Below are 144,179 nucleotides of genomic sequence, written 5' to 3' on the forward strand. Positions count from 1 at the left end.
GGAGGGGAGGCAACATGGATAGAGGAGAGGGTGGGGTGAGGTAGGGGAAAAGGGTGGGAGAGAGGAGATGTGGGGGAGGGGTGCGGAAATGGGGAGCGGGGGGGGGTAATTGTTGGGGAGAGGCAGAGAAATTGAGAGATAGAGAAAATGTTAGTGAGGGAGATAGAGAGAGAGATACAGACATGAGAGGGACAGACAGAAAGAGGATGTGACAAGTTGTAATAATAAGTAACAATCCCCATTATCTGCCCAGTCCTGTATTGGTGGTTTAGTATGAGTGTTTTAGGGGTGAGTGTTGGATCAGTGTTTGATATTTCCAAACTGCAGTGAAGTTCCCAACGAGGGATAGAGTTATAGATTCAACATTACCCAAGAAATGGCTCAAAGCATTACTGTCCAGGGAGAGTGATGGAAAGAGAGTGATAGAGACAGACGGAGACACAGAGGGAGAGACAGCGGGGGAGTCCGAGAGAGAGACAAAGGGAGATTCAGAGTGAGATTTGGGGGAGACAGAGATAGCCGGAGAGACAGAGAGAAAGAGAAAGGGAGAGAGAGGGAGAAACAAAGAGCGGGAGAGGTACTGATTCCACCACTATCTGAGGCAGAGAATTCAAAAGTCGCACAACCCATTGAGAGAAAAATTGTCTCCTCAATATCCTGGATTGGTCGTCTCCAGGATTGTCACTGGGGCAAGTTTCTAACCAAGAGAGAGTGCGTGTGTGAATCTGGCCCGTGTCTCACACAGTGCACACAGTTACTCTCGAAAGAGTCACTATTCTGTTCCAACTCTCTGGATGCGTGTTTGCTGTCAATTTGGTTATGATACTGGGCTGAAAGATCATAGAAACCATGGAAAAGTTACAGAAAAGAGGCCATTCAGCCCATCATGTCTGTGCAAGCTGCAAAAAACTAGCTGCTCATTCTAATCCTACTTTCCAGCACCTAGTCTGTTCCGAAGAAGGGTCACTGACCCGAAACGTTAACTCTGCTTCTCTTTCCACAGATGCTGCCAGACCAGCTGAGTGGTTCCAGCATTTCTTGTTTTTGTTTCAGATTTCCAGCATCCACAGTATTTTGCTTTTATATTACTGTAACCTTGCAGGTTACAGCACTTTATTTTCAGGTCCGGGTACCTTTTAAATGAGTTGATGGTTTCTGCCTCCACCACCAATACAGCCATGAATTCCAGACACCAACCATCCTCTGACTGAAAAAACGATTTTCCTCATGTCCCCTCTAATCCTTCCACCAGTCAATTTATATCTGTGACCCCTGGTAATTGACCTCTCCGCTAGGGAAAACAGTTCCTTCCTATATACTCTATATAGGCCCCTCATAATATGCCCACCTCTATTAAGTCACCCCTCAGCATCCTCCATTCGAAGGAAAACAGCCCTAGTCTATCCAATCTTTCCAAATAGCTGCAACTTTCAAGCCCTGGCAACTTTATTGTAAATCTCCTCCGTACTTCCTCCAGAGTAATTATGTCATTTCTGTAATGTGGTGACCTGAACTCTACACAATTCTCCAGCTGTGGCCTAACCAGCGTTTTATAAATTTCCAGCATTACATCCCTGATTTTGCATTCTATACCTCGGCCAATAAAGGAAAGCATTCCATATGCTTTCTTCACCACTTTATCTACCTGTCCTGCCACCTTGCGAGACATGTGGACATACACTCCAAGGTCTCTCACTTCTTCTACCTCTCTCAATGTGCTCCCACGTATTGTGTACTCTCTTGCTTTGTTTGCCCTCCCCAAATGCATTACCTAACGCTTTTCTGGACTGAATTCCATTTGCCACTTTTAAACCCACTCAGCCAAACCATTGACATCATTATGGCGTCTACCGCTATTCTCTTCACTATCAACTACATGGCTAATGTTTTTGTCATTTGAAAATTTTCCAATAATGCCTCCCACATTTCAGTCCAGATCATTAAGGGGCCCAACACTGAGCCCTGTGTAATGCCATTGGAAACCGCCTTCCTTTCACTAAAAACATCCATCGACACTATACATTGTTTCCGACCACAGAGCCAATTTTGGAAAGAGCTCTTTGCATTCCCCTTTATCCCATGGACTTTTAATTTTCGGACCAGTCTGACAAATGGGACGTTGTCAAATGCCTTCGCAAAATCCATGTAGACAACATCCACTGCTTTACCCGTATCTATCTTCCTTGTTACTTCCTCAAAAGATTCAATTAATTTAGTAAGACACGACCTTGCCTTAAAAAAATCCATGCTGACTATCCATGATTAATCCATGCCTTTTTAAATACAGTTTATCCTATCTCTCAGAATTGATTCGAATAATTTGACTACCACCGAGGTCAGGCCTATAATCATTTGGCCTATCCCTCACACCCTTTTTAAACAATGGTACAACTTTCACAGACGTTCAGTCGTCTGGTACCTCTCCTGTTTCTAGTGAAGACTTGAAGATGATCCTCAGAGCATCCGCTATTTGCTCCCTGACTTCTTTTAACAGCTTGGGATACAATCCATCTTTGCTGGTAATTTATCCACGTGCAAGGATGTCAGACCATCTCGTACATCCTCTCACATTATGCTTATCGTAGCTAATATTTTACACTCCTCCTCTCTTACTACAATGTCTGCATCATCCGTCTCTTTTGCGAAGTCTGATAAAGTACTCATTAAGAATCCTGCCCACATCTTCTGCATCCATGCATAAGTTACCTTATATATGTCCAATAGGCCCTACCCTTTCCTTAGTTATCCTCTTGCTCTGAATGTGCTGACAAAACACCTTTGGGTTTTCGTTGATTTTACCTGCCAACATTTTTTCATGTCCTCTCTTTACTTTTCTAATTTCATTTTTACTTCACCCTTACACTTTCTATACTGCTCTAGGCTTAAATATTAAGTTTTTGTGTGACTGTCATAAGATTTCATTTTCTGCTTTATCGTCGGAACATATCTTACCCAGCATGCTTCCATGGGGCTATAGATTTGACAGGACTACCCGTTTTCTTTGTGGGGACATGTCTACACTAAGCCCGGAGAATCTTTATTTGAATGCATTCCACTGGTTTGCCGCTAATTTTCCTTCAAGTCGATGTACCTAGTCCACTTTTGCCAGATCAACTCTCAACTTCATAAAATATACCTTCCACCAATTTATAACATTTACCCCTGTTTTATCCTTGTCCTTTTCCATGATTATGGTAAAAGTAACTGTATTGTGGTCACTATCTCCAAAACGGTCACCATTTCATCCACGTCCCCAGCTTCATTTCCGAAGGCTAAGTCGAGAATTGCGCCCCTCTCGTTGGGCACAGTTTTGGGATACAGCAACACGGACCTCGGAGAAGAACGGAAAATTGGAGATGGGAAGGGAGTTTGCAAGGACAGGGGGTCAAGGGCAGATTCGAAGGACAGAAGGACAGAAATGAAGAGATAATCTTTCACAATATCAGCTTATAAGAGAACCAGAAAGTTAAGTGGGCGATCAGCAGTTGAGGGATAGGGTCCAGGGAGCAGCCGGTGGGTCTCATGGACAAGATGAGCTCAGAGAGGGCATGAGGGAAGAGAGGGGAAAAACTGGAGTAGGATGCGAGTTCAGGATTAGGGGAGGTGGTAACCTTGGAGAAAATTTAGTTCAGTGGCCCAGGGGAATGTGGGGAAGTGGCAGCGGCAGCAGACTAGATGGTCCCGATCTGAATGATAAAGAAATCCATGAGCTCCTGACACTTGTTATTGGAGGTATGGGTGCAGGAGACGGGGAGATGAGTTTTAAAAATACTGTTCGCTGTGGAGAAAAGAAGCCGGTGGTTATCTTTACATTACAGGATGATGCTGAAATAGTGAGTCCCTTTGGACGGTCGTACCTGTGCTGGCTTTATGAAGCAGCTGTACAATTGGTCCCACTCCCCAGTTCTTACCTCACAGCCCTGGAAATGCATTTCCCTTCAAGTATTTCTCCAATTCCCCTTTTGGAAATTACTATTTAATCTGCTTCCAATGGCCTTTCAGATCGCAACATACTGTGTTAACAGAAAGAATTCATTATGTCACCTCTCGTTCTTTTCCCAATTGACATAAGAACATAAGGAATAGGAGTTGGAATCGGCCATTTGGCCCATTGAGACTGCCCTGCCAATCAATAAGATCACGGCTGACCTTCTCCCTCAACTCCACCTTTTCCCACTGTCCCCATATTCCTCCATGACCTTAGTGACCAAGAATCTATCCATCTCTGTTGGGAACATATTCAACCATGAAACATCCACAGCTCCCTCAGGGAGAGAATTCCAAAGATTCACAGTCTAATGAGTGAATAAATTTCTCCTCCTCTCAGTTCTAAATGGCCAAAGGCTTATTGCGAGACTGTGATTACTCGTTCTAGATTCCCTAGCCGGGGGAAACTACCTATCAGTATCTACTCTGTCGATCCCTTAACGACTTTTATACGTTTCAATGAGATCACCCTCATTCTACTAAACTCCAGGGAATACTGGATAATTCTACTCAATACGTCCTCATGGGACAACCCCCTCATCCCAGGAATCAGTCTAGTGAACCTTCGCTGCACCCCCTCTCAGGTAAGTAGATCCTTCCTAAGGTAAGCCGACCAAAACTATCCACAGTATTGTATGACCTCTTGTTGCTTCCTGAATGAATTGGATGTTGCAGTTCTTATTGCTGTCGGGGTGGATGGAGTGAAGTTTGAACAATTCATTTCGGATCAGACATAAAACTGTCCCCAGAGATTGTGCATTTTCATGTACTTACAATTGACCCGCAGATTAATTAGGAAGTGGCATCTTCATTATTCCTGTTAACAAGCATTGACAAAAAATCAAACGAGAAATATCATAAGGGCAAATCCGAGATCACAGAGGCTCCAATTTCTGGCTGAATCTGACTTCAATTAGAAAGAAATCTTTTGCATGGAGCTGGCTCGGTGGGCCGAATGACTCCTGCTCCTATTTACGATGATTATATGTATAAAATATTGATCCTGCGTCTTTAACAGAGCTTAAAAAAAAAGTCCCTAGGTTCTTCAAAGCAGAGCCTGTCAAAAAGAATCTGACCCCGAGCCGCATAAGGAGATAATGGGTAGGTGACCAATAGCTTGGTCCAAGAGTGAGGTTTTAAATAGCGTCTTAAAGGAGGAGAAATGTGGAGAGGTTTAGGGAGGGAATTGCAGCGTTTAGGGAACAAGGCAGCTCAAGGCACGGACGCCAATGTTGGAGTGATTGCAATCAGGGGATGTGCTCGAGGCCAGAAGTGGTGAAGTGCAGAGATCGCAGAGGGCTGTAGGGGCTCGAGGAAGTTACAGAGATAGGGCGTGTGTAGGGCCTAGAGAAGGTGATAGAGCTGCGGAGGTTTGTAGGGGCTGTCGGAGGTGATAGAGATAGGGAGGGCTATCGGGACGTGAGGTGTTTACAGAGACAGGGAGAGTTGTAAGGGGTGGAGGATGTTACAGAGATAGGGAGGGTTGTAGGGGCTGGAGGAGGTTACAGAGATAGGGAGAGTTGTAGGGGCTGGAGGAGGTTATGGAAAAGGGAGGGTTGTAGGTGCTGGAGCAGGTAACGGAGTTAGGGAGGGTTGTCGGGGCTGGTGGAGGTTGCAAATATAAGGAGCGTTGTAGGAGGTTACAGAGATAGGGAGGAATGTAGAGCTGGAGGAGGCTGCAGAGATCGGGAGGGCTGTTGGACAGGAGGAGATTACTGAGTCAGGGAGTGCATCAGGCTGGATTATGGGGCTGGAGTCTCTGGATTGAGCCCTCGGACCTACGACCTTCAGACTCAGAGATGAGAGAGAGAGAGCGCGTGACCCAATGAGCCACGGCTAACAGCCAAATGGAAGAAAGGACTCCCATTTCTGTCACACCTTTCACCACCTCAGGACGTCCCAAAGCTTTTCCCAGGCGATGAATCTCTTTCTGCGTGCAGGCACTGTTGTAATGTAGGGAAACGCGGCAGGGAATGCATGCACAGCAAGATCCCACAAACAGCAGCGTGATAAAAGAGCATCTGGATAGCCTCAGGAAGCATCGATGTGAGGGGGACTGTTCTGATTTAGTAAAGCCTTTTTCCCTCACCTGTTGCGGGTGCTTCATCTCAACTCTGGGTTCCGAACCAGTCTGGAAAGAAATCACCAGAGCAATTGTGCATTGGTTGTGTCGCTGTTGCTAGGCACAAAAAAATATTAAATCCCAGCAGATGCTGTGGAGGCAATGGTGCAGGACACAACGAGGCTGCGATGCTGCCTGTTGGTCACAGCCAGTAACTACAGCGTTACCTGCTTGCATGCGACATTCCTATTAATACTGCTCACATCGATATTTGCAGTGGTTACAGAATCATCAACACCATACAGCCTATCATTTCTGTCCGGCTCCTTGAAAGAGCTTTCCAGCTTAGTCTCACACAGCCAAACTTTTTCCCCATGACCCTGTAAATTCTTCCCCTTCAAGGACATGTCCGACTGCCTTTTGAAAGTTCCTATTGAATCTGCTTCCGGCGATTCATAAAATTGAATGAGTGAATGAAGGAACAGCGACTAAAGGAATAAGTGGACAGGGAGGGTAAGTGCGAGTGGAACGAGTTGCTCGTGTGGGAAGGTTAAATGCTGGCATGGGCTGGATGGGTCGAGTGGCCAGCTTCTGTGTCGTATCTAATCCGTCTGTGAGTATTCCTCTGGATTTCCAATGTCTTGGCATGGTCCATCACCCATAGGGACACACATCACTTCAGGTGTTTCCATTTGGCCCATCCAGTCAATGTTTAGTTTCATTTAGTTTACCGATACAGCACTGAAACAGGCCCTTCGGCCCACCGTGTCTGTGCCGGCCATCAACCCCCCATCCATACTAATCCGACACTATTCGCATATTCCTACCACATTCCCACCTGTCCCTATATTTCCCTACCACCTACCTATACTAGGGACAATTTATAATGGCCAATTTCCCTATCAACCTGCAAGTCTTTTGGCATGTGGGAGGAAACCGGAGCACCCGGAGGAAACCCACGCAGACACAGGGAGAACTTGCCAAATGCACACAGGCAGTACCCAGAATTGAACCCGGGTCGCTGGAGCTGTGAGGCTGCGGTGGTAACCACTGAGCCACTGTGCCGGCCCCTTTTTATTTGCAGAAGCCTCGTCCACATACTCACCCTGCAGGAACAAGGAACTGAGTCAAAAAGTGCATCATCCTTGGAGCACGAGGGAAATTTATCCTTCCCCTCCCATCCCCTCCCGCTCGGCCATTTCTCCACCAATTCCCCCATTCATTCCCCAATCCCCTCTTCCTCCTATTTCTCTCCCCTTCCCATCCCATACCCCTCCTCTTCCCATTCCCCCTCCACACACTCGCCCTTCCATCTCTCCTCCCCTCTCCTCCGCCTTCCATTCCCACTGCCCTCCCTTCCCCCTCCCATTCCCCATCCAACGCCCCAAGCTCCGCCCTCGCGTCTGACCTCTCCCAGTTTTGAGGGTTCAGCATGCGCACAGCAGGTGTCAAGTGGAAAGCGGGCCCATTTCTGTGACATTCTCGGTTACACCATAATCTCCATCTCAATTCGTCTGTGTCTTTAATGTTATCCTCATTGAAACTGTGCCTATCTTAGGAATAGAGTGTATGCCGATTAAGCAAAAGAAAGATGGAATCAGGATGATCGAATAATTGCTGAATCTCTGCACTATTTCATTTTGGAATTAATTCCGAAAAGAAAAGATTCTGCTTTGCACACTGTACTATAAATAAGTATTAATTTGATATTATTAAACATAGCAATTATGAATCATAGTTGTCTCGATGCCAAAGATCAAGGGCTGTGTTACTTTCCTCTTCAGCAGAAGATATATACAGTAATTCCTCAGTCATTAACAGTCGCAAAGAGGTGGTAATAAATGCCACATCGAGGTAAGTATTGTTGGGAAACTATCTCATAGAACATAGAACATAGAACATAGAACATTACAGCGCAGTACAGGCCCTTCATCCCTCGATGTAGCGCCGACATGTGAAACCATCTGACCTACACTATTCCATTTTCACCCATATGTCTATCCAATGACCACTTAAATGCCCTTAAAGTTGGCGAATCTACTACTGTTGCAGGCAGGGCGTTCCACGCCCCTACTACTCTCTGAGTAAAGAAACGACCTCTGACATCTGTCCTATATCTATCACCCCTCAACTTGAAGCTATGTCCCCTCGTGTTTGCCATCACCATCCGAGGAAAAAGACTCTCACTATCCACCCTGTCCAACCTTCTGATGATCTTATATGTCTCTATTAAGTCACCTCTTCTCCTCCTTCTCTCTAACGAAAACAACCTCAAGTCCCTCAGCCTTTCCTCGTAAGACCTTCCCTCCATACCAGGAAACATCCTAGAAAATCTCCTCTGCACCTTTTCCAAAGCTTCCACATCCTTCCTATAATGCGGTGACCAGAACTGCACGCAATACTCCAGGTGCGGCCGCACCAGAGTTCTGTACAGCTGCAGCATGACCTCGTGGCTCCTAAACTCGATCCCCCTACTAATAAAAGCTAACATACCATATGCCTTCTTAACAGCTCTATTAACCTGGGTGGCAACTTTCAGGGATTTATGTACCTGGACACCAAGATCCCTCCGCTCATCTGCACTACCAAGAATCTTCCCATTCGCCCAGTATTCTGCAATCCTGTTACTCCTTCAGAAGTGAATCACCTCACACGTTTCCGCATTAAACTCCATTTGCCATCTCTCAGCCCAGCTCTGCAGCCTATCTATGTCCCTCTGTAACCTACAACATCCTTCGGCACGATCCACAACTCCACCATCCTTCGTGTCATCCGCAAATTTACTAACCCACCCTTCTACACCCTCATCCAGGTCATTTATAAAAATGACAAACAGCAGTGGCCCCAAAACAGATCCTTGCGGTACACCACTAGAAACTATACTCCAGGATGAACATTCACCATCAACCACCACCCTCTGTCTTCTTTCAGCTAGCCAATTTCTGATCCAAAGCACTAATTCACCTTCAATCCCATACTTCTGTATTTTCTGCAATAGCCTACTGTGGGGAACCTTATCAAACGCCTTACTGAAATCCATATAGACCACATCCACGGCTTTACCCTCATCCACCTGTTTGGTCACCTTCTCGAAAAACTCAATAAGGTTTTTGAGGCACGACCTACCCTTCACAAAATCGTGCTGACTATCTCTCATGAACTTATTCTTTTCAAGATGATTATAAATCCTAACTCTTATAACCTTTTCCAACATTTTACCCACAACCGAAGTAAGGCTCACAGGTCTATAATTACCAGGGCTGTCTCGACTCCCCTTCTTGAACAAGGGGACAACATTTGCTATCCTCCAGTCTTCCGGCACTATTACTGTCGAAAATGACGACAGAAAGATCAAGGACAAAGGCTCTGCAATCTCCTCCCTGGCTTCCCAGAGAATCCTAGGATAAATCCCATCTGGCCCAGGGGACTTATCTATTTTCACACTTTCCAAAATTGACAACACCTCCTCCTTGTGAACCTCAATCCCATCTAGCCTAGTAGTCTGTATCTCAGTATTCTCCTCGACAACATTTTCTTTCTCGACTGTAAATACTGACGGAAAATATTCATTTAACACTTCCCCTATCTCCTCCGATTCCACACACAACTTCCCACTACTATCCTTGATTGGCCCTAACCTATCGCTAGTCATTCTTTTATTCCTGATATACCTATAGAAAGCCTTAGGGTTTTCTTTGATCCTATCCGCCAATGCCTTCTCGTTACCTCTCCTTGCTCTTCTTAGCACTCCCTTTAGATCCTTCCTGGCTAGCTTGTAACTCTCAAGCGCCCTAACTGAGCCTTCACGTCTCATCCTGACATAAGCCTTCTTCTTCCTTTTGACAAGCGCTGACACTTCTTTAGTAAACCACGGCTCCCTCGCTCGACAACGTCCTCCCTGCCTGACTGGTAATTACTTATCAAGGACACGCAGTAGCTGCTCCTTGAATAAGCTCCACATTTCGATTGTGCCCATCCCCTGCAGTTTCCTTCCCCATCCTACGCATCCTAAATCTTGCCTAATCGCATTATAATTTCCTTTCCCCCAGCTATCATTCTTGCCCTGCTGTATATGCCTGTCCCTGCCAATCACGAAGGTAAACCGAACCGAATTGTGATCACTATCACCAAAGTGCTCACCAACTTCTCAATCTAACACCTGGCCGGGTTCATTACCCAGTACCAAATCCAATGTGGCATCGCCCCTGGTTGGCCTGTCTACATACTGTGTCAAAAAACCCTCCTGCACACACTGGACAAAAACAGACCCATCTAAAGTACTCGAACTTATTTCCAGTCAATATTTGGAAAGTTAAAGTCCCCCATAACCACTACCCTGTTACTCTCGCTCCTGTCAAGAATCATCTTTGCTATCCTTTCCTCTACATCTCTGGAACTATTTGGAGGTCTGTAGAAAACTCCCAACAGGGTGACCTCTCCTCTCCTGTTTCTAACCTCGGCCTAGACTACCTCAGTAGACGAGTTCTCATACGTCCTTTCTGCCGCTGTAATACTTTCCTTGATTAACAATGCCACACCGCTCCCCCCCCCCCCCCTCTTTTACCATCTTCTCTGTTCTTACTGAAACATCTAAATCCCGGAACCCGCAACATCCATTCCTGTCCCTGCTCTACCCATGTCTCTGAAATGGCCACAACATCCAGATCCCAGGTACCAACCCATGCTGCAAGCTCACCCACCTTATTCCGGATGCTCCTGGCGTTGACGTAGACACATTTTAAACCAAGCTCTTGCTTGCCAGTGCCCTCTTGTGTCCTTATAACCTTATCCCTGACCTCACTACTCTCAACATCCTGCACACTGGAACTACAATTTTGGTTCCCATCCCCCTGCTGAATTAGTTTAAACCCCCCCGAAGAGCATTAGCAAATCTCCCCCCCAGGATATTGGTACCCCTCTGGTTCAGCTAAAGACCATCCTGTTTGTAGAGGTCCCACCTACCCCAGAAAGAGCCCCAATTATCCATGAAACCAAAACCCTCCCTCCTACACCATCCCTGCAGCCACGTGTTCAACTCCTCTCTCTTCTTATTCCTCACTTCACTAGCACGTGGCACGGGCAACAACCCAAAGATAACAACTCTGTTTGTTCTCGCTCTGAACTTCCACCCTAGCTCCCTGAATTTCTGCCTTAAATCCCCATCTGTCTTCCTACCTATGTCGTTGGTGCCTATGTGTACCACCACTTGGGGCTGCTCCCCCTCCCCCTTGAGGATCCCAAAAACACGATCCGAGACATCACGTACCCTGGCACCTGGGAGGCAACACACCAACCGTGAGTCTCTCTCGTTCCCACAAAACCTCCTATCTGTTCCCCTAACTATGGAGTCCCCAATGACTAATGCTCTGCTCCTCTTACCCCTTCCCTTCTGAGCAACAGGGACAGACTCTGCGCCAGAGACCTGTATCCCATTGCCTACCCCTGGTAAGTCGTCTCCCCCAACAGTATCCAAAACGGTGTACCTGTTGTTGAGGGAAACGGCCACAGGGGATCCCTGCACTGCCTGCTGGTTCCCTCTCCTTCCCCTGACCGTAACCCATCTACCTTCTTCTTTTACCTGAGGTGTGACTGCCTCCCGATAACTCCTCTCAATAATACCCTCCGCCTCCCGAATGATCCGAAGTTCCTCCAGCTCCAGCTCCAGTTCCCTAACGCGGTCCTCGAGGAGCTGGAGCTGGGTGCACTTCCCGCAGATGCAGTCAGCATGGACACCCATGGCGACCCTTACCTCCCAAATTCTGCAGGAGGAACATTCAACTGCCTTAACCTCCATTCCCACTATTTTAATTTCCCACGTTTTTAACCAATCACACGATGAAACAAGAAGAGAAATAGAAAAAGCCTTACACTACCTACACACAACCGAGTCCTTTTTTTTGGTCAGAGGAGGAGGGCGGGTCGGAGACACTACAAGAGTAGTGTCTCGGGTTCAGAAACAGCCCAAATATATAGGTTTATACTTACCCAGCAGTCCCTGCTCCACCGAAACTCCCGATGAAATTGACTTCCCAGCTGTTCACTCTTCGCTCGCAATGCCTGTGCTCCTGGAAAAGCTGCACAACGAAAAGGTAAGATAATTTACACAGCCCAAATATATAGGTTTCTACTTACCCAGCAGTCCCTGCTCCACCGAAACTCCCGATGAAATTGACTTTCCAGCTGTTCACTCCTCGCTCGCAATGCCTGTGCTCCTGGAAAAGCTGCACAATCTCAATGTGATAGATTTGTAAGTAGCTGCGACATTAAATTCTTCCAGATTGTACCCTCTCCAAATTTCTTTAAATGGTCAACACTGATCATATCTGTCTGAAAGTATCTTTCACTTTATTGATCTTGACAAAACCAGTTGCAATTGCCATTTGCGACAGAATCCTGAGAGTTTACGCTTCAGTGCCACTGCCCCGCCACCACCCCCCCCCCCCCCCCCACCGCCCCACTTTACACCAATAAACATCGCCTATATTCCCTCCCATATCTATCTGGAACATCATGCAAACCCATTTCAATTCTGTACAGAATCTGCAACTATATTTATCAGAAAAAAGTCAAATCATTACAATCACTCTTGCCCACAAAATAAAAATCAGCACGGTCACATTAATTGACGAGATGAACATCACCCCTTTCATCCAATGGAGGGATTTAAGCAAAATTCAAGAGGAACTTCTGTGTATGGAGGCCATCCAGTAGTATGTACCAAATCACTAACGGGTGCAGGGAAGGGAAAGAAAATCCGGGAAGAGTTGCAGAGAGTGGCGATAGACACAGGGCGGGATAAAGAAAAAAACGTATCAGTGGCATCACTAAGAAATTACTAGCGATTGGTACAAGATCAGGTGCTGAAAACTTTCTTTTTGCATATTCTGCAAGACAACAAGGTATAAACAGATATTGTTTGAATGCCCCCTAACAACAGGCCAGCGTTCCCTACTTGCATGATTGCAAGTAACTGTTTCTATAGTCAGTTTCTGTGTTAAATGCTGTCACAAGTGGGTGATCCAAAATCCTAACAACTGGAAGTTCCATCGAAAATACACGCACTGAGAAGAGCTTTAATAATGGGAGACGATAATTGGTGGGGTTTCCCTATAAACAGCAGTGGTTAGCAGCGCAGCCTCACAGCTCCAACGACCCTGGTTCATTTCTGCATACTGCCTGTGCGGAGTTTGCAAGTTCTCCCTGTGACTACGTGAGTTTCCGCCGGTGCTCCGGTTTCCTCACACACCCAAAGACCTGCAGGTCGATAGGTAAATTGGCCATTGTAAATTGCCCCTAGTGTAGGTAGGTGGTAGGAGAATGGTTGGGATGTAGTAGGGAATGTGGTATTAATATAGGATTAGTATAAATTGGTGGTTGGTGGTCGGCACAGAATCGGTGGGCCGAAGGGCCTGTTTCAGTGCTGTATCTCTAAATAAAAATAAATAAAAACATAGCGTGGAATTTGGGAAAGTGAAGACAAATAATAAAGCAAAATACTGCAGAAAGTGGAAATCGGAAGGGAAAAAAACAGGAAGTGTTGGAGATACTCAGCAGGTGTGGCAGCGTCTTTGGAGAGAGAGGCGGGATTAATGTTTCAGTTCCAGGACCTTTCCTCAGTGAAGGCAGAATGTTATTTCCGAGCGCCAACTCGTGGCCAGAACCTGCAACTGCATTATTAGATTGACATGGCAAAATTGAGTGGGAAATAATGATCTAACAAATCTCCACAGCAAAGCTTCACCCGGAAATCTAGCTGACAAGTATGCAAACTGGAAATCAGTTTTGGAAATGGGAATTGGGCACCCTCAGGAATTTTTTTTTTTAAATAACGTGTAGCTATATGGTCCATTAATGTCATGAGGCTGTCAGTGGCAGGACAGGATATGCTTGAGTAGTCTTTTTGATAACCCTCTTCTTTCTCTTTTGACAGACGATGTTGCTGAAAGAATATATTCTGTCGTAAGGGGCGATGAAGAGACTGCAGTGTGAACATACTATATTTAAGATGCTATGTAAACCTGACATTTTCTTAACACAGCAGAATTTCAGATTAAACAAAACAGCAAAGACCTAATTCTGATGTCAGATAATGTTACAGCAATATATGTAACTCATTCTATAAATATTTTTCAGTGTATGTGTCTGAGAGAGTGACAGACACAGTCATCATATTTAGTAATCCACATTCAAACTGAAATGTTAATTTCCAAGGTAGTCAGTTTTGGAATTGCTCAAATGTAGTTGAAATGTTGCAGTATGTTTGAGTTATGGAGTGAATTTGTTTCTCAAGGTTTGCACAGTTGACCTGTCCTGATTTCCTGGGGCCCAACCTTTAGTTTCGTTTTATTTTAAGCCATGTGATTGAAATTGTGATTTGTCTTCACTTGCACATATTTACATCAGATTTGAGTTGGCAAAAATCTATTTGGTGAATTACATGACGTGCTCTTGTGCAGATACGTAGTGAGATAGAGAGACAGATAGATAGCTAGATATATTCATAGATAGATAGATGGACAGACAGACAGACAGACATTAAAACACAAAGATAAACAGAAAGGTCGATAGGTGTATACATGTACTGCAGCTATCAGTACTGAAATGTTTAAAGTTTTCCATTTAAAGAATACTTTAGGCCTGTATGTCAGAGTAGAGTTTAGTTGATGGTGCTGTTTAACTCGATTTTGTTTCATAAAGTTTGCCAATACATTGTGAAGCTAGATGGTCCAAACTGGCGAAAATGTGCCAGGTTAGCGGCAGGTGGGAATGCGATGTTTTTTAGGAACTAGCTAAGTTCCTGGGGTTCTGATCACAATAACTGTTATCAGGATCTAATAAAACGTCTCGGACTGTCTGCATGACTAGAAGCAGGAAAATATTGAGCTTTCCTTCATAGGTGAAAGAGGAAAAGGTAAACTAATGGTTGGATGATGGACACATCTGTACTCAAAGGGGGAAACGGGGTCAATGCGTTTATTGCTCCGTATGTCGAAAGCCTGATGACATTGCATGTGTCAAACAATTGGTTTAACATAATGAAAGGATCCAGTCGCAAACTACATTTGATTTTGAGAATTAAATGATCCCACAATTGTCTGCATTCAGTACAGATCTGTCTCCCACGTTGAAGGATTGGCTCCTGAATATATGGGTCAGCGCTGTGACGTGCTTGTAATGATGCTGTTTATACAAATCTCTATTCTCAGTGCCCTCATTACATTGTTGTATTTCTCCTGCGTGTTGTTCATTCTGCACAAAGATTCCTTAGAGTTACCACTGAGTGAGGGCCACTATTTAACTGGATAAATAAATTAGGTTGGTGATTCAAAACTGTTTTATTTGCTTTTCTGAGCAAACCAGTTAATAATTATTCTGGTAAATAATAGCAAATTGTCCATAAAGAATTCATTTCACAGCTGAACAAACCCAATTTATAAAACATATTTCAAACAGCCCCCTGCATGTGCCAACTGTAAAGAAACTGCAAAGGCTTGAGAAGCAAAAATGTGCTAAATTCATGAAGATTTCAATGCGGATTATTTGCTAATGATGTGAACAAGAACTTTGTAAATGCCTCTGTGCAGCGAAAAATGAAGTGAAAGTTTCAGCGGATGAATGTTCATCAGAAGATTGGAGATTTAAGGGTTCCTAAGCCAGGGCAAATCCAGAATACTGAACTTGCTTATAAAGTGGCTAAAAACGTACTTATAATTATCTAAATCCCCAACTTCTGTCAGCCCAGAGTGGAGATCATTGACCTGGAAAGTTACCTCTGTCTCACTACTTACTCTGTCCGGACGGTTGAAAATTTGCAACATGGTATGTTTTCATTTCAGATTTCCAGCAGTCGCCATATTTTTCTTTTGAATATAAACTCTATTCTGCTGCAGTGAAAATGTTTTAACAGTTGTAGCAATGGTTCACTTACTTTGGCAATCTGATTACGACTGAAGGTATTGTCAAATCAAATTATCCACAAAGGCTAAACCTGACAATGACAGACTGATGTCACTCCCAATCACCGGTTGAAACCTGTGTTGTTTCCACAATCAAACACCTCTTTCTCATCCCAATGAGGGTGCACAGCCCAATGATGAACACTGTCGCCTACACATTGAAAATCGTCTCCTGAATTCAGTGATTAACTCAGTGTGATCGAATTGAAGATGTCTCTGATAATTGCAACAGGAAAGGGTGAATATTAGTTCACCAATCCAGTGATCTGCATCTTGGAATTCCTTTACATGGCCTCGCCTATCCCTATATCTATAAACTCCTCCAGTCCCGACAACCCTCTGAGTTCTCTGTGCTCCTGTAATTTTGCCCTCTTCCATATCCCCAATTTTAATCACTTCACTATTGGTGGCCATGCCTTCAGCTGCCTGGTACCCTAAACTCTGGAATTCCCTTCCTGAACCTCTCAACCTCTGTAACACTCTCTCCTCGTTCAAGAATCACTTTATTGTCTGACAGTTTGACTGTCATTTACTCACCTGTTCTAATATCCCTTAACACGTTTCGAGGTTACATTTTGTTTGATAATCGAATCTGTATAACGCTTTAGGACAATTTATTGCCTTAATGGTGCTTTATAAACACAACTTGTTGCTGTTGGATAGGTATTCTGAAACAATGTATCAGGTATTCACTAGTTCGGTTAATATGTTAACAGTTACTTTTACTCCCCAGTCAAGGCACTGACAGATCCTCTCCAGAAAATAAAATGGATTAAGTGTCAAACTCAGTCATTTTTGCACAAAATTCTTGGGATTTGTGATTATTAATTAACTTTCACACTCGGTATGTTCCTGATCCAACCGGTGAGATTTTGGTTCTTGATTGAATTGCTCCTGATTTTGAGTGAAGGTTATAACTGTATTTCTTTAATTCCACACTCCTCCCCACATCCCTTCACTTCGGCGAATGTGAGTTCACAGTCAATAGCTGACGTTTATACACATGGCACTTGAGTGTGAAAAGCACATTGTAAGGTACGTACCTGTATAGATTCTCATCCACATCGTCATTCAAATATTCCGAATGAACATGATGGTTTTCTGCAATATTTCTAACTGTGTCGATACAATTCATCAGAGGCTGGAAGGTTTCTCCCTGGAACACTGCACCTTAATATCATTAGATTAGTTCCTGCCTTACTTTCTCATGGATGTGATAGTGTTGGAGGAAGATTGTGGAGCTGAAATATTTCTTACCAACTGTAATTCACCTCAAAGCAGCATCTGTGGAAAGAGAAGCAGAGTTAACGTTTCGGGTCAGTGACCCTTCTTCGGTACAGTTCTGAAGAAGGGTCACTGATCCGAAACGTTAACTCTGCTTCTGTTTCCACAGATGCTGCCAGACCTGCTGAGTGGTTCCAGCATTTCTTGTTTTTATTTCAGATTTCCAGCATCCGCAGTATTTTGCTTTTATTTTAGTAATTCAGGTAAATACGAGAATGACATTAAACATTCCCGTGGACATTGTCTACAGCAAAGCAATGATTGGTACAGGATTGTGGGGGGGGGGGGGCTGCAGCGCGTGGGTGGATCTTATTTGTGGTTTTGCTGTATTGTTGTGTTTTGCTGTCCTGCTCATGATTTTAGAGTGTTTGATGTTGACACTAAGTGGGTAAAGGACTCTTCCCAACATTGGACTCTGAACCACGATGGGAGAAAAGGTCCCAAACAAAGACAAATCTGTTTCTGTGTTGCTCTGAGTGTGGAGTCTATTCCAGCTGCTTCATCCTGTCATCATTGCCTAATATCCAAAGGCTGTCATTTTGGACATTGTAATGTTCTCATCAGTATCTCACTCACTGTTGTACAGAACTCAGTGGTGTGGCTTTTTAGTTTAGTTTAGTGATACAGCACTGAAACAGGCCCTTCGGCCCACCGAGTCTGTGCCGACCATCAACCACCCATTTAAACTAATCCTACACTAATTCCATATTCCTACCACATCCTCACCTGTTCCTATATTTTCCTACCACTTACCTATAGTAGGGGCAATTTATAATGGCCAATTTACCGATCAACCTGCAAGTCTTTGGCATGTGGGAGGAAACCCACGCAAACACAGGGAGAAATTGCAAACTCCACATAGACAGTACCCAGAATTGAACCCGGGTTGCTGGAGCTGTGAGGCTGCGGTGCTAACCCCTGCGCCACTGTGCCGCTGTAGTTGCGGTGACCACCTCATTTCCACCAATTCCCTGTATTCATTCCCATTCAAAACTTCCTGGATTGAACTTCTGTGAGCTGGAGAAAGGCATTCAATCGTGTTTGTTTACTGGTCGCCTGCCTCGAAGCATCGACAGATCTGCCTTAACACTGCTGTTTGGTGAGTGGCGAAACAATTTTCCACCAAAGCGACTGCATTTAGGATCGGTAAGGTAGCTGAGTGGACAGATGGCAGTGGGAGAGGAGGACTAATGTGTCCAATCTCCAGTAGCTCAGTGGATCAACTCTAAAGCTAGTTTGGTGTGCAGCACATGAGATTGGAAAACTATTGGAGCAGAGGCTTGACTGTACTGAACTCTCAGTGATAACGGTGATGGGGTTAGACTGGGATCAGTTTACAGGAGAGTTAAGTGTTTCAGGGCATAGCAAGAAGCGGACAGAGTGCCGGTTGCTTATAGTGACCTGATGTCCCTGTTGCAAAGTGTTGATGAGTGGATGTCCGCTGAAGACTCTGTCAAGGGCCGTGTTTACATCTTCTGCAATCAGACTGCTCATGGACAAATGGCATCTGAGCTCCAAAACTGAAAGTGTCCTGTCTTTCCAAGACAAGGCAGAGAAACTCTATCATTTGAACTGTCTTCCAGGGGAATTCGCCTCTTTCATATATGGGAAAGGAATAGGAAGGAACAATGGAGGTTCAACAGTTTTATTTGTGTCTCGTTGTGTCGGATGATGCACAATGTAAGTTGATGAGGTTTGAGGTATTCCAGAGGTGTTAAATTGCGTTAACTATTGTTTCATCGGTGAGTGTAGAAGGTGGGATTGGTACCAGAGATGAAATATGTCAGTTACTTTGGCAGACTATAGAAACTGGGTTTGTTCTCTGCAGAACAGAGGAGTTGGAAATGGAAGCAGAGTTTTGGAGCAGCTGACAGTGAGAGAGGGTGGAATTTGGGTGTCTGGTCCGCAGCGAACTGGAGGAACGGAGTCAGGAATTGACACAGTTGTAATTTTACAGGAGCCATTAACCACTGTAGAATAAACAGGTAAATATCTGCAGTGAAATGGCGGAGTAAAGATTTTCTTTTATTCTTTCATATGATGTGAGCTCCGGTAACAAGGTCAGCATTTGTTGCCATTGATAGCCTACTGGACCGTTTCAGAGGGCAGTTAAGGGTCCACTATATTGCTCTGGGTCTGTAGCCACATGTGGGACAGACCAGATAAGGATGGCCAGTTTCCATCCCTGAAAAGAATTAGCGATACAAATGTTTTTTTTACAGCAATTAAAGAAAGTTCCATGGCACCATTACAGAGACCAGCTTTCAATTTCAGACTTTTGTTAATTAATTGAATTTAAATTCCAGCAGCTGCCCTGATGGGCTTTGAGCTCCAGTCACCAAGCCATTGGGTTGGGCCTCTGGATTACTAGCCCAGTGATACTATCACGATGCGACTGCATCCCTAATGGACTTGTACAGAGTCTGTCCTCTAATATCACCAACAGTAGTTTCTGGGCTGTAACCCTGAACATGGTCCCAAATCAGCAATTCAAATTCACATTTTCACTGGGAGAAGGCAGGGACAGAGTGAAACAGGAGCACTTTTGTTCCTGGATTCAGTGTCCACTGCAGACAGATCAGTTACATCTACAATAGAAACAATGAGAGTGAACAATGTCAACGCAATAATATGGAAAATGTATATGACGCCGCTCATAATTTCAGCATCCCTCCAGTATGAGTATAGATGTCACGTTTATTCCCCAGAGAGGTTTTAATAAGAAAATGTCATTGACATTGAAATGATTGTGTTTTATCCAGCACTTTGTTTACATCAGAGTCAAAGCTGCTGATGTAATGTGTTTGTTCAGGTGAGAGTAACTAATAGCAATGATCAGGGGTATAAGCATGTCAGTGGAGACATAACCCCTGTATAAATCAGGACCCATTGTGATTAATCAGCTCAGAGTGCCTGCTTCTCACGGGAATGGGATATCCAGTAATCTTTCAGATAGAAGAAATTTTCTTTCCTGTAGTTGCAGCAACTGGATTTTCTGGTAAGCCAGTATCTCAGCTGTTAATGGCGTAAATGGATGTTAACTGTGCTGCTGTACTCGGTATATTTCTCACTGTGTGTGTTACACAGCAACCTGTTGTTTTCCAGCAATTTACTGATGTAATCTCCTCATTGTCTACTCTTTCATTCTTGCAGGAGCTGTATTGTGTCTTTAATGGCATTGTTTTAAGTAACAATGCACTGTTACTGGATTATTTTGTGAAATGAAAATATTTTCATCAGGTGTCTCGATTAGGATCAAGAATCAGACCATCAGGAGCTTGTAACAGTTTGATGATGTGGATCTAATCGGTCCTAGAGTATTTTTATGATTTATTTTTCAAGGAATGACAATGTGACATCTCACGGTCTCAGTGATACAAGCACAATGTCCTCCCTCCACAATAATATGGTTCACTTCAACTGGGATTTTAAAGTGTTTGTTAGCTATCACCGTTATCAAATATTATTTCATTCAATGTGTCTGACGCTGCTCCAGAGATCTGGCTACTGAACTGAGTTCGCTGCTAACACACTCGTAACTCCTTCTCTGCTGAACTGTGGAGCCTTCACTGTCACTGGACTACACGGTCGAACAGAAAATATTGATGTGATGTTTTATTTGTTTACGGTTGAAATCGAGTCTTTCCATTGATCTGTAGGTTATCAGATGCAGCGCTGATGCATGTGCTTTATTAATTAGACAATCCCACATTCAAACGGTTTACTCTATAATTCCAGGAGAAGGAATTTCAATGATTGTGAGGTTTGTCTGGAAGAAGCTTTCGATCCTGTTTGTTCCATGCATTGTAGATGAATTGAAGAGTGTAGATGAACAGGTGGAGACTTGAGTGTTCTGTAGATAAATTAAATTCACGAAGGTTTCACCATTGTACAAACTGACTCAGAGAATAGAATCATTGAACCTGGAGCTGGTGAAAAGAACACAGGCGCAGAATGATGGGAATAAATCGCATGTGAAAAGTTGCATAAAGGAACAGTTTGCAGGGTGTGAGTACTCCAGAGAAATGGGGAAGGAGAAAAGGAGCAGGGAGAACGAAACCGAGGGAAAGAGATAAGCAGAAGTAAAGAGAAAGAGAAAAAAGCAGCAGTGTAAATAACTCACTCTCATAAAGTTCTGGAATGTCCAGAACAATTAGTGTGATAAACTGTGAGTTGAAGTTGTCTGTTGTTAGATTGTGTTCATTTTCCTGTTGGACTTGATCCTCTGTGTTGATTTCTGTCAGGTCCTCATTTTGTTTTGCAGAAAGTTCCGATTCCATGCTTAGTGACTGAATAAACAGAATCATTTCTTCACTGATAGTAATTCATTATTTAAATACCGCACTTTAAAATCGCTGTGATTGCTGAATTGAATAAAGAGCGAGGCTGATATCAGAAATAGATTTACATTTATATTTAATTGCCTGTACAAACTAAATGTATTGACTATATTGTACAACCAATGAACTGCTCTCCAACACGAATGACCACAAGGGCTATTGTTTGAATCTCTTAATTGAGTTGTATTACTGGGATCTATAGATTAGATTTCCTCTTACACTCTGCTGCAGTCTCTACCTGTGATTCTTTGCCTCTCCTCTCATTGTATTAAATCCTCAGTCTTCTCATCCATTGCTTCACTTTATCCACTTTTCCAAACCATCTACTCCAGTCTCCCCTCCAGTTCCAACATGCCCTTTTTCTTCTATCTCTCCTAATCTCACTCACCAGCTCCACTCCCCCAACAGTTGCCAGGTCCAATTTGATAGGAAAGCAGGAACTTTGGAGCAGGAGGAGGCCATGCAGCCCTTCAAACCTGCTCCTCCATTCTGTATTATGGTTGATACTCAAAGTCAACGCTGCAGGCTTCAGCCTTTTCCCATTTGGTAACAGTCCCTCTCGGTTCTCTAAACCCGGAGCAACAAATCAGCAACACCAAACCTTCCCAACCAACAGTCTGGAGACAAATTCCCAATTAACCCGTTGGATTCCATCTCTGTAAAACCCTGTCACAGTTCCCCACTGGCACTGCATCCTCACTCAGTACTTCCAGTAGATCTAGTGCTGACTTTATTCAGTTTATGTCTCAACTTCCCAATTCATTATTAATAATTGTGTTTTCAAACATTTCACTGTGGCAAAGCACTTCCCAGGTCAATGAATCAGGTTCCACTGCTCGGTGCAGCAACAAAGCTGGAAATTTTAGCCCAGATCCTGTCAAACTGCTGCTTTGTCTGCAGGTCTGATCAGTAATTTCTCTGCTTCCTTTTCACTCTCTTCCAGTTAACTTCGTGGCGATTGTGATCCTGTCCCGAGGAAAGTGCAGTCTCTCCAAATGTATCACTGTCGACTTGATGGGAATTGCAGTGGCTGAGCTCCTGGTCGTTATTATTGAACCTATATTGAATTGGATTCTTGCAATTTATTTCCAATATTCATTCCTGAGAATTACCCCTGTGTGCATTCTCATTAAGGTTCCGATACCTGCAGCCACAGTTGTTTCTGTCTGGCTCACACTCACTTTCACCTTTGACCGATTTGTGACCATTTGTTGTGAGAAGCTGAAAACAAAAAAATGCAGTGAAGAAACGACAGCTGTGGTTGTAGGAACAATGAGTGTGATGGGCTGTTTCGAGTCTCTCCCCTGGTACATTACACAGGAACAACATTACATTATTGATAATGTTCCCATGGGTTGTTATTATAAACTGAGAATCTTTACTTCCTCCAATTGGGGGGCATTTGAATTGTTGGATCTCATTTAAACCCCTTGTGTGCCGGTATTTCTGACTTTTCTGTTCAATCTTCTGACTGTCAGACGTATTTAATTCTCCAGTAAAATCCGCAGGGGATTCCGGCGCCACAGCAATGCAGAGAATCACTCGGACCTCGAGGGGGAGAATTGCAGAAAATCAATTGTTTTACTTTTCAGTATATCCGGCAGTTTATACTGTTGTGGATGACACTGGTTGTGCTTAACACTTATGCTCGAATTGCAGATATTCGTTATTATTACTCCGAAACTGACCCTATCTATATCACGGATCACACATCACAGATGCTGCAGATTCTCAGTTGCTGCACCAACACATGTACTTACACTGTGACCCAGACTAAATTCAGACAGGAGCTGAAGAAGGCGGTGAAATACCCTCTCAATCTCATTGTTAAATTAGCGAAATCATAGAAAAAGCTAAAGGAATTCAAAAATAAAAACAAGAAATGCTGGAACCACTCAGCACGTCTGGCAGCATATGTGAAAAGAGAAGCAGAATGCAGAGGAGACCACACCGTGAGCAGCGAATACAATATACTACATTGAAAGAAGTACAAGTAAATCACTGCTTCACCTGAAAGGAGTGTCTGGGACCTGGGATAGTGAGGAGAGAGGAGGTAAATGAGCAGGTATTACACCTCTTGCGATTGCAGTGGATGGTGCCATGGGACGGGAATGAGGTCGTGGGGGCAATGGAGGAGTGGACCAGGGTGTCACGGAGGGAAGGATCCCTTCAGAATGCTGACAGGGGAAGGGATGAGAAGATGTGACTGGTAGTGGCATCACGCTGGAGGTGGCGGAAATGGCGGAGGATGGTCCTTTGGATATGGAGGCTGATGGGGTGGAAAGTGAGGACAAGCGCAGACTGGGTGACCGCTTTGCGGAACATCTCCGCTCAGTCCGCAAGCAGGACCCTGAGCTTCCGGTTGCTTGCCATTTCAACACTCCCCCCTGCTCTCATGCTCACATCTCTGTCTTGGGATTGCTGCAGTGTTGCAGTGAACATCAACGCAAGCTCAAGGAACAGCACCTCATCTGCAGATAAGGCACACTACAGCCTGCCGGACTGAACATTGAGTTCAATAATTTCAGAGCATGACAGCCCCCCATTTTATTTTTATTTTCTTTTTTTACATTCTTTTTTTACATTTTTTACAATCTTTTTTTTGCATTTATTTCATTTCATTTTAATTTGTTCAGTTTGCTTACCCACTGTTTATTTTCAGGTTTGCACTTGCTGCTGTTCAATATTCAGTGCATTAACACCTAATCTGTACTAATGCTTTGTCTTTCAACACACCATTAAAATATTGTTTGCCTTTGCTCCGTGACCTTTTGGTCAGCTATGTGGCCTGGTCCAATCTGCACCTCCTTTGTTATCTCTTGCCCCACCCCCACCTCACTTGCTGATAACCTGTGACTTTTCTAATATTTGTCAGTTCCAAAGAAGGGTCACTGACCCGAAACGTTAACTCTGCTTCTCTTTTCACGGATGCTGCCAAACCTGCTGAGTGGTTCCAGCATTTCTTGTTTTTATTTCATGTTTCCAGCATCCGCAGTATCTTGCTTTTAAAGGAATTCAAATACTGGAACAAAGTCCCATTTCATATTGCATTCCCTACACTTCCCATAGGACAGAAAGTCAATTTTATATTCACAGCAATGAGCCCTGAAATGATTTTAATTCTGCTCCTGAGATTATATTATATTGGTAATCTGACCTATTGAGGTGGGACTTGCTCTTCAGGAGATTCTTGAATTTTTGCTCACAAGGGCGTCATTGCAAAGTTCAGCTGGATTCAACTAAACCCACCCTGGACACACAGCAAAGTGGACAAAGCTGCAAATCACAGTGATTGTGTGATCGTGAGAGGGGCAGTGAGACCGGGACACTAGTAGATGGAAATGGTGAGAGGGGTGACAGTAACTGCAGTGAGACAGGGTGACTCTGAGTTTGAAAGTACCCACAAGTTTGAGTCATCGACTTTATCTAAACTTCAGATGCTGAATAAAGTAATTTCAATACAATGTGTGTTAAATGGCTGTTTTCCAATTTTGCAAACACTTGTAACTTTAAACTCGTTTTGTTTGGAAAATTATTTTGAGAGATTAAAGGTAATGCATAAATAAAACAACAGCATTAAATAAAGTACAAACAGTATTGACAAATATAACTGTAAATAGGTGTCAAAACTGCTGCATGAAATGTCACCAGTTGGAAAAGTTCTCTTGGCTGCATCATTAACCTGGCTCTAGTTTCAGGCTTTGTCACACAGTGGAATTGAAAATCTGAATAAAAACTGCCTGTTTATATTGCAGTCAAACTGGCCTCTCAAGCAAAAACCCTTTGCTAGAATTTCAAGGTAACTGCAGTGAGACATTTTCAGTCAATTTTGGAACTCTCGGTAAACTGCAGGTGAAAAGTGAAAGACATTTAATATAATTTGTGTTCAATGGCCATTGTCCAAATCGGCCCCTTCATGTTTGAAGATAACAGCAGCTTTTCCGCACTGCTAATGAGGTTTTTGAGGAGACAGAGCGGGAGAGAGAGACAGGTTTCTGTCTGTAATGGTCCAATTGGGATATACAAAGAACAAAGAACAAAGACAACAACAGCACAGGAACAGGCCCTTCGGCCCTCCAAGCCTACGCCGCTTCAAATCCTCTATCTAAAACTGTCGCCTATTTTCGAAGGGTCTGTACCTCTTTACTTCCTGCCCATTCATGTATCTGTCTAGATACATCTTAAAAGACGCTATCGTGCCCGCGTCTACCACCTCCGCTGGCAATGCATTCCATGCACCCACCACCCTCTGCGTAAAGAACATTCCACGCATATCCCCCCTAAACTTTTCCCCTCTCACTTTGAACTCGTGTCCCCTAGCAATTGAATCCCCCACTCTGGGAAAAAGCTTCTTGCTATCCACCCTGTCTGCACCTCTCATGATTTTGTACACCTCAATCAGGTCCCCCCTCAACCTCCGTCTTCTAATGAAAAAAACCCTAATCTCCTCAACCTCTCTTCATAGCTAGCGCCCTCCATACCAGGCAACATCCTGGTGAACCTCCTCTGCACCCTCTCCAAAGCATCCACATCCTTTTGGTAATGTGGCGACCAGAACTGCACGCAGTATTCCAAATGTGGCCGAACCAAAGTCCTATACAACTGTAACATGACCTGCCAACTCTTGTACTCAATACATCGTCCGATGAAGGAAAGAATGCCGTCTGCCTTCTTGACCACTCTAGTGACCTGCGTTGCCACCTTCAGGGAACAATGGACCTGAACACCCAAATCTCTCTGTACATCAATTTTCCCCAGGACTTTTCCATTTACTGTATATAGGTGGAATATCCTTCTCTCCCCATTCCCTGTTTGCACAGAGCCTCACCTTACATTGTCCCATACCTGGGATGGAATCTCCAGATAGAGGAAGCTGAGAGCTGGTTGGATGAGTTATACTTTGTGTGGTCTGGGTGTTTGAGTGACAGGTTCTGGGATGTATTAGTTCAACATCAGCCACCATTCCTTCTTTCCATGAGGCTGGTGTGTGAAGCTGTGTTTCAGTCTTTGTGCATCTGTGCTCAGGTAAATTGTAAGCTGTTTACAATGTATCTGTGTGTCTGAGAGAGAGAGAGAGAGAGAGAGAGAGCGAACGCAATCTGCATCCCCCTCTCTCTGACCCAGTCCTGACCTTTTTCTCCAATTCCCACCCCAATCCCCCATCCAGGATCCCTACCCATTGGCGAGCTGATGGATGAATGGTGTTCGAGTCCATCCGTGGAGCGTAGACCATGTGGGATACACATTTTTATTGTCTCTCTCTCTCTCTGCCCTTCTCCCTCCTTTTGTCTCAATCTCTCGGTATCTCTCTCTCTCTCCCTCTCTCTCTCTCAACCTCTCTCACTCTCTCAGTATCTTCACTCTCTCAATCTCTCTAACTCTCTCTTTGTTTTCCTCTCTCTGCGTTTCTCTGTGTGTGATTTTATGTGTGTTGTTCGCTCTCACTGGCTTTCTCTCTTTCAGTCGCACTCACAAACTCTTTCTCAGTCTCTCTTCCAATCTGCCTCACGCTCTCAGTATCTATCACTCTCTCAGTCTCTCTCTCCCTCTCTCTCTTTATGTTTCTCTCTCTGTGTTTCGCTGCGTGTGATTCTCTTTCTGTCTTTCTCTGTCATCGGCTTTTTGTCTGTCTCCCTGGTGCCTGCAATTTCTTTGTGTCTTCTTTACTTTCCTTCTGTTTTTTCCCTCCATTGTTTTACATCGTTACTCTTTCTTTCTCTTGTTTTCTCTCTTCTCAATTTCTTTGCAGTCTGTTATGTCTCTTGCTGTCTTTTCTTTATTTCTCAGACTTTTTCTGTCTTTTCTCTATTATCTGACTTTTTTATTTTTCTGTCTCTATTTATGTGCCTTTTGTAGTCTTATCTCAATTTCTCTGATTTTTTTCTGTCTTTTCTCTATTATCTGACATGTTATTTTTTCTCTATTTCTCTGACTTTTTCTGTATCTTTCTTTGGTTCTTTCTGGCTTTCTCTCTCTGTGGCTTCTTCTTTCTGTATTTGTGGATTTTTCCATATTTCTAGATTTCTTCCTGCCCCGCTGCAAATTTTTGGCACCGCCCTCATATCCCCCCCCCCCACCCACTGCAATTTGCGCCCCCTCCCCCCGGCAATCTCCTTCCCCACCCCATGGCAAATCTCGCCCCACCACAAGTCGCAGGCTATCACAAAATGCCCCCCGCTCATCTCCCTGACAAATCTCCCCACCCCACTCACAAATCCCCTTCCAACCAAATTCCCCCCGGAAATTCCACCCCCAGCAAATTTCTGGCCCATGCAAATACCCCCATCTCGCAATTCCCCCTCACCAGTAAATCCCCATGCGGAGTTTCCACCCCTCTCAAATTTCGACTGCACAACATGCCACTGCAGCTATTCCTCCACCCCACCCTCCCCCAGCACGCAATTCCACCCTGTCAATTGCCCTCCGGACACCTTCATATTGTCCCTAAGGTGTGGCGCCCAGAACTGGACGCAGTACTACAGCTGAGGCCGAACTTGTGTCTTATACACGTTCAACATAACTTCCTCGCTCTTGTACTCTATGTCCCTATTAACAAAGCCCAAGATACTGTATACTTTAATATCCACACTCTCAACCTGTCCCACAAACCTCAATAACTTATGCCCATATGCACCCAGGGCCCTCTACTCCTGCACCCACTTGAGAATTGTACCTTTTATTTTGTATTATCTTTCCTTGTTCTTCCAACGAAAATGTATCACTTCATATTTCTCCACATTGAACGTCATCTGCCACCTCTCCCCATTCCACCAACTTGTCTGTGTCCTTTTGCAGTTCCACACTCTCCTCCTCACAGTTCACAATGCTTCCAAGTTCCATATTATCCGCAAACTTTGAAACTGTGCCCTGTAAACCAAGCTCTAGGTCATTAATATATATCAGGAATATGCAAAATGGAAGAATGTGCAGGGCTGCGGAAGAAAGGCGCAGGTGTGGATCGAAGTGAATTGTTCCTTCCGAGATGCAGCACAGACACAACGGGTGAAATGGCCCCTTCCATGCTCTAATAATTATCTGAGTCTGCACAAATTGAGCTTGTGGCTGCTCAATTGGGACATATGAAAAAGTTAGCTTCCTTGTCCAACATTGCAGGGATTCAAAAAGGACATGTGACGGTTCCAGTGCGCAAGCCGAGGTGTGGGAGTGATAACGGCAATGGACTGCTAATCTATCGTGCTCTGTATGCACGGGTTTGAATCTCCTTCTGTTTATTTATTTATGTGACATTAATATATGTTTTTGAATACATTTTGCAATATCTCACTGCAGTTTCTCAAAGTGCCTGCCACATTTTTAAATTAACACTTCCAAATGGAATTCTTCACCCAAGTTATGATGGAATGAATACCAAACCAAGGTCCCGAACGAAATCCAGATTTGTCCCTCCTTTCAATGCCTCTTTACTTTTCCTGGATTCACATCGAATGAAAGAGTAATGAGAAAACTTGGTGAAGGAGCAGAAGCAGAACGTTAACCTTTGGGAATGAATGTATTGTCAAACCTTCCTGTTAGAATAAATATGACAGACATACTTCAGCAGATGGAGTTTAAAGTGAGGGGTCATCTAAGTAACAATAACAAATTATATTTCATATAACTCGTTTAACGTCATAAAATGTCTCAAGCTGCTTCACTGGAGAATTATAAAACAATGTTTGACATCGAGCCACATAAAGAAATAGTCGGACAGATGACCCAAAGCTTGGTCAAAGAGGTAGGTTGTTAGGACGTTCTTTGAAGTAGAAATCAAGGAAGAGAAGCAGAGAGGTGTAGTGATGGTATTCCAGAGATTGAAGACAGGAGAATTGAAGGTGTGGCCACCAATGGTGGAGCGATTAAAATCAGGGATGCACAATCCAGCAGCATTAGAGAAGTGCAGATATCTTTGAGGACTGTGGGGCTGGAGGAGATTACAGAGACAGGGAGGGGCGAGGTGAAGGTGGAATTTGAAAACAAGGAGAATTTTAAAGACAAAACAATGCTTGACCAGGAGCCCCTGAAGGCCAATGGGCACAGGGGTGATAGGGGAAAAAGGGACTTGGTGCAAAGTTAAGATATGGGCAGCAGAGCTTTGGATCATTTCAAGTTTATGGAGAATAGAAAGTGGCAGACCAGCCAGGACTCTGTTTGAATAGTATCGCCATGTCCCTGCCATTACCTGTTAGTTTATAGTGAGCGTGCCTGAGTGTTCATATTCCTGCCCTCATTCCCTGAATTATTCAGGTGACTTTCGAGTCTTTATTATTTCTCTTTATGTTCTCTAGTTCAGATAGTTTCACTCGATCAATTCAATCAATCCATTAATCATCTTAAATTCCTCAACGATATCTACTTGAAGCTTCCAGGTGAAAGGGACTGAGCTCAGCACTTGAGGTGAATAAGTGTCCTTGACATTATTTGCAATAGCCTGAGCCTACCTTGCCCTTTAAGAAACATCCTGAGCGTTTCGTTACGCTCTTTGATAAAAGCTGAGCACACGTCCCTTTCCTCAATAGCTCCTGAACATCCCTTATAGTCTCTGAGACATCATGAGCGTCCATTCGCCCATGTCATGCCTTTGAGTGTTCCTTACCATCTCCGCTACTACGAAAGCGTCTCCACACTGTCTGAGATCTCCTGAGTGTCCCTTATCCCATCCAATACTCCCAGAGTATGCCTGAGATGCGTTCAATCTCCTGGAGATCATTATCTCCTCAACCACACATGGTCTGTTACTTCTCCGATATTAGAATTAGAATTAGAATTAGAACATTACAGCGCAGTACAGGCCCTTCGGCCCTCGATGTTGCGCCGACCTGTGAAACCATCTGACCTACACTATTCCATTTTCATCCCTATGTCTATCCAATGTCCACTTAAATGCCCTTAAAGTTGGCGAATCTACTACTGCTGCAGGCAGGGCGTTCCACGCCCTTTCTACTCTCTTGGTAAAGAAACTACCTCTCACATCTGTCCGATATCTATCACCCCTCAACTTGAAGCTATGTCCCCTCGTGTTTGCCATCACCATCCGAGGAAAAAGACGCTCACTATCCAGCCTATCTAACCCTCTGATTATCTTATATGTCTCTATTAAGTCACCTCTCCTCCTCCTTCTCTCCAACGAAAACAACCTCAAGTCCCTCAGCCTTTCCTCGTAAGACCTTCCCTCCATACCAGGCAACATCCTAGTAAATCTCCTCTGCACCCTTTCCATAGCTTCCACATCCTTCCTATAATGCGGTGACCAGAACTGCACACAATACTCCAGGTGCGGTCTCACCAGAGTTTTGTACAGCTGCAGCATGACCTCGTGGCTCCGAAACTCGACCCCCCTACTAATAAAAGCTAACACACCATATGCCTTCTTAACAGCCCTATTAACATGGTTAGCAAAATTCAGGGATTTATGCACTTGGACACCAAGATCTCTCTGTTCCTCTACACTACCAAGAATCTTCCCATTAGCCCAGTACTCTGCATTCCTGTTACTCCTTCCAAAGTGAATCACCTCACACTTTTCCGCATTAAACTCCATTTGCCATCTCTCAGCCCAGCTCTGCAGCCTATCTATGTCTCTCTGTACCCTACAACATCCTTCGGCACTATCCACAACTCCACCGACCTTAGTGTCATCTGCAAATTTACTAACCCACCCTTCTACACCCTCTTCCAGGTCATTTATAAAAATGACAAACAGCAGTGGCCCCAAAACAGATCCTTGCGGTACACCACTAGTAACTAAACTCCAGGATGAACATTTGCCATCAACCAACACCCTCTGTCTTCTTTCAGCTCGCCAATTTCTGATCCAAAGCTCTAAATCGCCTTCAACCCCATACTTCCGTATTTGCTGCAATAGCCTACCGTGGGGAACCTTATCAAACGCCTTACTGAAATCCATATACACCACATCCACTGCTTTACCCTCATCCACCTGTTTGGTCACCTTCTCGAAAAACACAATAAGGTTTGTGAGGCACGACCTACCCGTCACAAAACCGTGCTGACTATCTCTAATGTACTTATTATTTTCAAGATGATTATAAATCCTGTCTCTTAGAACCTTTTCCAACATTTTACCCACAACCGAAGTAAGGCTCACAGGTCTATAAATACCAGGGCTGTCTCTACTCCCCTTCTTGAACACTGGGACAACATTTGCAATCCTCCAGTCTTCCGGCACTATTCCTGTCGACAATGACGACATAAAGATCAAGGACAAAGGCTCTGCAATCTCCTCCCTAGCTTCCCAGAGAATCCTAGGATAAATCCCATCTGGCCCAGGGGACTTATCTATTTTCACACCTTCCAAAATTGCTAACACCTCCTCCGTGTGAACCTCAATCCCATCTAGCCTCGTAGCCTGAATCTCAGTATTCTCAACAACATTTTCTTTCTCGACTGTAAATACTGACGCAAAATATTCATTTAACACTTCCCCTATCTCCTCTGATTCCACTCACAACTTCCCACTACTATCCTTGATTGGCCCTACTCTAACTCTAATCATTCTTTTATTCCTGACATACCTATAGAAAGCCTTAGGGTTTTCCCTGATCCGATCCACCAATGACTTCTCGTGTCCTCTCCTTGCTCTTCTTTGCTCTCCCTTTAGATCCTTCCTGGCTAGCTTGTAGCACTCAAGCGCCCTAACTGAGCCTTCACGTCTCATCCTAACATAAGCCTTCTTCTTCCTCTTGACAAGCGCTTCAACTTCTTTCGTAAACCACGGCTCCCTCGCACGACAACTTCCTCCCTGCCTCACAGGTACATACTTATCAAGGACACGCAGTAGCTGCTCCTTGAATAAGCTCCACATTTCGATTGTTACCATCCCCTGCAGTTTCCTTCCCCATCCGACGCATCCTAAATCTTGCCTAATCGCATCATAATTTCCTTTCCCTCTGTTATAATTCTTGCCCTGCGGTATATACCTGTCCCTGCCCATCGCTAAGGTAAACCTAACCGAATTGTGATCACTATCACCAAAGTGCTCACCTACATCTAAATCTAACACCTGGCCGGGTTCATTTCCCAGTACCAAATCCAATGTGGCATCGCCCCTGGTTGGCCTGTCTACATACTGTGTCAGAAAACCCTCCTGCACACACTGGACAAAAACTGACGCATCTAAAGTACTCGAACTATAGTATTTCCAGTCGATATTTGGAAAGTTAAAGTCCCCCATAACAACTACCCTGTTACTCTCACCCCTGTCGAGAATCATCTTCGCTATCCTTTCCTCTACATCTCTGGAACTGTTCGGAGGTCTATAAAAGACTCCCAACAGGGTAACCTCACCTCTCCTGTTTCTAACCTCAGCCCATACTACCTCAGTAGACGAGTCCTCAAACGTCCTTTCTGTCGCTGTAATACTCTCCTTGATTAACAATGCCACACCGCTCCCCCCCCCCCTCTTTTACCATCTTCTCTGTTCTTACTGAAACATCTAAATCCCGGAATCTGCAACATCCATTCCTGCCCCTGCTCTACCCATGTCTCTGAAATGGCCACTACATCGAGATCCCAGGTACCAACCCATGCTGCAAGCTCACCCACCTTATTCCGGATGCTCCTGGCGTTGAAATAGACACACTTTAAACCAGGTTCTTGCTTGCCAGTGCCCTCTTGCGTCCTTGTAACCATATCCCTGACCTCACTACTCTCAACATCCTGTACACTAGCACTACAATTTAGGTTCTCATTCCCCTGCTGAATTAGTTTAAACCCCCCCGAAGAGCACTAGCAAACCTCCCCCCCAGGATATTGGTACCCCTCTGGTTCAGGTGAAGACCATCCTGTTTGTAGAGGTCCCACCTACCCCAGAAAGAGCCCCAATTATCCAGGAAACCAAAACCCTCCCTCCTGCACCATCCCTGCAGCCACGTGTTCAACTCCTCTCTCTCCCTATTCCTCGCTTCGCTATCACGTGGCACGGGCAACAACCCAGAGATAACAACTCTGTTTGTTCTCGCTCTAAGCTTCCACCCTATCTCCCTAAATTTCTGTCTTAAATCCCCATCTCTCTTCCTACCTATGTCGTTGGTGCCTATGTGGACCACGACTTGGGGCTGCTCCCCCTCCCCATTTAGGATCCCAAAAACACGATCCGAGACATCACGAAACCTGGCACCTGGGAGGCAACATAACAACCGTGAGTCTCTCTCGTTCCCCCAGAACCTCCTATCTGTTCCCCTAACTATGGAGTCCCCAATGACTAATGTTCTGCTCCACTTCCCCCTTCCCTTCTGAGCAACAGGGACAGACTCTGTGCCAGATATCTGTACCCCATTGCTTACCCCTGGTAAGTCATCCCCCGCAACAGTATCCAAAACGGTATACCTGTTGTTGAGGGAAACGGCCACAGGGGATCCCTGCACTGCCTGCTGGTTCCCTCTCCTTCCCCTGACGGTAACCCATCTACCTACTTCTTTTACCTGAGGTGTGACTTCCTCCCCATAACTCCTCTCAATAACCTCCTCCGCCTCCCGAATGATCCGAAGTTCATCCAGCTCCAGCTCCAGTTCCCTAACGCGGTTCTCGAGGAGCTGGAGTTGGGTGCACTTCCCACAGATGCAGTCAGCAGGGACACTCTTGGCGACCCTTACCTCCCACATTCTGCAGGAGGAACATACAACTGCCTTAACCTCCATTCCCACTATTCCAAATTCCCAACAAATCTACTGAAAAACCAAAAAAAAAAGTCAAAACTTGTTAGGTTAGCAATCCAACGGACAGAACTTCCTAAATAAAAAGCTTACCTTATCAACACACCAGAGTCCTTCTTTTTGGTTCGAGGAGGAGGGTGGGTGGGAGACACTACACGTGTAGTGTCTCGGGTACAGCCACCACACAAATATATACCTTTTTCCTTACCCAGCAGTCCCCTGGTCCTCCGTAAACAAAAGGGAATTCACTTTTAAACATACGCTGAAATTGACTTCACAGCTGTAAGCCCGTTCACGCACCTCCGTTGCTATCAACGCTGCAGTCACCGAAACTAAAAAGAAAGAGATTCTAAACCACACAAATATATACCTTTTTCCTTACCCAGCATTCCCCTGGTCCTCCGAAAACAAAAGGGAATTCACTTTTAAACTTACGCTGATATTGACTTCACAGCTGTAAGCCCGTTCACGCACCTCCGTTGCTATCAACGCTGCAGTCACCGAAACAAAAAGAAAGAGATTCTAAACCACACAAATATATACCTTTTTCCTTACCCAGCAGTCCCCTGGTCCTCCGAAAACAAAAGGGAATTCACTTTTAAACTTACGCTGAAATTGACTTCACAGCTGTAAGCCCGTTCACGCACCTCCGTTGCTATCAACGCTGCAGTCACCGAAACTAAAAAGAAAGAGATTCTAAACCACACAAATATATACCTTTTTCCTTACCCAGCAGTCCCCTGGTCCTCCGAAAACAAAAGGGAATTCACTTTTAAACTTACGCTGATATTGACTTCACAGCTGTAAGCCCGTTCACGCACCTCCGTTGCTATCAACGCTGCAGTCACCGAAACAAAAAGAAAGAGATTCTAAACCACACAAATATATACCTTTTTCCTTACCCAGCAGTCCCCTGGTCCTCCGAAAACAAAAGGGAATTCACTTTTAAACTTACGCTGAAATTGACTTCACAGCTGTAAGCCCGTTCACGCACCTCCGTTGCTATCAACACTGCAGTCACCGAAAGCTGAAATTGACTTCACACAATAAGCCCGTTCACGCACCTCGGTTGCTGTCAACGCTGCAGTCACCGAAACTAAAATATCTTTTGAAACTCTTTTTTTGAGAACATCACAGCGCAGTACAGGCCCTTCAGCCCTCGATGTTGCGCCGACCTGTGAAACCATCTGACCTACACTATTCCATTTTCATCCATATGTCTATCCAATGACCACTTAAATGCCCTTAAAGTTGGAGAGTCTACTACTGTTGCAGGCAGGGCGTTCCACGCCCCTACTACTCTCTGAGTAAAGAAACTACCTCTAACATCTATCCTATATCTATCACCCCTCAACTTAAAGCTATGTCCCCTCGTGTTTGCCATCACCATCCGAGGAAAAAGACTCTCACTATCCAGCCTATCTAGCCCTCTGATTATCTTATATGTCTCTATTCAGTCACCTCTCCTCCTCCTTCTCTCCAACGAAAACAACCTCAAGTCCCTCAGCCTTTCCTCGTAAGACCTTCCCTCCATACCAGGCAACATCCTAGTAAATCTCCTCTGCACCCTTTCCAAAGCTTCCACATCCTTCCTATAATGCGGTGACCAGAACTGCATGCAATACTCCAGGTACGGTCTCACCAGAGTTTTGGACAGCTGCAGCATAACCTCGTGGCTCCGAAACTCGATCCCCCTACTAATAAAAGCTAACACACCATATGCCTTCTTAACAGCCCTATTAACCTGGGTAGCAACTTTCAGGGATTTATGTACCTGGACACCAAGATCTCTCTGTTCATCTACACTACCAAGAATCTTCCCATTAGCCCAGTACTCTGCATTCCTTTGACTCACACTTTTCCCCATTAAACTCCATTTGCCATCTCTCAGCCCAGCTCTGCAGCCTATCTATGTCCCTCTGTACCCTAAACATCCTTCGGCATATCCACAACTCCACCGACCTTCGTGTCATCCGCAAATTTACTAACCCACCCTTACCCTTACTCTTTAGTTATCCCCATTCCCCCCACCGCCCACTAAAAGCCTCCAAATCCACTTGATAACTCATTAACCCAGTACATTCCCTCACAGCCACTGTGGAACCCCTCCCTTGCAAATTTACTGAGAAACCCTGATAACATGAGTAAAGTGTATTTGGAAAGCTAGACTTCAGGCTATTGTGTGTGAAAACGCTGGAATTAACAGCGCCTGTAAGAAAGTGAAGAGTGAACATGTGTGAGAAGAGCTGAGAAAAGGTATGTCTGGAGCTGCGAACCGAAGGCAAGTTTTGTATTTTCAGTAATACTGTTGTTGTGAAAGCAGAAATTTAAAAACAGAAAAATGCTGAAAACTTTGGTGAAATCAGGCAGCATCTCTGCAGTGATACTTCTTTCACCACGATGTCATTGGCGCAGTGGTTTGCACCGCAGCCTCACAGCTCCAGCGACCCAAGTTCAATTCTGGGTACTGCCTGTGTAGAGTTTACAAGTTCTCCCTGTGTCTGCGTGGGTTTCCTCCGGGTACTCCGGTTTCCTCCCACATGCCAAAGACTTGCTGGTTGATAGGTTAATTGGCCATTATAAATTGCCCCTAGTATCGGTAGGTGGTAGGGGAATGTAGGGACAGGTGGGGATATGGTAGGAATATGGAATTAGTGTAGGATTAGTATAAATGGGTGGTTTGATGGTCGGCACAGACTCGGCGGGCCGAAGGGCCTGTTTCAGTGCTGTATCTCGAAACTAAACTAAACTAGTTTGGTATGAGAATTCAGGAAGCTCAGAGCTTCCACTATCGACACTTCCGTGCAGAGACAGTTTGGGTGGACATTATGACTGTGCTGATTTGAGCAAAAAGAGTAAGACAGCACTGCAAAGCACCTGCACTGCGGTTTTTGGAAGGATGGGACTCAGATGTAGGACTCTTGGATTTGTTCAAGCAAGGAAAACTACACACCTAGTCTGAAATACGATAACAATGATGGTGGAATTCTGAGCCATGCATGCAGAGAGTAATGGATTAGTATTCCACTGCTTTAACTTCTTGGCGACTTCATCATGTGAACACAACTCATAATATAATCTTATTTCCTTCTTTCTCACTGCAAATCATGACACTCAGAGGATAAACAGCACGAATCACAGCTTTCAGCCACTAGTCAACAGCATCAACACTGAGTTAGGCCCGGCGTGGTGGCGGGACTGAATGGCCAAAGGTGCTTTATTTCGGCTCGAGTCTCTGCCAAGCTCATATCCCATCACTGCTGTTATTAGTGACGTATTGTCAGAAAAAAACGGCTGAGAAGGGAAACCTATAATGAAAGCAGTTGACTGCGGAACTTTCAGCAGAGTAGGCAGCTTTTTTGGAAAGATGCTCTTTATCAAATATATCTTCCTTTCACCAGCAGTGCAGTGGCCTATTTAAGACTATCACAGCGGATTTTCGAACGCTGTCTCTGTACAATGGTTAATACTCTGCAAAACAACGTCAATTCAAATCTGTAACAAGGCTTCGCTTGCTTTCTGTCTTAAACATCTGCCACACCTGCTAATAAAACTGCAACAAGAAACCAAACATCACTCCACGTAAATGTTTTAGTTCCGGATGTTCAAAACCCATTGTTCTCCTTTTCTATCCCCGCACTTACACATGTCTGCCGTTCACTCTCCATCATGCAAACCTACCTCTTCACCCAGCTTATTCTCCTGTCCAGTTTTAATACTGATCTGCTTCCATTTCATCAACATTTTACTACTGCTGAGCCGACTCCAATTTTCATTTTCATTATGTAACGCCGTTTACCTTGCTCTGCTGCTACAGCTGCACCTGGGGGGAGATGTTCCATTCACATCAATGTTCCTTTGTTCCTTGCACTCATTCATTATTCTGAGTGTCTTCACAATAGATAAGCTCTGCAAAATGAGGGCTGGATTGTGGAAGGACAGCGGCCGGTTTGTTCACAAAATGTTCTTGGAGAATCTTCTGATCCAGGTGATGCTAAAAAAGATGCAGGGTTTTGTTTACAGGGGGTTGGCGCTTTTCTCTGGGCAGTCGATGTGAGTGAGGGAGGCGAGTGCTACATTTCAACCTGGAGCAGTGCCTTGATGGTTTAACCTTGTGTTCTCAAATGAGAAAATCCATGAGGAAATTTGGCGGATGTGTTTCAAATCAGGAATTGTTTTCCCAGTGTAAACTCTTTCGTGGCAGAAGGGAAGGTAAACAGAGAAGAGATGATTAAAGTGATTGGCACAGGCTTTATATATTGGACACATATTGTAGTTAATAATTCTTTCAGTGCCTCCGATTGTTTTTGCCTTGTTTTGCGTGTTATTATCACAATCCGAGTTTACCGTGTTCAGCCTACATCTCATTTTATGTCAGCCTTATTTAAGGCGAATAGCAGAGCACTTCCGTTACCTTCCTCCTCAAACTGAAGGTCTGCCTCTGACATATCATGACCACTCATTGCTCACTGCTCATTTGTTGTCAGAATATTACTTAATTCTGGCTCGTTGCTCATTACAAATTTTAGTTTAGCCTGTCCTCCTGTCGTTTCTGAAACATGTCATTTCTGAAAACTGCCCTCACTTCACTCTAGAAATTAACTGTCTTTAGAGAAATGGCCAGCACCTGCAATTAATGTTCAAATAGCTGGCTTATGTCTTGAACTGAAAATGCAGCCTGTCTTATGCTGAAAAGAGGCACTTATTCTCAGGTGATTCTTATAGCCTGGGTCTCTGAGAAAATGTTGCTGTTTGTGCTTTTGCAAAAGTCTCTGCCAGTTCACTATGATTAAAACATATCCTTTATGAGAGTGTCGATCTCAAACTCGGAATCCAATTCAAATCAAATTTCCGTGGTGGCATTTAATATAATAACATCTTCCCTTTGGTGAATTAAATGCCGTTTTTAAAAGCAACAGTTGAGAGTATATTTGATAGAGGTGTCTAAAATCACCAATTGTTTTCACATAATGACTAAGAGGAAACTATTTCCAGTGACAAATAGTCACTAACTGGAGGACACAGATGCAAAGGTATCAGACACGACAAGACAAAACTGTTTTTAACAATCTGAGTTCGTGTACTCTTCAATGCAGTTCTTGAAATTCTGGGGTATTCTATCTCGGACACCCTATCTCATTCATTTTAATTTTCTTGCTGTCCAGGTAAGAAATTATTGGAAGGAACCTGCACAATAGTGAAAGAATTATATTTACATTGGCAGTCGTAATCCTACCAGTGATGCACCAATGGATTTCTCGACCTATTCTGGATTTCTGGAACCCCATTAGATTTTTGGAACACCAGCAGAATTTTCTGCCTCAACTGATTTCTCCAGCACAATGTATGTCTTCAACACAACGGATTTCTCCTGATCCAATGTAAACCTAATTGGTTTCACCCAGCCAAGCGGATTTCTAGAAACCCATTTTGTTTCTGTCCAATATTTGTGGATCCCAATCAATTTCTTACGTTCAATACAATAGGCATATGGAAGCTCAGTATTATTTTCCCAGTATAGATCTGGAACATCAATATATTTTTTCCCTGATCTATTTGTTTTCTGGAAAAGCAAATGAATTCTACCATTCCAACCAACGCTCAGAATCCCAATGGCTCCAGTCTTCCCCTCATCGGTTCTGGAATATCAATGCATTTCTCCCATTGCAGTAGATTCCTGCATCACCAATGCATTTTTCCTATCCCAGTTTATCTCCCTAGAATGCTTCCAAAGGATGGCAGAGAGGGACCTTTGACCATCAAATTCTCATATGGGTGTGTCACTGTTTGTTACAGTTTATTGTACGATTTAATGTGTGAGGTAGAATGGGCTGTTAAGTGTCCTTGAAACATTCATATGTGCCCGAGGGTACAGGTGATAGACATCGAAAAACTTAATGTGTTCCTCATTTTAAATCAATGTGTGCAATAAATGAACAGGTTTAATGCAATCAGACCTGCAAAAAGTGTTTAAAAATGACAAGGTGGGAATTAACACAGGAATGTAATGGATTGAGTGAATTCATCCTTGCAATGTAAGCTTCTGTACAGAGAATATTGTGTTGATTTTGTAATTCTAAGATTTTTAACTCAGGGAATGCAGTGCATTGAATGCAATAATGACTTATGTTTAAAGTATTCTGACTGACGTTTATTATTTTGATGTAAAGCACACGAAGAGGGCGTTTTGTGTCGAACATGCAATTTGAATTGTTATTTCAAAGATTGGACATAAAACTGGGCTGATACAGAGAGTGCTTCTAATCCAGTGTTTATGTGACATCCCGTCAATCGCCATCTTTAATATGCAATGTGATTCAAAAATAAAATACCGCTTGAAAACAGAGAAAAGTACAGTGCAGTGGGACCTAGTTCAGTAACACAGAAGGATGGTTAAGAATGCATTCTGATTGCGTACACAAGACTGAAGCTCACCAGTAAAGTTACACATTGTGTAGAGCAGCAGGTAAAACTCCTGCAGTAAATGCAAGCAGGGTCAGTTACCCAACACTCATCCAATAAACCTGACCTTTAGAATGGGCATAAAGGCCACAAGTGTATTACCCCAGAACAGACATTAACCTGACTGCTTGCATCAACTGTTGGTTCTCAGAAAGCCAGCACATGTATTCTCCAGGCTCATTATAAGGTGTTGTCTTAAAACGATATGTAGTCATTGCACTCTGTGGGTTCAACTCTCATCCAGACACTGACTTTATCTTTTCTTGTTGTCTCCATCTGCCTCTCATTATCTCTGCCACTCTGAGTATATTTCGTTTCTTCGGACTTCTTTTTCTGCACGTTTTTTCTGTCCATCACGAGGGGCAGTATGCAGATGACAAAGAGGACGCGGCCATGGACAAATCCTTGCTGGAAACCGGGGGTAACGTTGCGAGAACAGGAAGAGAAGCCTTTGCAAATGATATTCAGCTAATCATAGCCTGTGAAACAATGGAACCAGGCGACAGAAGTCACGGCCTGCTGGATGACAGTGGGGAGGCTTTGGAGGGGAATACTGTGAACCGTGCCAAACGCCAGAAGAGCCTCTCCAGTTCTGGCTGGATTTTATTTACCACCACCCTCCCCTGCCATGCCACTTTGCTTGGGGTTGGATAGGCTGGCAATGGCCTTCCCAAGCAGAGGCCACTTAGGAATCTTATGTTTCCTATTAGCATGGCCTCCAACAGCCGTGACATCACCTAATGTTATGACGCACCCTCCCTGAAGGTTTAGCGGACCCCCTCTGTGGGATATCTGTGGCCAATGAAGGAAATCCAGTGGAGAAATCTCAGTATTCCTAAACTCCCTTCACTTGCACTTCATTTCCACCCCACCACCTGCTGCATGGAGGCCAGACAGGCTTGCCCCAGAAACACCACCTCACTTACCAGAGGTCTGGATCTCTAATGCTGGTCCTTCTGGAAGGTCTCTGCAGTACAAGCATTTATCACTACTCCGAATGGGCTCTCATTAATGCTGGCCCTAAGATTAGATGCCAAATCTTTGAGGTGGGAATCCCAATCTTGAAAGGGATGCGGATTATGGTGCAGAGCACTTAACAGCTTCAACGGTGCAAGATTACCCTAGAGTGGGGCAGGCAGCAGTGGGGAGGTGATAGTGGGTGGCAGTGGATGTCTGGGGGTGGGGCAGGCTTGGAAAGGCCAAATCGGTGTCCTCCCTGCCTTTTCCATCTGGCACCAGGAGCCAGAATGGTGCCAACAAATTCCAGCCCTTCAGAAGCCATTCTTTGTCTAAAGTATTTGGAGAAATTTATACGTAAAAAGAGGCTTCATACATGCAACTTAAAGAAAGAAAAAATGCTTTGTGTGGCAAACAATGCCGGCCTCTTTCTTTGTGTTGAGGTGTTAATATTTCTCTCCATCATGCTCCGGCTTTGCCAAATTCCACTTCTCTGTTTAACTTCTTATTTCCACATTTCTCTGCTCTGTTCTCTCTCTTTGTAATTTTCCTTCGCTTGTCTCTGCTGGGCATTCTCACTTATTGCCTATTTTCTTGTTTGATTTTTGCACTCTTTCCTCATTCACGCCTTTACTGTTATGGGTGTCTTACTCAACATCTATCCTATATTTTTTATTCTTTCAATTGATTTTTGTTGCCCATCCCTCATTGTCCTTGAAAACTGAATGGTTTGCGAGGCCTTTACAAAGCGCAGTTAAGTCAACCAGATTGCTGCAGGTCAGGATTCAGATGTAGTCCAGATCGGGTAAGGATTACAAATTTCCGAACCTGAAGGGCATTAGACAACCAAATGGTTTTATTTCGACAATGGGCGCTAATTGCTTGACACTATTACTGCGAACAGCTTAGAATTCCAGATTTTTTTAAAAATCACTTCAATTTGAATTCCACCAGGAGCTAAGGGATGATTTGAACCCGTGATCCCAAGGCATGGGCCTTTGGTTTATTAGCTCAGTGACATTACCAGTACACCACCCTGTCACTCTATCATCAAGCCAACAGCACCTCCGTAGAGTGATCACTACTTCAGCTGATGTCCAGCTGTGCTCCTGAGCACCGTCATTTTTTGAGAAACAATTCATGTGCCTTCTGCAAAGATAACCAGCCTCATTAAGTCCGATGTTTAATCAAATATTACAAAATTAAGTATCCAATCATCTCAGAGTTCTGTGATGTAAATAGAAAATTTACCACCATCTCGTGAATAGAGGCTGTGGATTTGAATGGATTTTAGTGCTCGAACACGGAAACCTTCACTTTTCTTATGATTTAACCAATTTAATAATTAGATTGAGTGGGTATTTCACGACCTTCTTCAGCTGCTCTCTGAATTTAGTCTGGGTCACAGCGTAAATACACGTGTTGGTGCAGGAACTGAGAAGCTGCAGCATTGCTGCTGTGACTTCTGTGATATAAAGTGGGTCATTGGCGGAGGAAGGATATTGTTTTGTAATTAGCTGATAGATGTAAAATACAACCTGCGTCACCCATAACAGTATAAAACTACCAGATATACTAAAGAGTAAAATGATGGATTTCTTTCGATTCTCCATTTCTCGGTCATTGTGATTCTTTCCATTGCTGAAGCCCCGGAGTCCCCTGCGACCTCTACTGGCGGCTAAAATATGCCTGACAGTCTGAACATTGAGCAGCAAAATCAGAAAGAACGGGACACAAGGAGTTAAAATGCGGTGAAACAACTGAAACGCGGTCCATGCGGGGTAAGTATTGAAGCTATGTTTATAGATACAGTTCCAGGAAACTTTATCAATTATATATTCAGGTTCATATACAAAATACCAGGGAACACTTTCTAAAGAGCACAGCACACTCACTGTTCCGATAACCACAGTCGCTGTTCTCTCAGTGCAATATTTTGTCTTCAGCTTCTTACAGCAAATGGTCACAAATCGGTCAAAGGTGAAAACGACTGTCAGCCAGACAGAAACCATTGTGGTTGAAAAAATCAGGAAATGAACTGAACTGCAGATGGGAGTAATGGACAGGAATGAATCTGGGAAATAAATCACCGGAATCCACTTCAATATGGGATCTGTGATAACGACCAGGAGATCAGCCACTGCCATTACCACCAGGTAGCGAGTGCTACATTTGGAGAGGCCACACTTTCCTCGGGACAGGATCAAAGTCGCCACCAGGTTAACTGAAAGATTTCGAAAAGGAAGCAGGGAGTTACTGATCAGAACTCAACTAACACAGCATTTTGACAGGATCTCGTGTGAAATTTACAGCTTTGTTGCATCATGCAGCACTTTCGCACAGAGAATGGTTTTGAACACAGTTATCAATAATTGATTGGGAAATTGATTTAAACTAAAGGTAAAATAAAATGATCATCGGATACAGTGGAAGGGCTACGTGAGGGCGCCGTGCAAGTATGGAAGGGAGAAGGGGTTTCAAAAAAGTAATACAATTGTTTAAATCCAGTTTAACCTCCAGACCAATGGCCGAGAAAGTGAGGGGACGGGGATCTGTTTTCCTTTTACTGGTTAATAGAGCCAGCAGGAGCTGTCTCAAAACGTGAAAATGTCGAGAGCCGCTGCGGTGAGCATGAGACTTCAGATCAGGAGGAAGAGGCCGATGGAGGCTGAGCCAGTGAGTGGATTGGAGGGAGACAAGGTAAATGATATTTGGGATCTGGAGTGGAGGCAGGTCCTGAAGGGTTTGGAAAGCGAAAAAAGTGAAGCAAAGAATGCAGTCAGTAAATAACAGGTCCTATTACGGTACTTAATCAGTTCTGAAATAATGAAGGGGAACATTCACTAAAACAGGGTGAGAATATGACGGGGTTGAACACACAGGAAATTTGAGCAGCAGTAAATCTCACCCTATCTGGCAAAATCCTCATCATACCTGCAACTCACAGTTTCACTGTAATCGATCTGGAAAGTTCAGCTGTTCATTCTCGTGAATTATTCACACGGTGAGTACTCTCCGTCTCTTTCACTTTCTCTCTTCACTATCTCTCTCTGTTTCATTCTCCTTCTTTCTACTCTCTTTCTCTCTCTCTCTCTCTGTCAACTTGTCTCTCTGTCCACAGCTCCTGTTCTCTCCAATCACTTCTCCAGATTATCCAAGCCTCCACGTGTTCACACAACATGACTACTCAGGTAAACCACCCTCCATAATCCAGCCTGAATACAATCCAGAAATTTCTGGTGAAAGGTCACAGACCAGTAACGTTAAATTTTGTTTCTCACTCCACATATGCTGACAGAGATGATGTGTATTTGCAGCACTTTCGGTTTTAATTCAGAATTCCAGCATCTGCAGTATTTAGTTTTCATTTATTGATCCAATACACTGTCTATGGATGCGTCATAATTGTCGTTGATATAACATTTTCAGAACTGAATTCATCACCTTTATTCTGATCCAGAAACTGTATCCCAGGTATCCATTCCAATCCACATTATGGCTGCTGTCTCTGAGTGACCCTCAGCACACAACCTGACACCAGGTTAAACGTCATATGCATTGTTCGGACCGAGGCTGGAGGAGTGCACTATTAATTCAGTCCCACCTCTGCATAGGTCACAGCATATTCGTCACATTTTCCCAATTACTTTTTTTTAATTCATTCATGGGATGTGGGTGACGCTGGCCAGGCCAGCATTTATTGCCCATTCTTAATTGCCCTTGAGAAGGTGGTGGTGAGCTGCCTTCTTGAACTGCTGCAGTCCATTTAGGGTAGGTGTACCCGCAGTGCTGTTAGGAAGGGAGTTCCAGGATTTTGACCCAGCGACAGTGAAGGAACGGCGATATAGTTCCAGAATAGAATGCACTCACCATGTTTCTTCAGTGAACAGCAAAATTAACAGTTTATTATAGAACCAGTCTTACTTAATAATGAGGTAAAACAATAACACATAGATCAAATGATACACACGCATATATATCCTAATTTTAGAACAGATCTCTGTTACAGACCAAAAAAACACACTCGAGCATGGTCACCTGCCCACCCCTGAAAAAAAAATAGCAGATGAGACACAGTGTGGCAAAATGGCACGAAGTCCAACCTCCGAGCACATGCTGGCAAGATCTTTAGAATCTTGCAGAATAAGCTCTGTACAGGCGGCATTGTAAAGGAATTTAGCAGGCCTTCTTGAAATACAGGAAACAAGAAAAAAATGATGCATTGAACTTCACAGAGCGGCTTTGGGAATTGCCAGAATATGAGCTGGATTGTCGTCTTCTGTTCGTCCTTGGAGTTCTCTCCTTCTTCTGCAGCAAACTTGAGTTTTGTCTCCTTCCAGAAGGTATCTCACACACACACACACACACACACACACACACACACACACACACACACACACACACACACACACACACACACACACACACACACACACACACACACACACACACACTGTGCCTGACAACCTGAAGGCTTGATAGCTTTCTGCCCACCCAGAATTCATTTGTTACTACTGGGCTTGCCCAATCAAAGGAGGGTTTGTCACTTTTCTGCCCCTATTGCCAGGGCTTCTGCTCATCTTTTATCCAAGCCACGTGACAAACAGCAACACTGTTGGAAATCTAACTCCCACAGTCCTCCTAATTTAAAAAAGGACACATTTTTCAGCTTATCCAAAAATTCCTTTTTTTAACATTTTGCACAATATAGAGTCACGTTCATAACACATGTGTCACGCCATAAAAGTTAATCCCTCCTTCCACATCATAGTATCACGACTCTTGATTCCACTCTTGTTTCAGTCCATCACATATTGAAACGGACATCCATGCGTTTGCCTCATCCAGATTCGACTGTACTAATTGTCACCTGGCAGACGGTCCATTCCCCACCGTCCATTCACTTGTGGATACAACACTCTGCTACCTTTATCCTATGCCATACCAGGTTCCTCTCAAGAAACACTGTTCTATTGGCTGACCTGCATTGCATGGAGAACCCCAACACCTCCAGTTTACTTTTTCCTTCTTTCCATTTCAAACCAACAAAACCTCATCTATCCCTGTTAAGTCCATCCACTTCCTTGTTTCCTTAATTCTTAATCTAGTTGCCTAAAAACATCTATCAAGCTCTGTTTTGAAATTTTGTCCCCTAGTGATAGATGAATTTGACCTGCAAACTCTCAAATTGTACCCATCTCCCAGCTTCTGACAATTAAGAATGTATTCCCATTTATCTGTCTTTGATACAAGGTGAATGACCTCACACCTCCTCACATTAAACTCCATATCCCATAGTTTAACAAATCTTTTAAACTATCGACAACACTTTACAAGTTTTTTTTCTTTTCTAATTACTAATTACTGAGTCACTTAGCTTACGGTCATCAGCAAACTTAGATGTGTGGCCCACGAATCCTTCTTTCAAGTTATATGGAAATACAGTGAAAATCTGCGCCCCCAGTCCTGAACATTGTGAGTCACCAATAATGTCATCCTGTATTGCGTTGTTTCCTTAATTTAATTCAAATATTTACTTTAAACACCAAAGTACACAAGTATCTTATGGAACGATATAGAATCCGGTCTTCAATTAAACATCACATAAAACGATTCCAGGATCTGCATGTTTCATGTATTCTTGTTTAGTTTTAGTATGCATGGAATGTAGAGATCAAAGGTATAATTAGTTTAAGGTTGTGAATAAACAAGCGTATATACAGAACCCGACAGTTGTTTGACCTCATCATGTGCACATCCCAAACATAACCCAGGACATTGATATACACAGGTAGGGTGGACTCTCGTTCCCACAACAGGCACTGTTAAAACTATCTACAATAAATAGAATAAAGAAAATTGAGTGCCTCTGACAGACAGAGCCCACGCTGTTTGAAATTTCTTCTGTAATTTTAAAATTCAGAGTCAGATTGTGGCTTTATTCAATCAACAAAACTACAACATCAACATTGCCGTTAAAAATCTGCAATGAACTAGAATAGCTCGTGATTCCAACAATTCCATTCCAAACTGATATAACATAAAATCAACACATTTAAATTAATTCCTCTGACAGTAAATTAATCGAACGGCAGTGAATCAGAGAGAGAGATATTTACGGGTAAGCAGCAAACTCAGTTCAATTGCCAGACCTCTGAAGCAGCGTCAGATTCCCAAAAGGAAATACTTCATAACAGTGATAACCAATAAAATATTGAAATCCCCCGGAAACCCACTTTTGGGGTTGAATTTTAAAAGCCCGACGCCGAAATGGTTGGCAGGTGGAAACTATTAACAACTCCTGACGGTCTGATAACTGCTCTTAGAAGGTTGGTGGGAACACACTGAGACTACTGTGTACAGTTCTGTTCTCCATATTTCAGGACGAATATACATGCACTGAGGGAGGTTCATTGAAGCTTCACTCCGATGACTCCTGGTGTTAAATGGGCTGTCTTGTGATGAAAGGTTGAATAGCTGCGGCCAATATATTTCACAGTTTATAAGTATGGGAGAAATATTGAAATATGAATTTCTGAGGAAGCTTCACAGGCGGATGGTGGGAGGATGTTTCCCCTCAAAGGGGAATGTAGAACTAGGGGGCAAAAGGTACATATTTCTAGTGGAGATGAGGAGGGATTTATTTTCTGTGAGAGTATTGAATCTTTGGAATTCTCGAGCACAGAGAGCTGCGGAGACAGAGTCATTGGTTACATTCAAGGCTAAGATAGAGAGAATTCTGAACTAAAGGCTCGTCAAGAGTTATGGAGAACAAGCAAGAAAATGGTTTTGAGGTCGAGATCAAATCATGCATGATCTTAATGTATTGTGGAGCAGGATCGAGGAACCAAATAGCCTATGCCTGTTCCTATTGCTTATATTATTACGTACTTAGCCCGAGCACCTGATCCCAATACATTCCTTTGAGATATTAATCTGATCACAATCTCCGGGATGGATCGACACAAATCATTACAGATAAAGAAACTCATACAAGCCCCAACATTTAGAATCTGAGGGCATTTTACTAACGGACAATAGAATCAGTACAGCGAATAATCCAAGACTAATGCAAGGATTTGATGAACAAAGAGCATCACAGTCATTATGCTTCTGCTACAACCCCAAATGAACTGAGCCTCAAACAGCCCATCATTCAACTGATTGAACTGAACAGACCAACTGTGGAAAACGTTCAGCAAGTAAAACATTATCAAGTACAACAGTCGATTTAATATTGATTTGCAACATTAACAGCTGGAGATAACGGCTTACCGGGAACTCCAATGGTTGCAAGAATGGGATAGTAAATACGTTCAACCTGATATATTATTGGATATCCCATTTCTGTAAGAAGCAGCAACTGGTGTTGTTTTGCAATCCACAGCTCTGGGAGTCACTCGGAGCTGATACATAAAAATAGGCCCTGATATATAGAGTAGATAAGTCTCCACTGACATGGTTATACCCCTGATGATTGTGATTAGTGATCGTGACTTGACCAAACACATTACATCAGCCGCTTTGTCTGCAATCTAATTAAAATAGTGCATACAACATAAATAACTCAAAGTCCAGCAAAATATCTTAATCAGACCTCTGTTGGGGATAAGGCTGAAACATGTAAGCATACAAGACAGATCCCACAATAATGAGCGTCTTCACATGCAGGTTTCATGTCATTGTAATGACATTATTCACCTATAAGTGTTACGGATTTCTCCACAATATACACTGAATCCAGGGACACAAGCAGTTAAAATGTGAATTTTGTCACGAGGACAGTTAAATCCATGTTCAGGATTACAGTTGAGAACATGCTGTGGGTGATATTAGACGATAGGCTCTCAGCGCGCTCCATTGACATTCCTCTCTCTGTTATTTTATTGCAAATGTTTATCAGGTCATTCTACATTGGCTAAAGGCTCTGGTAAAGTTAGAATTGGGCAACCTCCTGACACTATTCTTACTGTTCACTCCTCACTGGCAACCTCACCCCCACCTTCAGAGAATAAAGAACAGAGAACAGTACAGCACAGGAACAGGCCATTCGGCCCTCCAAGCCTGCGCCGATCTTGATGCCTGTCTAAACTAAAAGCTTCTGCACTCCCGGGGACCGTATCCCTCTATTCCCTTCCTATTCATGTATTTGTCAAGATGCCTCTTAAACATCGCTATCATACCTGCTTCCAACACCTTCCTCGGCAGCAAGTTCCAGGCACTCACCACCCTCTGCTTAAAGAACTCGCTTCGCGCATCCCCTCTAAACATTGCCCCGAGCAAATTAAATGGATGTCCCCTAGTAACTGACTCTTCCTCCCTGGGAAAAAGTTTCTGACGATCCACTCTGTCCATGCCACTCATAACTTTGTAAACCTCTAACACATCGCCCCTGCACTTCCATCGTTCCAATGAAAACAATCCGAGCTTATACAACCTCTCCTCATAGCTAATGCCCTCCAGACCAGGCAACATCCTGGTAAACCTCTTCTTGACCCTCTCCAAAGCCTGCACGTCCTCTGGTAGTGTGGCGACCAGAATTGCACACAATATTCTAAGTGTGGCCTAACAAAGGTTCTGTCCAGCTGCAACATGACTTGCTAACTTTTATACTCTATGACCCGACCAATGAAGGCAAGCATGCCGTATGCCTTCTTGACGACCTTATCCACCTACGTTGCCACTTTCATTGACCTGTGGACCTGTACGCCCAGATCTCTCTGACTGTCAATAAGCCGAAGGGTTCTGCCATTTACTTCGTACCTCCCATCTGCATTAGACCTTCCAAAATGTATTACCTCACATTTGTCTGGATTAAACTCCATCTGCCATTTCTCCGTCCAAGTATGCAACCGATCGATATCCTGCTGTATCCTCTGACAATCCTCTTCACTATCCGCAACTCCACCAACCTATGTGTCGTCCACAAACTTACAAATCAGACCAGCTACATTTTCCTCCAAATCATTTATATAATACAAACAGCAAAGGTCCCAGCACTGATCCCTGCGGAACACCACTAGTCACAAGCCCTCCATTCAGAAAAACACCCTTCCACAACTTCCATCTGTCTTCTATGACTGAGCCAGTTCTGTATCCATCGAGCCAGCTCACCTCTGATCGCGTGTGACTTCACCGTTGCACCAGTCTCCCATGAGGGTCCTTGTCAAAGGCTTTACTGAAGTCCATATAGACAGCATCCACTGCCCTTCCTTCATCAATCATCTTCGTAACTTCCTCAAAAAACTCAATCAACTTAGTGAAACACGACCTCCCCTTCACAAAACCATGCTGCCTCTCGCTAATAACTTCATTTGTTTCCAAATGGGAGTAAATCCTGTCCTGAAGAATCCTCTCTAATAATTTCCCTACCACTGATGTAAGGCTCACCAGCCGATAGTTTCCTTGATTATCCTTGCTACCCTTCTTTAACAACGAAACAACATTGGCAATTATTCAGTCTTCTGAGACATCACCTGTAGCCAATGAGGATACAAAGATTTATGTCAAGGCCCCAGCAATTTCTTCCCTTGCCTCCATCAGTATTCTGGGGTAGATCCCATCAGACCTGGGCACCTATCTACCTTAATGCTTTTCAAGACGCCCAACATCACCTCCTTTTTGATAACGACATGACCCAGACTATTGACACTCCCTTCCCTCGACTCACCATCGGCCAAGTCCTTCACTTTGGTGAATACTGATGCAAAGTACTCATTTAGTACCTCGCCCATTTCCTCTGGCTCCATATAGACACATCGATTCCCTCTCTGTACTTGAGTGGGCCAACCCTTTCTCTGGTTACCCTCTTGCTCTTTATGTTCGTTTCAAAAGCCTTGGGATTCTCCTTAATCCTGTTTGTCAATGACTTTGCATGACCCCTTTTCGCCCTCCTGAATCCTTGCTTAAGTAGATTCCTACTTTCTTGATATTCCTCAAGGGCTCGTCTGTTCCCAGCCTTCTATCCTTACGAATGCTTCCTTTTCATTTTTGACTAGGCCCACAATATCGCGCGTTATCCAAGGTTCCTGAAACTTGCCAAACATATCCTTCATCCTCACAGGAACATGCCGAGCCTGGATTCTAATCAACTGACGTTTGAAAGACTCTCTCATGTCAGATGTTGATTTACCCTCAAACAGCCGCCCCCAATCTAATTTCTTCTGTTCCTACCTAATATTGTTATAATTAGCCTTCCCCAATTTAGCTCCTTCACCCGAGGACTACTCTTATCCTTATCCACAAGTACCTTAAAACTTATGGAATTATGGTCGCTGTTTCCGAAATGCTCCCCTACTGAGAGTTCGACCACTTTGCTGGGCTCATTCCCCAACACCAGGTCCAGTACGACCACTTCCCTAGTTGGTCTATCTACATATTGTTTCAAGAAGCTCTCCTGGATGCACCTTTCAAATTCTGCCCCATCCAAGCCCCGAGCACTAAGTGAGTCCCTGTCAATATAGGGGAAGTTAAAATCACCCACCACTACAAACCTGTTACCTTTTCATGTTTCCAAAATAAGTCTACATATCTGCTCCTATACCTCCCGCTGGCTGTTGGGAGGCCTGTAGTAAACCCCCAACATCGTGACAGCATCCTTCCTACTCCTGAGCTCCACCCATATTGCCTCGCTGCATGACCCTTCCGAGGTTTCCTCCCGCAGTTAAGCTGTTATCTTCTCCTTAACCAGTAATGCAACTCCCCCACCCCTTTTACACCCCCTTCTATCCCGCCTGAAGCTTCGAAATCCCGGAATATTTAGCTGCCAATCCTGTCCTTCCCTCACCCAAGTCTCTGTAATAGCAACAACATCATAATTCCAAGTACGAATCCAAGCTCTACGTTCATCTGTCTTACCTGTTATACTTCTCGCATTGAATCAGATGAACTTCAGACCACCAGTCCCGCTGTGCTCAGCAACATCTCCCTGCCTGCTCTTCCTCTTAGTCTTACTGGCCTTATTTACTCTTTTTCCCGCAGTTCTTTCACCTGCTGACCTACTGCTCTGGTTCCCACCCTCCTGCCGCACTAGTTTAAACCCTCTTGAGTGATGCTAGCAAACCTCGCAGCCAGGATATTTGCGCCTCTCCAGTTTAGATGCAACCGGTCCTTCTTGTACAGGTCCCACCTGTCCCGGAAGAGATCCCAATGATCCAGATATCTGAAACCCTCCCTCCTACACCAGCTGTTCAGCCATGTGTTTAGCTGCACGATCTTCCTATTTTTAGCCTCACTGGCATGTGGCACAAGGAGTAATCCCGAGATTACAACCCTCGAGGTCCTGTCATTTATCTTTCTACCAAACTCCCTAAACTCCCCCTGCAGGACATCGTCACTCTTCCTGCCTATGTCGTTGGTACCGATGTGGACCACAACCTCTGGTTGTTCACACTCCCACTTCAGAATGCCCCATGTCCGTTCAGAGATATCCTTGACCCTGGAACCAGGGAGACTACATACCATCCTGCAGTCTCTTTCACGTCCACAGAAGCACATATCTGTGCCCCTGACTATCGAGTCCCCTATAACTTGCTCTTCTACGCTTTGCCCTTCCCTGCTGAACAACAGAGTCAGCCGTGGTGCCACTGCTCTGGCTGCTGCTGCTGTTTTCCCTTGATAGGCCATCCCCACCCCCTTCAACAGTATCCAAAACGGTATACTTGTTAAAGAGAGGGATAGCCACAGGGGATTCCTGCACTGACTGCCTGCTCCTTCTAGTGGTCAGCCATCTATCTGCCTGCACCTTGGGTGTGACCACTTCTCTAAATCTCCTCTCTATGACGCTTTCTGCATGCTCCTAAGTGCATCCAGTTCCCGCTCAAAACGATCCATGCGGTCTGTGAGGAGCAGCAACTGGGTACACTTCCTGCAGATGTAGTCGTCCAGAACGCCTTAAGCGTCACGGACCTCCCACATCTCACAGGTGAAGTGCTTTACCCCTCTAACTGACATGTCTGGCACTAAGTAATAAGTTAATTTAAAATAAATAAATATCTATTAAATCCTTCCTGAATTATCTTTCAATTATCTATATGATCCCTAGTGCTAGATTTCTACCATAAATATTAAATGCTAACTAAATACAATAATCTTCTCCCTCCGGTTTAGTTACTGTATTTATTAATTAATTAGTTAATTAAGATTTTAATCAATTTTTATCAATGTTTAATTTTCAAATTCAGGACAGATTCTTCCTTCTATCCAAAACTCTACCGTACATCTCCATCTCCCAAAAGGTCCAACAGCTCACACAACACGATGGGTTTTCACTGCCCAACATTAAATTTCAAATTGCTCAACTTAAATTTCAAATTCTTGAACTCAGCTTAAAATCTGATCATGGTCTCAAAATTCACCATCTACACCCGTTCCTTCAAATCTGCATCAAACCTCGCCTGAGATCTCTCCATACCTCTGACATTGGGCACATTTGCTGGGACTTCCCTTTCTTGATTCCTGTCTTACCGAAATGATGACAGTCACACATTCTCCCGTAATGGATTCTCTCCACCTACCAGCACTATTTATTCGCCTGTGCCTGAACTTCCGATTTTTTCTCCTCCTCTTCCACATCTAGATGTTTCCCAATGTCACCAGCACCTACAGACATGGGATCAGCTTCCACATCTGTGCTGACAACACCCTGGTCAAGCTCTCCACCATCTCTCTCGATCCTCCACTGCCTCTGTGTGACCGTACTGCAAATGTCTGTTTAGAAGGAGCTGCAATTTTCTCCAATTAATTATATGAAATACTAAAGCAATCATATTTTACTCTACCACACACTTAATGCTCATTTCACTGACACCATTCACCATTGTAACTGTTGTGTCAGGCTGAATATGATGTTTTGTAAACTCCACCCTATTGGTCCCTGACCTGACACTCAGCTCGCATAGCCCCTCGATCATAAATTAAAACCATTTCCACCTCTTTAACATCGCCAGAATCTAGAACTGCCTCAGCCCATCTGGCACTGAAACTCTCAATCACTGCTTCCTTATCAGCATCTTAGAGAAAGAAACATGGAAAACTACCTGATGAAATTCGTGATTTTGTTGTACTGTGGAACGGTTTGGCATCATTTTGTTGATAAACCTGTTCAGAGGATGAGTACGGACTATCGTTATGCCATATGCTAATTAATATGTAACCTTTTGGATAAGTAAACTTCGAACGTGATTTAACCATTAGTCTATGTTTAATCAGCGTCAAATCTTGATTTGAGAATGGAATGTTCAAAGCTGAAGGACGTGATTTGGAGGTGGAGATGAGGTTGACCAAAGGGAAATTCCTCGTAGCTTTGTTTTGGCAAAGCATATATAGCTGGTAAATAGATTCAGTGAAGAGGGAGCAGAAGTATACATTGTGCCATTTGAAAAACTTCCACAATATGGAGTGGCCCAAATCATCAAAGAAAAGCTCCTGGAAACTGTTTTTGAAGAGAAATCTCCTTCAGATGAGCACTCACGTTACCATGACAAAGTAAAGACAGTTGCTCTCAAATGTCTACGAGTTGGTCCCAGAGGCCCACAGACAAAAAAACGGAATTTACAAAATGATCAGGGCCAGTCATTCTGTGGAATTTGCTGGATAAAATGAAATGGTGTTTTGGTAGATGGTGTAGATCGATAAAGTTTGCAAAAGACTTTGAGAACCTTAGGGAAGTAATTCGATGCAAGAGTTTGAAATAGTGTCCCTTCAGGGGTCAGGTCCGACCTGGAAGAACACAAAATTGGTAAAATACGATATGCTGCAGTAACAGGAAGTTGACGTCCCTGACACAGCCAGCATTTACTGCACCTCCCGAATTATCCTTGATAACTGAGTAGCCTGCTGGGTCATGTCAGAGGACAGTTATCAGTTATACAGATTGCTGTGGGTCTGGAGTCACATGTCGGGCAGAGAAGCATATTTCCTTCCCCAAAGGGCCTTAATTAACTTGGTGGGTCTTTGTGACAGCACATCTATGTTTCATGGCACGATTACTGAGAATGGAGTCACAGAGTCTTAGAGTACAGCAGAGAAACAGACTCTTCGGCCCATCATGTCTGTGCCAGCTATCACGCACCTAACTATTCTAATCACATTTTCCAGCACATGGCACGTAGCCTTGTATGCTATGGCGTTTTAAGTGCTCATCTAAATACTTCTTCAATGTTGTAAGGGATCCTGCATGCGTCACCTCTTCAGGGAATGCGTTCCAACCACCTCTAGGTGTAAAAAACCCTCAACTTCCCTTTAAACCTCCTGCCCCTTACCTTAAATCTATTCCCCCTGCTTATTTACCCCTCCGAAAAGGGAAAACGTGTCTTCCTATCTAACCTATCAATGTCCCTCATAATTTTGTACACTTCAATCAGGTCCCCCCTCAGCCTTCTCTGCTCTGAGGAAAACAGCCCTAGCCTTTTCAGCCGCTCTTCATAGCTGAAATTCTGTAGCCCAGGCAACATCCTGGTGAATCTCCTCTGTACCCTCTCCAGTGCAATCGCATCCTTCCTATTGTGCTGTGCCCAGAACTGTACACAGTACTCCAGCTGTGGCCTAACTAGCGTTTGATACAGCTCCATCATAACCTCCCTGCTCTTATATTCTATGCCTTGGCTAATAAAGGCAATCATCCCATATGCCTTCATAACCAACTTATCTACGTGTGCTGCTGCCTTCAGTGATCTATGGACAAGTACATCAAGGTCCCTCTAACGCTCTGTACTTCCTCGAGTCCCATTGTATATTCACTTGCCTTGTAAGTTCTCCCAAAATGCATCACCTCACACTTCTTAGGATTAAATTCCATTTGCCACTGCTCCACCCATCTTTCCGGTCCATCTATATCATCCTGTAATATAAGGCTTTCCTCCTCACTATTTACAGCATCCCCAATTTTCTTGTCTTCTGCGAACATACTGATCATACCTCCGATATTCACGTCTAAAGCATTAACATAAACTACAAACAGCAAGGGTCTCAGCACTGATCCCTGCGGTACACCACGGGACACAGGCTTCCACTCGCAAAAACAACCCTTGACCATCACCCGCTGCCTCCTGCCACAAAGCCAATTTTGGATCCAATTTGAAAAATTGCCCTGGGTCCCATGGGCTCTTACCTTCTTAACCAATCTCGCATGTGGGACCTTATCAGAAGCCTTACTGAAATCTATGTAGACGACATCAACTGCTTTACCCACATCTACACATCTAATCACCTCCTCGAAAAATTCAATCAAGTTCGTTAGACACGATCTTCCCCTGACAAAGCCGTGCTGACTATCCCTGATTAATACCTGCCTCTCCAAGTGGAGATTAATCTGGCCCCTCGGAACTTTTTCCAATATTTTCCCTACCACCGATGTTAGACTCATCGGCCTATAGTCGTCAGGTTTATCCCTGCTACCCTTCTTGAATAATGGTACCACATTCGCTGTCCTTCTTTCCTCTGGTACCTCTACTGTGGACAGAGAGGATTTGAAAACTGGCATCAGAGACCCTGCCAACTCTTTCCTTGCCTCACATAACAGCTTGGGATACATCTCATCTGGGTCTGGGGATTTATCCAATTTTAGGCCCGCGAAAAAGCTAATACCTCCTCCATTTCAATGCTAATATATTCAAGTATATCACAATCCCCCTCACTAATCTCTACATCTGCATCTTCCTTCTCCATAGTGAACACAGATGAAAAGTAATTATTTGAAACCTCACCTATGTCCTCCTGCTCCACCCACAAATTGCCACTTTGTTCCCTGGCTATCGTATTGCCCTTAATATACTTACAAAATGCCTTGGGATTCTGCTTGATCTTGCCCAACTGTGTTTTTTCATGTCCCCTCTTTGCTGTCCTAATCACTTTTTAAATTACGCTCCCCCCCCCCACACATTCTATACATGTCTAGTGCCCCCGCTGTTTCAAATCTCTGAATCTGCCATAAGCCTCTTTTCTCCCACTGATCCAATCCACTATATCCCTTGACATCCAGGCTTCCCTGAACCTGTTGGTCCTACTCTTCACCTGAACAGGAACATGTTGGCTCTGAACTTTCACTTTTTCCTCTTTGAATGAGTTCCACTTGTCTGATGTAGACTTTCCCACAAGTAGCTGCTCCTAGTCCACTTTGGCCAGATCTTGTTTTATCATATTGAATACATCCTTCCACCAATTCAGTATTTCAGAGTACATTCCAATCCACGAAGAAGTGATGAGAGGAAAAAAAGCACAGACTGCGGGAGAGAGAGAGAGAGAGAGAAAGAGAAAGAAAAAGAGAGAGAGAGAGACAGAGACAGAGAGCAAGAGAGAGAGAGAGAGAGCGAGAGAGAGAAAGAGAGAGGAAAGGTACAGAGCACCAAACAGAGTGAGGTAGAGACGTGGAGAGAGGGAATGAAAAAGAGAGAGAGGCAGACAGAGTGTGCAGGAGAGACAGACAACAAATGAGAGAGAGAGAGAGAGTAAGAGAACAGAAGTGAGAGTGAGTCAGACAGAGCACAAAACCAAGAGATAGACAGATAGATAGATAGATAGATAGATAGATAGATAGATAGATAGATAGGTAGATAGATAGATAGGTAGGTAGGGGGGAGAGAGAGAATGAGACAGAGAGAGGGAGAGTGAAACAAAGTGCATGAAAGAGAGAGGGGATGACATGGAATGAGACAGACCTAAAGGGAGTGAGAGTGATAAGTAGAGAGAGGCAGGTAGCAAGGAAAATGAGCGAGAAAGAGAGAGAGAGAGAATGAGTGAGAGAGAAAGAGGGCGAATGAAAGTTTGATAGCTAGAGCATGAAAGAAAGAGAGAGAGGCTGACATGGAATGAGACAATGAATCAGACACGCAGAGAGGCAGACATAGAAAGAGTGACAGATGGGGGAGCAAGAGTGAGGCAGAGAGAGCATGAGAGAGACAGACAGACAGCGAGTGAGACTGATAGAGCGAGACAGACAATAAGAGTGAGGGAGAGAGAGACAGACACGAAGAAAAAGACAGGCAGATGGATCTGAATTTGTTCAATGCGAGTTTTGAGCTGAAGTTAGAATTGGCAAGTTTCACTGCATCCCGAACATTTAACAATCTCTGTGTGGGGGCTGTAAGGGGTATCAGGCATTTTCAAACTGCAGTAATGTTCCCGACAAGGGCTTGGAGATATATATTTAATGTCAACAAAACAGATTCCATGGTCAAACTGGTTCTGTCCTCGATCGTGCTGAATTAACGTGTCAATGGACAGGACGCAGAGGAACATATTGAATAACATCTCAACATGTAGCATATTCATGGGTGAAGCAAACTGCCGAGCTGGGTTATGTCTGGGTGGAAAGGAGTCCCAGTTCAAATCCCAACCCCTCTCTCTCCCTCTCTCTCCAGGGGAAGGGATATTTCTCTCAGTCTGGTGTGAATGGGTTGTGTGCTCGCATTGTGGCCTCAATCGATATTACTTTTGATCCTTTGCTTTCTAACTGGCATTTGTTTGTTTTGGGATGTTGCTGAGAGATTATCGATACAACTGAGAGAAAACAGTTTTGGAATCTTGCTGCACCTATTCTTGAGAATCTTTCGCTTTGATTTATCTAATTTAATTTATTTTACTTCTCTGCCCCTGGGCATTTGTTTTACTTTGAAAACTATAATAACAGCATGTAATGCAAGTGAGAGACTTTTGGGATCAGGAATATTATCAGACAGGTTGCCCATCCGCCTTGGACAGTGTCCTTCACCCAGAGGCAGGATTCAATGTGTCTACCTGCATGTGTGTCTGGCTTTTGATCCCTGATTTCAAAGTGCGTCTTTTGGATTGTGGTCCTTCATTTTTTAAAAATGTATTAAAGTTTTGGTTAATTTAGGCCTGGCGTGTCATTACGACATGAATATGTTAATCCTCGATGCAGTCATTTAGGAAGAATAGGCGGAGGGGGAAAGGAGGTGCTATTGCGCTGTTAATGCAGGACCAGACAGTGAATTAGTGAGACAGTATCTTAGATCGAAGGAGGAAGACGTAGAATCAGTTTGGGTGGAGCTAAGAAACAGCAAGGGGCAGCAGACATTGTTGGGAGGTGTTTTGTAGACCACAAAACAACAGTGGTAATGTTAGACACGGTAAACATCAGGAAATTACAGCTGCATGTAACATGGGCAATACAGTAACAATGGTCATCTTCAATTTACAGATGGATTGCCTCATCCTAATTAGCACTAATTCTGTGGCGGATGACTGCCTAGTATGTGTACGAGATGGATGCCCGGAGCAGTGTGTTGACAGAAACAACTAGGGATCGAGCTATTTCAGATTTAGTATTTTGTAATGAGAAAGGGCAAATTAATAACCTTGCTGTAAAGGAGCCATTATGAAATCGTGACTACAATATGATAAAATTTTATATTTAAAAAAAGATATAGTTCATACTGAAACTGGGCTCTTAAACCTGCACAAAATAAACTATGAAGATATGAAGGGCAAGTTGGCTACAATGCATTGGGGAAATACATTCAACGATTTGACCGTAGCCAGGTAATGGCTAGTAGTTGAAGAAGTAAATTCACGAGTTACAACAAATGTACATTCCTCGAAGAAACAGGAAATGTGAATCAACCGTGGCTAACAAAATAAGATAAAGATTGCATTCGGCTAATCTTGTAAGCCTGCCAGGAAACGTGGCAAGCCCGAGGATTGGAAACAATTTTATAGAAACCAACAAAGGAGGACCAATGCATTAATAGGTGAAGGGAAAAGAACTTTGGAATACAAGCTAGCTAGAAACCTAATGCTTCTTTATGTATTTGAAAAGGAATCGATCAGCAAGGAATAATGTGTCTCCATTGCAAGCAGAGAAAGAAGAGTTTGTGATGGAGAATGAGGTAGGTGTGGGGAGGTTAAACAATTAGTTTGTATCTGTCTCCACGGAGGAAGATACAGAAAATCTTCAAGACATTCAAGGGAACCATGGGACTAGTAAAAATGAGGAGATCAAATAAATTAATATCAATAAAGAGCTACATCCCAGAGTATTGAAGAAGTGGCTATAGAGATAGTAGATGCATCGGTGGTTATCTTTCAAAATTCTATAGATTCTAGAAGGGTTGCTGGAAATAAGAAAATGTCACCCCAATATTTTAGAACAGAGCGAGAAAGAAACAGGGAACTACAGACCTGTTAGTTTGGCATCAGTACCAGTGAAAATTTTCGAATCTGTTAAAAAGAATGAGATAAGACGACACTTGGAACAAATGATATGATCGGGTTGAGTCAACGTAGATTTGTGAAATGGAAAACAAGTTTGACAAACCTGTTTGAGCTTATTTTTTTGCGGATGTTACTTGAAGCATCGAGACAGGGGAACCAATGGATGTGCTGTATTTGGATTTTAAGAAGGCACTTGATAAGGTCCCGCACAGGAGATTAATAAACACAAATGGAGCACATGGCATTGCGAGTAACATACTGCTATGGATTGAGAACTGGTTAACAGAAAGAAAACAGAGAGTAGGAATAAATGGGTCATTGCCAGGACGGCAGGCTGCTACTAATAGGAAACCGCAAGGATCAGTGCTTCAGCGACAGCTGTTCGCAATCTATATAAATGATTTGGATGTGGGGGCCAAATGCAATATTTCTAAATTTGCAGATGATACAAAACTAGGTGGGAAATTGAGTTGTGAGGAGGATGAAAGGAGGCTTTAGGGGGATTTGGACAGTCTTAGTGAATGTGCAGGAACACGGCAGATGGAATACCAGGTGAATAAGTGTGGAGTAATCAACATTGGGAGAAAAACAGAAAAGCATTCAGAGGACTGAGGGCATTCACAACACATATTCACAGTACTGAGCACTGAAATTATTTTAAATCTGATTATGAGATCATATTTTCTTGATAATCTGACATATTGAGGCGGGACTTGCTCTGCAGAAGATTCATGAATTGTTTCAGAAAAAGGCATCACTGAAAAGCTCATCAGTATTGAATTAAACCCAGCCTCGACTTACAGCAAAATGGACAAAGCAGCAAATCACACTGATTACGAGATGGTGAGAGGGGACAGTAACTGCAGTGAGAGAGGACAGCAGGAGATGTTGAAAGTCAGCCACTGAAGTATACTTGAGGTTTATTCGATGGTGTAATGTCGGAAACAAAGCATCCAATTTGTGCAGAGCAACGAGTTCATGACCAGGCAAAATAGAGTGAAAGGTCGATGGCAACTGAACCCCCTTTCTGTGTGAGAAACTCAAGGAGTGGTAAACGCACACAAGGGAAGGTTTCTGACAAGCTGGAGAGTAGGAGAGATGAAATATGAGAAGTTTTCCTGGTACAAAGTCAAGCAACGAAATGAAAGCCGATTCTGGATGAAGTGTAAGTGACAGGGTAACCGCAATCAGAACACAAAGTAAAGGGATTAAGAAATCAAAAATGATCAGATTGGTGTGGGAGAAGCGGGAAAACCAAAATAAAGGCAAGCCAGGAAAACACGAACAAAGAATAAAATGAGGTCACGTGTTCTGATGTAAAATTATTGAACTCCAATGTACTCATTCGAAAGAGGAGGTGCTGATGCTCCAGCTTGTGTTCAGCGTCATTAGAACACTATGGCAGGTCGTGGACATGAAGGTCAAAGTGAAAGCAAGGAGGAGAATTAAAACAGCAAGCAACAGGAAGCTCAGGATCGCGCTTGCAAACTGAACAGAGGTGTTCTGCAAAGCGGACATCCAATCTGCGTTTCGTCTCCGCAGTGTGGAGGAATGGGATTGAATTAACATTGTGAGCAGCGAATAGAGAATATTAAATTGAAAGACGTACAAATAAATCACTGCATCACCTGGAAGTAGTGTTTGTGGCCCTGTAAAGTGGAGAGAGAGAAGGGGTAAAAGACCGGAGTTGCATTCCCTGTTCTTGGGGGGAAAGGTGCTGTGGGAAAGCGGGGAGTTGTTCAAGTGACTGAGGAGTGGACCAGGGTGTCACAGAGGGAACGGTCGGAATGCTGAAAAGTGAGTGGAGGGGAAGGTGAGATTGGTGGTGGCATCACGCCGGAGTTGGCAGAAATGGTGGTGGATGATCCATTAAATATGGAGGCTGGTGGGTGGAAGGTGAGGACAAGGGGAGCCCAACTGCCGCTCTGGGAGAGAGGGGAAGGGGTGAGGGCAGAATTGTGTGAAATAGATCAGACACGCTGGAGGACACTGTCAATCATAGTGTGGGGGAATCCTTAGTTGATGAGAAAGGAAAACATATCAGAAAGGCTCCTATCTAAGGCTGCATCATCAGAACAGATTTGATGGAGACGGAGAAACTGGGAGAATGGAATGGAGTCCTTGCAGGACGTGTGGTCTGAGCAAGCGTAGCCCCAGTAGCTGTGAGTGTCCATGGGCTTATAACGAACACGGGTAGGATTTACCCAGAAACGGGAGAGAGAATTCGAGGAAGGGAAGGGTTCTAGATGGACCATGTGAGTTAGAGAGAAGGATGAAAATTGGGGACGAATTGACTGAAAGTTTCCAGCTCAGGGTGAGGACAGGAAGTGGCAGCGAGACAGTCATCAATGTACTGGAAGAAGAGGTGAGGGATGGGGACTGATTCAGACATGGCAAGGAATGTTCAACACATCCCATAAAAAGGCAGGCACAGCTCGGACCCATGCGGGTACCCATGGCAACACCTATAACTTGGAGCTCACAGAAGATGCTGGGGTAGGGCTCTGCACCTGATCGGGTCACTGGTCTCTCTCTCTCTACAGATGCTACCAGAGTTAATGAGAAATTAAAACCAATTTTTATATTCATTATGATTGGGTAACTGGGAATTAATGTCACCGTGCCTTGTCTTTAATTACCCAACCAGATTCAACTCTTGCCACCATCAACAAGCATCATCTATGCAACCAGGAAGTCCATTTCCCAAAGACTCAGTGCAGCCAACGGTATACACTGAAATAGTCACTCACTGTGAGAAGATGCACGGGGAAAAGTCACTCGTCTGTCGATGTGCCCTTCTTCTCAGGGCATTCCCTCACACAGTCATTACACTGATCTGTGACTTATGTCCCTTCCTATTGATAGTTATCATTTCCTACCATCAGATTGGATCAGAGACAGAATTAACCAGAATTACTGTGCAACACATTGATTTTCTGAAATCATTTTTCCCCTCTGTTGATTCGTGTTCCTGATTTAAATGTCGATTCCCTCCAAGGGCTTGCTGGATGTTTTGCCACCCTATTCAGCTCCTTTAAAACCTCCTTCAAAGCCCTGTAAGGACTGCTTCAATCCCCCTGGCCAGGGCTGTGAAATAGCTCTTGGGGTGAAATAAGAGTCCAATTCAGCAGTCTGTTGAGTGGCTGGAGTTTTAGGATATTCTCTGTTGAGTTGGAGAAATTCAAAGGCAGATATTCAGTCCAGATCTATACAGTGGGACTTCATGGGCCAACCGAGAACGGTCAGATGCTAAATACATGCGACGAGTCAGTCAATGTCTCTGGAAAGAGTAGGATGTTCTGTACACTCATGTGCAGTTTTGACCCAGTAATCATTGCCACTCGCTGTAATTCATGAAACATTTCCCTGCTCGTAGGTACAAAGTCAATAACCAATGAAACAATTAATGAATGACTGAAACAATTAGCCATTTACGATGAATATGCATAAAACACTGGTTAAGTCTCAACTGGAGTATTGTGCCTAATTCTGGGCACCGCACCATAGGAAGGGCATGAAGGCTTTAGAGAGGGTGCAGACACATAGAGAAGCTGGTGTTGTTCTCCTTAGAGAAGTGAAGATTGGGAGGTGATCTGATAGAGGCATGCCAAACCATGAAGGCTCTTGAGACAGGAGATGGAGAGAAACTGTTCCCATTGGCGGAAGGGTAGAGAAAAGCAGAGGCAGAAACCCTCAACTCATTTAAAACGAGTCTGGATATGCACCTCAAGAACCATAACCAACAGGGCTAAGGCTCAAATGCTGGAAGGTGGGATTAGACTGGATTAACGTTCCTATTTCTTATGTTTTCATGATCAGAGCAACAGAGGCAGCAGAGAAGGGACACAACCAGAGGGTGATAGCAGATGGATAAAACCAGAGGTACACAGTGCAGAAATCCCTAAGGAGGTTTCTTATTCCCTAAACAGTTTACTCTCAGGCATTATTAGAGGAGCAGATAATTGTTTAGAACATTACAGCGCAGTACAGGCCCTTCGGCCCTCGATGTTGCGCTGAACTGTGAAACCATCTGACCTACACTATTCCATTTTCATCCATATGTCTATCCAATGACCACTTAAATACCCTTAAAGTTGGCGAGTCTACTACTGTTGCAGGCAGGGCGTTCCACGCCCCTACTACTCTCTCAGTAAAGAAACTACCTCTGACATCTGTCCTATATCTATCACCCCTCAACTTAAAGCTATGTCCCCTCGTGTTTGCCATCAACATCCGAGGAAAAATACTCTCAATATCCACCCTATCCAACCCTCTGATTATCTTATATGTCTCTATTAAGTCACCTCTCCTCCTCCGTCTCCACAACGAAAACAACCTCAAGTCCCTCAGCCTTTCCTCGTAAGACCTTCCCTCCATACCAGGCAACATCCAAGTAAATCTCCTCTGCACCCTTTCCATAGCTTCCACATCCTTCCTATAATGCGGTGACCAGAACTGCATGCAAAACTCCAGGTGCGGTCTCACCAGAGTTTTGTACAGCTGCAGCATGACCTCGTGGCTCCGAAACTCGATCCCCCTACTAATAAAAGCTAACACACCATATGCCTTCTTAACAACCCTATTAACCTGGGTAGCAACCTTCAGGGATTTATGCACCTGGACACCAAGATCTCTCGGTTCATCGACACTGCCAAGAACCTTCCCATTAGCCCAGTACTCTGCATTCCTGTTACTCCTTCCAAAGTGAATCACCTCGCACTTTTACGCATTAAACTCCATTTGCCATCTCTCAGCCCAGCTCTGCAGCCTATCTGTGTCCCTCTGTACCCTACAACATCCTTCGGCACTATCCACAACTCCATCGACCTTCGTGTCATCCGCAAATTTACTAACCCACCCTTCTACACCCTCTTCCAGGTCATTTATAAAAATGACAAACAGCAGTGGCCCCAAAACAGATCCTTGCGGTACACCACTAGTAACTAAACTCCAGGATGAACATTTGCCATCAACCACCACCCTCTGTCTTCTTTCAGCTAGCCAATTTCTGATGCAAAGCTCCAAATCACCTTCAACCCCATACTTCTGTATTTTCTGCAATAGCCTACCATAGGGAACCTTATCAAACGCCTTACTGAAATCCATATACGCCACATCCACTGCTTTACCCTCATCCACCTGTTTGGTCACCTTCTCGAAAAACTCAATAAGGTTTGTGAGGCACGACCTACACTTCACAAAACCGTGCTGACTATCGATAATGAACTTATTCTTTTCAAGATGATTATAAATCCTGTCTCTTGTAACCTTTTCCAACATTTTACCCACAACCGAAGTAAGGCTCACAGGTCTATAATTACCAGGGCTGTCTCTACTCCCCTTCTTGAACAAGGAGACAACATTTGCTTTCCTCCAGTCTTCCGGCACTATTCCTGTCGACAATGACGACATAAAGATCAATGACAAAGGCTCTGCAATCTCCTCCCTAGCATCCCAGAGAATCCTAGGATAAATCCCATCTGGCCCAGGGGACTGATCTATTTTCACACTTTCCAAAATTGATAACACCTCCTCCTTGTGAACCTCAATCCCATCTAGCCTAGTAGCCTGAATCTCAGTATTCTCCTCGACAACATTTTCTTTCTCCACTGTAAATACTGACGCAAAATATTCATTTAACACCTCCCCTATCTCCTCTGATTCCACACACAACTTCCCACTACTATCCTTGATTGGCCCTTATCTAACACTAGTCATTCTTTTATTCCTGATATACCTATAGCATTATAGCATTATGGCCAGTCTGTAACCAACAATGGACGAATTGCCTTAACAATTCAATGCTTCACTAAACTTAGGGACATTTTCTTCCCCACTGTAAGCAAATAACTAACACTGCAGTGTGCAGCCCTGGTAAAACTGAAGATAAAGTGCGCAAACTCCAGGCCTTGCCTGTCAGAATCAACGTGAAATAAGCTTTAAGAAGGAACATTGGGATAGTTCCATTCCCACCTGTTTCTGCATGGGTCGGTAGGTTAAGATTCCCCAGGTGAGTGCTTTCTATCATTGGAGATTTCTCTCCTAATCCAATTTTGCACCCGGTAGCATGTCGAACCAGGAACCTTTCAATTCCTTGTTTTTCATTTTTCCCTAACACCAGATTTAAGTTTTATGTTCACACATTAAAATGCATACCCTCATGTCCACGTCCCAACACCTAATTCCCGTCCTGCAAGATGTAATGTAATGATTTGGCTTCACCCTGTAAAACATGCCCCTCTACTTGCCTCCATGTAATCTATTTAACTTCGGTTCTGTCAATCTTAGAACTGACAACGTTAGACGATTCAGTGTAGCATGTTCAAATGCAACCTCCTCTCCTCTAAGGAGAACAATCCCAGCTTCTCCAGTCTCTCCACGTTAACTGATATCCCTCATCCTGGGACCATTCTGTCAATCTCCCTCTTAACTTTCTCTGCACTAAGGAGAGCAATCCCAGCTTCTTCAGTCTCTCCACATTAACTGATATCCCTCATCCCTGGGACCATTCTGTCAATCTCCCTCTTAACTTATTCTTCTCGAAGGAGAACAATCCCACCTTCTCAAATAGCAAAAATGGTAATTAGTCATTTTCAGTTCCTCCTTCAAACATTTAAATGCTTTCCTCTTCTTGAAGTTATCAAAGATTCTGCTTCTGTCATTCTCTCTGGCAGGACAATTCCGTTTCCCTGCAACCATCTAATAGCTTCAACATGCAAACAAATATATGAATATGCAAATTAGCAGCAGGAGGAGGCCACTCGTCTCCATTTCCCCTTCCCCTCTCTGTCACCCCCTGTTTGGAATGAAGTTACAGTTAATTGATGAACTGAATATCAGGAATACAGTGGTAATAAACTAAGCGAATTGTTAAATGGAGCAGGAGAATAATTCCCTCATGCCCTCACCCCCCCACACCCCTCCCCAACCACCCCCACCCCCTCACCCCCTGTCTTTCCCTGGCTGGAATAAAGTTAGAGTTAGTTTAGGAATTGAATATCAGGAATACAGTGGGTAATAAAACGAGTTTATTATTAAATGGAGCCGGAGAATAATCCCCTCCATTCCCCCACCCACCTCTCTGTCTCGCCCTGGCTGGAATAAAGTTAGAGTTAGTTTAGGAACTGAACATCAGGAATACAGTGGGTAATAAAATGAGTAAATTGTGAAATGGAGCTGGGGAATAATCCTCCATTCCCCCTCCACCTTCTCTGCCTCTCCCCAGCTGTGATGCACTGGACTTTAAAATAAATCTGGAAGGTTTACAAACATCTCATTTATTGTTTGCACTTTGCATGGGATCCCCTCTCCACGTGATACCTGTAGTCCGCAGCGGCCGCCTCTCCAAATGATAGCCACTGTCCGCATGCGCCCCCTTCCCTACGTGCACCTGCTGTGCGCATGTGCCCCCTTCTCCAGGTGATACCCGTATGTGGAACACGCTACATGTAATACCTGCTGTGCCAATGCGGAACGCTCCCTGCCACGAATGACCGTTTAGAAGGTGAGGCGAGAAGGCGGAGCTTCAGAGAGGGGGAAGGGAAATGGGAGGGAAGGGGAAGAGGGTGCGAAGTGGGAGGGGAAGCGGGAGTGACAGGGGAGGAGGGTGGGGAGGGGAAGGGGAAGCGGGTGGGGAGGGGAAATGGGTGGGGGAGAGAAAAAGGGTGGGGGAGAGGCGAAATTGGTTGGGGAGGGGAAGACGGGGGGGGTGGGGAGGGAAATGAGTGTGGGAGGGGAAAAGGGTGGGGAGGGGAGATCGGTGGGGAGGGGTAGGGAAATGAGAGGGGGAGGGAAATGGTTGGAGGAGGGAGGGGGTGGGGGAAGGGTAAAGGGTGGGGGTGGGGAGTGGAAATGTTTGGGGAGGGGGAGGGTGTGGAGGGGAAATGCATGATGGAGGAGAAATGGGAGGGGTGTGGGCTGCCTGCTCCGCTGCTCCCTGCTCCACTCCTCTGTGCTCCGCTCCCGGAAGGTAAGTGACTGGGCCTCGGTGTTCTCCCCTCAGGTCCACTCTGCTCCACTCCCGGAAGGTAAGAGAACAATGGGCTACCTTCAAAGAAGAGATAGTTTGGGCACAGTCAAGGTATCTTCCCTCGAAAGGGAAAAGTCAGGCAAACAAATCCAGAGCTCCAGGAATGACAAAAGAGGTAGAGTTTAAGATAAGGAAGAAAAAATGTGCTTTCGACAGATACCAGCGTATAAAATACTATTGGGAACCAAGCTGAACATAGAAGGTCCAGAGGGTTAGTGAAAAAGCAAATAAGATAAGCAAAGAGAGAGCATGAAAAGAGACTGGTAGCTCGCATTAAAGTTTTCCCTAGTCATATAAATAGTAAAATAGTGGTAAAAGGAGGGGAAAGGCCGATTCGGGATCAGAATGGGAATTTACAAATGGAGGCAGAGGGCATAGATGAGGTATTAAATGAATACTTTGTATCTGCCTTTACCAAGGAGGAAGATGCAGACCGGGCAATGTTGAAAGCAGAGGTACATGAGAGACTAGAGGGGTTCACAATTGAGAAAGAAGGTGCATTCGATAGGTTCTCTGTAATTAAAGTGGTGAAAGTGCCATGGCGGATGAAATGCATCCACGGATACCGCGTGATAAAGCCTGGCTCATGTATAAAATTGATACCAGACCGGGACTCAACCAGACAACAGCCAACCCGAACCCGACCAGGGCCCGAGTCCTTCAATTTCTTTTCATGCCTGCTCCGATTCCCAAAAAACAATCAAACATATTATTGAAGCAAAACTAAATGTAGATTAAAAACGAAAACAATGCTCCCAGCTATCAGTAGTGCAATTGGGAAATCTACATCAGTAATAGTATATCAGATAACTCCCAAACTCTGCTAGAGTGCCTAAGGTAGACAAGATAAGTCAACAAGGGTGAGGATGAGCCACGCACATTACTCTTGCATGAGCAGACATTTCAGGAAGCCAGACATGATGCTACCAGAGTGCATGACCAACCTTTGTTTGTTTTAGATCCACTGCTACTTATTTCTTCATCCAGACTAATTCAGGGAGGAGGTACTTGTAGCATTTGTTGCATTCAGGGAAATTTCTAGCTTATAAACTTATGGAAGTGATGCAGAAAGAGTAGGTGGCCCATCAAGAATGCCTCAAACCAAGATAGCTAGATCTTTATGGCTAGAAACATCTTCCCTTTCCCTCCCCGCCACACTACCAGAAGTGCATGGAAGCTTTGGAGAGGGTACAGTAGAGGTTTGCCAGGATGTTGCCTGGTCTGCAGGGCATTAGCTATGAGGAGAGGTTGGAAAAACTCGGATTGTTTTCACTGGAACGATGGATATGGAGGGGCGACATGATAGAGGTTTACAAAATTATGAGCGGCATGGACAGAGTGGATAGTCAGAAGCTTTTTCACAGGGTGGAAGAGTCAGTTACTAGGGGACATAGGTTTAAGCTGTGAGGGGCAAAGTTTAGAGGGGATGTGCGAGGCAAGTTCTTTACACAGAGGGTGGTGAGTGCCTGGAACTTGCTGCCAGGGAGGTGGTGGAAGCAGGTGAGATAGGGACGTTTAAGAGGCATCTTGACAAATACATGAATAGGACAGGAATAGAGGGATACGGTCCCTGGAATTGCAGAAGTTTTTTGTTTAGAGAGGCATCAAGATTGGCACAGGCTTGAAGGGCCGAACGGCTTGTTCCTGTGCTGTACTGTTCTTTGTTCTTTGTTCTATATCGCATCTAAATCGACTAGGAGTGTCAAAAATATGAAAGACCCTGGGCCAATGTGGAGAAAAGACTCAGTAAATTTCCTCTCCAATGCCGTGCTCCCTGGCAGTGAAAACCTGCCCAGGTGAATACATGGACCATGTGTTACCTATATAAACTTACCTTCTATATGACGCAATCCTTCTCACAGTCAGGTACTGATTGAGCTCCCTCTTGAAGCCGCTGAGAAAGTCAACACCCACCACATAAGCTGATAATATATTCCAGAGACTTTACATTCGCTGGGAAAAGAACCACCTAACATCCTGTCTATTCCGACGCGTACGTGATTCGATAAACTTTTTTTCTGGTTCCACTTATAGTTGTTTTTCTCTCTGCAATGTTACTCATCTGCTACTGTGAGACAATCAGTTGGCAAGTAATGGGACAAAAGCTGAAATTTGAATATCAACCAATACTATTTCGACAGAAATCATTGCTTATTTGAAATTAGAGTCATAGGGAGATACAGCACTGAAGCGCTAACTCTGTGCCAGCCAACCACCCATTTGCACTCACCCTACGTTAACCCCACATCTTCTCCTATCACCTACATACACGAGGGGCAATTTAAAATCGCCAATTTACCTACATACATGCAAGTCTTCAGCTGCGGAATGAAACCAGAGCAACCAGTGAAAACACATGCTGTCACAACGATAACTTGCAAACGCTACACAGACAGTACCTAGAACCAAACCCGGATTGGTGGAGCTGCGAAGCTGCCGTGCTAACCACTGTGCCACACAGTTGTCGAGTTTAGATGGGAAAATATTGCTTGAATAATGTTACACTGTTTAATTTTTCAAAATAGTTTTGACATGAACCAACGTTTCTGCAGATCGAGAACTCTCTGTTCACTCCCATGGAACAGAATACCAGCCCTTTGGGATCAGAGTAATACTTCATTCAAGGAAGACAACTATTAGGTTGACTAATATAAAATGTAACGACACATTAATATGCCAGGGTGTTTTAATTCATTACTGTGAAAGATTTAGAATTTTTGTTCGATGGCCTGTGGTGAGTATTCAACCAAGCCCCGCCCCACCCCATATATACGGGATAAAGAAAACTGTGTGCACAATGCCAGTTAACGTCCAGGCAAGATAAAATGAATATTGGTTCTTTGCATTATCATTTTTATTATTTGCATTTGAAACACTGGATTATCAAAACTGAAACAAGTTGAGTAGAATTTGGTCGCTCACCCACTCAGTCATGAAAATTAACTAAGTTGGATCCTATGTTTTGACTTATCCCATAATTCCGAGGGAATTTTCTCCACAAGATCCATTGATGTGGTCAATGGCACTGGATTTCAGTCATAATGTATCAGCTTTCCAGATGTACGCCACACAACAGCTGCAACATGACATTCTAGATAAAGTATTCCACAATGGAATTCCGTGGTATACTTGTTACCCCTCGTTCAACAATGAAGACAAATCGTCAACATGCTTACAAACAGGGTTGTCTGGGCAGGGCACGACAGCTAGTTTTCCAAGGCTGTACTTGCGATATATCAAGCTTGTGCCCTCAGTATCTTGCTCTATGGCAGCGAGGCCTGGACAACGTATGTCAGCCAAGAGCGATGTCTCAATTCATTCCATCTTCGCTGCCTCTGGAGAATCCTTCGGATCAGGTGGCAGGACCTTATGTGCAACAGAGAAGTCCTGGAGGCAGCCAACATCCCCAGCATATGCATCCGACTGAGCCAGCGGCGCTTGAGATGGCTTGGATATGTGAGCCGCATGGAAGATGGCAGGATCCCGAAGAACCCATTGTACAGTGAGTTAGACACTGGTATCGGACCCACTGGCCATACCAGTCTCCGCTTTAAAGACGTTTGCAAACGTGACATGAAGTCATGTGACATTGATCACAAGTCGTGGGACTCAGTTGGCAGTGATCGCCAGAGCTGATGGACAGCCATAAAGAAGGGGCTAAAGTGTGGCAAGTCGAACAGACTTAGCAGTTGGCAGGAAAAAAGACAGAAGTACAAGGGGAGAGCCAACTGTGTAACAGCCGCGACAACCAATTTTATCTGCAACACCTGTGAAAGAGTCTGTCACTCGAGAATTGGGCTTAGTAGCCACTCCAGGCGCTGCTTTACAAACAACTGACCACCTCCAGGCGCTTACCCATTGTCTCTCGAGACAAGGAGGCTAAAGAAGACTTGCGATGTTAAAACAGCCAAGTTCATAAATTATATTTAAGCGCGTATTATGTATAAAACGAGACATTCGTATTTATTTAGATGCTAATTTTAACTCACATGACTATTACTCAAATTATCTATTAATTTTAATACCATTTTGGCAGCCGCTATCACTGAAATATGTATGTACCTTACAATCTACTCCTGGGTTTCCATTGGACAGAGAAGGCAGCCTCTCATTTGTTCTATTGAATTTCATACTCTCAAGTCATTTTCAGTACAATTGCCTTAGAAATGCAATTCATAAAAAAATTCCAGACTTCAAACCAGTCTGGAAAAAATAATACACGTGTTCCCACGTTATATTTTTCTTTTAATCATAACAATGAAAAGTTTGGATTAAAAATGCCACACTTAAGTTTTAACACATAATATATGTTTATATTGGGGTTTTCACATAAGCGGACATGACAGGTGGCACCAAGACTGCCAAAGCTAAGCAGTACCATTAAGCCTGAGCCGAGCCAAGCCGAGCCCGAATGCAGGACACATGTTGTCTGGCTTGGTCGGGTTCGGGTCGGCCAGCAAGGCATTAGGCAGGGAAAGGGGTGGGGAGGAGGAGGGGTGGGAGATGGGAGGGCAGCTGAATGGGGAAGGTGGACGGGTTGGGTAGGGGAAATCGGTGGAGGAGGGGAATATCCCTCGTGTTCCAAGCGAGAGCAGGAAAATCCGACACCAGGGAACTTCATGTGAGTCTCCTGTTGACTCAGTACCTGTTGCGGTGTGTGTATGTGGGGGGAAGGGGCAGGCTCCTTCAAGATAGAGGGATCGGCATTGACTGGACTGGCCGAATGGCCACACCAGAGAACTGTGTGTTTCATTGGGGAATCCAGAGCTTAGTGAGAGAGAGGAGCTGAAGGAAATCAGTATTAGTAGAGAAATGGTGTTGGAGAAATTGATGGAATTGAAGGCCGATAAATCCCCAGGGCCTGATGGTATGCATTCTAGACTACTTAATGAAGTGTCCCTAGAAATAGTGGATACACTGGTGGTCAGCTTCCAAGATTCTATATACTCTGGAACAATTCCTACAGATTGGAGGGTAGCTAATGTAACCCCATTATTTATAAAGGGAGGCAGTGAGAAAGCAGGGAATTATAGACCAGTCATCCTGACGTCGGTAGCGGGGGAAATTCTAGAGACAATTATCAAATATTTTATAGCAGAGCACTTGGAGACAAGTGGTAGAATCGGGCAGAGTCAGCATGGATTTGCGGAAGGGAAATCATGCTTGATAAATCAACTAGAATGCCTCCAGGATGTAACTAGTAGAGTTGATGAGGGGAAGCCAGTGGATGTGGTTTATTTGGACTTTCGGAAGGCTTTTGACAAAGTCCCGTGTAAGATGTTAGCGTGCAAAATTAAAGTGCATGGGATTGGGGTTATGTCTTGCGATGGATAGAAAAGTGATTGGCAGACAGGAAACAAAGAGTCGGGATAACTGGATCTTTTTTCCGACTGACAAGCATTGACTAGTGGGGTACCGCAGGGATTGGTGCGAGGACACCAGCTATTCACAATATATATGAATGATTTAGATGAGAGAACTAAATGTAATATCTCCAAATTTGCAGATGATGCAAAACTGGGTGGGAGGGTAAGTTGTGAGGAGTATGCAGGGAGGCATCAGGTTTAGGCCACACCTGGCATATTGTGAGCAGTTTTCTTCTCCTTATCTCAGGAAGGATGTTTTTGCTATAAAGGGACTGCAGCGAATCCCAGACTGATTCCTGGGATGACGGGACTGACGTACAAGAAATTGTGTCAGTTAGGATTATATTTGCAAGAGTTCAGAAGAGTGAGGAGGGGTGCAGGTGGGGTGTCATAGAAACCTAGAAAATCCAAACAGGACTTGACAGGGTAGATGCAGGCAGGATGTTCCCGATGGTGGGGGGAGTCCCGAACCTGGGGTTATAGTCTAAGGATCCGGGATAAACCTTGCAGGAATGAGATGAGGAGAAATTTCGTCACCCAGAGAGTGGTGAGCCTGTTGAATTCGCTACCATAGAAAGCAGTTGAGGCCAAAAGATTGTTTGTTTTCAAGAAGGGGTTAGATATAGCTCTTGGGTCTAAAGAGATTAAAGGGGTTGGGCAAAAGCGGGAACAAGGTACCGAGTTGGATGATCAGCCATGATCATAATGAATGGCGGAGTCGGTTCGAAGGGCCGAATGGTCTTCTCCTGCTCCTATTTTCTATGTTTCCATGTTTCTATGATGGACACACCAAGACTTTGGAAATCCAGAGGAACACTCACACACGGATTCGATACACACAGAAACAGGCATTTAACCCCCCTTCCCACACGGAAAAATCGTTCCACTCACACTTACTCTCCCTGTCCACTCATCCCTTTATTGCTTTTTCCTTCATTTACTCATCCAATTTATATCAATCGCTGGAAGCAGACTCAATAGAAACTTTCAAAAGGCAATTCAACATGTACTTGAAAAGGATGAATTTACAGGGCCATCAGAAAAAAAACTGGGCGTGTGAGACTAAGCTGGACAGTTCTTTAAAAGAGCCAGGGCAATCACGATGGACTGAACTGACCCCGTCTCTAATCATTGCAAGTATCAGTGTGAACAGTGATAATGGGAATTTCTCATGTGAACATGTAACGCTGCAGTTACTGGCTGTGACCAACAGGCAGCCTTGTAACCGCACTATGTCCTGCACCACTGCATCCTCAGCATCTGCTAGGATTGAATAAATTTCTGTGCCAAGCAACCGTGACGCAGCTAACACACAAATGTTCTGGTGATTTCTTTCCAGGCTGGTTCAGAGCCCGGAATCAAGATGAAGCACCCACAGCAGGTGAGGGAAAAAGGCTTTACTAAATCAGAATAGTGTCCCTCACATCACTCCTTTCTGAAGATATCCAGATGCTCATTTATTAAGCTGCGATTTGTGGGGTCTTGCTGTGAATGCATTGCCCACCGCGTTTCCCAACATTACAACAGTGACTGCACACAGAGAAAGCTTCATAGCCTGGGAAAGGCTTTGGGACGTCCTGACGTGGTGACAGGTGCGACAGAAATGGGAGTACTTTCTTCCTTTTACCTGTTAGCCATGGCTCAGTGTGTCGCGCTCTCTCTCTCATCTTTGAGTCTGAAGGTTGTAGGTTCGAGGCCTCAATCCAGAGACTCCAGCCCCATAATCCAGGCTGACACTCCCCCTGACTCAGTAATCTCCTCCAGGCCAACCACCCTCCCTAGCTCTATCACCTCCACCAGTCCCTGCAACCCTCCCTATCTCTGTAACCTCCTCCAACCCTCTGAGATCTCTGCACTGCTCCACTTCTGGCCTCGAGCGCATCCCTTGATTGTAATTGCTCCACCATTGGCAGCTGTGTCTTCACCTGATTTGGGCCCTAATCGCTGAAATTCCCACCCTAAACCTTTCCATATCTCTTCTCCTTTAGGACGCTATTTAAAACCTCCTTCTTTGACCAAGTTATTGTTCACCCATCCTATTATCTCCTTATGTGTCTTGGGGTCAGATTCTGGTTGACAGTCTCTCCTTTGAAGCAACCGGTGATGTTTTTAATCTGTTAAAGACGCACGATTAATATTTTATACATTGGGTCAGCGGAAATATGAGCAGGAGTAAGCCATTCAGCCCAAAAAGCCTGCTCCATTCCAAATCTTTCTTTCTGATTGAAGTCAGATTCAGACAGAAATTTGTGATCTCGGCTTTTCCCTGACGATATTTCTCCTTTAATCTTTTGCCATTGCTTGTTGTCAAGAATAACGAAGACGTTCCTTTCTAATTCATCGAACAGGTCACTTGTAATTACATGAAAATGCACAATATCTGCAGACAGTTTCATGTCCCATCTGAAAGGCATTGTTCAATCTTCACTCCATCCACCTCTGCAGCAGTAACAACTGCAGCACCAAATTTAATTAGCAACAAATAAGAGATCACACAACACTGTAGACAGTTTTCGTCTCCTTACCTAAGGAAGGGTGTACCTTCCCTAGACGGGGTTCAGAGGAGGTTCACTAGACTGGTCCTTGGGATGAGGGAACTGTCCGATGATGAGAGATTGTGTAGATTTGGCCAGTATTTTCTGGGGTTTAGAAGAATGGGTGGTGATTTCATTGAAACAGATAAAAGTCTTCAAGGGTTTGAAAGGGTTTGAAAGGATAAATACTGAAATGTTTCCACCAGCTGGGGAATCTAGAATGAGGGATCACAGTCTCACATTAAGGGGTTGGACATTTAGGACAGCGAGGAGGAGAGTTTCCTTCACTCAGAAGACTGTAAATCTTTGGAATTCTCTCCCTGAGGGAGCTGTGGATGCTCCATGGATGAATATGCTCCAGACAGAGATGGACAGATGCTTGGACACGAAGGGAATGGAGAAATATGGGGATAGTGGGGGAGTCTGGAGTTGAGGTAGAAGTTCAGCTATGATCTTATTGAACAGCGGAGCAGGCTCAATGGGATGAATGGCCTATTCTATTCATTTTCTATTTGTTTTTATGGTGAGAGGGAAAAGAAAAAGAGGCAATGAGGATTTCTTTCTGCTAACACAGAGTGTTGTGATCTGAAAAGTCAGTGGAAGCAGGTTTAACAGTAAATTACAAAAGGGGAATTGGAAAAATAGTTGAATGGAAATAAAGTTCCAGGGCTGTGCGGAAAGAGCCGGCGAGTGGGACTAATTGGTAGCTGTTTCAGAAATCCAGCACAGGTATGACGGGCCAATGGGCCTCACTATTCCAGCATCATCCGAGGATGTAAATATAACCCTTGGCTTCTTTTCTGTACTGCAAACAGTCTTCTAAAACCCCTCTCCACGTCTCCTCCACCCTCACCTGAAACAACAACTGCCAGGAGCTCATGAATTTCTTTATCATTCAGATCGAGACCATCCAATCATCTGCCTCTGCTACTTCCCTGCTTTCCACTAGGCCACTGAACAAAAGTTTCTCTAAGGTATCCCCCTCCCCTTGCCCTGAACTCACATCTTCCTCCAGTTTTGCTCCTTTCAGCCCTCATGCCCTCTACGAGTTCATCTTGTCCATGAGACCCACCCCCTACTCTCTCGACCCAGTTCCATTAACCTGATCACCCACTTAACCACCTGGTACCCATGTTAAAGGGTATTGTGAAAGATCATTTCTCTTCACATTCTGTCGCTCTATCCTTCAAATCTGCCCTTGGCCCCACCGACCTTGCAAACTACCGTCCCATCTCCAACTTTCTTTTCGTCACCAAAGTCCGTGTTGTCGCCTGTCAAATCTGTGCCCAACGAGAGCGGACGCAATTCTAGGTATAGTCCTCTGAAATAAAGCTGGCCAAGTGCATGAAGGAGCAGTGGATGACCATTTTGCAGATGGTTACCAAAACACAGTTACTTTTAGCATAATCATGGAACAGGACAAAATAAAACATGAATAAAAGTTCTAAGTTGGAGCAAGGCAAATTTTGATAAGTTGAGAGTTGATCTGGATGCAGATATTTGAAGGAAAATCAGTGGCAAACCAGAGGCAGGCATTCAAAGTGAGATGCTGCGGGCACAGTGCAGACATATCCCCACAAAGAAAAAGGGTGGTACTGCCATATCTAGAGCCCCTAGTTATCCAGAAGCATACAGATTAAGGTATGTTCCGATGATAAAGCATAAAAATAAATCTTACGACAGTTACAAAAAACCTAATACTTTAGAAAGCCGAGAGGAGTATACAAAGTGTAGGGGTGAAGTAAAAACGAAATTGGCAATGCAAAGAGGGGACATGAAAAAATATTGGTAGTCTAAATCAAGGAAAACCCAAAGGTGTTTTATCAGTGCATTAAGAGCAAGAGGAAACCTGAGGAAATGGTAGGAATTATCAGAGGTGTACAAGGTAAGTTATGCTTGGATTCAGAAGATGTTCGCAGGATTCTTAATGAGATTTGGTCTCTCTCTTCGCAAAGGAGAGGGATGATGCAGACATTGTAGTTAAAGAGGAGGACTGTGAAATATTAGATATGATAAGCATTATGAAAGAGGAAGTACGAGAGGGTCTGAGATTTTTAAAAGTGCATAAATTACCAGGGCTGGATGGATTGTATCCCAGGCTGTTAAAGGAAGCCACGGAGGAAATAGTGGATGCTCTGAGGACCATTTTCAAATGCTCACTAGATAAAGGCGAGGGACCAGAGGATTGGAGGTCTGCAAACTCTGTACCATTGCTTAACTAGGGTGAGAGGGGAAGGCGAATTAATTATAGGCCGGTCAGGTGGTGGGAAAATTATTAGAATCAATTCTGAGAGATAGGATAAACTGTCTTAAAAGGTCTGGATTAATCAGAGATGGTGACGATGGATTTGTTAAGGGAAGGTCGTGTCTTACTAACTTAAATGATTTTTATTTGAAGAAGTAACAAGGAGGAATGATGAGGGTAGTGCAGTGGATGTTGTCCACATGGATTTTAGTAAGGCATTTGACAAGGTCCCACAGAGTCAGACTGCTCAGAAATGTAAAAGCGCATGGGATACAAGGGAATGTGGTGAGTTGGATCCAAAATTGGCTCGGTGACAAGAAACAGAGAATGGTGGTCGACGGATGTTTTTTGTGAATGGAAGGTGGTTTCCAGTGGCATTCCACAGGGCTCAGTGTTGGGCCCCTTACTGTTTGTGGTATTTATTAATGATTTAGATTTACATGTGGGTAACATGACTGGAAAATTTGCAAAGAACACAAAAATTGGCTGTGTAGTTGATAGTGAAGAGGAGAGCCGCAGACTCCAGAATGATATCAATGGTTCGGTTGAGTGGGTGGAAAGTTGCAGATGGAACTCAATCCAGAAAAGTGTGAGGTAGTGCATTTGGAGAGTGCAAACAAAGCAAGGGAATACGCAATAAACGAGAGGAAATTTGGATGGGTACAACAAGTGAGAGACCTGGGAGTGCATGTCCACAGGTGCCTTAAGGTGGCAGGACAGGTAGAAACAGTGATGAAGACGCCATATGGAATGCTTTCCTTTATTGACCGAGGTAACGAGTACAAAAACAGGAATGTACTGCTGGAACTGTATAAAACGCTGGTTAGACCACAGATGGAGTATTGTGTACAGTTCTGGTCACAACATTATAGGAAGGACACAAGTGCTCTGGAGAGAAGACAGAAGAGTTTTACAAGATTATTGCCAGGGCCTGAAATTTGCAGCTATGAGGAAAGATTGGATAGGCTAGGATTGCTTTCCTTAGATCAGAGGAGGCTGAGGGGTGACATAATTGAGGTGTACAAAATCATGAGGAGCCTAGATAGAGTAGACAGGAAGGACTTGTTTCCGCTAGAGGAGAGGTCAATTACCTGGGGCAGAGACTTAAGGTGATTGGTAGAGGTACTGGAGGGGACATATGAAAAACATTTTTCACCCAGATGGCGATGGGTGTCTGGAATTCACTGCCACGAATGGTGGGGGAGGCATAAGCCCTCAGCTCATTAAAAAGGTACACAGACCTACAGCTAAAGTACTGTAATTTCAAGGCTGCAGACTAGGTGCTAGAAAACTGGCACAGACATGATGGGCTGAATGGCCTCTTTCTGAGATGTAGTTGTCCATGGTTTCTATGGTCTGCCAGCCCAGTAATATAATTTTTTTCAGGTTGTTTTTCTTCAGGTTTGCACTTGCTGCTGTTCAATATTCAGTGTATTCACACCTAATCTGTACGAATGCTTTGTCTTTCAACACACCATTAACGTATTGTTTGCCTTTTCTCCGTGACCTTTTGCTCAGCTATGTGGCCTGGTCCAATCTGCACCTTCTCCTTTGTTACCTCTTGCCCCACCCCCACCTCACTTGTTTATAATCTGTGACTTTTCTAATATGTGTCAGTTCCGAAGAAGGGTCACTGACCCGAAACGTTAACTCTGCTTCTCTTTCCACAGATGCTGCCAGACCTGCTGAGTGATTGAAGCATTTCTTGTTTTTGTTTCAGACTTCCAGCATCCGCAGTATTTTGCTTTTATTACAGTAATATAATCACATTGCCAATAAGCACGGAACCAGGGAGTTGGAGCAAAATAGTGACCCTTTAAAGGGTGACAATGTGTACTGTGTAAGAGCCGGCCAGGTTCACACACATACAAACGGGTCACACCCTCTCTTGGTTAGAAACCTTCCCTGGTGACAACCCTGGAGACGGCCTATCCTGGATAATGAGGAGAGATTCCTTCTCTCAGCGGCTTGTGCGACTTTGGAATTCTCTGCCTCAGAAGGTGGTGGAGCCTCTACCACGCCCTTTCTCTGTTTCTCCCTCTCTCGCCCTTTCTCCTTGTCTCTGTCTCTTCATCTATCTCTGTCTCTCCCCATATCTCCCTCTGACTCTCCCTCGGACTCTCCCTTTGTCTCTCCCTCTGACTCTCACTCCAATAATGTGGTGACCAGAACTGTACACAATACTGCAGCTGTATCTGTCTCTCTGACTCTCCCTCTGACTCTCCCTATGATTCTCCCTCTGTCTCTCTCTATCTCTCTCTCTCTCTCTCCCTCTGTCTCTCCCTCTTACTCTCCCTCTGACTCTCACTCTATCTCTCCCTATATCTCACTCTGTCTCTCTGTCTCTCTCCCTCTGTCTCTGCCACTCTCTTTTCATCACTCTTCCTCGCGCTATCCCTGGACAGTAATGCTTTGAGCCATTTCATGGTTAATTTTGAACTTGTAACTCTTGCCCTCAGAACAAAGAACAAAGAACAAAGAAAAATTACAGCACAGGAACAGGTCCTTCGGCCCTCCAAGCCTGCACCGATCCAGATCCTCTATCTGAACATGTCACCTATTTTCCAAGGTCTGTATCTCTATTCTTACTGCCCATTCTTGTATCTGTCTAGATACATCTTAAAAGACGCCATCGTGCCCGCATCTACCACCTCCACTGGCAACGCGTTGCAGGCACCCACCACCCTCTGCGTAAAGAACTTTCCACGCATATCCCCCCTAAACATTTCCCCTTTCACTTTGAACTCGTGTCCTCCAGTAATTGAAATCCCCACTCTGGGAAAAAGCCTCTTGCTCTCCACCCTGTCTATACCTCTCATGATTTTGTCCACCTCAATCAGGTCCCCCCTCAACCTCCGTCTTTCTAATGAAAATAATCCTAATCTACTCAACCTCTCTTCATAGCTGGCGCCCTCCATACCAGGCAACATCCTGGTGAACCTCCTCTGCACCCTCTCCAAAGCATCCACATCCTTTTGGTAATGTGGCGACCAGAACTGCACGCAGTATTCCAAATGTGGCCGAACAAAGGTCCTATACAACAGTAACATGACCTGCCAACTTTTCTACTCAATACCCAGTCCGATGAAAGAAAGCATGCCGTATGCCTTCTTGACCACTCTATTGACCTGCGTTGCCACCTTCAGGGAACAGTGGACCTGAACACCCAAGTCTCTCTGCACATCAATTTTCCCCAGGACTTTTCCATTTACTGTATAGTTCACTCTTGAATTGGATCTTCTAAAATGCATCACCTCGCATTTTCCCTGATTGAACTGCATCTGCCATTTCTCTGCCCAACACTCCAATCTATCTATATTCTGCTGTATTCTCTGACAGTCCCCTTCACTATCTGCTACTCCACCAGTCTTAGTGTCGTCTGCAAACTTGCTAATCAGTCCACCTATACTTTCCTCCAAATCATTAATGTATATCACAAACAACAGTGGTCCCAGCACGGATCCCTGTGGAACACCACAGGTCACACGTCTCCATTTTGAGAAACTCCCTTCTACTGCTACTCTCTGTCTCCTGTTGCCCAGCCAGTTCTTCATCCATCTAGCTAGTACACCTTGGACCCCATGCGCCTTCACTTGCTCCATCAGCTTGCCATGGGGAACCTTATCAAACGCCTTACTGAAGTCCATGTATGTGACATCGACAGCCCTTCCCTCATCAATCATCTTTGTCACTTCCTCAAAGAATTCTATTAAGTTGGGAAGACATGACCTTCCCTTCACAAAACCATGTTGCCTATCACTGATGTGCCCATTTTCTTCCAAATGGGAATAGATCCTATCCCTCAGTATCTTCTCCAGCAGCTTCCCTACCACTGACGTCAGGCTCACCGGTCTATAATTACCTGGATTATCCCTGCTACCCTTCTTAAACAAGGGGACAACATTAGCAATTCTCCAGTCCTCCGGGACCTCATCCGTGTTTAAGGATGCTGCAAAGATATCTGTTAAGGCCCCAGCTATTTCCTCTCTTGCTTCCCTCAGTAACCTGGGATAGATCCCATCCGGACCTGGGGACTTGTCCACCTTAATGCCCTTTAGAATATCCAACATTTCCTCCCTCCTTATGTCGACTTGACTTAGAGTAATCAAACATCTGTTCCTAACCTCAACATCCGTCATGTCCCTCTCCTCGGTGAATACCGATGCAAAGTACTCGTTTAGAATCTCACCCATTTTCTCTGACTCCAAGCATAACATTCCTCCTTTGTCCTTGAGTGGGCCAATCCTTTCTCCAGTTACCCTCTTTCTCCTAATATATGAATAAAAGGCTTTGGGATTTTCTTTAACCCTGTTTGCTAAAGATATTTCATGACCCCTTTTAGCCCTCTTAATTCCTCGTTTCAGATTGTTCCTGCATTCCCGATATTCTTTCAAAGCTTCGTCTTTCATCAGCCGCCTAGACCTTATGTATGCTTCCTTTTTCCTCTTAGCTAGTCTCACAATTTCACCTGTCATCCATGGTTCCCTAATCTTGCCATTTCCATCCCTCATTTTCACAGGAACATGTCTCTCCTGCACGCTAATCAACCTCTCTTTAAAAGCCTCCCACATATCACATGTGGATTTCCCTTCAAACAGCTGCTCCCAATCTACATTCCCCAGCTCCTGCCGAATTTTGGTATAGTTGGCCTTCCCCCAATTTAGCACTCTTCCTTTCGGACCACTCTCCTCTTTGTCCATGAGTATTTTAAAGCTTACGGAATTGTGATCACTATTCCCAAAGTAGTCCCCTACTGAAACTTCAACCACCTGGCCGTGCTCATTCCCCAACACCAGGTCCAGTATGGCCCCTTCCCGAGTTGGACTATTTACATACTGCTCTAGAAAACCCTCCTGGATGCTCCTTACAAATTCTGCTCCATCTGGACCTCTAACACTAAGTGAATCCCAGTCAATGTTGGGAAAATTAAAATATCCTATCACCACCACCCTGTTGCTCCTACATCTTTCCATAATCTGTTTACATATTTGTACCTCTATCTCACGCTCGCTGTTGGGAGGCCTGTCGTACAGCCCCAACATTGTTACCGCACCCTTCCTATTTCTGAGTTCTGTCCATATTGCCTCACTGCTCGAGTCCTCCGTAGTGCCCTCCTTCAGCACAGCTGTGATATCCTCTTTGACCAGTAATGCAACTCCTCCACCCCTTTTACCTCCCTCTCTATCCCGCCTGAAGCATCGATATCCTGGGATATTTAGTTGCCAATCATGCCCTTCCCTCAACCAAGTCTCAGTAATAGCAATAACATCATACTCCCAGGTACTAATCCAAGCCCTAAGTTCATCTGCCCAACCTACTACACTTCTTGCATTAAAACAAATGCACCTCAGACCACCAGTCCCTTTACATTCATCATCTGCTCCCTGCCTGCTCTTCCCCTCAGTCACACTGATTTCATTATCTAGTTCCTTACAGGCTTTTGTTGCTACCTCCTTACTTTCAACTGACCTCCTCAATTGGTTCCCATCCCCCTGCCACATTAGTTTAAACCCTCCCCAACAGCGTTAGCAAAAGCCCCTCCAAGGACATTGGTTCCAGTCCGGCCCAGGTGTAGACCGTCCAATTTGTAATAGTCCCACCTCCCCCAGAACCGGTCCCAATGTCCCAAAAATCTGAACCCCTCCTTCCTGCACCATCTCTCAAGCCACGCATTCATCCTGACTATTCTTTAATTTTTACTCTGACTATCACGTGGCACTGGTAGCAATCCTGAGATTACTGCCTCTGAGGTCCTCCTTTTTAACTTGGCTCCTAACTCCCTAAACTCTGCTTGTCGGACCTCATCCCGTTTTTTACCTATATCATTGGTGCCTATATGCACAACGACAACTGGTTGTTCACCCTCCCCCTTTAGAATGTTCTGCAGCCGATATGAGACATCCCTGACCCGTGCACCTGGGAGGCAACATACCATTCGGGAGCCTCGTTTTCGACCACAGAACTGCCTATCTACTCCCCTTACAATCGAATCCCCTACGACTATAGCCCTTCCACACTTTTTCCCGCCCTTCTGAACAGCAGAGCCAGCCACGGTGCCATGAACCTGGCTACTGCTGCCATCCCCTGGTGAGCCATCTCCCTCAACAGTATCCAAAACGGTATACTTGTTTTGGAGGGAGATGACCGCAGTGGACTCCTGCGCTGCCTTCCTGCTCTTTCTCTGCCTTTTGGTCACCCATTCCCTTTCTCCCTCAGCAATCCTATTCTGCGGTGTGACCAATTCACTAAACGTGCTATCCACGACCTCCTCAGCATCGCGCATGCTCCAAAGTGAATCCATCCGCAGCTCGCGAGCCGTCATGCGGTCTAACAAGAGCTGCAGTTGGACACACTTCCTGCACGTGAAGGAGTCAGGGACATCAGCCGTGTCCCTGAGCTCTCACATTGAGCAAGAGGAGCATGACACGGGTCTGAGATCTCCTGCCATTTTTAATCTTAAGCTTAACTTAGTTAAATGAAAAAGGAACAAAAAGTTTTTACCAATCACGATAAAAAAGAGAAATAGAAAAAGCCTTACCTTATGTACACCTCACCGAGTCCTTTTTTTTTGGTTAGAGGTGGAGGGCGGGTGGGAGACACTGCAAGTGCCCAGATATATAGTGTTTTACTTACCCAGCAGCCCCCTGGCCTCCGCCGAAAACAAAAGGAAATTAAGTTGACTTTCAAACTGACCTTCCCAGCTGCTCACTCGCTCGCACTCTCTGCTCCCGAAAAAGCTTCCCAGCTGCTCACTCGCTCGCACTCTCTGCTCCCGAAAAAGCTGCTGCAATGAAAGCCTTGGAGAGAATGTCACTGCAATTTGCAAATATCAAACGCTGATCCAACACTCATTACTAAAACACTTTCACTAATCCTCCAACACAGGACTGGTCAGGTGATGGGGACAGTTACTGATTGTTGCAACTTGTCTCATCCTTTATCTGTCTCCGCCTTTCATGACTGTCTCTCTCTATCTCTCTCTCCCTGTCTCTCTCTCCCTGTCTCTTTCCATCTCTCTCTCTCTCTTCCCATCTCCACCCATTTCCCCTCTCCACTTCTCCTCCCCTCCCACACCCATTTCCCCACTGGTCCCCCACCCATTTCCCCTCCCCGCCCTGCCCCTCCCCAAACTCTTCCCCTCCCCCACCAACCTCAGCATCCCCCCCTTTTTCCCTCTCCCACCCATCCCCCCCGCCCACGCATTTCCCCTCCCCCTCCCACTCTCTTTCCCTCCCAAACCCGTTTCGGCTTCCCCACTCTTTCTCCAACCCCCAAGCATGCTCCCAGTGGGTATCACGTGGAGTGGGTTCCGTATGCGCACAACGGGTATCGCGTGGGGAGGGTTCTGCATGCGCACAGCGAATAACACGTTGGAGAGGGTTCCGCATGAGCACAGTGGATATCACAGGTAGAGTGTTCCGCTTGCGCAGAGCGAACAACAAATGAGATGTTCATAAACATTCCACTATTCCTGCATCCCCTTTAAATTCACTGTGTCCCGTCCAGGGAGTGACAGAGAGGAGGGAGGAGGAAATGGGATTATTCCCCAACTCCATGTCACACTTCATTCATTTTATTACCCACGGTATCCTTAATATTCAATTCATCAATTAACTGTAACCATATTCCAGCCATGAAGAGACAGAAAGCTGGGAGGGCGAATGGGAGGATTATTCTCCAGCGCCATTTAACAATTTACTAATTGTATTACCCGCTGTATTCCTCATATTCAGTTCATGAATTAACTGCAAATTTATTCCAGCTCCGGAGAGACAGAGAGGGCAGAGGGGGAACGGGGCCAGGTGGCCTCCTCCTGCTGCTGATTCGTATGTTTGTTTGCATGTTGAAAGCAATTAGATGGTTGTTGGGTAACTGAAATGTCCTTACAGAGAGAATGAATGAAGCAGAGTCTATGATAACTTAAAAAAGGAAGTCCTTTAAAGGTTTAAAAGGAGGAAATGCAAATGGTTATTCACCACTTTTGCGATTTGAGAATCTGGAATTGTTCTACTTAAAGCAGAGAAGGTTAAGAGGGAGATTGACAAGAATGGTTCCTAATCATGAGGGACTTCAGTTAATGCGAAGCGACTGGTGGAGCTGGGATTGTTCTCCTTAGAGCAAGGAAGGTTGCATTTGAACATGCTACACTGAACCTTCTAACGTAGTCAGTTCTGAGATCCACATACGGACGTTCAGTGGATTATTTCGAGGCAAATAAAGGGAAATGGTTTTCCAGGGTGAAGTCAAATCTTTGCACTACATCTTGCAGGACGTGAAATAGGGGCTGTGACGTGGGCAAGAGGGTAACTGTTTTTACATGTGAGCAGTAAACATAAATCTGGTGTTCGGAAATAAAGCCAAGGAATTGAAAGGTTCCAGGTTCTACATGCTGCCTGGTACAAAATTGGATTAGTACAGCAGACTCCGATGATCGAAAGCACCCACATGGGGAATTTTAACCTAACAAGCCCAGCAGAATATGGGCCGGAATGGGACTATCTCGATGTTCCTTGTTAAAGTTCATTTCTCGTTAATCTGACCGGCAAGGCCTGGGGTTTGTTAACTTCATGTTCAGTTGTATCAGGTCTGCACACTGCAGTCAGTTATTTGCTTACAGTGGGGAAGGAAATGCCCTTACGTCTAGTGAAGCATTGGATTGTTAAGGCTCTTCGTCCTTTGCATGTTAGAGATTGGCCGCAATGCCAGAGAGTAAACTGTTTAGGGAGGAAGGAACAAAAACAAGAAATGCTGGAATCACTCAGCAGGTCTGGCAGCATCTGTGGAAAGAGAAGCAGAGTTAACGTTTCGGGTCAGTGAACCTTCTTTGGAACTGACAAATATTAGAAAAGTCACAGATTGTAAGCAAGTGAGGTGGGGGTGTGGCAAGAGATAACAAAGGAGAAGGTGCAGATTGGACCAGGCCACATAGCTGACCAAACGGTCACGGAGCAAAGGCAAACAATATGTTAATGGTGTGTTGAAAGACAAAGCATTAGTACAGATTAGGTGTAAATACACTGAATATTGAACAGCAGCAAGTGAAAACGTGAAAAAAACCCTGAAAAAAACAGTGGGTAAGCAAACTGAACAAACAAAGATGAAATGAAATAAATGCAAAAAAAAGATTGTAAAAAATGTAAAAAAGAATGTAAAAAAAAGGAAGAAAAAAGAGAAAGAAAAAATAACTAAAAATGGAAGTAAAATGGGGGGCTGTCATGCTCTGAAATTATTGAACTCAATGTTCAGTCCGACAGGCTGTAGTGTCCCTAATCGGTAGATGAGATGCTGTTCCTCGAGCTTGCGTTGATGTTCACTGGAACACTGCAGCAATCCCAGGACAGAGATGTGAGCATGAGAGGAGGGGGGAGTGTTGAAATGGCAAGCAACCGGAAGCTCAGGGCCCTGCTTGCGGACTGATCGGAGATGTTCCGCAAAGCGGTCACCCAGTCTGCGCTTGTTCTCCCCAATGTAGAGGCGACCACACTGTGAGCAGCGAGTACAGTATACTACATTGAAAGAAGTACAAGTAAATCGCTGCTTCACCTGAAAGGAGTGTTTGGGGCCTGGGATCGTGAGGAGAGAAGAGGTAAATGGGCAGGTATTACACCTCCTGCGATTGCAGTGGAAGGTGCCCTAGGACGGGGACTGTGCCCTTCCTCGACTTCTCTGTCTCCATCTCTGGGGATAGGTTGTCTACCAATATCCATTATAAGCCCACTGACTCCCACAGCTACCTCGACTACACTTCTTCACACCCTACCTCCTGTAAGGACTCCATTCCATTCTCCCAGTTTCTCCGTCTCCGACGCATCTGCTCTGATGATGCTACCTTCCATGACGGTGCTTCTGATATGACCTCCTTTTTCCTCAACCGAGGATTTCCCCCCACTGTGGTTGACAGGGCCCTCAAACGTGTCCGACCCATGCCCCACACCTCTACCCTCACCCCTTCCCCTCCCTCGCAGAACCGTGACAGGGTTCCCCTTGTCCTCTCTTTTCATCCCACCAGCCTCCATATCCAAAGGATCATGCTCCGCCATTTTCGCCACCTCCAGCGTGATTCCACTACCAGTCGCATCTTCCCCTCCCTTCCCCTGTCAGTAATCCGAAGGGATCGTTCCCTCCGCGACACCCTGGTCCACTCCTCCATTACCCCCACCACCTCGTCCCCGTCCCAGGACTCCTTTTAAATGAGTTGAGCGTTTCTTTCTCAACTGTTCTCGACCCTTCCACCAATGGCAACAATTACTCTCCATCTCCTCTCTCCAAAGCCCTCATGGTTTTGAGCACCTCTATCAAATCAACCTCTGAACCTTCTGTTTTCCCGAAGGAGAACAACGCCAGCTTCTCTATGTATCTGCACCCTCTCTAAAGTCTTCACATGCTTCCGAAAGTGCGGTACAACATCGAGGGCCGAAGGGCCTGTACTGTGCTGTAATGTTCTATGTTCTAATACTCCAGTTGAGGCTGAATCTGTTCTCTACAGGTTCATCAAAATTCCAAATTGTTTCATTCGTTCGTCAATTGTTTCATTAGATATTGACTTTGTAAATGGGACCAGGGAAATGTTTCATTAATTGCAGCTAGTGGCAATGATTACTGGATCAAATCTGCACATGAGTGTTGAGAACATCATACTCTCTCCAGGGACAATGACTAACTCGACACATGCATTTCGCCTCTGACTGTTCTCAGCTGACCCATGGAGTGCCTCTGTACAGTTCGGGACTGAATCTCTGCCTTTGAATTTCTCCAACTCAATGTAGAACGTCCTGAAACATCAGCCACTCAACAGACTGCTGGATTGGCAGATCATTTCATCCCAAGAGCCATTTCACAACGCTGGCCAGGAGGATTGAAGCAGTACTCTACAGGGCTTGAAAGGACGTTTCAGAGGAGCTGAATAGGAAGGCAAAACATCCAGCAGGTCCTGGGAGGGAATCGACATTTAAATCAGGAGCATGAATCAACAGAGGGGAAAATTGATTTCATAAAATCAACGTGCTTCACTGTATCTGGCTAATTCTGCCGCTTAACCAATCTGATGGTGGATAATAATGATTATCAATCGCAAGGGACAGAAATCACACATCAGGGTAATCACTATGTGAGCAAATGCCCTGAAAAGAAGGACACAGTCTCACTGACAGAGCAGTGACTTTTCCCAGTGTATCTTCACACAGTGAGTTACTATTTCAGTGCATACCGTGGCTGCACTGAGTCTTCTGGAAATGGACTTCCTGATTACACAGAGGATTATGAATGGTTGCAAGAGTTGAATCTGATTGGTAATTAAAGACAATTCCAGTTATCCAATTCTAATGAATAACAAAATTGGTGGGAATTGCTCTCCCACTATGGTAACATCTGTAGAGAGAGAGAAACCAGTGGTCAAATCAGGTCCAGGGCCATTCCCTAGCATTTTATGTGAGGTCCAATTTATAGGTGTTGCGTTGGGTACCCGCATGGGTCCACGCGATGCCTGCCTTTTTATAGGATGTATGGAACATTCCTTGTTGAGTCCATCTCCGTCCCCTCTCTCACCTCTTCTTCCGGTACATTGATGACTGTCTCCATGCCACTTCCTGCTCTTGCCCTGAGCTGGAACATTTCTGTCAATTTGTCTCCAATTTCCACCCTTCTCTCACATGCACATGGTCCATCTCAGAGCCTTGCCTTCCTCTAATTCTCTCTGTCCAATTCTGGGGAAATCTTTTGACCATTTTGCTCTGGGTCCAGGGTGGGTTTAGTTGAAGCCAGCTGAGCTTTGGACTGACACCCTTTTTGAGGAACAGATCATGAATCTTCTGCAGAGCTAGGCCTGCCTCAAGAGATCAGATTATCAAAAAATATAAGCTCAGAATCAGAATTAAAATAATTTCAAGGCTCAGTGCTACGAATATAAAATGTATTTTCTGCCCTGTGGGGAGATTAGGGAATAGAATATGAAATGCGATTTAGTTCCAGTGTTTGAAAACCTTCAACTCTTTTTATGATTTCACTAATTTAACAATGAGATTGAGAGGGTATTTCACCACCTTCTTCAGCTCCTGTCTGAATTTAGTCTGGTTCACAGTGTAAATAAATGTGTTGGTGCAGGAACTGAGAAGCTGAAGCATATTTGATGTGCGTTCTTTGATAAAGACAGGGTCAGTGGAGGAGACAAAATACAGAATATCTGCAATTCGCCTATAAATGATAAACACAGACTGTGTCATCCACAACAGTACAAAACTTCCGGATATAGTAAAGAGTAAAATAATTGATTTTCTGCGATTCTCCATCTCTAGATCCTTGTGTTTCTTTCCTTTGCTGTGGCCCTGTAATCCCCTGCGGACTTTACGGGAGGATAAAATCCGTCTGACAGTCAGAGCATTGAGCAGCAAAATCAGAAGTAACGGGAAATAAGGAGTTAAAACGCGGTCAAACATTTCAAACGCCTCCCATATGGGGGAAGTAAAGAAGTTCGATATAATAGTACAACACATGGGAACATTATCAAAAATGTAATATTGTTTCCGTGTAAAGTACCAGGGGAGAGACACTAAACATCCCAGTAAACTCACTGTTCCTACAACCACAGCCGCCGTTTTCTCACTGCAATATTTTGTTTTAAGCTTATCACAACAAATGGCCACAAATCGATCAAAGGTGAAAGTGACTGTCAGCCAGACAGAAAGAACTGTAGCTGCATTATGCAGAACGGCAATGAGAGAACAAACAGGAGTAATGCTCAGGAATGAATTTGGGAAATGGTATAAAACAATTTCACTCAATATAGGACCAGTAATAACGACCACCAGATCAGCCACTGCCATTGCCACCAGGTAGATGGTGACACATTTGGAGAGATCGCACTTTCCCCGGGACAGGATCACAATCGCCACAAAGTTAACTGGAAGAGAGAGAAAAGGAAGCAGAAAATTTACTGATCAGACCTGTAGACAAAGCAGCAGTTTGACAGGATCTGGGTTGAAATTTCCAGCTTTGTTGCTGCATCGAAGAGTGAAAACTGATTCATTGAACAGTGGCGAGTGCTTTGTCATAGTGAAATGTATAAAAAACACAACTATTAACAATTGGGAAATTGATACAGAAAGTGAATAAAATTCGCACCGGATCTACTGGAAGTACTAGTGGGGAAATGAGAAGAGGTTTTACAGAGATGGAGTGCAATGGGTTAATTCGGAATTTGTCTGCAGACTGTTGGTTGAGAAGATTTGGGGAGAGGGGGATGTGCAGCTGGTTTGCTGCTCGGTGTTCATGGACCCGACAGGATTGTTAGTAAATGTGAAAAGGTTGAAAACTGCACCACTGAGTTTGAGTATCAGCAATGATCTTTAATGGCATAACAGGCTCGAAGGGCTGACTGGCCTCCTCCCGCTCCAATGTTCCTGTATTCCGATCAGGGTGGGCAAGGCAGCTAGAGGCGGAGCCAGTGAGTGAGATTGGGAAGGAGAGAAGGAAAAGCACATGTTGGAACTGGAGGGGAGACTGGAGCAGATGGTTTGGGAAAGTGGATAAACTGAAGAAATGGATGAGGAGGTTTAGGATTCGATACCGTGAGAGGAGAGGCTGAGATTCACAGGGAGAGACTGCAGCACAGTGTTCGAGGAAATCTAATCTATCGATCCCAGTAAAACAACTCAATCCTTACATTTAAACAATAATCCCTGTGGTCATTGGTGTTGTCGAACAGTACATTGTTTATAAAATATAGCCAATCTATTTATTTTGTACAGGCAGTTAAATAAAAGAATATATTTCCGATATCAACCTTGCTCTTAATTGAATTCAGCAGTCACAGAGATTTTAAAGAGCAGTTTTTAAATAATGAATTACCATCGCAGAAGAACTGATTCTATTCTGTTTATTCAGTCACTAAGTAAGGGATTAGAACTTTCTACAAAACGAAATGAGAACCTGACAGAAATCAACACAGATGATCAAGTCCAACAGGAAAATGAACGCAATCTGACAAAAGACAACTTCAACTCCCAGTTTCTGTCACTAATTGTTCTGGACATTCCAGCACTTAATGATAGTGAATTATTTACACTGCTGCCTCTTTCTCTTTCGCTTTACTTCTGCTTATCTCATTCCCTCGGTTTCGTTCTCCCTGCTCCTTTTCTCCTTCCCTATCACACCCTGCAAACTGCTCCTTAATGCTGCTTTTCGATTTATACGATTTATACCTAACATTCTGCGCCTTTGTTCTTTCCACCAGCCCCAGGTTCAATGATTCTATTCTCAGAGTCAGTTTGTTCAATGGTAAAACCACTGTGAATAATGTAATGTATCTATAGAGCACCTAAAACTCCCTATCTTCACATACACTCTTCACTTCATCTACAATACATGGAATAAACAGGATCGAAAGCTTTTTCCAGATAAACCTCACAATCATTGAAATTCCTTTTTCCATGCATTAGCCCACTCACTCAACTTGTCCAATTCACCCTGAAGCCTCTCTGCATCGTCTGCACAACTCACCCTCCTATCCAGTTTTGTGTAATCTGCAAATTTGGCGATATTACAGCTGGTTCCCTCTTCTAAATCATTAATATATACTCCGAATAGCTAGGGTCCGAGCATCGATCCCTGCAGTACCCCACAAGTCGCTGTCTGCCATTTGGAAAAAAGACCCCTTTATCCCTACTCTTTGTTTCCTGTCTGACATCCAGTTTTCTATCCATCGCAATACACTACTCCCAATCACATGCACTTTGATTTTACACGCTAATCTCTTATGTGGGATTTTTTCGAAAGCCTTCTAAAAGTTCAAATAAACCACATCCACTGGCCTTCCCTCATCAACTCTATTAGTTACATTCTCGAAGAATTCTAGTAGATTTTTCAAGCATGATTTCCCTTTCATAAATCCATTCTGACTCTGTCTGATTCTACCACTGTTCTCCCAAGTGCTCTGCTATAAAATATTTAATAATGGACTCTAGAATTTCCCCACTACCAACATCAGGCTAACTGGTCGATAATTCTCTGCTTTCTCTCTGCCTCCCTTTTTGAATAGTGGGGTCACATTAGCTAACCTCCAATCTGTAGGAACTGTTCCAGAGCCTATAGTATCTTGGAAGATGACCACCAATACATCCACTATTTCTATGGCTTCTTCCTTAAGTACTTCAATTCCATCAATTTCTCCAACACCATTTCTCTACTAATGCTATTTTCATTCTGTTCTCCCGCTCTCACTACGCCCTGTGTTCCCCAACATTTCTGGTATGATATTTGTGTCCTCCTTTGTGAAGGCAGAACAAAAGTATGCATTCAGTTGGTCAGCCATTTCTTCCCTCCCCATAATAAATTGTCCTGTTCCCGACTGTAAGGGACCTACATTTATCTTCACAAATCGTTTTCTCTTCACATAACTATAGAAAGGTTTACAGTCAGTTTTTTATGTTCCCCACCAGCTTGCTCTCGTACTCTATTTTCCCCTTCTTAATCAATCCCTTGGTCCTCCTTTGCTGAATTCTAAACTGCTCCCAATCCTCGGGTCTGTTGTTTTTTCTTTGTTGGTTTTCCTGGTGAATTTATATGCCTCTTCCTTGGATCTAATGCTATCTCTAATTTCCCTTGTAATCCATGGTTTGGCTACCTTTCCCGTTTTACTTTTGTTACAGACAGGAATAAACAATTGTTGCAGCTCATTCATGCGCACTTTAAATATTTGCCATCGCCTTTCCACCGTCATCCCTTTAAGTAACGTTTCCCAATACATCATAGCCAACTCGCACCTCATAACTTCTTAGTTTACTTTACTAAGATTCAGGACCCAAGTCTCAGGATCAACTCTGTCACTCTGCACCTTGATTATGAATTCTATCATGTTATAGTCGCTCATCCCCATGGGATCTCGCACCACTAGATTGTCAATTATTCCTCTCTCATTACACAGTACCTGGTCTCGGATGGCCTGTTCGGTAGTTGGTTCCTCAACATATTGGTTCCTCAACCATCCCTTTTAGACTCCAAATAATAAGTTCATAAATTAATTCATCAACTACCAATATCAGCGCTGCAGCTGATAATCTACACAAAAATGGAAAGAATCTAGATTACAATTGACAGAGTGTAAACCAATAAAACATCATATCAATACTTTCTATTTTACAATGTTGCCCAATGACAGTGAAGGCTCCACAATAAAGCAGAGAAGGAAACGTGAAAGTGTCATCAGCAAACTCATTCAGGAGCCAGACCTCTGAAGCAGAGTCAGGCACAGTCACTGAAAGAAATTATATTTGATGACAGCGATAACCAATAAATACATCGAAAGTCCAATAAAAGCGGGCCATGTTACTGGGCAGGGCGGACATTGTGCGCCTTGTAACACTGAGATCTTGAGATGTATCATTATCAGTCACTGAAAATAAAATCATAAATATATTCTAGGACCGCTTAGATCAACGTCATGAAACTGTTAAAAGCTCCTGATAATCTGATTCTTTATCCTAACAAAGATACTTGATTTGAATGCAGTCAATAAACAGAATAATCCAGTAACAATACCACCGGTAGGGAAAGAACAGTTGGCTGTGTAACACACACAATGAGAAATAATACCGAGTACAGCAGCACAGTTTACATCGATTTACACCATTAACAGCTGTGGTACTGGTTTACCAGGAACTCCAGTTGCTGCAAGTACAGGATAGCAAATATCTTCTATCTGATAAATTACTGGATATCCCATTTCTGTGAGAAGCAGAGAATGCTGTTAGCTTGGAATCCACAGCTCCAGCAGGCATTCTGAACTGATCCATTCCAAGAGGTCCTGATTTATACTGGGGTAAGTCTCCACTGACATGTTATACCCCTGCTCAGAGCTATTTGTTACACTCAACTGAACAAACACATTACATCAGCAGCTTTGACTCTGATGTAAATAATGTGGTGGATAAAACACAATCATTTCAATGTCAATGACATTTTCTACATAAGACCTCTCTCGGTAATAAACCTGAAATCTGTACTCATACTTGACAGATGTACAATTCTGAATGTCGTCATTTACATTTTCCATATTCTTGTATTGAACTTGTTCACTCTTGGCGGTTCTATTGTAAATGTAACGGATCTGTCTGCAGTGGACACTGACTACAGTGACAAAAGCAATCCCGTTTCACTCTGTTCCTGCCTTTTTCCAAGTTATGTGGATTTTGAGTCTCAAACTCGGGACCACGTTCTGCGTTATGGCCTATAAACTAGTGTGGGTGATATTCGGGGATAGACACTGTCCACATCCATTGGGGAGGCAGTCGCATGGTGATAACTTCCATTTCCTGGTCAAGTAATCCAGAGGCCCAACCTAATGGTCTGGGGACAGGGGTTCAAATCCCACTATGGTAGCTGTATAAAATAGAGGGAGCTCTCCCTCTACATATAAAGTTGAGGGTGATCCCTCTCTATGTGTAAAGTGAGGGAGCTCCCTCTCTATTTATAAAGTGGAGGGAATTGCGGGACAGAGGAGAGGAGGAAATGGAAACAATTGGAGAAATGGAGAGAGGGACTAAGTGAAAGACAGTGAGATGCAGAAGAGATGGCGAAATGAAACCTAGAGAGAACCCTAGTAACAATGCTCATTGTCTGCCCAGTCCTGTTTGGGGGTTTAGTGTGAGCGTTTAAGGGGTGAGTGTTGGATATGTGTTTGATATTTCCAAACAGCAGTGACAATCCAAATAAGGACAAGAGTTATGTGTTCAAAATTAACCAATAAATGGCTCAAAGCATTGCTGTCCAGAGACAGAGGAAGGGCGAGACAGAGGGAGAGAGGTACAGACAGAATGGTACAGAGACAGAGTGACAGAGAAAGAGAGAACTAGTGTGAGAGAGACAAAGTGAGAAACTGAGCTGGAGGGAGAGAGACAGACAGAGAGGGAGACAAGCAGATTCAGAGCGACAAAGGCGGGAAGGAAGCAAAAGTGACAGATACAGAGGGAGAGAGACAAAGACAGAGGGAGAGAGGCAAAGGCAAAGGGAGAAAAGGACAAAGAGAGGGAGTCAAAGCCAGAGGGAGAGAGACAAAAGCTGAAACTGAGACAGCGGGGGAGTCAGAGAAATAGAGAGAGAAAGTGCAAGATTAGCGGAAAATCTTTATATCTAATAACGTTTCGAAAAGATATAATTAAAAATTATAACTGTGTGCAAGAACTAAATTTGAAGGAAACGTTGGGGGTTTACTGTGACTGTTTTGGGGGCAAGTGCTGGATAGGTGTTTGATATTTTCAAACTGCAGTGACATTTAATGTTGTTGAAAAAGTATTATTAAACACTGACAAACTTTAGAGCAGGGAAATGGGAGACAGGGTGTGAGGTGCCCTTGACAGAACCACAGGAGCAATCCCTATTATCTGTCCAGTCCGGAATTGGGCGTTTAATGCGGGATTTTAAGGGGCGAGTGTTGATCAGTGTTTGATATTTTCAAATCGCGGTGACGTTTCCAGCAAGGGCAAGATTTACAGGCTCAAAATTAACTAAGAAATGGATAAAAACATTTCTTTCCAAGGAGAGGGAGAGATGGCGTGAGAGAGACACAGACAGAGTCGTAGACAGCTGCGGAGAAAGATGGAGAGACAGAGAAAGAGGCAGTGGCAGAGGGAGAGAGAGGGAGAGGCAGAGAGAGAGAGGATGCTTGGGATAGGCAGAGAGAGAGAGAGAGAGAGGGAGAGACAGTGGCAGAGACAGAGGAAGCAGAGAGAGAGAGAGGGAGAGATTGAGAGATACAGACATGAGAGGGAGAGACAGAGAGAGGATGAGACAAGTTGTAACAATCAGTAACAATCCTCATTTTCTGCACAGTCTTCCCAGAAAGAGAGGGAGAGATGGTATGAGAGAGATACAGACAATGCGGGAGGGAGAGGAATAGGCAGAGAAAGAAGGAGAGACAGTGAGAGAGACACAGAGCGAGAGAGAGAGTGGGACAGAGAGACAAGGGAGACACAGATAGAGAGAGGGGAGAAAGATACAGACATAGAGGGAGAAACAGAGACAGAGAAGGAGGGAGAGACAGAAACAGGGAGATAGAGACAGGGGAGACAGAAACAGCGAGGGAGGGAAAGACAAACAGAAATTGAGCGGAAGAGAGAGAGAGAGGAGGAGGACGGGAGGGGAGAGAGCTTGAGGGACAGAGGGAGTTGGAATGACAGACAGAGCAACAGATGGAGAGGGAGAGAGAGAGAGAGGCAGATAGAGGGATTGGCAGAAACAGAGGCCGAGAAAGAGGGAGAGACCGGGAGAGACAGAGAGAGAGGCAGAGAAAGAGAGATAGGGCGAGAGAGGGAGGAACAGAGGGTGAGAAAGAAAGAGTGATAGAGACAGAGACAGACAGGCAGAGACAAAGAAAGGGACATAACAAAGAGAGAGAGGGTGAGAGAGCGAGACAGAGGCAGAGAGACAGAGACATAGAGAGACAGAGAGTGTGGAGACGACACGAGCAACTTAGTTCAGTTATTTTAACTTCGGTCAGTTATTTTAACTTCGGTGGTGGGAAAACGTATGGAAAAAAGAATTCGGATCAAAATCAATGGTCACATAGACAACTGCGAGTTCATTAAGAAAAGCCAGCATGGATTTCTTAAGGGAAAATAATGTTTAACTAAGTTGCTGGAGTTTTTTGAGGAGGTGACAGAAAGGGTTTATAAGGCAATGCTGCTGAGCTGGCATGCATTCACTTTTAAAAGGTGGCGCAGTGGTTAGCACTGCAACCTCACAACTCCACCAATTCAGGTTCTATTCTGAGTGCTGCCTGCGTGGAGTTTACAAGCTCTCCCTGTGACCTGGTGCATTTCCACCTGGTTTTCTGTTTTCTTCCCACATCCAAAGACTTGAAGGTTGATAGGTAAATTAGTCACAGCAAATTACTTCCAGTGTATGTAGGTCGTATGTCGGAGAATTCTGTGGGCTGTTGGGAACTATCGGGTTAATGCAGGCTTAGTACAAATGGGTGGTTGATGGTCGGCACAGACTCGGTAGGCCGAAGGTTCTTATTTCAGTGCTGCATCTCTCTACGACCTGTGAGCAAATTGGTAGCTCATGGAATAAAACGGACGGTAGCACCATGGATATGAAATTCGCAGAGTGATATGAAACAAACAGCAGTGGTTAATGGGTGCTTTTCGGGCTGGAGGAAGGTTTGTAGTGGAGTTTCCCAGGGATCAGTGCCGAGACCCTTGCTTTTCCTAATATATATTAATGACCTAGACCTTGGTGCACAGGGCACAATTTCAAAGTTTGCAGATGATACGAAACTTGGAAGCACTATGAACTGTGAGGAGGATAGTGTAGAACTTCAAAAGGACATAGACACGTTGGTGGAATGGGCAGACAGGTGGCAGATGAAGTTCAATACAGAGAAATGAGAAGTGATTCATTTTGGTAGGAAGAACATGGACAGACAATATAAAATAAAGGGAAGAATTCTAAAGGGGGTGCAGGAGCAGAGGGACATAGGTGTATATGTGCATAAGTAATTGAAGGTGGCAGGGCAGGTTGAGAGAGTGGTTAATAAAGCATCCAGTATCCTGGGCTTTATTAATAGTGGCATAGAGTACAAGAGCAAGGAAGTTATGCTGAACTTGTATGAGACTTGCTGTTTCGTCCTCAACTGGAATGTTGCGTCCAGTTCTGGGCGCTGCATTTGAGGAAAGACGTGAGGGAATTGGAGAGAGTACAGAAAGGTTCACGAGAATGGTTGCAGGGATAAGGAATTTCAGTTACAAAGATAGATTGGAGAAGTTGGGACTGCTTTCCTTGGAGAAGAGAAGACTGAGATGTGATTTGATTGAGGTATTCAAAATCGTGAGGGGTCTGGACAGAGTAGATAGAGATACATTGTTACCACTGGTGAGAGGATCGAAAACGAGAGGGCACAGAGTTAAGATATTTGGTAAGAGAAGCAAAACTGACATGAGGGAAAACGTTTCAAACAGCGAGTGGTTAAGGTCTGGAATGTGTTGCCTGAGAACGTGGTGGATGCAGGTTCAATTGGAGCTTTCAAAAGGGAATTAGACAGTTAGACAGTGATATTAAAAGCAAGACTGTACAAGGTTATGGGGAGAAGGCAGGGAAATGGAACTGAGGAAGTTGCTCTTTCAGACAATCATCGCGGACATGATGGGACGAATGGCCTCCTTCTGCACTGTAACAGTTCTGTGATTCCGTGATTACAGCCTCAGAAAGCAGACACTAACTCCCTCCTATTCTCTCCACAGGACAAACTAGCACACAAGCCCAGGACGAGGACCTGCATTCATGAACTTACCCAGATGGAGCAAGACGCTCTGGACATCATATATCTCGGCAGCTGGAGAAGAATGTAGAATGACGCTGTTGGAGGCCGGTTGACACAGGATGAAGACATTATCCTCTTATCCTCTCTCTTTCCTTAAGCAAAAACGTGGGCGTTGTGGCGCCCCTAAACTCACATTGTGCTGCCCCTCATCTTGCCGCTGTCGAACCTTCCAATCACACACTGACACTTGCCCCTCTCCCCTCGCTCTTCTGTTCCAGGTCTGAGCCATTATTTAGGACCAGCTGTGCATGTGATGGAAGGGGAACAGCGAACAGAAAATGCTTTGTCACCAGCACAAAGATTCCAGTACACCAGCACGGGATTCGCTGGTGGAAGAGATGTCCAGTTGTCAGGATGCACGGAGAGCGAATCATTCAGGAATGGTGAGCAGAAGCTGGCCATTGTGGAAAAGAGAGTGCAGGAGAAGGATGACCGAAGGGCAAGCTCAGCTTCCAGCTCTGCCGAAAAGGACAAGGATGGACAGTTTACCAACCCAGCCTTTAAAAGGAGGATCTTCCATGTGCATCATCAACTGCTGGAGGCACTGGGCAACCTCCAGGAACTGCCTCACCCTGTCTGAGAGGATGGAGGAGTCTGTGTCCATACTGGGTGATGCCCTGCCACAAGACCTCAGCGTATCTTGTCCGCGCCCATTCCTCAAACCACCACTGCCATACGGCCAGAATGCGGGAAGGAACCATCTGCACTGGCGACAACAATGATACAGCAGACTGTGAGCAAGACCCCTCGGACTCGGCGTCTGAGAGGCCACAGACTATGAGCATCTATTATAACCTGACTGATGACAGTACACGGCACAAGCCTCATACTTAAACTATGGGTCCTCATTTGGGAAGCACCAGAGTACGAAAGAGAGTTGATATTTTGTTAACAATGCTGACACACGGTTTTTGTACACGTGAATTAAATATTGAACTTGGAAATTCAGACTTTGTGTTCCTGCATGGATATGTTGTCAGCATTGAAGAAAGATGTGTAATTTCTACAGCGCCTTTCACGACCTCAGTGCATCACCGAACGCTCAACATGCAATGAAGTACTGTGGGAAGTGTCGCCGCTGTTGTAATGTAGGAAAATCGGAAGCCACTCTGTGCACAGCAAGATCCCACAGACAACACGGCAACAATAACCAGATAATATGTTGTGGGGATGTTGGTTGAGGGATAAATGTTAGGCCCCAGAACTGTCCTCCCCTCCCTCCACCACCACCGCTCATCTTCAGACTAGTGCCATGGGATCTGTTACATCTACCTGAGAGGGCAGACAAAGAACAAAGATAATTACAGCACAGGAACAGGCCCTTCGGCCCTCCAAGCCTGCACCGATCCAGATCCTCTCTCTAAACATGTCGCCTATTTTCTAAGGTTCTGTATCTCTTTTCTTCCTGCCCATTCATGTATCTGTCTAGATACATCTTAAAAGACGCCATCGTGCCCGCATTTACCACCTCCGCTGGCAACGCGTTCCAGGCACCCACCACCCTCTGCGTAAAGAACTTTCCACGCATATCCCCCCTAAACTTTTCCCCTTTCACTTTGAACTCGTGTCCTCTAATAATTGAATCCCCCACTCTGGGAAAAAGCCTCTTGCTATCCACCCTGTCGATACCTCTCATGATTTTGTACACCTCAATCAGGTCCCCCCTCAACCTCCGTCTATCTAATGAAAATAATCCTAATCTACTCAACCTCTCTTCATAGCTAGCGCCCTCCATACCAGGCAACATCCTGGTGAACCTCCTCTGCACCCTCTCCAAAGCATCCACATCCTTTTGGTAATGTGGCGACCAGAACTGCACGCAATATTCCAAATGTGGCCGAACCAAAGTCCTATACAACTGTAACATGACCTGCCAACTCTTGTACTCAATGCCCCGTCCGATGAAGTAAAGCATGCCGTATGCCTTCTTGACCACTCTATTTACCTGCGTTGCCACCTTCAGGGAACAGTGAACCTGAACACCCAAATCTCTCTGGACATCAATTTTCCCCAGGACTTTTCCATTTACTGCATAGTTCACTCTTGAATTGGATCTTTCAAAATGCATCACCTCGCATTTGCCCTGATTGAACTCCATCTGCCATTTCTCTGCCCAACTCTCCAATCTATCTAGATTCTGCTGTATTCTCTGACAGTCCCCTTCAGTATCTGCTACTCCACCAACCTTAGTGTCGTCTGCAAACTTGCTAATCAGTCCACCTATACTTTCCTCCAAATCATTAATGTATATCACAAACAACAGTGGTCCCAGCACGGATCCCTGTGGAACACCACTGGTCACACGTATCCATTTTGAGAAACTCCCTTCTACTGCTACTCTCTGTCTCCTGTTGCCCAGCCAGTTCTTTATCCATCTAGCTAGTACACCTTGGACCCCATGCGCCTTCACTTTCTCCATCAGCCTGTCATGGGGAACTTTATCAAACGCCTTACTGAAGTCCACGTATATGACATCTACAGCCCTTCCCTCATCAATCAACTTTGTCACTTCCTCAAAGAATTCTATTAAGTTGGTAAGACATGACCTTCCCTGCACAAAACCATGTTGCCTATCACTGATAAGCCCATTTTCTTCCAAATGGGAATAGATCCTATCCCTCAGTATATTCTCCAGCAGCTTCCCTACCACTGACGTCAGGCTCACCGGTCTATAATTACCTGGATTATCCCTGCTACCCTTCTTAAACAAGGGGACAACATTAGCAATTCTCCAGTCCTCCGGGACCTCACCCGTGTTTAAGGATGCTGCAAAGATATCTGTTAAGGCCCCAGCTATTTCCTCTCTCGCTTCCCACAGTAACCTGGGATAGATCCCATCCGGACCTGGGGACTTGTCCACCTTAATGCCCTTTAGAATACCCAACACTTCCTCCCTCCTTATGCCGACTTGACCTAGTGTAATCAAACATCTGTTCCAAACCTCAACATCCGTCATGTCCCTCTCCTCGGTGAATACCGATGCAAAGTACTCGATTAGAATCTCACCCATTTTCTCTGAGTCCAAGCATAACATTCCTCCTTTGTCCTTTAGTGGGCCAATCCTTTCTCTAGTTACCCTCTTTCTTCTTATATATGAATAAAAGGCTTTGGGATTTTCTTCAATCCTGTTTGCTAAAGCTATTTCATGACCCCTTTTAGCCCTCTTAATTCCTCGTTTCAGATTGGTCCTGCATTCCCGATATTCTTTCAAAGCTTCGTCTTTCATCAGCCGCCTGGACCTTATGTATGCTTCCTTTTTCATCTTAGCTAGTCTCACATTTCACCTGTCATCCATGGTTCCCTAATCTTGCCATTTCTATCCCTCATTTTCACAGGAACATGTCTCTCCTGCACGCTAATCAACCTCTCTTTAAAAGCCTCCCACATATCACATGTGGATTTCCCTTCAAACAGCTGCTCCCAATCTACATTCCCCAGCTCCTGCCGAATTTTGGTATAGTTGGCCTTCCCCCAATTTAGCACTCTTCCTTTCGGACCACTCTCGTCTTTGTCCATGAGTATTTTAAAGCTTACGGAATTGTGATCACTATTCCCAAAGTAGTCCCCTACTGAAACTTCAACCACCTGGCCGTGCTCATTCCCCAACACCAGGTCCAGTATGGCCCCTTCCCGAGTTGGACTATTTACATACTGCTCTAGAAAACCCTCCTGGATGCTCCTTACAAATTCTGCTCCATCTGGACCTCTAACACTAAGTGAATCCCAGTCAATGTTGGGAAAATTAAAATATCCTATCACCACCACCCTGTTGCTCCTACATCTTTCCATAATCTGTTTACATATTTGTACCTCTATCTCACGCTCGCTGTTGGGAGGCCTGTCGTACAGCCCCAACATTGTTACCGCACCCTTCCTATTTCTGAGTTCTGTCCATATTGCCTCACTGCTCGAGTCCTCCGTAGTGCCCTCCTTCAGCACAGCTGTGATATCCTCTTTGACCAGTAATGCAACTCCTCCACCCCTTTTACCTCCCTCTCTATCCCGCCTGAAGCATCGATATCCTGGGATATTTAGTTGCCAATCATGCCCTTCCCTCAACCAAGTCTCAGTAATAGCAATAACATCATACTCCCAGGTACTAATCCAAGCGCTAATTTCATCTGCCTTACCTACTACACTTCTTGCATTAAAACAAATGCACCTCAGACCACCAGTTCCTTTATATTCATCATCTGCTCCCTGCCAGCTCTTCCCCTCAGTCACACTGACTTCATTATCTAGTTCCTTACTGCTTTTGTTACTACCTCCTTACTGTCAACTGACCTCCTCAATTGGTTCCCATCCCCCTGCCACATTAGTTTAAACCCTCCCCAACAGCGTTAGCAAAAGCACCCCCAAGGACATTGGTTCCAGTCCGGCCCAGGTGTAGACCGTCCAATTTGTAATGGTCCCACCTCCCCCAGAACCGGTCCCAATGTCCCAAAAATCTGAACCCCTCCTTCCTGCACCATCTCTCAAGCCACGCATTCATCCTGACTATTCTTTCATTTTTACTCTGACTATCACGTGGCACTGGTAGCAATCCTGAGATTACTACCTCTGAGGTCCTACTTTTTAACTTGGCTCCTAACACCCTAAACTCTGCTTGTAGGACCTCATCCCGTTTTTTACCTGTATCATTCGTGCCTATGTGCACAATGACAACTGGCTGTTCACCCTCCCACTTTAGACTGTTCTGCAGCCGATCTGAGACAGTGTCTCATTTCAAAGTCTCATCTGATAGACGCACTTTTGACAGTGCAATCCCTCCAACTGGAAGTGGAGTGTGCGCCAAGATTTCTGACTGAAATTGATTTCACCACCGTCCAACTGAGTGCTTGTAATTGAAACTGCCTTTGCAGTCTAGAATTATTCAGCTAGATACAAGCCTTGTCACAGTATCTCTCAGTATCTTTTGATGTAAAGAACCTTTAATGACCGTGACCCTGAAGGAAAATTTCTCAATCCAATCCTGGTGAGAGATAGGAGGGAAGAGGGTCTCAGTGTGTTTGCTGGGATCGTGCAGGAGTTAATCTCTGAGAGTAACAGTACAAGGTTAAAATAGTCGCTTGGTAGGACAGAACTTGAATATTGCTGAAAAGGAGAGACTTTTTCAAAGCTTTTTGTCACGCATTCATCAGAACAAGTCGCAAGAATACCAATGTCAGGGGAATTCAACTATACTGTATGAGAGAGATTGATTGGCAAGTGGGCTCCGATTGGTCGAAGCGTTGCCATGGAGAATGCACCAGTTTATGGTGGCTGACAGTTAACTACCAAGTTTTGTTTGAAATTTTCTTCATGACTCAAGTATCAGATTAATTTAATCAGAGTGATACACACGATCACTGAGAGTATCAAGGAAATGCCCGCAGCTGCCAGACTGCAGAGAACTCAACAGGCAAGAGAGGGTTAATCTGGAACGTTGTTATTTCTCACTCGCTGACATTTTACCAAAGTGTGGGAATAAAAATGTCCCTACCTCTGGTACAATATCTGTGAGGGGCAAGACTACATCTCTTGTCTCTTCAAGGTGACGTACCAATGGGAAGGGGATTCTGCTCAATCTGGGACTTCTCCTGATCTCATTGTTGCCTTTCGCTCCGTTGATGGAAAGCTGATGGGCGATCGCAGGGGCAGTGTCTCATCTGGATTTCTTTCCTAGACTGTATGGACAGGTGGGCAGTTACTGTGTCTGAGAGCATACCTTAAGTGCTGTGTGTGAGACAGATGTTGTCTCATCCGAGGGAAGAGAGTGTAAATAGTCTCAGTCGTCTCATTATCAAAAAGGAGGAGGTGTTGGGTGTCTTGCAAAGCATTAAGGTAGATAAGTCCCAAGGGCCGAATGGGATCTACCCCACAATACTGAGGGAGGCAAGGGAAGAAATTGCTGAGGCCTTGACAGAAATCTTTACATCCTCATTGGCTGCAGGTGAGGTCCCAGAGGACTGGATAATAGCCAATGCTGTTCCTTTGTTTCAGAAGGGTAGCAATGATAATCCAGGAAATTAAAGGCCGGTGAGCCTCACATCATTGGTAGGGAAATTATTAGAGAGGACTTTTCGGGACAGGATTCACTCCCATTTGGAAACAAACGAACATATTAGCGAGAGGCAGCATGGTTTTGTGAAGGGGAGGTCGTGTCTCACTAATTTGATTGAGTTTTTTGCGGAAGTGATGAGGATTATTGATGAAGGTAGGGAAGTGGATGTTACCTATGTGGACTTCAGAAACGCCTTTGACAAGGTCCCTCATGGCAGACTGGTAGAAAAGGTGAAGTCGCACGGCATCAGAGGTGAGCTGGCAAAATGGATACAGAACTGGCTCGGTCATAGAAGGCAGAGGGTAGCAGTGGAATGGTGCTTTTCTGAATGGAGGTATGTGACTCGTGGTGTTCCGCAGGGATCATTGCTGGGATCTTTGCTGCTTGTAGTATATATAAATGATTTTGAGGAAAATGTAGCTGGTCTGAAAAGTAAGTTTGCGGATGACACAAGGTTGGTGGAGCTGCGGATTGTGATGAGGATTGTCAGAGGATACAGCGGGATATAGATCGGTTGGAGATTTGGGCGGAGAAATGGCAGATGGAGTTTAATGCGGACAAATGTGAGGTACTGCATTTTGGAAGGTCCAATGCAGGTGGGAAGTACACAGTAAATGGCAGAACCCTTAGGAGTATTGAACGGCAGAGAGATCGGAGCGTACAGGTTCACAGGTCACTGAAAGAGGCAAAGCAGGTGAATAAGGCAGTCAAGAAGGCATACGGCGTGCTTACCCATATCGGTCGGGGCATAGAGTATAACAAGTGGCAAGTCATGCTGCAGCTTTAAAGAACTTTAGTTCGGCCACACTTAGAATATTGCGTGCAATTATGGACGCCACACTACCAGAAGGACGTGGAGGCTTTGGAAAGGGTAGAGAAGAGGTTTATCCGGATGTTGCCTGGTCTGGAGGGTATTAGCTATGAGGAGAGGTTGGATAAACTCGGATTGTTTTGACTGGAACAACGGAGGTGGAGGGGAGACATGATAGAGGTTTGCAAAGTTATGAGCGGCATGGACAGAGTGGACAGTCAGAAGCTTTGTTCCAGGTGGAAGAGTCAGTTATTAGGGGACATAGGTTCAAGGTGAGAGGGGCAAAGTTTAGAGGGGATGTGCGAGGCAAGTTCTTTACGCAGAGGGTGGTGAGTGCCTGGAACATGCTGCCGGGGGAGCTGGTGGAAGCAGGTACGATAACGACGTTTGAGAGGCATCCTGACAAATACATGAATAGGATGGGAATAGAGGAATTCGGTTCCCGGAAGTGCAGAGGTTTTAGTTTTGGCAGGCATCAGGATCAGCGCAGGCTTGGAGGGCCGAATGGCCTGTTCCTGTGCTGCACTGTTCTTTGTTATTTGTTCTTTGATGTTCGGGTGAGTTTATCCGTGCCAAGTTTGCCTGGACGTCAGGAGAGAACCTAACTGTCAATGTCTTACTGTGCACTGTCTTCCGGAGCGCTGATTATTCAGTACCTAACCCGTCCCTGAAACTTGTAAGTGTTGCTGTTCAAAGTACCTTGAGTGTGGTTGTACTGGAATACAGAAATTTAGCGTGCAGTCACAGCAACCAATTAGCAAGGCAAAATGGCATGTCGGCTTTTATTGCAAGGGAGTTGGAGTAAAGGGATAAAGAAGTCTTGCTACAATTTTACAGGCTTTTGGTGAGACTACATCTGGAGTACTGTGTGCAATTTTCATCTCAACATTTAAATAAGGTATACTTGTATTGGAGGCGGAACAGTGAAGATTAGGTAAACCATAGGATGACGGGGTTTTCCTATTCAGAGAGGCTGAGTATATTGAACTTATATTGCCTGGAGTTTAGAGAGTGAGGCAATCTCATTGAAACATGCAAGATTCTGAATGAGCTGGATAGGGTAGACACTAAGGGATTGTTTCCGCTGGTCAGGGAATGTAACACAGGGGGACACAGTCTCAGGATATGGGGGTGATCATTTAGGAGTAGGGTGAGGAGAAATTACTTCACTCAAAGGGTTGTGAATCTTTGGAATTCTCTGCCCCATTGTGTTGTGGATTCTCTATCATTGAATACATTTAAGGCTGGGATAGATTTTTGGTCTCTCATGGAATCAAGGTTTATGGCGAGCAGGCGGAACGTGGAGAACGCAACAGCATTCAAGGTGACATGGACGAAGAAAGTGCTGAAACACTCAGCAGGTCTGGCAGCATCTCTGGAGTTAACATATCAATCAGTTCGATGTGAATGTGTGGTGGCGGTGTGGGGTGGTGGTGGCAAGGGAGGTGGTGAATGGAAGAATGAGCTAAGGTTGCAGAGAGAGAGTTGCTTTGTTTGAATCAGACTGAAAGGCTGAGAAGGAACAGACAGCTGAGCGCCCATTCCCTCTGCTGAAAGGAAAACGATGCGCAGTAAGGTCACTGAGCTGGTAATCCAGAGGTCCAGGGTAATGTTCTGGGGACATGGTTTCAAATCCCACAACAGCAGCTGGTGGAATTTAAAGTCAATTAATTAATAGAAAAAAAAAATCTGTAACTGAAAAATCAGACACCTCATTTCAGAAAGGATGTAATTGCACTAGAGAGGGTACAGAGGAGATTTACGAGGATGTTGCCAGAAATGGAAAAATGTAGCTGTGAGGAAAGATTGGATAACATGGGGTTTTTCTCCTTGGAACGGAGAAGGCTGAGGGGAGATTTGATTGAAATGTGCAACATCCTGAGTGACCTGGATAGAGTGGAGTTGTAATCTGTATTCACCTTAGCAGAGAGGTCAGCGACAAGAGTGCATAGATTTAAAATGATTGCTGGAAAGATTCGAGGGGAGATGAGGGAAGGTGTTTAACCCTGAGGGTGATGGGGGTTTGGAATTCACTGTCTGTAAGGGTGGTAGAGGCTGAAACCCTCAGCTCATTCAAAAGGTGGCTGGATATGCATCGCAAGTGACACAACCTACAGTGCTCTGGTCCAAATGCTGGAAGATGGGATTACGCTGGGTGGCTCGTTTCTCCACGGGTGCAGACACAATGGGTCAAGTAGCTTCTCTCTGTGCCATAAACCTTCTATGATTCTATTCGATGAATCTATGAAAGCTGGTCCCAGTAATGGTGCCATGAATCAATCGTCAATTTTACCTTACTGGTTCACTAATGCCATTTAGAGATTGAAAACTGCTGGCTTTACCTTGTCCGGACTACACGTGGTGTACTCTTAACTGCCCTCTGAAATTGCGTTGCAAGCTACTCAGTTGTTAATTAGGGATGAATAACAGATTCTGGCCTTGCCAGTGACGTCCAGATCCAATACAAAAGCTGCAGAGAAATTTCCTCTGCTCTGGGGCATTCAGTGCAAGCAGGAACCCTGTTGAAATTCGAGTCAGTCGGGTTAGGAGCACAAGGACTGGAGTAACCTGCAGACTGGAATTGAAGGAGACAGGTTGATTTCAGATGGAAAATATTTAGACAGGAATATTACTGTCTGTTCATTGTGATAGAAGTGAAGTGAAAAACTGCGGGCATCTGGAAATACCTGGCGATGGAGTCCCAGTCTGTTAGGGATGGCACTTTGGCTCAATTATGGAGAAACGGTTTTAAGCTGAGAGATCAGAGACCATTTCCTGCTCTGTCTCTCTCCTCTCCTACTTTTAATCCTCCCTTGGTCTCCTTCCCTTCCTGTGCTCCATCTGTCCCGATTCTAAGGTAGGTTGGGACGGGCTGTTTTTAAAAGGAGCCTGTAGATGTTCCCTTCTCATTCAGGAGCGATTCGAGTGAACAGGCGACATGTCTAGGAGAGGCGAAGGAAGAAAAGGACCGGACAAAGCGGGAGCCAAGTGGCCACACAAAACTGCCTTGGTAATAAAATCACCAGCGCAGGAATCCGCCGCCCGGCGGGATCTCAAATGCTATATTTCTTAACGAATTAGAGAGCCAATTATAAAACAGTACATTAAGTCAATGGCTTCAATTTTCGACTGGTGAGAACATGAGAACTTGGAGCAGCAGTGCACAATACAGCCTCTCGAGCCTGCTCTGCCATTCTATATGATCATGTTTGATCTTATCTCGGCCTCAACTCCACTTTCCTGCCAGTTCTGCATAACCCTTCAATGCTTTTCGAATTAAAAGACTGTCTATCTCCTCCCTAAATTCACCCAATATGCCGCCATTCACCACACTCTGGGGTAATGAATTCCACAGATTCACGACACTTTGAGAGAAGTAATTTCTCCTCATCTCTGTTGTAAATCTGCTACCCCTAATCCTAAAACTATGACATCTCGTTCTAGATTGTCCCACAAGAGGAAACATCCTCTCTAAATCCACTTTGTCAATCTCCTTAATCATCTTATGTACCTCAATTAGATTTCCTCTCGTTCTTATAAACTCTAGAGAGTAAAGGCCTAAACCGCTCAATCTCTCTTCATAATATAACCCCCTCATCCCTGGAATCAATCTCGTGAAACTCCTCTGAACTGCCTACAATGCAACTGCATCCTTTCTCAAGTAAGTGTACCAAAAATGTAGGCAATACTCCAGGTGCGGTCTCACCAATTCCTTGTAAAGTTGCAGCAACACTTCCTTACCTTTACACTCTATTCCTTTAGCAATAAATTCCAAAATTCCATTTGCTTTCCTCTCACCTCCTGTACCTGCAAACCAGTGTTCTGCGATTCATGCAGGAGGACACCCAGATCCCTCTGCAGCGAAACACCCTGAAGTTTCTCTCCATTTAGATAACAATTTGCCTTTCTATTCTTCTGACCAAATTGGATAACATCGCATTTATCCACGTTAAAATCCATCTGCCAAATTTTGGTCCAATTATCTAATCTATCCATAACCATTTGATAATTTCCTATTTCTTTATTGCAACTTAATGTGCCACCTATTTTAGTGCCATCTGCAAATTTGCCTATAATACCTTCTGAACCCTGCATCCAAGTCATTTATATATATTGTAAATAGTTGGGGCCGGAGGACCGAACCCTTTGGTACCCCATTAGTTGCATCTTGCCAACAAGAAAGAGACCCATTTATCCCGACTCTCCGTTTTCTGTTGGTTAGCCAATCCTCTATCCAAGCCAATAAATTGCCCCCAACCCCATGTGAACTAACCTTGTGTATTAACTTTTTGTGCGGCAAATGCCTTCTGGAAGTCTCGATAAACTACATCCACTTTGTTTGTTGCAGCTTCGAAGAACTCTAGCAAATTAGTCAAATACGATTTACCCTTCATAAAACCATGGATTACGTTCTGACTTTCTGAATGGTCCGTTATTACTTCCTTAATAATAAATTCTAACAATTTCCCAATGACAGATGTTAAACTAACTGGTCTATAGATTCCTACTTTCTGCCTCCATCCATTTTTCAATAAGGGCGTTGCATTAGCCTTTTTCCAATCCACTGGAACCTTTCCTGTATCCAGAGAATTTTGAAATATTACAACCGATGGATCCATTATCTCCACTGCCACTTCCTTTAAGACCCTCGGATTTCGGCCACCAGGCCCTGGGGACTTGTTTGACTTCAATCCCAATAGTTTGCTCAGTACTTTTTCCCTTTTGGTGATGATTGTTCAAAGTTCCTCCCTTTCAATAACCTCTGTATTACCTGCTGCTGTTGGGATGGTACTAGTGTCCTCCACCGTGAAAACTAAATCAAAATACTGATTTAGTGTCTGCCATTTCTGCGTTCCCTTCTCTCATCCTCCAATGGACCAACATACACTTTAGCTACTCTCTTCCCTTTTATATAATTATAGAAGTTTTTGTTATCCGTGTTTGTATTTTGCACTAGTTTTCTTTCATAACTTACCTTTGCTCTTTTTATTACCTTTTTAGTCACGCTTTGTTTACCTTTAAAAGTTTCCCAATCTTCCAGCCTGCCACTGGCCTTTGCAATATGGCAGAAAAAAGCCCGCCAATTACAAAGTGGGACAGAAGTGAATTAGAAGCATAGAACATAGAAAAATAGGAGCAGGAGTCGGCCCTTCGAGCCTGCTCCGTCGTTCAATACGATCATGGCTAATCATCCAAACTCAGTACCCTTGTGCACCAGTCGCTGAAGGTAAGCATGCAGCTGCTGTTAGCCTTCATAGCGAGAGGATTCGAGTACAGGAGCAAGGATGTCTTGCTGCAATTATACAAAGCCTTGGTGAGACCACACCTGGAGTGTTATGTGCAGTTTCGGCCTCCTTATTCCCATTTTACCTATTCTTTATTTCTCCCTGCATCCCTTGATTCCTTTAGTCCCAACAACTATATCTAACTCTTTCTTGAATATATTTAATTATTTGGCCTCAACTGCTTCCCGTGGTGAAGAATTCCACAGGCTCCCCACTCCCTGGGTGAAGATATTTCTCCTAATCTCAGTCCTAAACGGCTTACCGCTTATCCTTAGACTGTGCCCCTTGGTCCTGAATTCCCCCCGCCATCGCGAAATTCTTCCTGCATCTAGTCCGTACAGTCCTGTTAGGATTTTGTAGGTTCCTATTAGGTCCCATCTCATTCCTGTAAACGCCAGCGAATACAAGCCTAATCAACCCAATCTCTCTTCGTACGTCAGTCGTGCCATCCCAGGAGTCAGTTTGGTGAACCTTCGCTGCACTCCCTCCAGAGCAAGAACATCCTTCCTCAGATAAGGCGACCAGAACTGCGCACAATACTCCAGATCTGTTCTCATCAAGGCCTTGTATAATTGCAGCAAGACATTCTTGCTCCTGTACTCGAATCCTCTCGTTATAAAGGCGAACATAGCATTTGCCATTTTAACTGCTGCTGCACCTGCATGCTTACTTTCAGCGACTGGTGCACAAGGACACCGAGGTCTCACTGCACCTGCCCATTTCCCAGTCTATCGCCGTTCAGATAACAATCTGTCTTTTCTTTTTTGCCACCAAAGAGTGTAATCTCGTATTTATCCATATTATACTGCATCTGCCATGAAATTGTCAACTCACTCAACCTGTCCAAATCACTCTGGAGCTTCTGTGCATCCTCCTCACAGCTCACACTCCCACCTAGCTCTGTGTCGTCTGCAAACCTGGATATATTACATTTAATTCCCTCATCTATATCATTAATATATATTGTGAATATCTGGGGTCCTAACACTGATCCATGCGGTACCCCACCGGTCACTGCCTGGCACTCGGAAAACGACCCGTTTTTTCCTACTCTTTGTTCACTGTCTGCCAACTAGTTCTCGATCCATGTCGGTACCATACCCCCAATCCCATGTGCTTTAATTTTGCACGCTACTCCCTTCTCTGGGACCTTATGGAAAGCCTTATGAAAGTCCAAATGCACCACCTGCACTGGCTGTCCCTTATGTATTCTATTAGCTACTTCCTCAAAAATTTCCAGAAGATTTGATAAGCATGATTTCCCTTTCGGAAATCCATTTTGACTTTGTCTGATCCTGTCACTGTTCTCCAAGGGGCCTGCTATTACGTCTTTTATAACGGACTATAGAATTTTCCAGACTACTGTTGTCAGGCTAACCAGTCTATAATTCCCTGTTTTCTTTCTACCTCTTTTGTAATTAATGGGGTTACATTAGCTACACTCCAATCCGTTGGAAATGTTCCAGAGATAATATAATTTTGAAAAATGTCCAGCAATGCATCTTATATTTCTAGAGCCATTTCCTTAAGTACTCTGGGATGTAGATTATCAGGCCCTGGGGATTTATCGGCCTTTAATCCCATCAATTTCACTAACACAATTTCCCTCCTAATACTGATTGAACACAGTTTTTCATTCTCACTAGATCTTAAGTTACCCAACAAGAATTAATTGATAACTTTAGTTTCGAGACAATTTCATAAACTTCCAATTTCCTTGTGAATTGCTGAAAACAGAGACATTTTGTCGAAGCTTTTCGTCTTTCACTCATCAGTACACTTCGAAAGAATACCAATGCAAGGGTAAACAGTAAATGTATATTGCATAAGAGAGTGCTGATTTGTTATAAAATGGACTCTGAATGGTCGAGACGTTGTCATGGAGAATGTGCCAGTTTATGGTGACTGACAGTTAACTGCCAATCAGAGTCAAGGTTTACATTTCAAACAAAGCTTGGCAGTTACCTCACCTAGTCCCACAGCCCTGCATTTTTCTTCTCTTCAGATAATTATCCAATTCTCTTTTGAATACTTCGATTGAGTGTGCCTCCACTACACGGTCAGGCAGTGAAGTCCAGATACCAATCAGTCACTGTATCAAAACTTTTTTCCCCTTATGATGTTTTTGCTTCTTTTACAATCACCTTAAATCTGTATCCTCTCATTATCGACCCTTCTACAAGAGTAAAAGGGTCGCTAGGGAGAGAATAGGACCCTTAAGGATCAGTGTGGCATTCTATGTGTGGAGCCACGGGAAACGGGTGAGGTATTAAATGAATATTTCTCGTCCGTATTTACCGTGGAGAAGATCATGGAAGCTAATGAGTTCAAGGGATGGAACACCGATATCCTGGAGCATATCAAGATTACAAAGGAGGAGGTGCCGGGAACTTTTGAAGCGCATTCAAGTGGATAGATCCCCAGAGTCTGACCAGGTGTAACTTAGGATGCTATGGGAAGCAAGGGAGGAGATTGCTGGGGCCCTGGCAGAGATTTGTGCATCATCGTTACCCACGGGAGAGGTACCGGAAGACTGGGGGATTGCTAATGTTGTGCCTTTATTTAAGAAGGGCATGAGGGATAATCCAGGGAACTACAGACCGGTGAGCCTTACATCAGTGGTGGGAAAGTTATTGGAAGGGATTCTGAGAGACAGGATTTATATGCATCTGGAAAGGCATGGTCTGATTGGGGATTGTCAGCATGGGTTTGTGTTTGGGAAATCATGTCGCACGAATTTGATTCCGTTTTTCGAGAGGTGACCAAGAGGTTTGACGAGGGCAGGGCGATGGACGTTGTCTACATGGGCTTTAGCAAGGCCTTTGACAATGTCCCGAATAGCAGGCCGATCCAGAAGGTTCGAACACATGGGATCCAGGGTGAGCTAGCAAATTGAATGCAAAATTGGCTTGGTGATAGGAGGCAGAGGGTTGTAGTGGAGGGTTGTTTTTCAGATTGGAGGCCGGTGACCAGTGGTATTTCAGGGATCAGTGCTGGGCCCTCTGTTGTTTGTCATATATATTAATGACTTGGATGTGAATGTAAGGAGCATGATTAGTAAGTTTGCAGATGACAAAAAAAATCGTGGTATCGTGGACAGTGAAGAAGGCTGTCTAAGGTTACAACAGGATATCGATCACCTGGGAAAGTGGGCAAGGGAGTGGCAAATGGAATTGAACGCAGACAATGGGGCGGCACAGTGGCGCAGTGGTTAGCACCACCGCTGTAACGACCCGGGTTCTGTTCTGAATACTGCCTGTGTGGTGTTTGCAAGTTCGCTTTGTGACCGTGTGGGTTTTCGCTGGGTGCTCCAGTTTCCTCCCGCAGCCAAAGACTTGCAGGTCGATAGGTACATTGGACATTATAAATTGCCCCGAGTAGGTGTTAGCGGAGTTGAGAGAAGGTGGGGATGTGAGAGGGTAATGGAATCAATGTAGGATTAGTATAAATGGGTGGTTGATGGTCAGCACAGACTCGGTGGGCCGAAGGGCGTGTTTCAGTGCTGTATTTCTAAATAAGTACGAAGTGATGCATTTTGGGAAGGTAAACCAGGGCAGGACAGAAACCGTGAATGACCTGGGGAGTTATGTTGAGCAGAGAGACTTTGGGGTGCAAGTACATAGTTGCCTGAAAGTGGCAGCACAGGTAGACAGGGTGATGAAGAAGGCTTATGGCATGCTTGCCTTCATCAGCCGAGGCATTGAATAAAAGAGTTGGGGCGTCATGTTACAGTTGTACATGACGTTAGTTAGGCCGAATTTGGAGTACTGTGTGCAGTTCTGGTCGCCACACTGCAGGAAAGATGTGATTAAGCTAGAGAGGATGCAGAAAACATTCACAAGGATGTTGCCTGGTTTGGAGGGCTTAATTACAAAGGGAGATTGGAAATGCTGGGCCTGGTTTCCCTGCAGCGAAGCAGGCTGAGAGGGGACATGATAGAGGTATATAAAATTATGAGAGGCATAGATCGGATCTGTTTCCCATGGTATGCATGAATAAAACTAGAAGGCATAGGTTTAGGGTGAGAGTGAGGAGGTTTAAAGGAGAGCAAAGGGGCACATTTTTCACACAAAGAATAGTGGGGAACTGGAATGAGCTGTCTGTGGAGGTGGTGGAGGCAGGAACAGTAGCGACATTTAAGAGGCATCTGGACAGGTACTTGAATTTACAAGGCATAGAGGGATATGGAATTAATGCAGTAAGGTTGGATTAGTATACATAGGCATTCCAGTCGGCATGGACGTGGTGGGCCGCAGGGCCTGTTTGTATGCTTTACGACTCTGTGACTCTATGGCAATGGGAACGGTTTCTCCTCTCTTCTCTGTCTAGACCACTCATGATTTTGTATACCTCGATCAAATGTCCTCTCAACCTTCTGATCTCCAAGGAAAGCAGACCCAAAATCTCCACTCTGTCCAGGTAAATGAAGCTCCTCATCCCTGGGACCATTCTCACGAATCTGTTCTGCAACCTGTCGAATGGGTTAACATTCTTCCTAGAGTGTGGTGTCTAGAAAGGAACCTCATACTCCAGTTGAGACCGAATCAGTGTTTTATACAAGAGTATCATAACTTGGGGAAAACAATAGCAGCAGCCAGAGCAGTGGCACCACGGCTGGCTCTGTTGTTCAGCAGGGACGGACAAAGCACAGAAGACCAATAGTTATAAGGGACTCTATCGTCAGGGGCACAGATAGGCGCTTCTGTGGACGTGAAAGAGACTCCAAGATGATCTGTTGCTTTCCTGGTGCTAGGGTCAAGGATGTCTCTGAATGGACAGGGCACCTTCTGAAGGGGGAGGGTGAGACGCAGAGGTTGTGGTACACATTGGTATCAACGACATAGGCAGGAAGAGTGACGAGGTCCTACAGGGGCAGATCAGGACGTTAGGCAGAAAGTTAAAAAACAGGACCTCTAGGGTTGTAATCTCGTGATTACTCCCTGTGCCACTTGACAGTGAGGCTATAAATAGGAAGATAGGGCGCCAAATCACGTGGCTGAACAGATGGTGTGTAAGGGACGGTTTCTGATATCTAGATCACTGGGATCTCTTCCGTGACAGGTGGGACCTGTACAAGAAGCACTGGTTGCATCGAAACTGAAGGGGCACAACTATCCAGTCTGCGAGGTTTGCTAGCTTCGCTCGGGAGGGAGTAAACTAGTGTGGCAGGGTGTAGGAACCAGAGCAGGAGGTCTGCAGGTAAAATGACTGAGGGGGGACAAGTAAATAAGGCTAGTAAGACTAAGAGGAAGAGAATGCAGGGTGATTTTGCTGAGCGCAGCGGGACTGGTGGTCTGAAGTGCATTTGTTTCAATGCGAGCAGTATGAAAGGTAAGGCAGATGAACTTGGAGCTTGGATCTGTACTTGGAACTATGATGTTGTTGCTATTACAGAGACTTGGGTGACCGAAGGACAGGATTGGCGGCTAAATGTACTGGGATTTACCAGTTTCAGGCGGGATAGAGGGAGATGTAAAATGGGGTGGGGGAGTAGCATTATTGGTTAAGGAGAATATCACATGGACTGCGGGACGACACTTCGGAGGGGTCATGCAGCGAGGCAATATGGGTAGAGCTCAGGAATAGGAAGGGTGCAGTCACGATGTTGGGAGTTTACTACAGGCCTCCTGACAGCTAGCGGGATGTAGAGGAGCAGTTTTGTCGACAGATTTTGGAAAGATGGAAAAGCAACAGGGTTGTAGTGGTGGGTGATTTTAACTTCCCCTCTATTGACTGGGACTCCGTTCGTGCTTGGGACTTGGATGGGGCAGAATTTGTAAGGAGCATCCAGAAGGGCTTCTTGAAACAATATCCAGGCAGCCCAACTAGGGAAGGGGCCGTACTGGACCTGGTATTGAGGAATGGGACGGGCCAGGAGGTCGAAGATTCAGTAGGGGAGCATTTCGGGAACAGTGACCATAATTCCATAAGTTTTAAGGTACTTGTGGATAAGGATAAGAGTAGTCCTCGGGTGAAGGTGCTAACTTGGGGGAAGGCTAATTATAACAATATTAGGCAGGAACTGAAGAATTTAGATTGGGGGCGGCCGTTTGAAGGTAAATCAACATTTGAAATGTGGGAGTCTTTCAAAGTCAGTTGATTAGAATCCAGGACCGGCATGTTTCTGTGAGGAAGAAAGATAAGTTTTCCAAGTTTCGGGAACCTTGGATAACGAAGGATATTGCGAGACTGGTCGAAAAGAAAAATGAAGCATTCTCAAGGGCTCGAAGGCTAGGAACAGACAAAGCCCTTAAGGAATATCAAGAAAGTAGGAAGGAACTTAAGCAAGGAGTCAGGAGGGCTAAAAGGGGCCGTGGAATGTCATTGGCAAACAGGATTAAGGAGAATCCTAAGGCTTTTTATACGTATATGAAGAGCAAGAGGGTAGCCAGGGAAAAGGTTGGCCAACTCAAGGACTGAAGAGCGAATCTATGTGTGGAGCAAAAGGAAATGGGATAGGCACTAAATGAGTACTTTGCATTAGTATTCACCAAAGAGAAGGACTTGGTGGATGATGAGTCTCGGGAAGGGAATGCAGATAGCCGGGGCCATGTCGTTATCAAAAAGGAGGTGTTGGGAGTCTTGAAAAACATTAAGGGAGATAAGTCCCCAGAGGCTGGTGGGAACTACTTCAAAATACTGAGAGAGGCAAGGGATTAAATTGCTGGGGCCGTGACAGAAATCTTTGCATCCTCATTGGCTACAGGTGAAGTCCCAGAGGACTGGAGAATAGCCAATGTTGTTCCTTTGTTTAAGAAGGGTAGCAAGAATAATCCAGGAAATTACAGGCCGGTGAGTCAGTGGTCGGGAAATTATTGCAGAGGATTCTTCGCGACAGGATTTGCTCCCATTTGGAAACAAATGAACGTATTAGCGAGAGGCAGCATGGTTTTGTGAAGGGGAGGTCGTGTCTCACGAACTCGATCTAGTTTTTTGAGGAAGTGATGAAGAAGATGATTGATGAAGGAAGGGCAGTGGATGTTGTCTACATGGACATCAGTAAAGCCTTTGACAAGGTACCTCATGGCAGACTGATACAAAAGGTGAAGTCAGACGGGATCAGAGGTGAGCTGGCAAGATGGATACATAACTGGCTCAGTCATAGAAGACAGAGGGGAGAGTGAAGGAGGCTTTTCTGAATGGAGGGCTGTAACTAGTGGTGTTCCGCAGGGATCAGTGCTGGGACCTTTGCTGTGTGCAGTATATATAAATGATTTGGAAAAAATGTAGCTGGTCTGATTATTAAGTTTGAAGAGGACACAAAGGTTGGTGGATTTGCGGATCGTGATGAGGATTGTCAGAGGATACAGCAGGATATAGATTGGTTTGAGACTTGAGCAGAGAAATGGCAGATGGAATTTAATCCGAACAAACGTGAGGTAATGAATTTTGGAAGGTCTAATACAGGTGGGAAGTACACAGCAAATGGCAAAACCCTTAGGAGTATTGACAGGCAGAGATCTGGGCGTACAGGTCAACAGGTCACTGAAAGTGGCAACGCTATGGTTAACTTAGTCAAGAAGGCATACGGCATGCTTGCTTTCATCGGTCGGGGCACAGAGTATAAAAATTGACAAGCTCATGCTGCAGCTTTAAAAGGGGGAAAGGAAATTATGATGCGATTAGGCAAGATTTGGGATGCGTAGGAAGGGGAAGGAAACTGCAGGAGATGGGCACAATCGAAATGTGGAGCTTATTCAAGGAGCAGCTACTGCGTGTCCTTGATAAGTATGTACCTGTCAGGCAGGGAGGAAGTTGTCGAGCGAGGGAGCCGTGGTTTACTAAAGAAGTTGAAGCGCTTGTCAAGAGGAAGAAGAAGGCTTATGTTAGGATGAGACGTGAAGGCTCAGTGAGGGCGCTTGAGAGTTACAAACTAGCCAGGAAGGATCTAAAGGGAGTGCTAAGAAGAGCAAGGAGAGGACACGAGAAGTCATTGGCGGAAAGGATCAAGGAAAACCCAAAGGCTTTCCATAGGTATATCAGGAATAAAAGAATGACTACAGTTAGATAAGGGCCAATGAAGGATAGTAGTGGGAAGTTGTGTGTGGAATCAGAGGAGATAGGGGAAGCCTTAAATGAATATTTTTCGTCAGTATTTACAGTGGGGAAAGAAAATGTTGTCGAGGAGAATACTGAGATTCAGGCCAATGGGCTAGATGGGATTGAGGTTCACAAGGAGGAGGTGTTAGCAATTTTGGATCGTGTGAAAATAGATAAGTCCCCTGGGCCAGATGGGATTTACCCGAGGATTCTCTGGGAAGCCAGGGAGGAGATTGCAGAGCCTTTGTCCTTGATCTTCATGTCGTCGTTGTCGACAGGAATAGTGCCGGAAGATTGGAGGATAGCAAATGTTGTCCCCTTGTTCAAGAAGGGGAGTAGAGACAGACCTGGTAATTATAGACCTGTGAGCCTTACTTCGGTTGTGGGTAAAATGTTGGAAAAGGTTATAAGAGACAGGATTTTTAATCATCTTGAAAAGAATAAGTTCATTAGCGATAGTCAGCAACGTTCTGTGAAGGGTAGGTCGTGCCTCACAAACATTATTGAGTTTTTCGTGAAGGTGACCAAACAGGTGGGTGAGGGTAAAACAGTGGATGTGGTGTATATGGATTTCAGTAAGGCGTTTGATAAGGTTCCCCACGGTAGGCTATTGCAGAAAATACGGAAGTATGGGGTTGAAGGTGATTTAGAGATTTGGATCAGAAATTGGCTAGCTGAAAGAAGACAGAGGGTGGTGGTTGATGGCAAATGTTCATCCTGGAGTTTAGTTACTAGTGGTGTACCGCAAGGATCTGTTTTGGGGCCACTGCTGTTTGTCATTTTTATAAATGACATGGATGAGGGTATAGAAGGGTGGGTTAGTAAATTTTCGGATGACACGAAGGTCGGTGGAGTTGTGGATAGTGCCGAAGGATGTTATAGGGTACAGAGGGACATAGATAGACTGCAGAGCTGGGCTGAGAGATGGCAAATTAAGCGTAATGTGGAAAAGTGTGAGGTGTTTCACTTTGGAAGGAGTAACAGGAATGCAGAGTACTGGGCTAATGGGAAGATTCTTGGTAGTGTAGATGAACAGAGAGATCTTGGTGTCCAGCTGCATAAATCCCTGAAAGTTGCAACCCAGGTTAATAGGGCTGTTAGGAAGGCATATGGTGTGTTAGCTTTTATTAGTAGGGGGATCGAGTTTCGGAGCCTCGAGGTCATGCTGCAGCTGTACAAAACTCTGGTGAGACCGCACCTGGAGTATTGCGTGCAGTTCTGGTCACTGCATTATAGGAAGGATGTGGAAGCTTTGGAAAGGGTGCAGAGGAGATTTACTAGGATGTTGCCTGGTAGGGAGGGAAGGTCTTACGAGGAATGGCTGAGGGACTTGAGGTTGTTTTCGTTGGAGAGAAGGAGGAGGAGTGGTGACTTAATGGAGACATATAAGATAATCAGAGTGTTAGATAGGGTGGATAGTGAGAGTCTTTTTCCTCGGATGGTGATGGCAAACACGAGGGGACATAGCTTTAAGTTGAGGGGTGATAGATATAGTACAGATGTTCGAGGTAGTTTCTTTACTCAGAGAGTAGTAGGGGCGTGGAACGCCCTGCCTGGAACAGTAGTAGACTCGCCAACATTAAGGGCATTTAAGTGGTCATTGGATAGACATATGGATGAAAATGGAATAGCGTAGGGCAGATGGTTTCACAGGACGGCGGAACATCGAGGGCCGAAGGGCCTGTACTGCGCATTAATGTTCTAATTCTAATCCTGTACAGAAACTTTGTTAGGTCACACTTGGAATATTGTGTTCAATTCTGGTCGCCACACTATCAGAAGGATGTGAACGCTTTGCAGCGGGTACAGAGGAGGTTTACCAGGATGTTGCCCGGTCTGGAGCGTATTAGTTATGAGGAGAGGTTGGATAAACTCGGATTGTTTTCGCTGGAACGACGGAGGTGGAGGGCCGGCATGATAGAGATTTACAAAGTTATGAGTGGCATGGACAGAGTGGATAGTCAGAAGCTTTTTCCCAGGGTGGAAGAGTTAGTTACTAGGGGACATAGGTTTAAAGTGTTAGGGGCAAAGTTTGGAGGGGATGTGCGATGCAAGTGTTTTACGCAGAGGGTGCCTGTCAATGCCTGGAACTTGATGCCGGGTCAGGTGGTGGAAGCAGGTACGATAGCGACGTTTCAGAGGCAGCTTTAGAAATACATGAATAGGATGGGAGTGGAGGGATATGGATCCCGGAAGTGCAGACTTTTTAGGTTAGACAGGCATCAGGAGCGGCGCAGGCTTGGAGTCCCGAATGACCTGTTGCTGTTCTGTACTGTTCTTTGTTCTTTGTTCTTTTGTCCTTGATTGTGTACTCTATTTGTGAAGCCCGGAATCCCATATGCTTCATTAACGACTTTCTCAACCTTCTCTGCCACTTCCCATGATTCGTGTCCTTATACCTCAGATCCCTTTACTCCTGCACCCCCTTTAGAATTGCATTCTTGATATTATATCGACTCTCCTCGTTCTTCCTACAAAAATTAACCAATTCTCACTTTTCTGTATTAAACATTGCCTGCTTCTTCTCCGCCTTTTCCACTGTCAATGCCCTCTTCATTTTTACCACGTTCCTTCCCACAGTTCACAGAAATTCCATGTTTCGTGTCGCCCGCAAATTTTGAAATTGTGCCCTGTACATTCAGGTCTAGGCCATTAATATCTGTCAGGAAAAGCAAGGGTCCGAAGACCGACACATAGCGAACTTCACTAAAAAACTTCCTTCAGTCTGAATTCACCACTACTTTCTGCTTCCTGTTATTCAGCCAATTTTGCATCCAGGCAGCTACTTTCCATTTTACTCCTTAGGCTCTACCTTTTCTTATAAGCCTGTTCTGTGGCATTTTGTCAAATGCCTTTGGAAGTCCATGTACACCACATCCATCGCATTCCCCTCATCAACACACTCTGAAACCCATACAAAAAAAACTCAAGCAAGTTAGTTAAATACGATTTGCCCTTCACAAATCCCTGCTGCCTGTCCTTAATTAATCCACCATTGTCTAAATGTCTATTCAATGGTTCGCAAATTATGTTTCTAAAAACCTTCCCACCACCGAAGTTCACTTGATTGACCTGTGGGTACTGGGCTTCACTTTGCACCCTTTTTTGAACTAGGGTGTAACATCTGCAATTCTCCAGTCCTCTTGCGTCACCCGTCAGTCTAAGAAAGAATGCAAAGTTATGAACAGTGCCTCAGCCGTTTCCACCCTCACTTCCCTCTATATCCTTAGATGTATCTCATCTGGTCGGGGTCCTTATCAATTTTAAATACAGTTAGCCTCTCCATTACCTCCTCTTGATCAATTTTTCGCTTCGCCTTTGCCAAAGACACAAAGTAAAATTTAAAAAACCTTCCATTCAAAGGTGAACATCCTTCTGTGAAAAGCCAGAGCAGGACAGAAACCTCAAACTGTCCCTTATTCTGTACTGCAATAATTCCGCTTCCCCATCACCACGGGGAATATAACAGCAGATAAGTGATCTAAGTATCAATGAAAGTGTTTATAGGAAGTATCTCGTGCAGTTGTCTTTTGTCCACCACGTCAGTTGAAACCTTAGTTTGAGGGTCAATATTTGTTGTCTCTAGGTGAGCACATATTGTGATCATCTTAAACTCACACCGTGCCCGACACATAGACGTGCCAGAAAAACAGCAGAATGATGGATGCCTCTCCAGATTGGAAGGAGGTGCTCTGGGAGTCCCTGAAGTGTCAATAGCCCAAGTGGGTCGAATATTCTGATAAGGTTTTTGAGAGTCAGGGACCCTTTGGACAGAAGCACTGGGAAGAGGTTACGTTTTAGTCAATTTCAAGTGAGGAACAAGAAGGTATTGAGTCTTCGGATTCGAATGTGTGAATGTTTGAAGCTTCCACGAATGAAATGAATGACCTTGGGATGTTCACCTTGTGTTCTGTAGAACTGACTGTCGTTAACTCTTTGTTGTCTGGCTTTAAAGATGAAACATGAGTCTGTTACATTTTCTTTTCTTTTGCACGTGTATATTTTGTTGGAACCTTGAGTCATGTTTAGTCGTGAATTAGTTGAACCTATGCATTCCTTGGCATCAGGACGGGGAATTTGACACAAATGTTGGTATTTTGAATACATAACGCATTGCAGGAATCAATTTTTAAAGTAAGTTGTTTGGAATTGAATGAGTGTGAAAAGTGACTGTTGAGTGTGTTCATTTCAATTTCAGATTGTGGACCCAGGAATGGGTTATAAAAGTTAAAGTTACATTTTTATTTTAAAAGTTGGTTTTGCAACTGTAAAAATGCAATTAACAATTTTCTAAGAGATAAGAGTCTACCTTGAAAGTCTGAAGATGTCTGGCAGAAATCCAATTTAAAGTTGTAAACACTGCTTTTATTGGATCAACGTCTAAAATCGGCTATTGTTTTATTTTGCAGTTATAACTGGAAGACATGTCTTGCTGACTGATTTCAGTAACAACGTCAGAAATTGGATATTGATTTTAGTGAGAGAATGATAAGCAAATGATATATTGGAAAGATTAAAGTTTGTTTAAGAAGTGGTGTTAGCTCTTTTGATATAAAAATGTTAAATAACTTTTTCTTTAGTTTTTGGCTTTATTACAGTCTTTGAAAAGGCGCCTGAAGAAAGAACAATAAAAATGACTTAATTGACCTATCTTTAAAAAAAAGCACGTGCACTTCTGTTTTGTGTGTAGTTAATAAACATTCCGACAGGCCAGGATACATATTTGTGACGTTCCAGTTTTCAAAACGAAGGGCTGGTACCTTCTTTCCATTTTTTTGTCGTGCTGTTTGGTGCTGAGTCATAGTTCACTTGTCGTTCCATGACCCAGAGCTCCAAGCACCCAGTGAAGCAGGTGGACTGTGGCGGGACAGAACCATATTGATCGGGGGCTTCCCAGTTTGAGGGGGCGGTAGCTGTCCAGTGAGATATGATGATATCTCCCACCGACAAAGGCAACCCTTGGCTCCCAATCCCCAATTGAGCTGGATTTATAACACATACCTGCTGCCTTCCGTATTGTTTTGGTCGCTGTGAGGCGACTATGGAGTGACCTCTCCACGGTGCATGCCTAGGCGGATGTATCGTGGTTGCGAGTTATCCAAGCTAAAAACACCCGTCTCAGCCTTCCTAGTGAGGTCCAAAGGAGTGGAGAGCACGACGTTTGACATCGGCATGGCTGCAGGAAATGCCGGAAACATGCCAAAGTTGACACATGAAAGCCTGACAGGATCTGCTCCGGATTTTCTCTTATGGTTTAGTCCCTTAGCCTTAGTCTCTCCCGGGACACCCACAAGGCAGTGGGGTTGTTAGCTCCTATCCATGAGCAGGGACCCTAACAAGTAAATTGTGCGATTTCATGGAGGGAGAGGGAAGGGGAGACAGGGTGCGAGGGGAAGGGGGAGCGGGGTCTGCAGGGGAGAGGGGGGGAAGGGGTTGCAAGGGGTAAGTGGGTGCGAGGGGAAAGGGTTCAGGGGATGTGGGGAAGGGGCAGCGAGGGGGGAAATGGGAAGGGGGTGCGAGGGTGGAGCTGGGAAGGGGGTGCAAGGAGGGAGGTGGTGGGAGGGGGAATGGGGTGGGGAGTGAGTTGGGAAGGGGTGCGAGGGAGAGGGTTTGGGGAAAGGGGGTGCGGGAGGGGGAAGGGGCTGCAAGGGAGGAGGGGGTGGGGGAAGGGGGTGTGAGGGGGAAAGTGGTGATAAGGTGGTGCGAGGGTGGGAGTGGGGAGGCGTCCGGCGCAGGTCGCAAGCCTGGAGAGCGGGCCAGTCCACAGCCTGCACGGCCTCCTTGATGTCAGCATCATCCATGCACTCCAGGCTTTCGCTGCGCTCGTGGTCGCCATCCAGCTCACGGTGAAGATTCTTTCCCGGCTCCCAGCAGTGACGGTGGAAGGGCGACCATGACTGGATTGTGGCCCTGAGCCTCATGGGCACTTGGGCCACCTGCTCCTACCCGTGGAAATCCCAGAAGTCTGTAGGCCGCTGCACTTGTTCCAGATATCCAGAATGCAGGGCAGAGATCCCAGTCCAGCCATGCTTCTCATTACTGGTGTTAAAGTTTACCACAAAAATTGGGTGGGTTGGGATCGACTCAGTGCTTAAAACATAAAAACCTCAACCATGTCATCAACCCACTTCCAACCTGTGCACTTTCATATTTAACAGAGGAGGGACAGGAGGGGAGCACCAACTGTACAGACACTCGATCCCCACTCCCTCCCACCTACCTACGCATCTTCTGCTGGAACGTCAGAACTATGTGTCCTGGCTTGTCGGAAGACCTTACACAAATTAACGATTCTCATAAGACTGCCATCATTAACAAGGAGCTCAATAGACTCAATGTGGACATTGCCGCACTTCAGGAGACACGCCTTCCAGCAAGTGGATCTCTAAGAGGGCAAGAATACACCTTCCACTGGCAGGTTAGGGATCCTGAAGAACCAAAACAGCATTCAGTAGGCTTCGCCATCAGAAACCCTTTGCTCAGCATGATAGAGCCACCTTCAAATGGCTCAGAACGCATACTGCCCATCTGACTGCTCACCGCCTCTGGTCCGGTGCACCTACTCAGCATCTCTGCTCCAACAATCTGCTCCGCACCTGAAGTTAAAGACCAGTTCGACGAGCAACTCCATAATATCAGTAGTAGCATTCCCAATACTGAACATTTGTTCCTGCTGGGGGATTGTGACGCCAGGGATGGGGCGAACCATGACTCATGGCCCTACTGCCTTGGGCGCGGTGTTATTGGAAAGATGAATGAGAATGGACAGAGACTGCTGGCGTGTGTACCTATCATAACCTCTGCATCACCAACTTGTTCTTTCATACTGAACGCTGTCACCAGGTTTCATGGAAGCACCCAAGATCACGTCGTTGGCACCAGCTGGACCTCATCGTCACAAGGCGAGCCTTTATAAACAGTATCCAAATCACACGCTGCTTCCACAGTGCGGGCTGCGACACTGACCACTGGCTGGTGTGCAGCAAAGTTAGACTCAAACCAAAGAAGCTACATCACTCCAAGCAGAAGGGCCGCCCGCGCACCAGCACTAACAGAATTTCTTATCCAGAGCTGTTGCATAAGTTTCTAAATTCACTTGAAAAAGCCCTTCAAAACACTCCTGCAGGGGATGCAGAGACGAAGTAGGCCTACATGAGAGACGCCATCTCTGACTCAGCAATGACCACCTATGGCAAACGTGAGAAGCAGAATGCAGACTGGTTTCAATCACACTTTGAAGAGCTGCAACCTGTCATAGCCGCTCTGCGCTCTGCATGGTTGAACTACAAGAAAGCGCCCAGCGGGTTAACATCCGTAGCACCTAAAGTCGCCAGACGCGCTGCACAAAGAACAGCCAGGCGCTGTGCAAATGACGACTGGCAACACCCCTGCAGTCGTATTCAGCTGGCCTTCCAAACTGGAAACATCAAAGGAATGTACGATGGCATTAAGAGATCTTTTGGGTGAATCATCGAGAAGATCGCCCCCCTCAAGTCTAAATCAGAGGAAACGATCACTGATAAACACAAGCAAATGTACCCCTTGGTGGAGCGCTACCTAGAACTGTACTCTAGGGAAAATGTTGCCACTGATACTGCCCGCAATGCAGCGCAGTCTCTACCACACATAGATGAGCTGAACGATCAAAAAACAAAATCGAAACTCAGTGATGCCATTGATTCAAGAGCCAGTGGAAAAGCCCCTGGGAAGGACGGCATTAGCCCTGAAATAATCAAGAGTGCCAAGCCTGCTATACTCTCGGCACTTCATGAACTGCTTTGCCTGTGCTGCTGTGAGGGAGCAGTACCGCAGGACATGTGCGATGCCAATACCATCATCCACTATAAGAACAAGGGTGACTGTGGTAACTGCAAGAACTACTGTGGAATCTCCCTGCTCAGCATAGTGGGGAAAGCCTTCAAAAGAGTCATCTTAAACCAGAAGCTGGCTGACGGTGTCTACCCTAAGGCATAGTGTGGCTTTCGAGCAGAGAGATCAACATGTGCTGTTCTCCCTTCACCAGCTACAGGAGAAATGCCGCGTATAAGAGTTGCCCCTCTACGTTGCTTTCATAGATCTCACCAAAGCCTTTGACCTCATCAGAAGACCTTGTCTCTTTGGACTACTAGCAAGGATCAGATGTCCACCAAAGCTACTAAGTATCATCACCTCATTCCATGACAACATGAAAGGCACAATTCAGCATAGCAGTGCCTCAACAGACCCCTTTACTATCCTGAGTGGCGTGAAACAGGGCTGTCTTCTCGCACCTAGACTGTTTGGGATCATCTTCTCACTGCTGCTCTCACATGCGTTCAAGTCTTCAGAATAAGGAATTTTCCTCCACACAGGATCAGATGGCAGGTTGTTTAACCTTTCCCTTCTTAGAGCAAAGACCAAAATGTGGAAAGTACTCATCAGGGAATTCCTCTTTCCTGACGATACTGCATTAACATCCAACACAGAAGAGTGTCTGCAGAGACTCATCGACACGATTGCGGCTGCCTGCAAAGAATTTGGCCGAACCCATCAGGCTCAAGAAAATGAACGTCATGGGACAGGACGTCAGAAATGCTCCATCCATCAATATCAGCGAAAACGCTATGGAAGTGGTTCAAGAGTTCATCTACCTAGGCTCACCTATCACCAGTAACCTGCCTCTCGATGCATAAATCAACAAGCGCATGGGAAAAGCGTCTGCTGCTATGTCCAGACTGGCCAAGAGGGTGTGGGAAAATGGCGCACTGTCACGGAACACAAAAGTCTGAGTGTTTCAATCCTGTGTCCTCTGTCCCTTGCTCTACGGCAGCCAGGCCTGGACAACATATGTCAGCCAAGAGCAATATCTCAACTCATTCCATCTTCGCTGCCTCTGGAAAATCCTTGGCATCAGGTGGTAGGACTATTTCTTCAATGCAGAAGTCCTCGAGGCGGCCAACATCCCCAGCATATACACCCGACACAGCCAGCAGCACTTGAGGTAGCTTGGCCATGTGAGTCGCATGGAAGATGGCAGGATCCCCAAGGACACATTGTACAGCGAGCACATTACTGGTACCAGACCCACCGGCCGTCCATGTCTCCGCTTTAAAGACGTCTGCAAACGTGACATGAAGTCCTGTGACATTGACGGCAATCGTTAGAGTCAGTTGCCAGTGATCGCCAGAGCTGGCGGACAGCCATAAAAGCGTGGCTAAAGAGTGGCGAGTCGAAGAGACATCGCAGTTGGCAGGAAAAAAGCCAGAAATGCAAGGAGAGAGCCAACTGTGTAACAGTCCCGACTACTAATTTTATCTGCAGCGCCTGTGGAAGAGTCTGTCACTCTAGACATGGACTTTATAGCCACTCCAGGCGCTGCTGCACACACCACTGACCACCTCTAGGCGCTTAACCATTGTCTCTCGAGACAAAGAGGCCAAAGAAGAAAGTTTCCCTCTGCACTTTCCCGTCAAACATTCCCAGGGCATGGGCAGCATGCTGTTAGATATGGAGTCAAGGCAGGGCCTATTGTATGAGAAACAGAGAAATGGTGTGCAATACAAACTGAGACCAGGTGAAACGCAGCACAAGCAGAGACCTGACCTGGGGTAACAAATCGAGATGTTGTCTAGTGCAGTAATAACGGAGGCAGAGTCTGGTGTTTTATGAACAGAGGCAGGATCTAGTGCAATAATATCTGAAACAGATTGTTGTCTTTAACATATAAAAGTGAGGTCGCTAATCGTGGGGATAAATGATTGGACGATTAAAGGATGGAATGTAATGTATCCAGTTCGCTGATAATACGAATTCAGTTGAGACAATAAGCTGTGAGGAGGACACTGAGAAGGTATGGAGTAAGGAATATGTACAGGTTCAGTTAGTGGGCAAGAACGTGGCTGATGGAATACACTGTGGAGAAAAGTCAGGGTGTTCATTTTGACTGGAAGAATCTCGTCTACCTTTTCTGCACCTTCTCCACAGCCTTCACATCCTTCCCAAAGTGTGGTGCAGTACAGAGTGTGACACAGTACTCCAGCTGAGGCCGAACCAGTGCTTTGCATCATAATGTCCTTGCTTTTGTACTCCCCGTTTCCCTCTATTTGTAAAGCCGAGGATCCCGTGTGGCTTTTTAACCACTTTGTCAACCTGCCCTGCCATCTTCAATGAATTGTGCCCATATAGTCCCAGATCTCTCTTCCTGCACCTCCTTTAGAATTGAACCCTCTAGTTTATATCCCCTCTCCTCATTATTCCTACCTGTGGAAGCGTAAGATGTGGGCATGTTTCTTAGTGAATATTTTACAAGACTTCACAAAATAATGGACAATGCAGACATTATAGTCAAGGAGGAAGGGTTTGAAATATTGCATGGGATAAAAAGTGAGAGAGGAAATATTTAAGGGGTTTAGCATCTTTGAAAGCTGATAATTCACCAGGTACAGACTGTTATGAGGTACAGGGGGGGGGGGGTGAAGCGACGGCTCTGACCATAATTTTCCAATCCTCTCTGGTTACAGGCAAGAGGAATGGAGGACTGCGAATGTTGTACTGTTGCTTAAAAAGGGAGAATGGGATAGACTGCATAATTAAAGGCAACTCAGCCTCACCTCGGTGGGGGGCTAATTATTGGGGAAAATTTCTGGTAAACAATATTAATTACCATTTAGAAATTGTGTCAGATTAACTTGATTGAATTTTTCTTGGGTTTAACAAGGAGGGTTGATGATCATCAACTTCCAAGGGAAGTTTGGCAGCAGATGCTGGTCTTGACACTGATGCCCAGATCCCGTGAATGAATTTAACAACGTGTCAGCTGCTGTACACATACAGTACACAATGAGTACAAAGGAATGATTCACTCCTGTCCAGTAATATGTGTCTCAGTGTCTCCATGTCTGTGTCTCTGCCACGTTTTAAACACTAACTTTACATTAGTGAGCAGTCGGTCTCTGAAATAGCTGTCCCAGTGCTGTGGTAACTTAATATGGCCACCGGGAACAAGCCTAAAAAGGCTGTCTGATGTTTGTAAACTAATATTAACCGTCTGAATGGCTAATATTGTGATTGTGTTCTGTTATTGAGGTTCTGCATGTGGATTTAAACAGAGGATCACAGAGAGAAGTGGACAGTGAGAGTGACAAAGAGTGACCAAGGAACCGAGAGAGGCAGTGAAAGTTAGCGAGAGTCGGAACAAATACGTTCAGAACAAATAGCTGAGGCCCCAGCACTGATCCTTGGGGAACCCTACTAGTCACAGACTTCCAAATTGAAAATGTCCTTTTTATCCCTACTCTTTGCTTAGCCGATTCTCCATTCATGTTAATATATTACCTCCGACTCTCTGAGCCTTATCTTTCAGTTTAACCATTTGTGTGGAGCCTTTTTGAAATGCAAGTATAAAATATCTACTGGATCCTCTTTATCTAGCCTACTAGATATATCCTGAAAAGACACAATTTATCTTCCGGGAAACCATGTTGGTTTTGTTTGATCATAACAAGGCACAGTTCTCAAGAGTGTGCAGGTACAGAGGGAACTGGTGGTGCTCGAGCAGTGATCTTTGAAGTCGGCAGGAGAGATGGAGAGAATAATTAGCAAAACATATGAGATCTTGGTCTTAACAAAGTGGGGGGTGGAGGACGGGGAGATACAGGAAGATTCTAGGAGGAACTGTACATCTATACATGTCTAAATATGAATTAAAAATTGGTATCGACTGTCTACTGAAAATACCGGTCGCACACAGCAACGAAAGTCACACATCATCCGGACTTTGAACTGTATCTCCGTTCCCTCACTGTCGCTGGGTCAAATTCCTGGAACTCACTTCCTAACAGCACAGTGGGTTTAACTACATTACATGGACTGCAGTGGTTCAAGAAAATGCTCACCACCACGCTCTCATGGACAATTAGGGATGGGCAATAAATGCTGGCTTTGCCAGCGACTCGAATGAACAAACAAAATAAATAAATAAGAGGCAGGAAGAGAGATGTGGTCCTGCAAAGTGAATACGGGGAGTTAGGCCGAAGGTTAAATAGCAGGACCTCGAGGGTTGTAATCTCTGGATTACTCCCTGTGCCACGTGCTAGTGAGGGTAGGAATAGGAGGAAAAGGCAAATTAATGCGTGGCTGAACAGCTGGTGTAGGCGGGAGGGCTTCAGCTACTTGCATCATTGGGATCTCTTCTGGTACAGAGATGACCTGTACAATAAGAATAGGTGGCATCTGAACTGGAAGGGCATCAATATCCTTGCGGGGAGGTTTACTAGAATTATTCGGGAGGGTTTAAACGAGGCTTGCAGGGGGTGGGGGTGGGACCCAAAGGATTAGTCTCTCTGATGAGATAATTGAGGCAAATGTAGACGTTAAGGCAAGCAAATCCAGCAGGCAGGCCGGGCAGGGGCAGGACAGGGAGCGTGGATGGTCTGGGAGGCTAAACAGCATTTACTTTAATGTACAAAGCCTCACAGGTAACAGGCAGATGAACTCAGAGCATGGATCAGTACATGGGATTGTGATATTATAGCTATTACAGAAACGTGGTTGACGGATAGGTAGGACTGTCAGCTCAATGTTCTGGGGTACAAATGCTTCCGGCGTGACAGAGGTGGAGGTAAGAGAGGAGGAAGGAATTGCACTATTGATTAGGGAGGACATCACGGCAGTACTAACAGAGGATATCCCGGGGGAAATGTCCAGCGGGCCCATATGAGTAGAACTTAGAAATAAGAATGGGGTGATCACTTTGATGGGATTATACTATAGGCCCCCAAATAGTCAGACGGAATTGGAGGAGAATATATGGAGGGAAATCAAAGATAGATGTAGGAATTACAGGGTTGTAATAGTCCGTTTTTTAACTTCCCTAATTTTGACTGGGACTTCCTTAGTGCTAAGGGATCAGATGGGGAAGAATTTGTTAAGTGTGCCCAGGATAGTTTTCTGAAGCAGTGTGTGGATGGCCCTACGAGAGAAGGGGCTACATTCGACGTCCTGTTAGGAAATGAAGCTGGGCAGGTGAGTGATCTGTCAGTGGGGGAGCACTTTGGGACCAGTGACCATAACTCGATTAGCTTCAAGATAGTTATGGAAAGGAACAAAGAACAAAGAACTGTACAGTACAGGAACAGGCCATTCGTCCCTCCAAGACTGCGCCGATCTTGATGCGTGCCTAAACAAAAACCTTCTGCACTTCTGGGGACCGTATCCCTCTATTCCCATCCTATTCATGTATTTGTCAAGATGCCTCTTAAACGTTGCTATCGTACCTGCTTCCACCACCCCTCCCGGCAGCAAGTTCCAGGCACTCAACACCCTTTGTGTAAAGAACCTGCCTTGCTCATCCCCTCCAAACTTTGCCCCTCTCAGTTCAAACCTGTGTCCCCTAGCAACTGACTCTTTCACCCTGGGAAAAAGCTTCTGACTATCCACTCTGACCATGCCGCTCATAACTTTGTAAATCTCTATCATGTCGCCCCTCCACCTCAGTCATTCCAGTGAAAACAATCCGCGTTTATCCAACCTCTCCTCAAGCTAATGCCCGGCAGACCAGGCAACATCCTGGTAAATCTCTTCTGCACCCTCTCTAAAGCCTCCACGTCCTTCTGGTAGTATGGCAAACAAGAATTGCACGCTATATTCTAAGTGTGGCCGAACTAAAGTTCTGTACAGCTGCAGCATGAACGTGCCAATTTTTATACTCTATGCCCCGACTGATAAAGGCAAGCATGCCATATGCCTTCTTGACTACCTTATCCACCTGCGTTGCCACTTTCAGTGACCTGTGGACCTGTACGCCCAGATCTCTCTGTCTGTCAATACTCCTAAGGGTTCTGCCATTTACTCTATACTTCCCACCTGCATTAGGCCTTCCAAAGTGCAATTCCTCACTTTTGTCCGGATTAAACTCCATCTGCCATTTCTCCGCCCAAGTCTCCAACCGATCTGTATCCTGCTGTATCCTCTGACAATCCTCATCATTATCCGCAACTCCACAAACCTTTGTGTCATCCGCAAACTTACGAATCAGACCAGCTACATTTTCCTCCAAATCATTTATATATATTACAAACAGCAAAGGTCCCAGCACTGATCCCTGCGGAACACCACGAGTCACAGCCCTCCATTCAGAAAAGCACGCTTAAACTGCTACCCACTGTCGTCTATGACCAAGCCAGTTCTGTATCCATCTTGCCAGCTCACTTCTGATTCCGTGTAATTTCACCTTTTGGACCAGTGTGCCCTGAGCGACCTTGTCAAAAGCTTTACTGAAGTCCATATAGACAACATCCACTGCCATTCCATTCATCAATCAAATTCGTCACTTCCTCAAAAAATTCAATCAAATTAATGAGACGCGACTTCCTCTTCACAAAACCACGCTGTCTCTCGCTAATAAGTCAATTTGTTTCCAAATGGGAGTAAATCCTGTACCGAAGAATCCTCTCTAATAATTTCCCTACCACTGATGTAAGGCTCACCGTCCTATAATTTCTTGGATTATCCTTGCCACTAGTCTTAAACAAAGGAACAACATTGGCTATTCTCCTGTCCTCTGGGATCTCACCTGTAGCCAATGAGGATGCAAAGATTTCAGTCAAGGCCCCAGAACATTCTTCGCTTGCCTCCCTCAGTATTCTGGGGTAGATCCCATCAAGCCCTGGGGACTTATCTACCATAATACTTTGCAATACACCCAACACCTCCTCTTTTTTGTTAACGACATGACCCAGACAATCTACACTCCATTCCTTCGGCTCATCATCCACCAAGCCCTTCTCTTTGGTGAATACTGATGGAAAGTATTCATTTAGTATCTCGCCCATTTCCTCTGGCTCCAGACATAGATTCACTGCTTTGTCCTTGAGTGGCCCAAACCTTTCCCTGGTTGCCCTCTTGCTCTTTATATACGTATAAAAAAGCCTTGGGATTTTCCTTAATCCTGTATGCCAATGATTTTTCATGGACACTTTTAGCCCTACTGACTCCTCGCTTAAGTTCCTTCCTAATGTCTTTATATTCCTCAAGGGCTTCGCCTTCCAGCCCTTACGAACGCTTCCTTTTTCTTTCTGACTAGTCTCACAATATCCCGCGTTATCCAAGTTTCCCGAAACTTGCCAAAGTTATCCTTCTTCCTCACAGGAACATGCTGGTCCTGCATTCTAATCAGCTGACGTTTGAAAGACTCCCACATGTCAGATGTTGATTTACTCTCAAACAGCCGCCCCCGATCTAAATTCTTCAGTTCCTGCCTAATATTGTTGGAATTAGCCTTCCCCCAATTTAACACCTTCACCTGAGGACGACTCTTATCCTTATTCACAAGTACCTTAAAACTGACGGAATTAGGGTCACTGTTCCCGAAATGCTCCCCGACTGAAACTTCCATTACCTGGCCGGGCTCATTCCCCAATACCAGGTCCAGTACGGCCCCATCTCTCGTTGGACCATCTACATATTGTTTCAAGAAGCCCTCCTGGATGCTTCTTACAAATTCTGCCCCATCCAAGCCCCTAGCACTAAGGGAGTCCCAGTCAATATAGGGGAAGTTAAAATCACCCACCACTACAACCCTGTTACCTTTACATCTTTCCAAAATCTGTCTACATTTGTGCTCCTCTACTTCCCGCTGGCTTTTGGGAGGCCTGTAGTAAACCCCCAACATCGTGACTGCGCCCTTCATATTCCTGAGCTCCACCCATTTTGCCTCGCCGCATGACCTCTCCGAGGTGTCCTCCCGCACTTCAGCTGTGATAATCTCCTAAACCAGTAATGCAACCCCCCCACCCCTTTTACATCCCCCGCTATCCCGCCAGAAGCTTTTAAATCCTGGAACATTTAGCTGCCAATCCTATCCTTCCCTCAACCAAGTCTCTGTAATAGCAACAGCATCATAACTCCAAGTACTAATCCAAGCTCTAAGTTCATCTGCCTTACCTGTTATACTTCTCTCATTGAAACAAATGCACTTCAGACCTCGAGACCCGCTGTGATCCGCAACATCTCCCTGCCTGCTCTTTGTCTTAGTCTCACTGGCCTTATTTACGAGTTCTCCCTCATTTATTTCACTTGCTGTCCTACTGCTCTGGTTGCCACCCCCCTGCCACACTAGATTAAACTCTCCTGAGTGACGCTGGCATACTTCGTAGCCAGGCTATTTGTGCCCCTCCAGTTTAGATGCAACCCGTCCTTCTTGTCCAGGTCCCACCTGTCCCTGAAGAGATCCCAATGATCCAGATATCTGAAAACCTCCCTTCCACACCAGCTGTTCAGCCACGTGTTTAGCTGCACTATCTTCCTATTTCTAGCCTCAGTGGCATGTGGCACAGGGAGTAATACTGAGATTACAACCCCAGAGGTCCTGTCTTTTAACTTTCCACCTAACTCCCTAAACTACCCCTGCAGGATCTCATCACTCTTCCTGCCGATGTCATTGGTACCGATGTGTACCACAGCCTCTGGCTGTTCACCCTCCCCCTTCAGAATGCCCCCTGTCCGTTCAGAGACATCCTTGACCCTCGCACTAGGGAGGCAACATACCATCCTGGAGTATCTTTAACGTCAACAGGAGCGCCTTTCTGTGCCCCTGACAATAGAGTCCCCTATAACTATTGCTCTTCTGCGATTTTTCCCTTCCTGCTGAGCAACAGTGTCAGCTGTGGTGCCACTGCTCTGGCTGCTGCTGTTGTTTTCCCCTGAAAGGCCATCCCCCCAACAGTATCCAAAACGGTATACTTGTTAGAGAGGGTGAGAGCCACAGGGGATTCCTGCACTGACTGCCTGCCCCTTCGAGCGGTCACCCATCTATCTGCCTGCACCTTATCTAGAAGGAGAACCACTTCTCTAGAACTCCTGCCTATGACGCTTTCTGCCACCTGCATGCTCCTAAGTGCATCCAGTTACCGCTCCAACCGATCCATGCGGTCTGTGAGGAGCTGCAACTGGGTGCACTTCCTGCAGATGTAGTCGTCCGGAATGCTGGAAGCGTCACGGACCTCCCACATCTGCCAGGTGAAGCACTTCACCCCTCTAACTGACATTTCTAGCACTAATCAACAAATTAATTTAAAATAAATGAAACTTATTAAACCCTTACTAAATTATGTTACAATTAACTATATAGAATTTACTAAAAGGATAGGACTGGTCCTCAGGTTGAAGTCCTAAATTGAGGGAAGGCTAATTTCGATGATATCGGACAGAAACTCTCAAAGGTTGAATGGGAGAGACTGTTTACAGGTAAAGGGACGTCTGGCAAATGGGAGGCTTTTAACAGTGAGATAGGAAGTGTTCAGGGCCGGCATGTTCCTGTTAGATGCAAGGGCAAGGCTACCAAGTTTAGGGAACCTTGGTTGACGAGTGATATTGAGGGTCTGGTCAGCACAGAGAAGGAGGCCGATGTCACGTATAGGCAGCTGCGATCAAGCGAGTCCCTCAAGGAGTATAGGTGATGTAGGAGTACACTTAAGAATGAAAATAAGAGGGCGAAATGGGGCCATGTGATTTCCCCGGCAGATAAGAAAAAGGTCAATCCGAAAAGCTTCTATCAGTATGTTAAGAGTAAAAGGGTAGCGAGGGAGAGAGTAGGTCCCATTAAGGATCAGTGTGGTAATCTATGGGTGGAGACACGGGAAATGGGCGAAGTCTTAAATGAATACTTCTTGTACGCATTTACCGTGGAGAAGGTCATGGAAGCTTTTGAGTTCAAGGGAGGGAACACCGATATCCTGGAGCATATTAACATTACATGGAGGATGTGTTGGAGGTTTTGAAGCGCATTAATTTGGATAAATCCCCAGAGCCTGACAAGGTGTATCCACGGATGCTATGGGAAGCAAGGGAGGAGATTGCAGGGGCCCTGGCAGAGATTTTTGTATCATCGTTAGCCACTGGTAAGGTGCCGGAAGATGTAGGATAGCTAATGTTGTGCCTTTATTTAAGAAGGGCAGCAGGGATAAGCCAGGGAACTAAAGGCCGGTGAGCCTTACATCAGTGGCTAAAGTTATTGAAAGGGATTCTGAAAGAAAGGATTTATATGAATTTGGAAAGGAATGGTCTGATTAGGGATAGTCATCATGGTGCTGTGCGTGGGAAATCATGTCTCACGAATTTGATTGTGATTTTCGCGGAGGTGACCAAGAGGATCGAAGAGGGCAGGGCGATGGACGTTGTCTACATGGACTTTAGCAAGGCCTTTGACAATGTCCCGAATAGTAGGCTGGTCCGGAAGGTTCGAAGACATGGGACCCAGGGTGAGCTAGCAAATTGGTTACAAAATTGGCTTGGCGATAGGAGGCAGAGGGTGGTAGTGGAGGTTTATCTTACTGATTGGAAGCCAGTGACCAGTGGTGTGGCCGCAGGGATCGGTGCTGGGCCCTCTGTTGTTTCTCATATATATTAATGACTTGGATGTGAATGTAGGGGTCATGATTAGTAGATTTACAGATGACAACAAAATTGGTGGTATAGTGGACAGTGAAGAAGGATGTCTAAGGTTACAACAGGATATAGATCAACTGGGAAAGTGGGCAAGGGATTAGCAAATGGAAGTCAACGCAGACTCGTGCGAAATGATGCATTTTGGGAAGTTAAACCATGGCAGGACATAAACAGTGAGTGGCAGGGCCCTGGGAATTGTTCTTGAGCAGCGAGACCTTGGGGTTCAAGTACATAGTTGCCTGAAAGTGGCAACGCAGGTAGACAGGGTGGTGAAGAAGGCATATGGCATGCTTGCCTTCATAAGCTGAGGCATTGGGCGGCACAGTGGTGCAGTGGTTAGCACCGCAGCCTCACAGCTCCAGGGACCCGGGTTCGATTCCGGGTACTGCCTGTGTGGAGTTTGCAAGTTCGCCCTGTGTCTGCGTGGGTTTTCTCCGGGTGCTCCCGTTTCCTCCCACAAGCCAAAAGACTTGCAGGTTGATCGGTAAATTGGCCATTATAAATTGTCACTGGTATAGGTAGGTGGTAGGGAAATATAGGGACAGGTGGGGATGTTTGGTAGGAATATGGGATTAGTGTAGGATTAGTATAAATGAGTGGTTGATGTACGGCACAGACTCGGTGGGCCGAAGGGCCTGTTTCAGTGCTGTATCTCTAATCTAATCTATCATGGGACGCCATGTTCCAGTTGTCCATTACGTTGGTTCGGCCACATTTGGAGTACTGTGTGCAGTTCTGGTCGCCGCATTACAGAAAAGATGTGATTAAGCGAGAGAGGGTGCAGAATAGATTCACAAGGATGTTGCCTGTTATGGAGGGCTTGAATTATAAAGGGAGATTGGATAGGTTGGGTCTATTTTCCCTGGAACAAAGGAGGTTAAAATGGACATGATAGAGGTATATAAAATTAAGAGAGGCATAGATAGAGTAGATATCCAGAGTCTGTTTCCCATGGTAGGGGTGACTAAAACTAGAGGGCATAGATTTAAGGTGAGAGGGAGGAGGTTTAAAGGGGATCAAATGGGTAAATTGTTCACACAAAGAATAGTGGTTATCCGGAATGAGCTGCCAGAGGAGGTGGTGGAGGCAGGAACAGTAGCGACATTTAAGAGGCATCTGGACATGCATTTGAATGAGCAAGGCAGAGAGGGATATGGAATTAATGCAGGCAGGTGGGATTGGTATAGATAGGCATTACGGTCGGCATGGACGCGGTGGACTGAAGGGTCTGTTTCTATGCTGTACGACACTATGACTCTAAATAAATAATTGGCACCGAGCTATGTAAGGAGATATTAGGCTAGGTGACCGTATAGGTGGTCGAAAAAGTTGGTTTTAAGGAGCATCTTCAAACAGGAAAGAGAGGTTGTGAGACGAAGAGTTATGGAAAGGATCTAGCATCAGCATAAATCTCTGTCTTCTCTGTTCTATCAAACACTCCCAGGGCAGGTGCAGAGTGGGGTTAGATACAGAGGAAAGCTGCCTCTATATTATGTCTCTCTTGCTCCCCCTCCATACAGATGGAGAGAGTAATAGTGAGGAAGACAGGGATTGATACAGAGAGAGAATAACGGCGAGAGGGAAGGATAGCAATGGGGAGAGAGTACCAGAGAGAACAAGGAAGAGACTGGGATTGACCGTGTCGGTCAATTTTCCCGCAAAGCTGCGTGCAGCAGCCTGGAAGATACCATGCGGGTCCTGATCCGTGATAAATTACACACTTCTGCTAAGATCCATTAAAAACTTATAGGAACCATGCACAGGGCAAAAACATGGCTGCACAAAGCAACGAAATTTTCAAGGGAACATTGGAGCCAGCTGTGGCTCAGTATGTAGTAATCTTGCCTCTGAGTTCAAAAATTGTGGGTCCAGAGCAGAGCACAACATCTAGGTTAATGGTACCCATCCAAAAATCAGAATAGACCAACGAGACTCAGACCACGAATCTTGTGTTGAATTTGTCAGCCTCGCTTTCTGGAGTACTTTAGTGTTTGTTCAGAATGGTGTCCCAGTGATTCTTTTCCCCTGTGGGTTGACTGTTATGCGAAAAGAAATTATACCATCCCATTGCAACATTAAGGTAGCATCTGCATTGAGCGCAACAACATTTGCAGCGTCCCATAATGTAATATACTTTGCTGGGAATGGGATCAGAAATTGATATTTTCAAAACACGGAGGTAAACTGTATCTCCCCGCGACACTAATATTGGTGTTTTTAATCAGCCCTGGGAGGAAAGTAAACCGAGAGACCGTCAAGCAGTAATCAATGTCAGATTTGATCGATTATTGTGGATTAATCAATTACATTATACAAAGCATACAGAATATGCTGTTAAATAGCGGGAAAGAGGTTTCTTACCATCCTGCATAAGGAAGTGCATCCTCTGCAGCTGTATTGTCACCAAAAGCAGCCAACACAAAATGGCTAACAGATGTAGGTGGAGTTTTACTGAGGTTCTGAGGGAGGAGACAGAAACAGGCATAGGCACACATATACCAAAACAGGGACACAGGGACAAAGTGTGAAAGAAGAATATTTCGATTTCCGGAAGGTATTCACCCCTAAAACCCTCACACTTGCCCTCCAACAAAGGACTGGGCAGAGAATGGGAATGTTACTGATTGTTACAACTTGTCTCATCGTCTCTCGATGTCTTTTCCTTTCTCATGTCTGTCCCTTTCCACCTTCCCCTGTTTCTGTATCTCTGTCCATATCTCCCTTGCTCTTTCTAACTCTCTCTCTCTACCTATTTCTATATCTCCACCCCGCCCCCCCCACTCTCTCACTCTGTCCCTCCCTTTATCTCTCCCTCCTCCTCTGTCTCTCTCTCTTTGTGCCAACGTGTGTAAATAGAGATACAGCTAGGCCAGGTCTCTTCCGTAAGAAAATTGTTCGACCATTTCACTTTAGATTACATTGCACTATTACTGAGACCATCTTGCAATTCCAGAAGCATGGGCTTCTGGATTATTAGTTCAGTGACATTACCAGTACACCACCCTGTCACTCTGTCATCAAGCCAACGGAAGCTCCTTTTACTGACAGCTGCTTCAGTTGATGTTCAGCTCTGCTCTTTAGCACCGTCATTTTTGAGAAAAGAATTCTTCTGCAAAGATAACCAGCCTCATGAGGTGCGTCGTTTAATAAAATATTTCAAAATCAAGTTTGCAATCATCTCAGCGTTCTGTGCATTGAATAGAAAATTTTCCACCATGTCGTGAGTTTAGGCTGTGGAATCTGTAACGGATTTTAGTGCTCGAACATGGAAACGTTCACTTTTCTATGATTTAACTAATTTAGCAATTAGATTTAATGGGTGTTGCACGACCTTCTTCAGCTTCTCTCTGAATTTAGTTTGTGTTACAGCATAAATACACGTGTTGGTGCAGGAGCTGAGAAGCTGCAGCATTCCTGCTGTTTCCCTTGTGATATAAAGAGGGTCATTGGTGGAGGAAGTATATAGCTTTGTAATTCGCTGATAGATGTAAACGACAACCTGCATCACCCATAACAGTATAAAACTGCCAGATATACTAAACAGTAAAATTATGGATTTTTTTCGATTCTTCATCTCTGTGTCATTGCGATTCTCTCCACTGCTGAGGCCCCAGAGTCCCCTGCGGAGTCTACTGGCCGTTAAAATACGTCTAGCCGTCAGAGCAATGAGCAGCAACATCATAAATAACGGGACACAAGGAGTTCAAATGCGGTGAAGCAACTCAAACGCAGTCCATTGGGGGGAATTATAGAAGCTCTGTTTCGGAATACAGTACCGGCAAACATTATCAATTATATATTCCGGTTCATACATAAAGTAACAGAGAACACATTCTAAAGAGCACAGCACACTCACTGTTCCAATAATAACAGCCGCTGTTCTCTCAGTGCAATATTTTGCATTCAGCTTCTCATCACAAATGGTTACAAATCGATCAAAGGTGAAAGCAACTGTCAGCCAGACAGAGATCATTGTGCTTGCAAAAATCAGGAAATTAACTGAACTGCAAATGGAAGTAATGGACAGGAATGAATCTGGGAAATAAATCAACGGAATCCACCTCAATATGGGATCTGTGATGACGACCAGGAGATCAGCCACTGCCATTCCCACCATGTAGCGAGTGATACATTTGGAGAGATCACACTTTCCTCGGGACAGAATCAGAATCGCCACCAGGTTAACTGAAACAGATAAAAAGGGAAGCAGAAAAATTACTGATCAGACCTCAAACTAAAACAGCAGTTTGACAGGATCTGGCGTGAAATTTAAAGCTTTGTTGCAGCATCCAGAACTTTCTGAAGAGAATGGTTTTGAATACAATATAAATTATTCATTGAGAAATTGATTTGTAAAAATAAAGGTGAAATATAATGATCACTGGATACAGTGAGGCCGTCGTGTCAGTGCGGAAGGGAGATGGGGGTTTTCAAACAAGCAATCCAATGGTTTAAATCTAGTTTAGCCTCCAGATCAATGGCCGAGATAGTGAGGGTAATGGGGGGCTTTTTTGCTTTAATGGTTAAGAGAGAGAGCAGGGGCTGTCTCAAAACGTAAAAAGGTCGGAAGCCGCTGCGGTGACTTCAGATCAGGAGGAAGAGGCAGATGGAGGCTGAAAAATTGAGCAAATTGAAGGCAGAGAGAGAAAAGGTCATTTGGGGACTGGAAGGGAGGCGGGTCCTGAAGGGTTTGGAAAGTAAACAAAGTAAAGCAAGGAATGCAGTCAGTAAATAACTGGTTCCACTAAGTTATTTACTCAGTTCAGAAATAATGAAGAGGAACATTCACTGAAAGAGGTTGAGGATATGACGCGGTTAAACGTACAGGGAGCGAGTCCAGCAGTAAAACTCACCAAATCTGGCAAAATGCTCATCATACCTTCAATGCACAGTTTCACTGTCATTGTTCTGGAAAGTTCAGCATTTCATCTTTGTCTATTATTCACACTATGGCTTCTCTCCCTCGCTTTCTCCTTCGATCGTGTCTCTCTGTCTGTTTCATTCTCCATATTCCTTCTCGTTTGCTCTCTATCTCAGTCAACTTTATCTATCCACAGCTCGTATGCTCTCCAATCACTTCTACAGATTATCCAAGCCTCCACATGTTCATTCAACATGATTATTCAGGTAAACCACCCTCCACAATCCAGCATGAGTACAGCTCAGAATGTTCTGATGAAAGGTCACGGATCTGAAACGTTAAC

At 44.8% G+C, this 144,179-nt stretch overlaps 1 protein-coding gene across 1 annotated transcript; it reads right to left on the bottom strand.

The window, feature by feature from the left end:
• Window positions 1-91,053: 91,053 nt before the first annotated feature.
• Window positions 91,054-91,881, bottom strand: LOC137381046 (probable G-protein coupled receptor 139). The gene has a single exon (XM_068053439.1). The coding sequence runs from the start codon at window positions 91,879-91,881 to the stop codon at window positions 91,054-91,056; it is 828 nt and encodes a 275-aa protein (XP_067909540.1).
• Between the last annotated feature and the right edge of the window lie 52,298 nt (window positions 91,882-144,179).

The sequence above is a fragment of the Heterodontus francisci genome, chromosome 21 (assembly GCF_036365525.1).
Source record: "Heterodontus francisci isolate sHetFra1 chromosome 21, sHetFra1.hap1, whole genome shotgun sequence".
NCBI lineage: Eukaryota > Metazoa > Chordata > Chondrichthyes > Heterodontiformes > Heterodontidae > Heterodontus > Heterodontus francisci.

Coding starts and splice junctions, on each gene's coding strand:
- LOC137381046 (XM_068053439.1), bottom strand. CDS start 91,881: ATGGCAGTGGCTGATCTGGTGGTCGTTATTACTGGTCCTATATTGAGT.